This window comes from Enoplosus armatus, chromosome 15, assembly GCF_043641665.1.
Source record: "Enoplosus armatus isolate fEnoArm2 chromosome 15, fEnoArm2.hap1, whole genome shotgun sequence".
Classification (NCBI taxonomy): Eukaryota; Metazoa; Chordata; class Actinopteri; order Centrarchiformes; family Enoplosidae; genus Enoplosus; species Enoplosus armatus.
The window spans coordinates 14361774-14479031 of NC_092194.1; the positions used below are offsets into that span (position 1 = coordinate 14361774).

Sequence of the window (117258 nt, forward strand, 5' to 3'; positions counted from 1 at the left end):
CCTGCTTGTTGCAGTGCCTCATCACTCATATCAGTCAAATCTAAGTTGTATTTTTGGGCCCCGCTGCACCACTACATGAAGAGGAAACATTTAAATTACTTGTGCACCATTTAATACACATTTCTAAACCAGGTGACATATTTCACACTTACAGTCTGTAAAATATTTATATCCAGATGCCTGTTTTTATGGCTGGCTCAGAAAATTATAGATGCCTTCTGCATCACTTTATACATATCTAGACGGATTTGGCATCATTCAAAACCTTGGAATCTTGTCAGGAATTAAAAAAGTTGAGTAAAGATTGTCCGCACAACATGAGCTTGTAATGAAGGACCCGCCAAAGAATCCATGGAGCTGAGATGTTGATTGGTGACGCTCCCTCTCCTTGAGTACAATCAGTTCTTTTTACATCAAAAACACTCCCACAGGAGGCAGAAGCAACTGTCAGAGCTCTACCTGGCACTCCTTCTCCCTTGGCTCCATCCCCTTTTTCCCCCCTCTCTCTGCACACCATCCATCCTTCCTCCCAAAAGTCCTGGAAAACATAAACATCCTTCCAGCCAGTGACGTTAGACGAGGAGCTGCACTGGATTAGAGAGAACGAGGAGCCCCAGTCCCCGTGGTGAGAAGGGTAAACATGGAGATCTGACGATAGAGGAATGGAACGGTGCGAGGGACCCTTTGCTCCAACCTCTCATCTCCCCACATGGCCAGCTGGCTGCTATACACTCACACACTCCCCAATACACTCTCTATTAGTTCTCTATTTTTTCTTTCTCTGTCTGTCTGCTGCACTAATCAAACACTGAATTCATGTGGTTTGTTGTTTACTCTTCACAGTGTGAGGCATGAAACACACACATCAGATGCTGGTTACAGAGCTGCATGAGAGCTCACTGGAGAGAAAAACATGTCTGATTGTGGTCGAGCTGACATGCATACATTACTTCAAACAGTGTGAGTTGTTGCATGGTTTCATTTGAGATTGTATGTCTTAGTTCCAAGCAGAGAATATCAAACAATGCATGTTTGATTTTCTTTCATCAGAGCTGTTTTGTGGTTCTTGGTAACTTCGAGGAACTGGCCACATTCAGGGAGGTGGACTGTGTGTTTATATGAGGAGGGGGCGTCTGAAGCCTCTTGTTTAGGTTTCACTTGTCAAGTGAGGAAATAAGTGTGTGTGTGTGTGTGTGTGTGTGTGTGTGTGTGTGTGTGTGTACTCTTTGCTGCACATTTCAAATTATCGAACGAGGTGGAGTGTAACAATCCACTTTGATAATCTTTAAATAGTGTGAAATAAGAAAATATTAGGCCTTGGATCTGGTATTGATTTTACCTGCAGTACCCAATAGAGTTTCTCTCACATGTGGCCCCTAACCAATCAAATTAGATACACAAGAACCCAATTTATGTCATGACGCAGACCTCTGTGTTGTTTTCAAGACATTTTCGTGCATTACTGTTTTGTCTTTCGGCTTTCACTCAGAACTCTGTGTTGAGCAGAATCACTTTTTATGGCTATTACGCACTTTCTAAGTCATATCTGTATTCCTTTTACAATAAGTCATTCCAGGACAATGGTTGTCAAAAGGCTTCATCTGATTCGTCCAGAAGATCTGACAGATTATAGGAATTATCCATATGAACTTTCAGGCACTGCTGGAAAAGAAAGACCTGTCACTTCTTTAAAATGATCCCAACAGCTATTCATATAACTGTTTTGCTTTTTTAAATGTGAATATTGGGACCTAGTCGTTGGAATATTCCTTTGCATAAAGACAGCCACTTTAATTAGATGTGAAGCAGATACCAACCATCCATCATCCGAACGCCCGGCCAGCCGCAAATAATGACTTTCAGACTCGGATCAATCATGGCTGCTTTGTCATTTTATAAAACACAGCAAAGAAATTTGCTTTGAATCCACACTCTGAATTCTTCATTACCAATAAAAGCTGGGTGTTCAATCAATGACACATTTAGTTTTAATATAAAAGAATCTATAACTAATTAAATTCAGACTGTTGGTTTTATGACGGAAAGAGGGGAGTCGCACTAATCTTGCAATATTATTCTATTTACCTTTAACAGTCCACTTTTTAACCTAATCAGGTGTCTTTTCTTTTTTTCTTTGTTTTGAGGGATAGACGTGTTGAGGTGACTCGTATCACCTCAACCATGAAGCCAATGAAGATCAGTGGACTTTGTGCAAGACGTGCAAAATATACCAGATTGTGTCAAGCGTTGAAATATCTAATTTCAGACTAGCATTACGATATGAAAGCGTGTGTCGCAATTACTATTAACACGACATCAATGTTGCTGATTGCCATTGCTCGTTTTGAAGATCTGGGGTGTTATGAATAAGAAGATAGTTAATATGGAAATAGTAATTGTACAGTAAACCCTGGAACCGTTTGTTCTAATACTACAGCTGCTTCACAACAGAGTACAAAGGAAATACAAAGTGGAACACAAAACGCTTCCTAACTGTTCTTGTTTCCCTTGCCTGCTATCACGCATCGTGCCAAACATTTCATCTCACTTTGCCCACAGGCAGCAGCTTAGCTCAGGAGTGAAGGCAGGATTTTCAGAAGGAGAAGCCAACCTGAATCAAAGTTAATACTCTGGGGTGTGCTGAAGTCAGATTTCAGAGCAGCTCGCTGGGCAAAAGACTCTGTAATGGAGCCACACGCCATTAAACACCACAAACTAAATCCATCTCCATCATGACAGTCAGGCAGTTGAATGATAGGTGAGTGAAGTGTGTGCAGCTGTTGTGGTTGTGTGTGGTATTCTTCAATACACTAAATCACCTCTGTCATTACGAATAATTCAGCCTTCTGAAAGCCTCGTTGGAGTCTCTCGATCCACTTTATATTGAAGTCCTTCAATATGACCCCTTTTGTCTCTTATACACCCCATATCTTCATCTATAAATACAGCATGGCAAATGTTGGGATCCATATCATGCCTATATATCACTTAACATATTTTATAGTGTTTTTACTGTATAGCAAATCATACATAAAGAGTCTTTTTACTTTCTACCTTTATTTATTCCATTTAAGGATTCACTCAGTCTGTCCCAACCACAAGTCCGTCTGTCTGAGCCCTCTCTCCTCTGATCCTATCCTGCCAGATAACAGTCAAAATCAGTCAGTTTAGCCGATCAATGAGCAAGAGCCCTCGGGTAACACAAAGAGCCAAGGATCCAATTTCATTTTGCAAGTTTAATTTGGTCTTTTATTGTCTGCAGGACAAGTGGTGTCACTCGGAGACGATGTCATGGCCATAACGCCACAGGGAGACAATGTGGAGATACAGAGATGGACACGGCGGGCACTGAGACTTTGGGATTAACACAGACTTATTTCTTATTATCCCTTGGTATCTGAGAACAATTGAGGGCGAACAGGTAATAAAAAGGAGAATGAAATTGAGGGAGAAGGAACCAACGAGGTCCTAAAAGGTGATGGCATTACAGGCCTTTTTAATACTATTGAACCAAGGAGATCGATTTAAAAACACCAGAATTATCTCAATGTATTACACTGAGGCATAGTTCATTCACAATAAAATGCCTTTATTGAAAAAAATCTTTTCCTTGTGTTATGATTTTGACAAAATATCTCCCAGAATTCCTCTGTTTCTTTCCTGTCAGACAAGACAGCAGACTTACGCTCACATCATGCCCCGGGCAAAGACAGGTTCTTCCACCACCTTGAAAAGAAAAAAAAAGGGATCCAACACTTTGTTTGTTCCAAATGTATTCCCTAACAACGACAGCCCTTTAAATTGCATTAACTCGGCTGAAAAACAAGATTTAGCCAAACAAAACAGGTTTTAGTGAGTGAGGCGATGCAAATTAGCCAATTTTGTGCAACAGTGCTTAAAGCCAAAAGGTCCCTAGGGGAGAAGTGGATTACTTTGGAAAAGACTCCAACTGCAAATAGCCCGAGAGAGGATTCAACTTGAAATGTTACGTGAGCTGGAATACACAACATCTGTAGCTTTAGCTGTAATTTGTTGCAAACAATTGTGTGTATACTTGTGTACTGCATGTATGCATGACCGTAAACGTTTTGCGTGTGGCAGAAAGTGATGATGCAAGTGTCTTGGCTCGCAACAGGCCCATCTCATCTCTATAAACACCATGTGACATGACCTCATCAGCTGAGCGGACACCCTCCGGATCAACTCTGAGACTTTAATGACATGCTTGTAATTTCTACAACTGCATGCGTGATGTCCCAGACTTCAAGTCAAGACTAACAAGGTGGATGACCTAAGGCCTCCAGTAATCATCCAACAGATGACATGTAGTGGTGTCAAATGTTGTTTATGCGTAAACTGTTTTCATGTTTCTATTGAGACAAGAACATGAGATGGATCATCTCTTTTGTAGCAATAAATGAGGCAACTTCTAGTGTATGAGTCAGCGACAAAGACTTCAGGACAATGAAAATGTGACGTGTGACTGAAATAGAATCTCTGCAAGGTATCTGAACGGCCTGTTACAACTGTTAACAGCTAGAATACACCACTCTGACAGACTTCATGTGGATTCATTGATGGCAAAAACGAACATGATTTTGTGAGCTTATAGAATTGATGTTTTAGCCTTTGAACCACGAAGAGCTTTGACTAGAACATATGTTTTCCAGAGCCTTTAAACTCTGTTTAGCAGCTCCAGAGTGTAATTGATGACATCAAGATAAGAGTCTTGGCACTCTTCAGTGTTTAGCCCAGACAGGGGCTTTGCCATGGAAACATATCTAGACTGAACTGACCAAGATTATGGGAATAACTTATGGGAGTTATTTTTTGGGTGGATTCTTTATGCTTTAATGTGTGAAAGAAGTCAAGCCCACAAACTGTGAGATGTTGCTATATTGAAAGATCTGAAAAGAAATGGGACTGGAAAAAACAATGAATCCTACATTGTTTACACGCCTTTTGCCTTTAAAGGAGTACGACTCTTTTGAGTATTGCATTAAGTTTTCCAGCAAAGAAGAAAAACGGTGTTGTTGTGCAGTGTAGGCTTCCAAAATGGTTTGGCTTGCAAAAATCACATAAGGGAATTAATGCAGCACACACACTGGAAACACATCAGACTACTTAGTGATTAAAGTTTATGCCATTTGTTGTTGATTTACAAACCAAAATCTCCAAGGCTGTCAATTATGCTGAAAAAACATTCACTTTGCAAAATTAAGTTATGGCATTGATTAAGACAAATATGTATATAAAGTATGTTATTTCTATATCCAAAGCAAATGAAAGAGAAATGGCATTGAACAAGACAAGTCTGCAGCCAAGCTAGAGGCTCAGTGAGGCTGTACTTTGAGCTAAATGCTAACATGAGCATGCTAACATGTTCACAATGACAATGCTAACATAGTGATGTTTAACAGGTATAATGTTTACCATCTTACTTTAGCGTGTTAGCATGCTAACATTTTCTTATCAGCACTAAACACAATGTCCTAACTTTTGCAGGTGTTATTATGGACATGATCTGATGATGGCGCTATATGGAAAGTCAGGGGATCATCAAAGTCATTAGAATTAATCTTGAGGGGGACGTGAATGTCAGCATACCAAATGTCATGGTAATCCATCCAACTGTAGAGACAATTCACACAAAATCTAATAGTGGTTTCAAGTCATTGAGATTTATCATCTGGGGACCACGGATTTCTGTACTAAATGTGGTGCCAATACATCAAGTACATGATGAGCTATTTCACTGGATAAGTGAGAACCTATCACTAAAGTCAGTAGGACTCATCCTCTGTGCAAAATTTCATGGCAATCCATAAAATAGTTGTCAAACATGTCATTAAAAAACAAAAGGTCAACCTGCTGGTGGCGCTAGATGAAAAGTCCAGGGATCAAAAGTAGGATTTATCCTCTTGGGGACCATGAATGACCATGCATGATTAAAAACCTGAAAGATGTCTACACTTTCTGTCATCTTGGCAGCAAGTATTTCAATGTCCTGCCACCACGAAATGTACTTGACAATTACCTCTTGACAGTTGGTGACAGTTAAAACAAGAGAATAAAAAACAATCAAAACACTGGTCTGAAGAGAAAAGAGAGGAAATTTCAAGGCTTACCTGCTAATCAGCACATCTGCTGTCATGGCTGACATTATCTATTCACTGCAGGTGAAAGGGGTGAATGTCAGAAACACTTTCCTAGAGCGATCCCTGTGACATTAACAGTGACTTAGACCGGCTGTGAACTTCAGGAATGAGGAAAGCGGAGCAGTACTTCCTTGAAACTGAACTATGCACTTGGTTCAACCTGGAAGCTGCTGTGTTGAATGGCAACAGGTGCTACTTTGCTCCCTGTATTGTCTTACTTCTTTTATGTTTTGACTTTTTTTTGCATTTTAATTGTTTGTGAGCAGCACAATCTATGAACGTCATCTTCAGGTGGTTTTCTTTTGTGTCACATCAAGGGCGTCATCCACCCCGTCCTCCCAGAGGGTCTCTGGAATTTCACGTCACTAGGTGGAGCCATCACTGAGATGTCTGTACTTCCCACACACAGTGTGAGCACAATGGGCCAGATCCCACTTGAATATGGGATATATAGGGAGCATGAGGGGCCTTAGGGAAAGGCAAGAGAATAGTGACAGAAAGGTATGCTTCCACGTCTAAATCCCATCACAAATGTGCTTCAAAAGATTTCTTGGAAGCTACTGCTGTCAGAACTGCCAGTTTAAGTGTTGGATTGAGACCCATCTTCCGCAAGAACAGGATGTTCTTGCAAAATACAATTCATTGTTCCCAGTGCAATGCTGCACTCCTCATCTAATCTCATAATTGACTGGAGGGTGGATACAAGCTCACGGGCTGTTGAAATGTAGTGTCAGCTATTAATGATACAATACTGATTGCAATAGTCTACTGTAAAACTAAATTATTAGATGAAATGTGCACAACAGCAGGGCTGATGTACATTTTTGGTTTAGAAAAGAAATTTGCCATCAAGGCCGTCTGTAGGTCTGCAGGTTTTTATCGCACCAGCAAGAGAAGAGGAGATTTGTTTTTTAGGCTTTTATAGCTTTTGCAATGAAATTCTTCATACATGTGGGCCCAGGAATCACTGCCATAGTATCACTAACACTTTGAACATTTGCCCTCCTTTCCACCTCCAACCGCCATCCGTGTTCACAATCATCATCATCTTTTACATCTTTCTAAAACCTTCCTCATTTAACCCATGCTGCCATTCTACACCATATTACCATTGACATCAGGTGGTGTGAGCAGCTCCCCAGTTATCACGGCCACCAACACCTCCGTATCCCAGCTGCTCAGCAGGTGACAGACGGTCGTGTGCCGTGTCCACTGTAGGGGAATGGGCAAAAGCCTGCAAATAGACAGACTGTCTGCAGGCGTTCTCTGATCTAATCTTCTCCTCAATCTGGCACTTGGTTTTCTGCTGGGATGCCAGGTAAACATGTCAGAATTGGGCAAAGAAACCTTTGGAGAAGTTTGGAATCCACTGAGCATGAGACTGTGGTGGAGAGATGGGGAGCACAGGTGGTTGTGCACTGCCCTCTAGTGGAGAAACATAACCAGTGCACATGTAGTATGTATGCAGGAAGTGTGCATGGTACAGTAGTTGAGAAACACAGGCAGGAAAATAAGATATTATAATAACATATCAGTCTGAAGTCTTTAATTTTACTTTTTTTAACATACCCTTGGGACAAACCCGTCAGCCTGACGGTTACACACAAGTTTCTCTATAAGAAATCATTGTTCTGTTTCCGTGCACTGAACTACAGCATTGTTTGAGGCTTTTTGTCAGTAGATCTGATGAATCATCTCAGACCAAATCAAACAATAAACTGATCTTACAAACAATTATAACCTGTGTATAGTCTGATATAGCTTATTCCTCTGTGTCATAGGCCTTCATTGATGTAAAAATGTAAACGTAAAAAACTTGCTTTGGGTGGTGTGTTTCTTCATTACCATAAACATGGGCAAGCTCACATACATCCTGCTGCTGTAATTACTCACTCGCACACTAAATTTGTATTGAGGCTGAAAACATTACTCCTGTTTGGGTAACATCTGCTGAAAACTATAGTACCCAGTTGTTTTAGGAAATTACTGAGCCTATATTTTTGTATCTCACATTTTAAGATTTACATCTTTAGCAGGATTGAACGGGCTTGGGGATGAGTGCCACAGACAATGTTGGTTTGTCAGCACAGCATTGTTGGTTTTGGTCTTCCGGACTTGTCAACAAGTAAATGTAGAATCACACCAGCCTTATCCCTTAAGACATCCTGCATTAGGGCAAATGAAAGACAGAAGACTCTGTTTTTAAATAAAAATTACTTTATTTTTTAAAATAAATGCATTTTTTTACAGTCAGAAAACAGAACAGCAGGACATGCACCGCTGCTCCTGACACTGGAGGCAAACAAAAACAACATCAGAGAAAATAAAAACAGACTAGGCTTCGTTTTTTCTCTTACCTCTGTTCACTTTTGCTGATTTGTCTCAAACTCCAGGGTCTAAACAAAGTGGGTCTCCTTCATATGGACATTATTAAATGGCACACTTCAGTTGTGACAAAACCAGACAAATAAGTGAAGTAGTTTAAAAAGGCGCTGAGCAAATCAAATTTGCAGCAAAAAAAAAAGAGAAGCACATTAAGTATCACTGTAAGTCTAAAGAATGAGCTAAAAACACAACGCAGGGCCATGAAAGGACATTACGATCCACAAGTGGTAGAATAGAAAGAAGAAAATCAATAAAAGGAAGCAGAAATGCGAGCACATGAAAAAGGCATACGTATCTGTATTTAAAAAATATATATATAATATGTACTCGACAAATATCTTAATCAAACCTGGAGTTTGAGACTAGTGTTATCTTCATATATATTCATATATATCTTCATCTGAAAACTCAGTAAGACCACAACATAAGCAGGCATAATTCTGAATACTACACATGTTGACAGATGGCTTCCCCCCTCTTTACTGAAAGGAAAAGCTTCCAAACCCCAAAAAGCAGAAAAGAAACTGTACAATATTATAAAATGTTTGTGTTTTTACATTAGTTACAAAAAAATAATACTTCATTTACTGATCCTTCATACTGAGGACAGAAGAAAAAAAAACACGTTGCATATTCTTTCTTCAAACTCTGTGACCTTTTGCTGGTGTGTAATGACAAAAGTTATAATAATAATAATAATAATAACAACAATACTAAATGGTGTGAGAAACAGAATGGCAGTAAAGTAAAAGGTGGAACAAGGGAGCGATGATCCCCTCCTGTTATGTAGTGTACGCTTAGCAATGAGATGTCAGGGGGTTCAAATCTCTGGATGCAATTTCAAACATGCTGTTGAGATTCAGCAACTTATAACTGTGGTCAGAACAGCAGCCAGAAACAGATGTGTTTGGCAAAATATAAATGCACTTTGGCACATAATGTTTGAATGCGCACTTCCAGGTCAGAAGATGAAAACTCCTTGCCTGCCTAAAGTTGGCAAAAGATAACAGACATCTTGAAAAGTCATGCAACTTCATGCTGAGTCTTCAAATATTTTTAAAAACAAGAGGATGAGATATTTTAAATGGACTCGTGATACCTTGTGACATTAGTAATCTACCTTAGTTCAACAGGAGAATGAATTTTGCAGTAAGGACATTTACATCAGTTGGAAGAGATTTTCAAACCCACAGGACACTCATCCCAGTGCACTGAACTGTAGTGTATTTTCAGACACGCTCACTATTAGCAGTCTGTTAAATATAAAAACAAAACTCTCAATGTCACACCTGTCAGCTAATACAATGAGATTTCAATGGAGAGACTCGGCACAGAGGGGACTATCACTCTGGACGAGCTCCGAAACAAAGACAACAGACATCAAAAGCAAAAGGAAATTTAACAACAGCTTATTCAAAAACACGGACTGTATACTGTAGAAGTGCTTACATGTGACTTCAAAGAGATTAAACCCTTCAGAGAGTGGACAGGATGGACATGTAGTGCTGCGATCAGTGGCCACTGCTGTTGACAGATACCCTTTTGATTGGACTCTTTGAAAAGTCCGTCTTTTAGGATAAATAATTCGATATAACTTTAGGTATCTGTGCCACCACGATTACAATATGTTTTAATGACAGTTTGATGTCAGCTCCTTTAGTCCAGTTCGAGAAGAAATACAGAGGGAAAAAAAAGACAGTGAGAGAAATAGTGAAGAGGAAAAGATTCTTTGGGATTAAATCTGGCATTTGATTGGTTTTAAAGGGTTGTCATGGACGTAAATTGATGGCCATCAGTCCAGGAGGAGAGGGGGCAGGTGCTCGTAGGAAAAACAAGAGAGACTTCCCGGTTCATGTTTGTGTAAGGCTTCTGTTCAACCACAGGAGCGTACGTTCAAAAGTTCATCTGGACTGTATTTACCAGAATATTAGTGTTGTAACAAATGACCTTGTCAGCGTTAATGCAAAAAAACCCTATAACAATAAAAACGGTGTCAGCCATGGCAATAGTAGTGCTGTTCTGGACTCCTCAGCACAGCTCCGAACACTTAAAAAGACTGAGAAATAGTAGAATAAAATAAACCCCATATACTGTGGTTCCACCCCCCAGCCACTCCCCTCCTGGCCCCTGACCTACAATCGTTGACCCCTGGTGGTTTGGGGAGGGGGGGGGGCTCAGACCCAGCCGCTGGTCAGCTTATAGAACATCTCCTCATCTAGAGACTCGTTCTGGTCCTTGGCACGTGTGGACAGAAAGATGTAGCCACCGATGAACTCGTGGACCACCTTGCAGTCCACCTCGGCACAGATGAAGGAGAGACTGGGCTCGTCTGCAAATTCCACTGTGACCTGAGCACACAGAGCAAAGCACATCAGTCCTGCTTCCATGAAAACCGGTGAAATGTAATCATGTTGGTGATGTACTGCAGAATGTATAATGTACAAAACAGCTACCTGGTTATTTCTGACGCCCTATGTTTCCCTAGTGTGATAGAAGTGCTGCAGATTCAAACAGCCAGCTGTGCAGCTCTATGCAGCTTTCAGATGCTATTAGCTCATTGCTTTTAGTGCTACAATCAACTGAAGGGCTGACTGCAACTAATGATTATTTTCATAATCAATTAAGTCAGCCAATTCTTTTAGAGATTAATCAATTGATCGTTTGGTCTGTGAAACGCCCCTCACAAGCTGGCACCAGTACATTTTTGTTTAGCTTGTTGATAATCTACTAATTGCTTAAAAGAGTTCTCCAAGAGATTTAGCATAGCACTCTTACAGGGCGTGTTGGACTCACAATGGACAATTTCAAACAAAAAGCATCAAAATCAATGCAGCAGAACCATATACCTACATTACCCACAATGCAGCTTGGCCACCAACAGTCCAGCTGGAGATTTTGGGTGTGTTATGCTAGTAGCGGCTAATGTAGCCTCAAACCGCTAGCCTCAAGCAGAGATGAGGAGCGGGCTACAGAGGTCTGTAAGCTCACTTCTTTCTAACTCCACACCCCCAGATTGTTTTCATTTTCTAACTTGTAGCCTTCAACCTTAACCGATGAGGTAATTTATCGCAGCTCCCTCTGGAGCCACAAACGGCTTCATACAACAAATTCACCTTTAACCAACTAAGTGCTTCAGCTCTAAAACATTGACTTCCAACACTCTGATTGACAATAGGCTGCAAGCAATAAAATAATATTTAAGGAAAACCTATTATATCAAAATTGTCATATTCAATGAGTTCCCTACCATCTTGATCTCCCAGTTGACGTTCCACTGTTTCATGTTGCTGAAGCGCCAGGTCTTGATAGCATCTCCAGTGCTGGCATCCATCCGGATCAAACGGTTGTAAGTGATGCCGATCAGCTCCTCCCGCTTCCCACCCTGGAACCTGCAGAAGAGGAGAAGAAGGGAATCCACTGTGAAATGAAAGTGTGTAGATCAAATGACAATATGAGTCACTCTCAGCACATAAAACTGAGAGAGTGGGTGACGGAGATGTCACTTGATACTTACTTGGCAAGGAAATGAGTGATTCCAAACTCAGGCAGGGACTGCCACGCCTGTATGAAGCGCATCTTGGCCTCGATGAGACTCATCTGGGCCACATTCTGGTGGGCTTCAAGGATCCGGGCGGAAATCTGACAAATACACAATCACACATTTGACTTTTCTGTTCCCACCGTTTGAGTCACGGCAAACACTAACACACTGTCCACAGTAAACAAATGCATCCCATCACCACACATCAACCACCCGATGCACCCAAATCCACACACACAAAAAACACACCCAATGCATAAACAAGCTGTGGCTAACTCCATATAGCCATCAGCACACACAGTGTCAGCCAATAACCAGAGAGCTGTCATAGTCTACTTCACACAGCTACAAAACAGACAGACAAACAAATATAAACCTATGAGCCCCCTGAGAAGCCAGACTACGGTTAATGAGCCACGGGAAGCTTCCTGTGTGTGTGTGTGTGTGTGTGTGTGTGTGTGTGTGTGTGTGTGTGTGTGTGTGTGTGTGTGTGTGTGTGTGCATACGTGTGTGTATTCCCCTGCTGTCACTAAATCCTTTATAGAACTGCAGCCCAAAATTGTATTGAAAGAATTCATCTGGAAGAGCAGCGTAACATCCAAGTGACCTGCTGTCTAAGATGAGGGTTCTGCCATCTCTGTCTGTTTACTTACAGCTGACCATTTTCTAAAGCATGTTAAAGAATTATGAGAGTTTTCCTACCCTCGAGGTTACCAATGGTTTCAGTTCATAGAAATCAGCTAATAGAGACATGTGCATTTTCTGAAATAAGTAATCCATCACAGTTAACTCCCTCCCATATGCTACAGTCAGCTACCGATTAGCCTTGCATTCTTGAAATCTAATTTCAAATAAAAAAGCCAAAGCAAATACGGGTGTCAGGAATTGATCGATGAGATTGATAATTTTGTTGCCGTTGCAGAAGCAATTTGTCTCAGCTAAAAGCAGCAACACAAAAACAATTCAGCAGTCCCCGTTCAACAGCACTACAATAAAATAACAACAACAAAAATAAAGAGCTTCACTGTGATGGCTCACTTACGTTTCTAGTCTCTGCGTTTCATATTATATAGACAGAAAAGTAAAAAACATAATTCAAAAATGCATTAAAACTTCCCTTATTCTTTCATGAAATGTTGACTTTTATGTTCAGTAAAATAAGTCGACCATGCAGGTGTTTTCGCATGTTCTTCTTTTTTTGTACAAGTTCCATAAACTTTTAACTTTATGTTTTGTATCATCACTGCTTGTACCTACCGGTAATGTAAGAAAAATACAAACACAATGCAGATGCCCCAAAGTGTCAATAGAATTATGTGTCATTTTGACCTTATGGCACCCTGGAAACATTAGCGCTAACGACAAATAACAAACATGAACTAACAAGACGGATTCTATCTATTCTACTGTGACTACCAGCCACTATGACATGTTATACAGCTGCACCACTGTTGGTTAGGTGCAACCCGGACAGAGTGTTTATACAATCATGCACATAACTCAACTTACCAAGTCCCTGATATAGCCTGGCTGAAGGTGGGAGGTGGGGATGGGAGAGGGACACAGAGGAATGAAGCAGATGCATACAAGAAGAGAGAAAAGAAAGAAGAGATTGGACAAAGAGAACAAGCAAGTAAGATCAGTGTCGAGGGAGGAAAGATCAAAACAATAAAGTAGGAGGCCATTATTGTAATAAAAGAAACAAAGTGGGGAGAGGGGGCTGTGGAGTCTGGGGGTCATGCAGTATTCACCCACAAGAGGGAGAGAGAGTTCAGCAGCAGTCAGACAATGTGTCATTTATAAGAGAGAAGAGGGAGGTTACACAACATTTGTGTGGTTTCACATGAAGGAAGTGGGCACTGGAACTATACATTTCAGGTCCAGATAATATCTGTTTATTCTTAACAGACTTTCACAATGAGCCATTAAAATAATTACACTGCTTCGCTGTGATTCCCCTTTCATCCACAAGATGGCAGCGTGTACCAAGCAGCACACTTTGGGAGATGTATGAGGGCCATGTCTCTATACTCCAGGACTTTATCATCGTGACTTTAGTGTTTGTTTTCTCTTATGTAAATTTATAGATTTGGCCAGAGACCACATTAGTCCAAGTAATCAAAAAATTCCTATGTGTGTATCCGCTGGGAGCTGCAGCACGGAAGTCTCCTCGGCCCTGTCTCGCAACAGGAAGTCCAGTTTAAGGGAGATGGGGAGGGGTCGCAGCTGACTGAGCTGGGCCTTTCCCAGACAGTTTTCCCGCGCAGCATTCCCAGGCACGGCTCATTTCCTGACGCCCCACACCCACTACATGAGTACAAATGTGCGTGAGTGCACGGGCACATACACATACTGTACATAAGCCACTACTCTTTCATGTTGTGCCTGGGGATACCCCCCTATCAGACTGGAATTGTGAGTGAGATTGGAGCTGGACCAGAAAAAACCACAGCTGGGCTAATGCTCTTAAAAGTCTTAGTCCTGCCCCTGCCTGAGTTTTCTGTCCATGTTCTAAAGAAAATATGTCAGTGGACAGTGACTTTGCAACAGACAAAAGATAAAACAACGATGATTCTGTCAGCATTCAATAATTACAGCTCCCATGAGGTTTTGATAGCCCGCATATGGTTTCATCGTGATTAAAATGATGAGCAGCTAAAATACCACTGTCCAGCACAGTCTTTTAATGTATTATTGGAACCTCAGTATCATGTTTCAGCTTTCCAGGAAAACTAATGAAAGAGACCTTCTATAGCAAAGTACAGTATACAGAGATCCAAACACTAGTGGAACAGAAGCTGGACCAGGACTTCTCTCTCTTTCAGACCAACACAATGACATGGGTTAAACCCACCAGTTGGCTGGTCTAAATGGGTCGACATGCATCAGGTAATCTGGCCTCGTGACCCTTTTTTTTTTTTCACTTGAACATGGATTGGTCAATCCTCAGGTTTGGCGAATAGGCTTTTCTAGTAGACATGGTGAAATAATTTCATGTTATTGACCCCAACTATGTTTCAGGGATTTCCTGACAAGCCTACAAAGGGAGAAAGTGAGAACTGAAACTTTATTTGGCACTTCTGTAATTTGAGGTTAATTCTCATTTTTAGCAGCGCTGTGCAGGGAACTACAGTTATGAACAGTGACGCCTGAGATTAACCTGTGACAGCTCTCCTATATGAGACAAAGAACAAGCCTGGTTTGTATTGTGGCCCACTAGAAGAACTTTGAGCCCTGGTGACACACATTTACAGGACCTGACTCTATCTTCCTGTCTACCTCTCTCTCTAGACATCCAGTATATTTCAGGCAATGGCTCAGACCATTTCTGAGTCATCACCCTCCAGCACCCTCCCAACATCCCTCTGCCCCCCTAGCAACATTCCCCTTTTGTACTACAACTTAAACAAAACCACATCGACTGAGTAAGCTATGGGGAGGAAACCCCCCCCCCCCCCCCCCCCCACCTTCCCCACCTCCCTCACCCATCCCGAACTAACACAGCTATGGCAGCCGTGTGCTCAGCTGTTCCATTGTACACACACCAGCCTGTTGCTTACATGCAAATCTGCAGGACACATTGTAGACTTTTCCTAATGTTTGCAAGATATTTAATTAATTCTTAATGCTTACATTTTACACTTGGTTAATAAGATGTTTGCTGCTGTCCTGATTTCCCCTCGGACAGAGGGGGGGTGGGGAGCAGGAACAGAGAGAAGAGGAGGAGAGTAAAGGAGGGGGAGTAGAGGGAGGCTACATTCCGATGCAAGACAAGCCTGATGCCAGGAGGCACCCATCTGGGAAGCATCAGACGCTGCTTCATCTAACTCCACAACCCACTCATCAAACAAGTAAACAACCTCCTACAAAATACACATTTGACCAGATAGTCATCTTCCTTATTCTGTCTCTTTGTAACTACACACTTCACCTTCCATGCTGCAACTACAGCCTGCAGAGCGTTCACAGGTTGGCTTACCTGCTTGTTCTTGTACTTCTTCAGATAGCGTGGGGACACCAGGCATTCTGGGTTGATATCGGTGGTGATTGGCTCAATGAACTGAGGGTCAGGGTTCATGTGTTGCATCTTGAGGAAGGACAGAATGTTCTGGACCTCCAGGTTGTAAGAGCTGTCGGCCATGGTCTTCCCTTTGGAGGCCAAGCGACATGCAGCCATCCAGTGGGCATACTGTTTCTCCTGGAGAAGAAAGTCAAATGCTGATCATTAAAAAGCTGTCAAAAAAAAGGACAAGAAATGATCATAAATGGTGAACTAAGACTTCAGTCTTACCGTGTCACACCGAAGCCAGATCTCATTCATGCCATCAGCCACGGGGATTAGCAACTTGATGTTGAATTTCTGACCCGAGATGTTAACATCTGGAGTTACCTCACAACCTACACATGGAGGCCAAAGTGCAGAGAGGAAGAAGAGGTCACAGGTCGCACTCATTCTTTAGACACACCACCAAAAATAAAACTACTTGCAGCTGAAAAATAACGCATTACATTCTTGCATTAGCATGAAATGACATCTTTTGTGTGTTTGCACCTCTAAGATTCATTTGGTGTGCAGGTGTCCCATGTGCCTCCTCTTTACTCTTGTAACAGGAAATTGTGATATCCTTGAATGTGCACCAGTACTGCTTATAGCCTTTCAGTGTCAGTTTCTTGGGTCTGGAAAATATATAAAACAGACACAGGGAGAAATGTCAAGACTTCAGATGGAAAAAAAAACACCCATTTTCTTTATTAGTGGTCAAGAGGGAGAGTGGGGGAGGGGAGAGCACAAGTGAGTACAAAGGGGAGAGGAGAAAAAGAGCGAGAGCCTCTCCAAGTACAAAGTCAGCAAGGTGAAGAAAGGAGCCAGCACTGGACGTGAACATTTATGGAAAACCATTAAAGAGGAAATGCCTCTTGATATCATACCCCCCCTCGCAAGGTTTATACATTTTATGAGACAACCACCCCAGGGGCCACCTGCCTGTCAGCAAAGGCTTAATGCCAAAAATGAATATGGTTAAATATATGCTTGCTCCAACTGTAATCACTTTGAAAAGCTAAACTGAAAGCTCAGCCTGCAAATGTCCTTTGGCAAACAATGCAGCCTATTACACTGATGCAAACCAGACAACAGCTCTCTTATTTAGCCAGAAAACGTTATTTCCTGGTTCTCTCATAGACTCAACATCTTTCCAATCTGCAATCTTTGCACGCACTCATGCACAGTTGTTAACGTTTTTGATACCAGTGAAAGTGCATGTGATCTTGCAGGATCAGGTAGCTCTGGATGTGGACTTACTTGAAGACTTTGACATAGTCTGCTAGTTCAGGAATAGATGTGATGTCACCCTAGGAGGAAGGGAAAAACCCATTGTTAGTATAAACCTGGGAGATTTCAATATAAAAGAATAAGAACATGGTTAAATATAAGCAAAACAATGACCTCAGGCTCAACTTTGTACATTTTCAATGTCACTGCTCAGTAGAGTATGCTAAAGACAACACTTCTTATGCAATATCTCAAAGTTCAGTTTCCTCTGATAAGCTGTAAAAACGTAACAAGTTCTTAAGGCGGGGCTGCTGTAATAATGGACACATATTTTCAACGTAACCATGTAACGTGCAGCCTTTTTTGGGTTTGTTCAAGTGTCACATATCTCACACCCACAGTCCTTTGTCAGATGCAGGCTTCATAAATAACAGTGTGAGATTTTGCACTTCCAGTGAAATCCATTGTGATTTCCCCTCCCCTGGGTCTGTGTACAGTGTCTATGTGTAGGTTTCCGCTCCTGTTTAATACCGCCGATGAAAGGAGACGTCATCAGAATACAGTAGGGAAACAAAGGACTAAGCACACTGCCAAGCTGCTACAATTGGGAAAATAAATTCACATAATGATGGATAAAAAAAAAAAAACTTGGACAAGCCCAGTGCATGTAATCCACAACCAACGCGTATTTCCTGTAGTGAATGTGAAGCTGTGGCAGTGCTGTTGTACCAGTGTGTTGGACGTCTTCCCTCCCTCCAGAGTAATCTCCAGGTCTGACAGGGCTGCATCCACCTCATCCACCTCCTTCTCACTGTTGTTCATGTGGTTGTCTGAAGACATGATTGACAGCTTGTTGATGTGGTACTGAGGAAAAGAAAGAGATTCACAGTTTTTAATATCTTCACCATAAGACTTAACCATATCACAGTATGGTCCAAGACAACAAGTCCACAACTACATGAATTCTGTGGGCAAAGTGAGTATATTATTCTATAATTTTTCACTTTGGTCAAACTCCAAACCTTTTCATGGTCTAGAAATCATCAATTTAATTATCCCTGTGTTTCTAGCCTTCTCGGTCCTACATATGTACCAGTTACATACAGAGGAATTTAAGAATGCTTTTCTTAACATCCTCCTTTTAGACACACATGTACAGTATGCACTTCACCAGACGTTTTAGAGAAGAAGCTAGTTGGAGCAAGGTCTGTGCCGCTGTGGACAATGTTTCAAAGTCTTATCCTTTCAGCTTACTGTTAAAACCTACAATCTTACAGTTACAGTATGTTTCCATCCACCAGATTAACAAAAAAACAAAAACAACAAGTGCCAGAGATGGACTTAAAGTAGAGGAAGAAGGGAGTTTGAAAGATTTTGCTAGTAATTGTTAGCTGTTCAAACACCTTCGCCGAGAGTTTTGCTGATTTCTATAAAGTTTCCTGCTATGTGTGCTACCGGTGCATAAACCCTCCAACTTCGTCTTATAAACAGTGAATTGGTCTGTGATTATTGCCACATAAATACTTTAAGATGTGTTGGCATTTATGTTAGCAAGTGCTGCCAGTGTGCACCGTCAAGTTAACCAGTGATAAAACAATGACTTTTATCTTTGAAGGAGATGAAGATGAGGAGACTTTCAAAATGAGGAGAGGATGAAGTGACTGGTGATGATTCACCAAGATATAAGTGGTATGGTTTGGACAATGTGTTCTCAGCACGTCTTGGAACTGTAACATGCGATGAAAGTATTTTTACTGGGAACATATGTGAGACAGGGCCAATAGGATGGGATAAGAGACTGTGCGTTCTTGTGCAGTAACACTGGAAACACCAATTCATCAGGATGTGGCCATTACTGAAAACCTGACAGTGTTTCCCGCTTAGTGTGAGTCACAGACACTAAATACGACTTGTTGACAAATGGTATTTATAATGTCAACCCATCAACAACCCCCCACCAATATATGAATGAACAGCTGTCGAGAGAGTGAAAGATACAGAGGCAGAGTTTGAGAGAGACATGTGAGGCTTTAGCCAGCTAAGGTTACAGAATGTGGGACAAAGGGCTCACCGTGACACTCCACTTCCACCCTGACAGTCTTTTAAAAACTGCAACACTGAAGGGGGTTTGTTTCCTGTTTGTGCGCATAAGCGGCTGAGCGCATGTGTTTATCGGCTGAGGTACAAAGTACAACCTGTGGCCCAAGTCGATGACTATGAGGTCGGTCACTGCTCTTGACTCCTGATTACCTAATTTCTACGTACATGCCAAAGTAAAACGTCCAGGTTATAGCATGCTAACACAAGCCAGCAACATACTGGATGTGGACAATCACCGCTCTTTATTTAGCTTCTGTGTATCCACTCTCACCAGTGAAACCTTAGCCAAAAACTCTGAGCTCATACAACCCAGCTGAAACATAGTAGTAGCTACCAAAGTGCTAACAGACAGGTAGCGACAGAGCCACCAGTCTAAACACCCAACTCAGATTAGTATCTCTCTCAGGAAGAGTAACAAAAAAACAGTAAAGTGTAATAATAACCAGTCAGATGAAACGCACCTAACACCTCTGAGTGTAAGAGGGCTTTTAGAGGAATGTGAGCAGGTCTATGAGACAGTGTCTTGTGGGGGGTGGGTGGTCTGGGCCGAGGCACTGGGTCCTGTGGCCCGGGATGCTCTATAATTACCTCGGGGGTGAGGACAGGGTGGCGTCCTCAGGTCTTGGCACCCACAGTTTATGAGAGTCAGAAATAGAAGGGGCACCACCCCCAGACTACAGGGGGCTACCTGAGGGGGCTAAAGGGGCTCACATCTGTATATCACTTCCACTGCTCTACATATCTCCTCTTGTGTCTGATGCCGTCAGTGGCTCAAGTTGTCTCAAAATTTGCAGAAATTACTCACATAAAGCTAATAGTCTTGGCCCAGTATGCACACATTGTATATATATTATCGTATACCGACAAGAACATTCATGAAAATTAGAATATAATATATAAAACATCACGTTTGACGGATCATTGGCCTGGTTTACAGGTATTCAAAGTGACACTTACCTCACGTAGTTAAACAGAGTGAAGTACATTAATGTCTTCCAAGTTAATTATAATTGATTATTCATAAGATGTTTTTTGTTCAAAAGCCTAAAGACTCCCTTTTTCTATGAACTATGAGCCAGAAATAAAGGGAATTGATTGCCCAATGGGGATATGTGTGATAATGCCCCCATTAACCCATTCTGCATCAGTGTATAATAGCCAAGTTTTAGTATGCTTGCTGCAGCAGAACTGGCAGCCATATGGCTCAGCTCTGGGCTGGCGGCCCATCCAATTCATTAGCTTGCGGTTGAGAAGGCAATGTGCCCATTGCCCAATGAAAAGAAGACTGCAGGTCTTCAAATTTCAGGCCCTGACAAAACAATGCTGAAACAGGAAAATTAAGATCAGGCGCACACACAGTCTCTTTACCTGCAGGGCAGCAAACATCATCATTTCCTCCTCGGTGCACTCAATTTCCTCCAGCAGGATGGCCCACTTGGACTGTTCATAGAGCTGGTTCACTCGGATGGCATCATACTGTGGAGGGGTTTGTCACAGAGGGTGACATGCATACAAACACAGTGAATAAACACAGACTCACGCAAATACAAAATAGACACAGGACACAACCAGATTTGGGTGAAGCACTAGTTTGAAGTTATATGTGGTTAATGGCATCATGACTGTTGTCCATTGACTTTCAAATACTCTACTTAGAAGAGTACTGCACCATTTAGCATTGCAACATGATATTGAGACCGTTTGGTTTGGTCAGAAATCTGATAAACTGTCTCAAGTAACATCACTTTTTCAACTTTTTCACATATGCAGTGGTACTCCCCAAGACATACAAACAAACTTTGATGTGTAAAAATCCCCTTTGTGTGTCATATATTGTAAACTTTACAGGCTAAAATCCCTAAACTTATTAAAAATACTCTAGTGTTTGACCAGAATCACATTAACTAACCAGCCTGTTTTAGTAGGTATGCTGGTAGAGCACACAAAGGACACTTGGTGAGGATCTCTATTACACAACTCTGGTGTTTGTTTTTTTCATATAAAATGATAAGTCACTATGTCCTCAGGGACTCCATTTGCAAGGTGAAATTGTACTCTTCTGACTGTGGGACGTACCTTAGGGTTGAGGTCAAAGAAACTGTGGTATTTAAACCTCAGCAGCAGCACCTCATTCTCCTTTACATCCTGCTCCATCAGAGACCTGGATGAGTCCAACCACCTGTTCAGACAGTGAAAATAAAGTCTTCTGAAACAATCTCTCTGCAGCCTCTTGCAAGTATTTTGATCAGCTGCACAGCCCTAAATATACTGAAATCCCACCACAGCATTTTTGAGTATGAGCAGTTTAACCAAATCAACAAACCACTAAGCAAAGTTCATCTCACCCCTGGTTGATTTTGGCTTTGTCCAGCAGGGACTGGGGCTTGTAGAGTTTGACCAGGATGTCGGGTGAGGAGATTGGCTGGCTGACAGCGAGGATGCTGGGATTGCCCTCAGAGAGAGGACTGTCCCCGAACCAAGCAGTGGTGGGCGACAGTGGGCTGCCATCCCTGGAGTCATAGGTGGGGGTCATGGTCTTACTGTACAAGCCTGGACTGGAGTAGATGCTCCCTGAAAACACACATCCATCAGTTAGTCCCTTATAGTGCACTGAAGTCCAAAAAGAAACAGGAACAATATTACATACATAATGTTTTACACACTGACACAATCTAATGAATACTCCCATTTAAAAGCAAGTGCACACATTCGCAAATACTCTCCATCAACAGCATCAAGGGGTGAACACTTCAAAAAGCACACACACACTTGCAGCCTAGCCAGGCCAGCTAGCGGTCAACAACACCATGTGACTACCAGCCCACACTTTGCAGATGAGTGGCCTCAACAATGTCCTCCTGCGGATGGCAGGATTGATGTGGATCAGCATGCAGATGTTGCAGAACATGACCAGGGGTCACCCACTTACTCACAGTCAAAAACCTGCAGGAATGCACTGCACACAGCAAACTATAGCACGACTCGCCACAGAGAGGAGAGGGGGAGCGCAAAAGATATGGGAGGATACGTGGATTATAACAAAAACATGTTACGGTTGGAATAAAATCCATAAAAAAAAAATATATTTTATCGAAGTCCTCATTGAATAAGGGGTCTAATACATGTATTGCTTTGCTTTTTACATTTTTTTTTTTTTTTTTTTTTTTTTAAAAATTGTATAGATTTTTGGCTTCACCAAAGTGAAGCTGTTTGCATTTCCTGTTGGCTGGCCTTGTGGGAGTATTTTTGGCCCCACACCCCACCCCATTCCCTCTCTCCCTCTGCAGGGCCTAGGTCAAGAAGCAACACTGGCTAAACCGCTAAATCCCTTCTGAAATCAGGAAATGGGCTTGGTTTGTGTTTGTGAGTGTGCACGTGTATGTTTGTGTTTGCGAGATGAGGTCATGAGAACAGGGTGCAGGCTAGGGCCACCCATCCCTTGTGTGTGTGTGTGTGTGTGTGTGTGTGTGTGTGTGTGTGTGTGTGTGTGTGTGTGTGTGTGTGTGTGTGTGTGTGTGGGGGGGGGGGGTTATTCAGTGGTTCCTTCAAGGTTTTTCCTGAATGCTGAGTTCATGAGGTCAGGAAGAGTACTCCCATCTCCCATAGGGTCTCTTGAGGAATCCAAAATATCCGGAGAGACCATGTATAAGGTGAAAGATGGCAGCCCATTAAAAACACAACTAGGCCCCCTCCATCCTGTTTACTGACTCTCCAATACAGGCGAAAAGGCACAAAGAATGTTAACATGACTTGACTCCCTAATGCTTTCACACTGGGGATTCATAGAGGGCTTAGATGGATGGAGCTGGACCACCATGGGCTGTTAAGACTAGAAGTAAACCATGAGAGGGTTGTCAATAAATGAAAGTGTCTCTTGTGGATTTGATTTTTACACAAAGCTTCTGTGTGGGCTATTGGTTGTTTGGTGTACGTAGGATACTTCTATAAAAAGTTATAGCAAAAACACAAAAACGTTTAATAATAATTTACTTGTGACCATCTCCGTAACCACCACTTTCATGGGCTAAAAAGTGATCAGCTATCCTGCACAACAGTCAGCAGGCACAGTGAGCAGGCCTGGAGTAGCTGTAAGGAAAAGTGAGCTTTGAGCTAATTTCTAATGAGAGGCAAAGCCTTTATCATGTGACCACCCGAATCAGCTGACTTCCTCTGGAGGAGCAGTCAGATGACTCGGCTGCTAGTCCCAAAGGTTGCAGATGTCATGTGACCACAACACTCCAGCTGTGAGTGTGTGTGTGTGTGTGGGGGGGGGGGGGGGGGGGGGAGGTGGTGTGGTAGGGAGGAAGGGGAAGGCGAGGGTGAGGAAGCAGCACTGAAGAGTAAAGGACAGAGGAAGAGGGAAGCTTACCTTTGACAGGTCCGATGTATATTATCTCAGAGGCTAGGATGAAAAGAGAAAGAGTAAGAGAAAGAAAGACAGGAAAGAGGTGGAAGAAGTGGAATGGGAACAAACACCATCAAGTGGACAGATTTAAGATGCAGAAAACTCTACAAGGACAGGAGGAAACCGAAGAGAAAAGACAAAAGTAGAGAAATACAAGTATGAGGAGATCCATGGCATTTCCACGGGCACTGCCAGCTGCTGGCCTCAGAGTGGATGACTCAGTTTAGCCTCTTCGCAGAGGGAGCTCACCCTGGAATGACTAGTGAGGTTCTGTCGTTTCCATCCACCCATTCACAGCCATCCAACACAGCATGACTGATTGAAAACACAGGCAAGGCGTTGGTCAATGTGACCCAGCCCTGTATCTATAAACTGCAGCACAAATATAAAGTACTGGCCGTCTGATGTATGTTATTCTCCATGCCGACAGGAAAGATAATTAGATACAACAGGCACGTCAAGATGTGGTGGGCTCCGAGGGACTCGATGGACTCGCATCATGTCTAAGTCATGACAACAGCTGAGGATTAGTAACATGGTTTTTCTAACAAAATGACCAATTCTGAGGGGCGCAGACAGAGAGGGGACACAGAGTTTCCTAAATGGTACATTTCAGAATAGAGGTTGAGGTTTTGGAAAAGGATTGCCAGTCTTTAAGTAGAAATAATTAGTCATGTACTCCTTAAGACCTTAGTGTTCGCCATCCATCCATGTCCGATTCTGAGGTCATGGTGGACCTCACTGTACGTACTCTGTACTTTATGTATCTGAGCTACTATGTATTAAGGAATTTATTCCTTATTATCAATTACAAGTTAACAAACAAGTTATTAAAAAAAGATAGTGAGGTAAAGGCAAAGGGACTTTTAAAGCTAAGATAACTGGGAGAAATTCTGATAGAAAATATGATTAGAACTGCAACTAGTGATTATTGACATTATTGATTCATCTACAGAAGTTCAAGGGTCCAAGGCGATATGTTCAAATGTCTTTTCTCTGACCAACAATCCCAAACTCAAAAGTATTTAGTTTACTATTGTAGGAGGCCAAGAAAATCAGATAATATTTACATTTGAAAAGCTGGATTCCGTGAATTTTTGCCATTTCTTGCTTGAAAAACACAAACTATTAATCGATTATAAAAACCAGTCGCCAATTAATTTCCTGTCAATTTGACTAATTGATTATTCGATTAAGCCTTGTGATTTCTATCAGGAGACCTGAGCTAAGAAGCCTGCCCTTCTCCACGAGGGCCAGATCGCCTTACAACTTGGCCATGAAATATGCTCTCTGACTGTCGCATGTGATCTGATAGGGAGGATGCAACAAGTGTGTGTGTGTGTTTGTGCCCACACACAAGAGAGACACACAGGGAGAGTGCTGACAGTAAAAAGATTCTGCACATTCCTGCTGAACCTCTGTTTCTCTGCACCACCTAATAGTGTGACCACAGCTGACAACAAAATGTATCTACGTTGCACACCCTTCAAATGTAATGATGCAACTTTGGGCGTGATCATCATGTGCTACTCATAAAAATAGAAAGTTGCTCCTTTTTGCATTTTCTATCACTATATATGGGGACATACTGTAGAAGCTTAATCTGCTGCTAGCTGCACAGTGAAGCAAATCAGCACGTCAGCAGAATTAGTTTTTCTTGAATGTGAGAATTGTGATGGTTCACCAAGCTTACAATGATTGTTCGGTCATCTTTACCCTCACACGAGAGCGTATATGTGCATGCTGAGCTGAATCTAAGGAGCCAGCAGACAGACCAGAGGCCAGAGCAGAAGAGACTCAAAACCACACAAAGAGTCCCATTCACCCTGTCTCATAGTGTTAGCAGTTTTGGTTAATGCTAACTCTGTGACAGCAGCACAGTCTGTTTTGTTCTGCTCCTCCCTGCTCACATGGCTGTAACTCTCCCATCACTGGCGGGAGGAGGGCCAGTATAGCTGCAGTCATGTAGCCTGGTTTGGGTTTAAAATGGCAGCGTGACCAACTATGTGTGGAATCTCAACCATTCTTCGTCCTCCCTGCCAAGGAATTGGGAGCCAGGGCTGTAGATCCCATGCAGGCCTCAAACTCACACATTCATATTTGGTCACTAGAAGCAGGGTGCAGCAATCTGGAGTTATCTTAGTGGTTTTCGAACCACAAGCGCAATCAGACAAAAAAAAAAGAATGGAAGGCGCTCTACAGCGGCCAGTGAAACCTGCTATTCAACCTGCCTGGGAAACGAGATTATTACTTTTCAAAATGAAATATAAAAATAAAACCGAATGCTCCATAATTACTTCAAAGTAGATCTTGAACCTAAAAAAACTGAATGCACAGATTTAAGTTTGCATGAGACACTTCTCTTTCAACTCATAAGTTAAACATGTGAAGTAAAAACACTTTGTTTACCAAATTTGGTGTAAATTCCATTCTTCCTTCCTACGAACCCTTTTAAATTCAGCTGAAATGTTTAGAGCAAACACTGTGACAAGTGCATTGGAGCCATAAGTGCTTCATCTCCATGTGGGAGTTACTATCCATCAGCTCACCTGATCCAGGGGTCAACAGCGGGCCCTCCAGCTCCAGATCGTCCTCCTCTGCCTCCTCCAACTTTTTCTTCTTCTTCTTGGGATCACGGGGCTTACGCAGTAGAGATAGCTCCTCTGGGTGGCGGATATCTGGAGGGGGAGAGAGAGAGAGAGAGAGAGCAAGAAAGTTCATTTGATGCCACATAAACAAGTCAGTAAGCCACTAAACACATACAGTAATTTGTGATGTTTCAACTACAGGCTTCAAATAAACCACATGACCTCTCGCAAGGCACAAAGACAATGTGTAGAACCTGTAACATAGGTGAATACAGGGACATTGGATTGGAAGTGGAGGAGAAAGAGAAAGCAAAAGGGACAGAAAAGATGGGTAAGAATTGTAGACAGCTGTGCACACGCGGGGTGGAAAATTGCAAATCCCTTTTCTCTGGGCCCCAACAAATCTTGCTTTAACTGTAATCCCCAGCTGAGAAAGGGCAGACACAACCTCTATCTCCTTCTTACCCTCCTTCCTCTGACTTTTCCTCTCACACAAAAAAAAACAGTTTTCAGTTGCTGTTGGCAAGGATTGGTATAGCACATCTCTCACAAAATTCATCCTTGAAGATACTAAATGAAATAAACAACCACATCCTAACTGTGTGTGAGCTGTGTACAAAATCCCAATCAGACAGTAAGACACCACACTGAATATAATGACTAAAACAGAGCAGCTTCTCTCCCGTCTTCTCCCTCCCTCGAGCTTGGAGGCCAGGGAACCATCACTCAGCACTGCAGTGATGTTTTAAGATGGGCTTGGGATGGTTCTGATGTAGTAGTGAGACGGCCAGAATGTGTCAGGACTGGAATAGATGGTGCTAGTCTAGAAGCAAGCACATCTGGATCCTCGGCTGGATATGATTTTCTCAAAATTCCATATAAATTAATTAAACAAGCTGATACTTGGGAGCTTTATTTCATTATTTTAGCTTTGTTTTGTGCAAGACTGTTGTAAAAATGTTCATTTTCTCACATCCACTGAAATAAATCTCTCTTTAACGTTTTAAAGATGAAGGATTGGAGAGGTGCTGCAGACTGATTGAAGAGCTCGCGGAGGGTGTTTGAGGAAAGCACGAGCAGAAGGGGAGAGAGAACGTCCTGGCTTGGTGAGAAAGCTTGTTTGGTTTGTGTAACTAAAGCAAAAGCATTCCAGGAGTTTTAAGAACTACCAGATGGGAGCTCACCCTCGCTCTCTCCGTCTCTCTCTGCCTCCCTCCTCCTTCGTTCTCGCTCGGCTGCAGCGGTGAAGCACAATCCCTGTGCCCTTATACAGCCATGTGAGTTGCAGGCGTGCTGCCGAGCTTTAGCCCCACTGAGCCGTGCGAGGAGGCCAATACACACAGTGAAGTGTGTATCAAACTGTGTGCACCTGGGTAGGACTGTGTCGCTCCCTCTTCACTGAGGCATTGCAGAGGCATGTGGCATTTTACTACGATGTCACTTTCATTGTTCATTCTTATGACCTCACCGAGACCAAGGAAATTATCTATAGGGCAGATATTACCCATCTACCAAACAAGATCAATCTGATACCAATAAAACTGATATAACCAACATTCATGAATTATTTCTATGGAACTTTTGCCTCCTAACATATTATCAAAAGCAAAGGTTTTGGGCACAAAATCTTCATAAAACCATTACTTACATTAAATCTATTTTCTGTGACAGGTTTAGGATCCAATATCATTATCAGAGTTTCTATAAAAGTAATATTTAGGCACCTCTACTGGATCGTTGTGCCTAAGCACCTGGAGAATAAAAGAAGTTGGAAATGGGTGGGTGGGGTAAATAAATTGACAGATATGCGTTTTTCATCACTCCCATGAAGAGAGTAGAGGCGTAGTCGATATGATGGAGATCTAATGTCTGCAGAAGTATGAATACCATCAAAAACATAGAGGTAAAGATGACCACATCAGACTAAGGGGAAAATACATGAAAAGCTACACTAGACAGGCAAGCGTTGCAGTCAATTTCTGCTGACATACTCAGTTGAGTGTTGAATTGTATGTTTATAGTGATAATTTAAGAATCATGATCTGGTGGGAAAGACGGCTCCTGCACTCACCACATACTTGTGGCCAGTGTCAGGAGGGCGAGAGAGGGTTAGAGTGCTTACAAAAGCTTGGTTGATTTCCATGACACCTTAGACAATAAGACCCCAACCTTCCATCCTGCAGACTTGTGGCAGTTACCAGGACTGGAGCCAGAGGAGAGAGGAGGGGTTGACCGAGAGCCAGCTGGGCTTGCAAGATCTACTCCTCGGAACACATGATTCACTGCAGTGAGTAAGGCCAGCCGCAGAAGAATCACAAACACCGTCAGAGTCTAATTTTACAGCACTAAAGTTTACCGTACAAACAGCTTAAGACCCTACATGGACAAAAAAATTAAAGAGGAGGCGATTTCACCTTCTGTTTTCCCCCTGTATACTTCTCAATGTTGTGAGGAGGTAATTATTGGGCCGCAAGGCTGACTGATCAATAATCAGGAGCCATAAATCAAGCATTTGATCCCGGGAAGAGTAAATAAAACGAGGGGTAAGCGATAACTCATGCACAGTCTCAGTTGGATGGGAAACGGATAATAAGAATGTACAAATTCGTGGATATTTTATGGTTTAAGAATTTAGCTGATGACGAGTACAGTAAAGTTAGATTTTTGGCATTTAGAGTGAGTTGAACGATGCTATGACTCAGCACCATCACATGAGGCACACAAATGGAGCACTTTTTGCTCTAACTTTAAGAAAAAATGACAGCAGCTTGTAAAGAGTGACAGGGGTTCTCTTCATGCATCAGACAGGAGGCTAAAGAGGTGCTAAAAGGCAACTCAAAAAGGATAATAATGCACTTTAATTTAGGAGTTGGAGGTGAGGCCAGACCGCACTCCTCCTGTGTTATGACAACAGAGGCCAGCACACTCGGGCCAGTTGAGCAGACCACAGGTTGATGGGCCATAAATCTGCTGGACCAAAACGATGAACAGTCCCACACAAATCTGAAAAGGCTTCTGGAGGCAAAGACAAAGCTCTCTGACAAAACACTGCAATACGCCTCCTTTAACTGTCACCATCCTTCTTCAAACTCCCGTGCTCTCTATGTCCCGTGATATAGCCTACATACATCCTCTCACTTTGCTTTGCTGCCTGGTCATCCATTTATTCGACTCATTGTAACATTTCAGAGCAGTGCTGACAATTGCAAGTTACAGTATTGTTGCTGCCTCTTGTATATTCCAGAGAATGCTATTGTGTGTCAGTTTCCTCACACATGGTAGCAAAGGAGTGCTTACTAAAAAATAAAAAAACACAGCGATTAAGTGGAGCAGCCTGATTCTTTTTACCCTGAAGTGGTGCCTTGCTGAGAGAAGCAGCCTTTTTTTTGAACCACCTCAGGCTCCCAGGTCCACAGTCATGTGTTAGTCAGTTGTGAAGAGCACATTTTGTGTTCTGGCTCACAGGAAGAGTAAAACAGCCTGCTGTCAGAGGGAGGAGGTGTAGGTGTGTATTTAATGTGTTGGAAGTGAGTCCAGGTTGTCTAGACGGGACAAGCTCATGTCTGACTGTGACTCTTCACTGGGAAAATTAACCAGAGGAGCCAGTTCAGTAACATTCACCTTTTTCTCAACTACAGACCTGATTTTTTGCATTTCATACAGCATAGAGCTGAAATAATTAGTTAGTCATTAGATAGTCATTCTATAGCCAAATATTTGTTGGTTCCAGCTTCTCAAATGAATATCTTTGCATTTATGACTGTTGGTTGAACAAAACAAGACATTTAAAAATGTCAGCTTGGGCTCCACAAAGCTAGTTCAATAGTTCAATTGAAAATTATCGTTTGTCACAGGACTACAGCATATCTACACAGTTTCAGGTGGCACTATAACACAACAAACACTAGCTGAGAAATTCTTCAAACTTGGGTTCAGAGATTTCTCAGAATTGTTGACAGTTCAAAAATGTTATCTTGCAACTAAAAGTGGAAAATCCCCAATGCCTTTGCTCCACTATCAAGTGCAGCACAGGATGTAAGAGCTGCCAAATAGAATCAGAGGTCAAAACAGGAGTGAAACTGAGTGATTTTCATGTATTACAGTACATCAACCTTTTGCTGAGTCCTCTCGGTTCCCAGCCAGCCCAGATGGACTGTGTCTGTGTCAGGACACAGCTGCCATGGACATGGGAGAAGTGCAGCGGTGATAATTGGTTTTATACTTTTAACTGGGAGCGTTATGTTGATTTTCTATGCTTTCCCACTGTATGGGACGCTCACTGTCAAGAGTTTAAGTTGTGCTAAAGAGGCAGAATAGCTGACAAAATAGAAAGTTTATCATCCTTAAACTGTACAGTGTAATAACAAAAATAAACTACGGAGGGGGTAGGGATAAAAACAGCAAAATACTACACTGGAGGACTGAACTCAGAACTTGTTTTGGAACAGGAAATAGCTTCAGTGAGACCACCTGACCGGACACGACAGAGCAAAACTACCCTCCAAATAAATTAGTATGAGAAAAAGAACTGGAGCCAATGGTGAGCTGCTCATCGCCGAAAACAAAAAGATCTCCACCGACTTCTATCCGTTTCTATCTTCCAGAATCTCCCTCCCTCCCTTTCTGCTGTCTGAAGCGAAGGCCAGTTGGACAGGCCTCGTCTCTTCCTGTCCCCTCTGATTGTCTATGCCGTGCAGCTCACAGGGAGTTAGCAGAAAATATGCACAGGAAATTGTTAAACTCAAAGTTGCCCTGATAACAAAAAATGAAATGCTTCCAGGCCAGACCGGCTGCAAGTCAGCCAAGTCAGCTGTCATGCCCACAGTTACAGTTAAGAAATTTACAACAGTTCGTTATCCTAAGTTCTGCTTTTTGCTTAATGCAACGTGATACAAATACAACAGTAGAAGCACATCACACTGAGAGGCCCTTCACAGCCACCGTACAACATCTTGCAACATCCTGACATGCGCAATGTCAGCCAAAAGCAATTTGTCCTGAATTTCTGTGAAGCTGAAATAGATTTATTACAGAAGCAGCAGACACATTCCTCACTAGGCCTAGGCCAGATGAAGGCTACATGCCTCCCTGCCTCTGCTTTCAAAAACAGCCTCTTTGTATATTTACACTAAAACAAATGTGCTATTTGCTCTTTTCATTTCATAGAAGTGCTCTGCAGACCCCGTAGCCTTCTGAAAAAAGAAAAAGTTCCATTCCTGCCAAATTAAAAACAAGGTCGATTGCTACCTGTAGAGGCCAATGAAAACAGTGGAGCTGCTACTGGAGCCTCTCTGCTGAACACAGTCCAGTGACAAAAACACAACAGGTGTGCTATGACCCTGTCTGATGGAAGCATTTATATTGGAGGGGGCTCTCCAAACCCTACTGGAGACAGTGACTACGACGCAGGGGCAAAGGGCAAAGTCTGAGGCGAGGAAGAGTGGGCGTTAGCAGGTCAGAGGTCACTGGGGTCCAAGGCGGGACCTCTGACACGTCTATGACAGGACAGGGTGGTGCCAGTGATGGAAGATATCAATAGTGTGTGTGTGTGTGTGTGTGTGTGTGTGTGGATGACCTTTGGGTACTGCTTACACCATGGGGGACAGTTAAAATTGGACATGATATTAGTAGAAGAAATGGTAGGTAAGCAAGACAATGAGTAAGAGTTATTTACATGTACATGAATTTGTACTTTGGTGTGTGCCTGTGTTATAAGCCTGGGACAGATTGATAATCTCTGTTTACTAAACATTACTGTGAGACCGATGGAGCCCAGGTTCCAAGGACACGACTCCGGAGCTCACAGTGGACTACCAGTCAGGAGACGTGACTCCAGCATGCAGAGCTCAGGGTATGTTTAATAAACACAACAAATTGCCAGGGATAAAAACAAAGTGAGAGGAAGCATGTGATTAACTAAGTTTGATGTAGAACATATCCAGAACCTTCCCAAAAATAGTCTTACAAGGGTTCAGCAGGGTGGGCAACTTCAGCAGACTGAACCACTCATTCCCATAACTCTTTGCCAAATCAGTCACACCTCATCTCCATTTGCTTCATGACTGTTTTCCACATCTCGACTAAAATTATGGATGCTGCTTTGCTTGCTTCCTTGTAAATGAGTCAATGGTTCCACTTACTGAAAGTTTTGCAGATGTCGGACACAGCCTTGAAGACGCGGTCCGAGAAGTTGACCTTGACCTTCATGTGCTTCATGTTGGGCAGCTGGAGGCGCAGGAGCTTATGCTGCGGCGTGAAGAGCAGCCTGGCGTCTGCTTGGATGCCGTACTTGTCCAATGTCCAGTGGGTTTTCAACAGCCATGTCTTCTTCTTCTCCCACCACAAAGCATGGTCTGACCAGTCCTTCTTCACATCTACAGAGGGGGAGAAAAGAGTAGAGTGGACGAGTTTAAATAACTGGAAAGATGCAAAAGAAAACACAGCAAAAGATTGAGTAGTTGTAGTTCTTTACTAGCATTGTCTTTGCTAAATCGCACAGCTAGGTCTATTGACAGCAGGGTGAAGATATTGCTGGCAAAAGGAAAGTGTAACTAGAGCGCTCAGTCGGTTTCCATCACACTGTACTGACCTGAGCTCACCAAATATGTCCCTTCAGGGCAGAGGGTCACATTTGGGGTGAAGGGGGGTCATGGAGGGGATAGAAAAGGTTTGCATGGGGGCGGTGTAGTCAAAGTGCGAGGGAGGAGACGACTGAGTGTGTGAAAGACGTGGCTGTTTGTGCGACACTGTGGGGATATCAGGTTCATACCTCCCTCTTTGTTCCAAAGTCGCACTGTGATCCCTCTAAGCAGACACAAGCCACCCAAAACCCCACGTAGCTCCCAGGCTTTCGCTCCGCAGGGGCTCAGCACAATGGGGACCAACCTGTGGTCTCATGGTGTGTGTGTCTGACTTCAAGGGGAAGGTGAAAACCGCAGGGATTTAAGGGAACTCAAAGCAGCTGTTTTTGCAGATCACCTTGCTCTGGTTCTGCTCTCAAGTTGTGCTTGAGCTGCAAATCGCTTCAAAGCGAAAAGGTAAAAGTGTGAGAGATCGTTTGCATACATTTCTTAACTATTTATCACATTAATGGGATACATTCACAAAATAGCAAAGTATGTTAAGCAGGTCAAGTTGAATAGCAGGCCAACTAGATCAAGGACTTACTTCTCTTCACTTTTTAGAGTTAAAAATATCCATCGACTGTTTATGTACCCCGTCCTGTGCATATGTTACTTTCAGTTCAAGTGTAAAAGGCCTTAGCAGTCAATGACAGTTGAGATGGATTGAACAGGCCTGTAGTTTTCAGCCTATTATACTTTGAGATGTTCCCCCTGAGTAGTGATGTCATTACTCCGGCATTAGTCCAGGAAGGCACTTCCCAAAGCAGTGTCTCATTTCCTCCACCCACATACCCACATCATCGCTTCTCCAGCCTATCCTCCATCTCACTCTGGGCCTCTCTCTCCTCTCAGAGTCACTCTGTCCAGACACAGACGTCAGTTTGCTCAGTCATCCTTTAATCAAAGCAGTCCATCTGAACCGTTTCAACTTATATACTGCTGTGTCAGCAAGAATGTTTAATGGCCATATACTACGATTAAGAATAAAATGTAAATTTCATGTACAGCAGCATCATTGCCAGACCATAAATATACCAAATAAAGCAAAAACCCAGCCAGGCAAATCTTGAAATACAGCCATCACAAGTTTTGAAAGCTCAAGATAACATTGTCAAATTACTAATTCTACCTGACCAACAAAAAAATTCAATTTACAGTGATAAAAGAGAGACCAGCAGCAAACCCTCATGTATGAGAGGCTTAAACCAAATTTTTCCTTGATAAATGACGTAAATGATTGTTATTAAACTTGTTGCCGATTAATGTTCTTTCAAATTGTTTCATCTTACTGATAAATAAAAATCAATCAAAATATCTCCTTTAGGTGCAGAAATCACTGCAATTAGTTTGAATTAATGCCGGACATTCCTGAGATTAAAAACGGGCAAGAGCTGCATTTCACTATACTACTTTGTATTCAAGGCCGGCAGCACATTACATGGGGATATGAGGAAGGACACAGCTACTAATGGAGCCATAATGGACCACGCTTACTTTCTGAAACATGGCAAGCAAACAGCAGTCAGGAGAACGCAACATGGACTTCACATCAACATGGTTTGGATTTTTACATCATAATCCAACACTGGCTGATGCACATTGTTACCATATTCCTTTCAGAAGCAATGTTGAAAGGCAGAGGAACGATCTTGAATGTTGCCCTACGTTGACCTCTTCCATATGTCAAACAGCTCGGTGCCATGGTAACCTAAACTTTGAGTGGCCCTCTGTTTGCATGTGCTGCTATTGTTTCCCCTGACCTTAACTTTAGATAGGGGCACCCATATGCATTGTTGACACTCTCCTGCTGATCCCGTCTAAAAGCTGAATGATTGGGATTAGCGGGTGAGGAGGTGAAACAACATATTGGCTGCTTAGAACAAGGAAACAAGCCTGCTGTGATGTGAGTAAAGCAAACTGGAATGAGGAAGAGATTACCACTGGTGATTAAGATGGCGAGGAAAGTTTTAGAAGAATGGCAACTAGCGTCTCAATGCGAAGACCCAGGACTGTGTGAATTGATTTGGGGGGGAAGGGGAGGTGTTGTTTGTCAAGCTGTTGGGTTTTATACTGTTTACTCCGGGGGGAAACACTTGGTATTTGAGTGAAAACATTCCAGGCTTTCTTTCTGAGACCCCGTGCTAGTTACTCTAGCAGCATGGGGTCTAGCTGTCATCGCTCTGCTCTGATGCCTCAGCTGTGCAGAACACAACTTCATTGCTGCCATCAGAGAAACTGCCCCCTTAAGTGCATTGCAGCTATTAAAGGCTGAAATAATGAGAGGGAGTAAGGAGAGGAAAATTGAAAATAGACCTGAATGTATTTTCATAACTCTGCTCACAGTTTTTCCTCTTACAACCTTGTAATTTCTGGTGTCTGGGAGCAATGCTGAACAGCTAGCATTAACATTTGGCACTCAGGTCTTCACCGCAGACCACGTTCTATAGAAACGTCCTCATACTCAGCATGCACGACCACCATACAGTCTGTGGCAAGGCATGAATGCACGTCTTGGCTGGTCCCAGTTACCCTCAACAGGCTTTCAATGGCCCCCGCTCCACTGTTTCCTTGTCACCGCCCACCATCAAAACCTTACTGGACATAGTCTGTCCTTCTGCTTGCTTGTGTCATTACGCAGTGGTCCGATGTGTTGTGATTGGACGAAGGCAGCTCGGGTAGGCGTCCACTGGGTTCTTTCAGCAACAAGGTGGTAACTTAATCCACGGAGAAGGAGGGAGAGAGGGCCAATGGCATGTCCAAGCTAAAAATACAGCCTGCCAAGCCTGACGTAATGCAGCAGCCAGAGAAGCAGGGGCCTAAGTAATTGGGTGCATTAAATGTGGACCCACAACCCCTCAGTAGAGTGATATGTGTGTGTGTGTGTGTGTGTGTGTATGCGCACACAAGGAGGGCTTAGAAGACAAGGGAAGGGGAAACAGAATGGGAAAACCATGTTTTATGACCTCTGCAGGATGTGAAAGATGATACAGAGATTGTGTGTGTGTGTGTGTGCGCATGGGTTTGGGGATTTGTCGAAGGGAGGGTGTTTTTATCCATCCATTAACTACATTAGATCTCTGTTTGTGCGTGTGTGCACTTTAACAAGCTAAATTAATCCATAAATTCTGTCAAACTGAGTCCTTTTAATTCACCACCATAGCTCTCGACCAAGACCACGAGAAACACTGCTTTAATATGACATGATTCATGCTGATTATTCTACAAAGCAATTAAGCAAAAAAGCAAAGAAAACAGTGAAATTGTACTTGAAATGTACCCAGTTTGCAAGGCTTTCATTAAGATAATACAGGAAACTGAATTGTCCCTCTTTCCCTCTCCTCCCCATCACTCCTCTTTGCTCTCCCATCCCTCCCTTCATAGTCAGAGTATCTGTAGTGTTTACATTAGGAGGCAGCTATGTTTATGGAGGCCTGTCTGTGAGGGGGAGGGGACGGGACGACAGAGGAGAGGATGAGACAGAGGGATTGAGAGAAAAGGGCATGAAAAGGAGAGATGAGGAGGATGAGCAGAGGACGAGGGAGGAGCTCTAACTGCGGACACAACTATATGAGACCGAGCAAGCGAAAGCAAGCAAAAGGAAGTGGAAAGTCAAAATTAAAGTCTACCGGCCAAAAATACTAAACACATAAATAGCCTCTCCAATTCTATCTCCTGCATGAAATTGAAAAACTGCCTTTATGCCTAGGAGAAAAACCAGACAGTAGACATTTCAGCAGCCAAGTATGCGTCTACTTGTTGCTAACACACATATTCGCACACACACGCAATAGCTGAGGTGTCAACTGTCTGCTTTATAAGTTTATGGTCAATATTTCGATTGATCAGAAAATCAACTCACGAGTCAGTGTCAGTAATAAATGCTGAATGACCATTTCATCGATTTCAAAAGTCTGAAAATTGAACACTCTGCTGTCCTGGCACGATGTGACTGACTATTTTCTCAATTAATCGATTTATAATTTGGTCAATAAAATGCCAGAAAACAGTGAAAAGTGTCAATCACAGTTTCCTAAAGTCCGCAAATCCACACAAATCAATGGCTAGAAGTGTCAAATGTTTGGCATTTTAGCTCCAAAAATGACAAATAGTTGCAGATTCTTTTTCTGTCGATTGATTAATCGATTCATCGACTAATTGTTGCAGCTCTAGATGTGACACTGATGTTGCATGTGCACTCAATGACTCATATTTACTTATTTATCAGGCTTAAACCATCAAAGCAGTAACAAGTCAGCTGACACCTAAGGCAAAATCCAAGCTCATCTCCGGCACCATTAATGGAAGTGATTTAAGAGTGGACACACAGAGAAGTCAGGACTTTTTCACTGTAGCCTTTCCCCTGAAAAATGTTTTTCATAAACTGTCGGAGCCAAGCTGTAAGTGATAACCACAGCTAAGAGGTGCAAGGCTTTGTCATTTTCAGCCATCAGCTGATAAAAACATTACAGCTGGGTGAGGCTGGTCACGCCGTTTCCTTGGTGACTCCTGGCTGACGTCGCGGGGGTAGTGGTGCGAGACGACAACTTGTTTTCATACACAACAAAGACACGGCTCTCTCTCTCTCACACACACAAAGATATAGTTTATCCCCCTCCACAACATGAAAGCCCTTCTCTTTCTAAATATATTCCACGTTAAGCAGGGTGAAGGTCGGTATTGACAAGCAAAGATACAGGAAGCAACTGTTGTGCACCGTCCTTAAATTAGATCTACTGTAAATGTCCTTTAGGCACTCGCTTGCGTCTGCAGTCATGCTAGATAGTATCAACATCAGATACCCAACATGTACACTACAAGTTCGATAAAGACAGGCAATGACAATGTCTGTATGGCAGACATGAGATAGAGAGTCACACAGGATAACAGTGGAAGATTGAAGCGATAGAGTCAATTCAACAACACCATGGCTCATTCTAAAAACAATGCATGCATCAAGTAGTCATAATCCCTGTATGGCAGAGACAGAAGCGGCAGCAGACGAGCAGACAGACTCGTGATGAATGATCAACAGATAACAAGCTAAATCTAGAAATCATATTTGCAATGCATCTGTCCCATCTGGTACACAACCAAGAGTGACTAATACTGGCAACACGTCATTTTGCGTGACTCTGACACCCGTAAAGATGAAATCATTGTCTAATATCTTCATCTATTCCAGCTGTGTCCTTCGGGTATTCACTAACCAATACTATTAAAACTCAAGCACTTTCCATTGACAACCTGAGTTGAACGAGGTCAGCTGAGCTTATTTCAGTCTGTTATTATACAACAGCACAGCATCCTGCCAATAGTCAATCAGGCCATTTATCATGGACATTAAATATGCAATACACAGCGCATTTAGACCCCTTTCAAGCTGTCAGACGTTACCTGACAAAGCATTTAGACAAAGGGACACTTAATGCTGCCATTAAAGCTTTTTAGGCTGCACTAATAAGAAACAAAAGGTTCATTGGGGTTGTGCCCTGTGTCAGTGATACACAGCTCAGTAACAGATCCTTTAAGGTCATGACTGGTTTAAAAGGAGTCAGGGGACATTGTGACAGATATTGAGTCGCTAGTGTTGTATTGCCACTACTTACACACACACACACACACACACACACACACACACACACACACACACACACACACACACACACACACACACACACACACACACACACACACACACACACACACACACACACACACACACACACACGAAAGAGATTGACAGTACCGAAGCTTTGGTGCATCACTTTGCTAGAACTGAGGTACACTACAGGTGAAGTGGTGGAGGCAGAACCAGGCTCTATATTGACTACAAGACAATAAGGATGTTTCCTCAGAGAGGAGTCTGAAATCTTAACAGGAAATTTAGGAGCATCGAGCCTGTTACAGTAAGAGGAGAGTGCAACAGTGCTGGCTTTGATGCATTAGGAGAGGCCAGGAGGGCTATTAGAGGAAACCTCCTTAGAGACAGATAGTTTGTATCCATTTGTGTCATTTTCCAAACACAGCAAAACAGTGGGGGTACTCCCCCTCCGCCCTGACACAGCTTTATACAATTAAGTGTTCAGGGACCTGGTGGAATAATGACATTATAAAGAAACTCTGGGACGAAGATCAATGGAGCAGATAGACAATATTCATCTTTCCTTCTATCCATGTATGCATCCTGCCAGACGTCCCCTCAGGACTGTGATAAGCCGCCCCACTGATGCCTCTGTGAGTCGAACAGGAAGTTCAGTTGCTGCCCAGCTTCTAGCTGCATTTGTCTAGAAACCCAGCGGAGAATTTATGTGGTAAAGGGACACTTCTGAATACTAAGCACAATTGCTTCCAGATTAAATATTTGGACAACAGCAGTGCTGAAACAATTAGCTGATTTCTAAATTAATAAATAAACAGACTATTCTGATAATCAATTCACAATTCACAACCGTTTTCAAAGTTATAGCTTTTTAAGAAACTTATAGGAAAATTTGCTGCTTTTCTCTGTTTCATTTTACTATAAATTATATATCAAGTGTTTTGCTTGACTTTTGGTCGGACAAAATAAGCAATTTGAAGACATAATCTTCGTCATCTTGAGATATTTTTTCAGACATATGCACCTGCTGTGGAGCAAATGAGAAATGTTATGAGAGGGAAACAGTGCTGGCCCTGAATCAGCTTAATCATGTATAAACTTTAAGAGTGACAGAGCCTTAATGAAATTATTTGCACAACTTATGCTCTGTCACAACTGCCTTAATAAAGCCTCATCCCATGGTTATGAAAATGAAATCCTCTCTTGTCCCTTTGCTCTGTAAAAGTACAGAGACAGACTGTGAGGCGGTGACAAGTATGAATGAATGAAACGTGGGCTGAGAACCTAGACAAAAACTCCATATCAGTTTACTCCACTGACATACAGGTGTGTGGTGCTACAACAACAATGTGCTGCTCTAATGTTTCCTTCCACTGGATCCACTGCGCTTGCCCGCCACTACAGGAAGGCGAGGGGGACAAAAAGCAACAAGCTTCAGATTCCCAGAGGAGCCATGAAAGTTTGTTCCACTGCATGTTTAAGATGCCAAACATAACTAATTAAATCATCCTTAACAAGCACAGCAGTCCTTTCGTGGAAGTGGACAAAGAAAAATTTAGATACTTCAAATGGCAAATTGATTCATTAATTAAAATGAACTCTCTATATATATGGGAGACAATGAGTAGGTATGTAATTATATACCAAGTATATGTGTGAGCACTTGCTTAAGTCTGAATACAGACCAGCACAATCACTGCAGCATCTTGCTAGTGAAACAGGAAAGCTCTGGCCTGGGCAGGACCACTACTTAGGCTAACTACTTCCTGTCAGAGAGATTAGAGACCAGGATGATCACACAAGCTTCCAGGCCGTTTCTCACTTTGTAATGCCGGACGTTTGGGTTGGCTCCACGGTCACAATCAATGAGTCTCATTACGCACAGCGATATATCTGGACGGTGTGTCATAGCAAGATGATATGAGGAGAGGGAAAGTGGTTATAGCCACCTATCAAAGGAGTCTTCCACTGTGCTGGTGTGCGATATTGAACGTGAAGATGTGAGCTCTCACATCATCAGGACAGACATAGTCTAAGACTAAGACATAGACTAAGTTATCTTAGCTCTTCATCTCGCTCTCTGCAGGGGCTGAAGACCCATCTTGCCCCTCAGTGAGAGGACACAGTGAGGGCGGGAAGGCGGGAATGCAAGGAAAGCACAAGGGAGATGGCGCATAAAAAAAGCCCAGAGGAAGTTCAGCATCCTGTGTTAAATCGCGTCTGTTTCCTAAAGAAACCTGCACTCCATTGTCAAACCAAAGCCATCTCCCTCTGGTCACCACGACCTCCAGCAGACGGCATCTTGGCATTGCAAAAAGGACACTGAATTCAAATAGCTGACAAACTGGAGCATTATCTTGAAAACAAAGTTAGCGGAAACATTAAAGTCACTTCTAATTGAATATTATAACAATAAGAGGCATTTGCTTGCGGTTTTGTGAGAGGTGCCTCTGAACAGAGGGGTAGAAATGAAACAAATACATTTCCTACATGATTTGCTCTAACAAAACTGAAATGCATGTGGGATGATGACATTTGCAGAATCACTTGCGATGTGAATATGTAGGTCATCGCAAATACAAAACACACATTTTCTCTGACATGCAGGGAAAGTTCTCTGCGGCTGGCCAACAACTGCAGGCCCCTCACTGGAAACAACCACATGAACTATCAGTCACACCAGACCAATTAGTTTGCTCAAGTTCTATTTATGGAACATTTAACAGTCAGCGTACATGAACCTGGAAACCATGAGAAAGCGAACAATGTGTCCTTTAATGTTTTCGATTTATTATTAAGCCTTGCTACGTGGCTGGAGGAGTCATGGCTGCCAAAACTTACAAAACGTAAGACAAAATAATAAAAATATTTTCCACAAAATATATTTAGGAGAAGAGGGAGTGAGAAAGGAGGGTGAAAACAGGGAGAAAGGAAAAGAGGGAGGGTTGACAGAGAGAGGGGGAGGTGGATGAAGCAGGCAGCAGAGAATCCAGCAATGACGGCAGCGACCAGAGAACAACATGCCAAACCCTGGAAGTCATTTCCTGCTTCATCGAAGACTTTTATGGAATTCTAGCAGCGTGGCCAACGTCACGACGAGAGGGAGAGAGAGAGAGAAAGCTCAGGTCCTTCTCACTCCACACACCTCCCCTCCCTCCTCTCTCTTTCCCTCCCATTTTCTTCTCCATCCAGTCCCTCTACTCTCAACTGTCTCTTCATCGTTTATGTTTGCTATGTATGCTACTCATTCCAAGACTTGTTTTTTCAGTGGATTGCACAACTCGCAAAAAGAAATGCCAAGCAAATAAAGTAGGCTTGTTGCAAAGCAAGGTTGGCGGTATAGGCCTGTAATCCGCAGGTAAATGGAGGAGAAGAAGTAGAAGAGACAAAACAAGTTGGCCATTTAACCCATCTACAGGAGAAAAAAGGAGATAGTGTGCCTGTCATGTGAGTTAAATGTTCGCTAAGTCAGAATTTATTTGGGAAAGGCCTTCCATATCCCATTTAGGGCATCAACTCCTTTTTCGACAAAGGCAAAAACCACCTCAAGCGAGCGTAAAAACTTTTGCACAAAACACTTTTATAAAATCTTGCCATTTCCATGCAGATTTTCTAATGTGACACTTCAAAATGGTCATAAAAATACCTTCATGGAAACACGGCTAGTGTAAGCCACAGTTTACCAGACATAAAAGCTATGCAACTCGGGAGCAATCCCTTTAAATCCAATAAAACTCCCGCCAGCTAATGTTGTTTGTGCAATATTTGTTTTACCTTCTAAATGGCACAATATTAGCTTTTAGAGAGGAGGGCGGCACTTCTGGAAAACATCAACAAAGTCAGAGAAAGCAGCAATGATGGTAAGCAACAGAAGGATGAAAGGATTACAGGAGCGGGGGACCAGGGGGTGGTCAATCAGCTGGCTTTAAATACTGCTCTCCTGGAGGGTTGCAGGGGAAATGGAAGCAGCGTTCGCTACTGTGATCAATAGCTAAGTGCCTTCCTGGCATTTGTCTATTTAATCCATTATCGAAGGCCATTTGAGCCGGCAATGTGTACCAGAGACCTGCGGCTCACAGGAAGAGTTGAAAGATGGAAGCAGGATACATGTGGACGAGACACACCCACCGACAGCACCACACAACCCTGCTCACGTGTGGAAACGCATGCACAAATACTACTAATGAGAACGCTGGCCATCGCACAGAAGACAGCTGATGTGTCACAAAAACACGTACTGCTACTGAAAGCTGCTTCATACAGCAACAAATGTTTATGATGGAAAAAAACCCAGAGCGCTGTCAGCCTTGTGGAAAGCAATTACTGAATCACAAGAGGTCCTTCATTTTCGAGTGTAAGAGACTCAGAGACAGAAGGAGGGAGGGGGGGCAGGACAGAGAGAGATTTGTCATTGCACCAGGATGTCCTTTCAATGTGAGACTGACGTACTGCCTGCCAAAACTCTGGTGGTATCTACGTGTCCCTTCTCACAGCACCATGTATATGTGCGTGTACATTCGCACATGTACAGTAACTATGTATAACCACCAAGTCCAAGCTATCAGCAGATCCAACAGTCAGTATGTGACAGCACTTAGGAGGCGTTCAGTGAGGACAGTTCAGCACTGTCACCACTGTGAGAGCTGAGTGGTATAGAAACAAGCTACTGGCCCTGAAAATGTTTCCCACAGAAGGAGAGCAGTATTTCCTTTAATCTCATAGCTTAACTCATTAACTTGTACAGACTGTTTTCTCTCATCTCAGCCATCTAAAGCATATCTACACTGCCTATTCCAAGCACATAATATTGTGCGTCACATGTACACGTCCCATGTGGAAAACCCATGTTGTAGGTGGGTTAATGATTACAATGCAAAACAACCTGTTGACTCAGGGTAAGAGGAAGATGGCAGTCAAATTAAATGTCCCCACACTCACTTTGTGCGACCAGTCAAGGGGCACAAATACACTCTTGAACTCTCACAGAGCAGTTTAATGTCAGTTCAGGAGTTCTGCTTCTAATAAGAGGGCTTATTACTTTAAAGCATGCTTCAGTAAGCTAATTTAACTGCATTAATAGTGGTAATAGTATGATAATACATAGGGGATTTAAATGCATTAAACAATAGTAACGAAGGCTGGAATGACGGTATGTTTTTGATACAGGGGCACAAACAACCATGCACACCCACGTCCTGTTATATTACTTTGGCGCAACAACAACAACAACAACAACAACAACAACCAACAGCCAACCATGTTCAACAAATCAAAACTATTCTCAACTGCGGATGTGAAGAAATCAAGCCACTGGAATCCTGAGCAGATAAAAAAGGACAAGTCATCAGCGACATAGCTACAACTTCAAGGAGAGGAAAACAGAAATTAAGAATGGTAAAAACAAAAAGAAAAACAGTCAACTCCCATCACACATTAATGATGGTGGCAATGTCCCCAATACAACCTGATATAACTGTAATACAACTGATACAATTTCAAACACATGTGGCCAGTTTAGATTTCTATACTAATACAAATCTATCACAAAGTTACTACACTGTTTATACCTCATGTATTCAACTTTTATGGCACAAATAGCCACCACTGAAAGACTCACTGCACCACAGAGAAGGTGTCACATCAAGAAAAAGTCATACCCTTCAACCAGACCTTAACAAAAAGCGCCAACACAACTCAAACAATAGATAAGGCCGGGCCTTGAGTGGAGCTGGGGTGGGAGGACCAATGAATTCATGTCGTCCCACGTGCAGCAGCACCACTGCACTCGCCTAGCATAGATGCTGCACAGCACAGACGACCACAGAGAACAAAGAACCCAATTATGTGGAGCTCTAACAGGAGGGCTAAAAACGGGACCATGGGCAGGGAATAAAACCTTGGAGCGCTGCAGGAATGCTGAGCATTTAAGCGCCATCGACACACAACACACTGTCACTCCCAAATCGTACTGCCACCGCCACCCCTGAACTTTCTCCAGCCTCCATGAAACAGGGCAGTGTTCAAGTGGCTGGAACAGAGGACTCTTATGCTTACTTGCACCCAAACTTTGTCAAGTGCACAACTGCAGTCACAGAACAGTGCATGATACAGTGGGGGGAGGGAAGCTGTGTATGGTTTCTTTATACCTTGGGTTACTGACCCATATACACTGCAGGGTAACAAAGAGGAATATTAACCCCTGAAAGGCAAGTCCACAAACCTGGTGAGCTGGTGTCATGCAGCAAATGTCAAGGAAAGATATATTTCCATATGTATTAAATATCTGCACACATAGAAAATATATGGGACGGGTTAACTTTTATCTCCAAAGACAATAATGTAGCTTTCATTCGTTTTCTCTCAGTGTTTCCGGCAGAAAGCATGCTTTTCAGTTCCCAGCAAAGTTAGAGAATGTCTGTCATTAACTTTGGCTGGTGTTCAGAAACAGTTTGTATGTTTGCATACAAGTGCAGTGTTTACTTAGTGGAATCTCACTTCTCAGAATGGTAACTATTTTGAAATAAGAGGTATTTATTGCCCCAAAAATATGAGCAGATAACACAAATCAGCCATTGACACACACAAAAATTCAGCTTCTGCAGGATGGTACAAGGTCAGAGGTCAAAAGGAAAAAGGCTTTCATTACCGCCAACCATATCCACATATATTACAAATGGAATGCATCTTAAAATTGGCAGACTTAAGGTGGATTGCTGTCTTTTCTATCATGTGTCAAAATGAGTCAATAAGACTACACTCAAGCCTGTTTATTACACTTCAGATAAGCTCCTTTGAAGAGCCGCAATGAAGTGCTCTGGCCCCTGCGTGACAGCAGCATGTGCGCATACCTAGTTTCTCCACGAGTTTAAGCATGACTCCGCCAATGTGGATTTCCCCAGTGACCCTCAGCGACACATCCCTGTGGAGGTCGGTGACATGCATCTTCAGTTCCCACGTCCCGTCGGCGTAGCAGCCATCGGGCATCCGGATCCCGTCCAGTGCCATCCTGCCAAACAGACCCACAGTCAAGTCAGGAGGGGAAAAGGTCCAGCTAAAGTTCTGTCACACTGGAGTGAAAAGAAACCTTTTGACCCTCTGGAAAGGAGTAAATGTGGTGCAAAGAACGAACTGTACCCTATTAGATATTTTCAAACATACATTTCTGAGCATGTATACTTGGGAGGGGTGTAAATTAACTTCACTAACTAAATTTACTTGACTACAGTTCTAGACAACAGTACTTTACTTGAGCATTTACCTTTTCATTTCTAAATATATGCTTATACTTCAGGGAAACTATACATTTATACTCAACAGTATCCGACAGCTGTAGTTGCTGGTTACTTTGCATGACTGCAGATTTTACATTCACACTGAAACACTAAAGACAAACCAATGGGAATTGGATTGGGCACCACCTGGAAGTGCTATGCCATCAAAATAGTGCTTATATCAGAATCAGAATCAGAAATACTTTATTGATCCCCGGGGTGAAATTGTACTAAATACATAAATGCATGAGCACTTTCCGACACTATGACAGGGTCTTAAGGTGGACAATATGACAACCATCAGAGTTGTGCCATACCATTATGCTATTCCTTGGTTTTAAAGGGGGACTTCACACAGCAGAGTCAGCTGACTAGTCATGGTTGGTACTCAGCCTGTAACAACAGTTGTATAATGTCTTCCCAAGTTTTACTGAAAAAGTAACCCTGGTGATGTCAGAGTGATGTCGCAGGATTAGGGTGTATCAGCTTGATCTGGGACGACAGATTTATGATAGAAAACCTGCATTACACACTGGAGGTGTAGAGTTTTAATAACGCAGGCCTTTCCGGACAACGGTACTAAACAAAACTGTAGACAATAAAGCAAATTTAATAGGACTTTTGCATCAAAGAGATGAAGTTTCTTGACTTGTCAAACATTTAATTCACTGGATGAAACAAACAGACATTTCAGACATTTCCATCTAATTACTAATCCATGGACCGTTTTTCAATAGATTTTCCATTGATAAATTGATATGTATCAATATCAAGATAAAAAAAAAAGATATACTCCATGATAGGGGCTTTTATTGATATTGCCAACTCCTAAAAAGGGTTAATCTTCATTGTGCTTGCCTACCTTTACTTTAGATACTTATATATAGTATTTCAAATGTACTTAACTGCTGATTCAGTACAATTATGAATACACAATGCTTATAATGGAGTATTTTCCCCATTGTGGTATTTCCACTTTTACTTAAGTAAAGCTAGTACGGTTCTTCCAACATTGGCACACTGTAATGACAATACTACAGTGCTAACAGATACTTTAGCTCATTAATGAACATTTGACCCTCAGGAATGATTCAGAAAAGGATGATCTGCTGTTTGCCCATCACTGTGGCTCTCCTCGTGCTTCTTGCTGGGAAGAAGACGCGCCCTGTCTTGTGAAGTCGCTGCCAAAGAAAGTTACATTACAGCCCGTCTGTCATTCTTTGATCGGAGGTTGTCCAGCAGAAGAGTGGCCCTGCGATCAAAACAGCCGTCTAATCAATAAACACGGCAGAACAAAGGCTACAGGCCCGCGGCTACAAGTTCAACAAGGACCTTTGGCAGCTATTATCTGCGCCAATGTGCCGGTTCACCTGTTAAAAGTAACGGTAAAGCCGCTCTTACAAATAGGGAGAGGGGTTAATTATGTAAGCAGGAGTCCGTACCACAGCTCCCCCGGCTGCATGCACACTCCGCTCAGTCGGTCGTTAAAAAGGAGCAAGTTCAGTAGAAAGTGTGTCTAAAAGCACACACACCGCTTAAATTAGCGACAAAGTCTTGTTAACTGAAGTGTGGGTTTAAATGTAGCAGAGGCGGTACGACGACAGCAACAAAAAAACATATTTCATAGCGGCGAACGAGCAAAGCTTTGAGGACGAACATTTAAATCTGTGTACTCACCTTCACAAAGACGGAGAAAAAAAAACACTAAAACAGTCGACTACACGGTACAGAACAAGTTCCCCCTCTTTAAATCATGTATAAAGTCTTTTTGAGACAATAAAAGCAGAAAGAAATCCCCGAAGAAGTCGTTGAAGAAGTGAAGTATCCCACACAGTTTCCCTGCAGGCTTCGGCTTAATGGAGTCCAGCCGTCTCTCTTCCTCCCTCCCTCTTTCCTGCGGATAACGTCACTGCTCCAATCCCACTTTTCCTTTCATACTGGGAGGCTTTTCTAGTCGCCTACTGGTCCCCCCCCCCCACACACACACACATTTACACACACACACACACACACACACTCACTCAGGGCATGCACAGGACCTGAGAGACTGAATTGTGGGTTAATTCTCCCTTTTTCACCTTTTATGTTCATCAGAGGGCCACTTTGTAGAAATACAAATCATGCTTTTTTAAAATCATAAATAACCAGTAATTTGGTCCCTTTGGCACATTTTGTCTGTCAAGACAAATAAGTCAAGAATAATTTGCAAATTTTCCACTCACTAAAGATTACAATCAGCTTTTCATATGATTTTTATTTTCCGTTCTTTTGGTTTCTCACTACTTCACATACTGTTGGGTGGTGTAAACTACAGAAATCCATCACATTTCATAACTGTATAATATTAAATCTTAATCTGGAGTTTAAGTACAGATCCTGACAAGAAATGCAAACTACAATATTTACCTCTTGACATATAATAATGACATAATTTGAAGAACTGTTCACTTAAGAAGACAAAATAATCATGTATTCATGTGATTTTAGTTTTCTTTGTTTTGTTTCTAACTGCTTCACATACTGTTGAGGTGTTTAAACTACAGAAATCCATTATATTTCATTATTTCATCTAATATCAAATCTTATTCTGGAGCTTAACTAGTAAGTGCAGGTGCTGACAAGTATATAAACTACAATATTTATCTCTTGACTTGCCAGAATCTGTAGTTCACTAAATAGAAAAACAATCAGGTGTTCATGTGATTTTTAGTGTCAATAAAAAGTTTTTTTTTTTTCCACTTGATTTATAATACATAATAAGAAAATAAATAAATAAATAAATAACAGTATGTAAATGTGAACAGAAGAAGGCAGGCTTGCGTTTGTACAGTTTTTGTCAAACTGCGACCCTCCACAGTACAAAATTCAACGGTTTGCGGCAGGCATAATGGACATGCAGTTAAGATCTCAAGCTGCCTTTTATGGCAATAGTGCTGCAGAGCCTTGAAGCAGCATCCAGGGACCTTTGGGTCTTTAGCCCTGGGAGTAAGAGCACAAAAATAACAAGGCATTTTGGTTTTGTCACTTTAACAGTTTTAATAACTGAAAAGTGTCTCCCTTTAAGTGTTTCTCCATCTTTTCTTTCAATGGAGACTAATGCCGTCAGACAAAAAGCCCCAGTGGAAGACTGCGAAGTGTAGAAATCAGCCAAGATATACAAATATCATCTTTAATTCCTGACACATCACATATATTCAAGGAGCATTTTACTGTAGCTGGTCCATGTGGAGGTATGTCAAACTATTTCACATACTCTTTGGGGATATAAAGTAAAAAATAAAAAAATCCATTTTACTTCTTATTCTGGATCTGAAGTACATACAGCTGCAGACAAGAAATAAAAAGTGCAGTATTTACTTACAACATATAATATAATGGAACAAAAATTATAACTTCTCACAAAATGGAGAGAAAGTAAAGTACCAGTGTTTCCAAAGTGTACTTAAATGAATGTACTTAGTTATTTCACCTAATTTCACCTACGAAACTCACATTTTCAGTCTCTCCCGCAACACGAGGTCAGTCATTATACTGTATCATTAAATTACAGAAACTCAACTCAACAGTTGACTTGGATTTGCTAATAGACTTCAGGCATCTAAAACTGTCTGCAGCAGTCTCCCAATATAGCCTTGTAACTATGAGAAAACAATCTTGCACAGGTCAACATCACATGTTCTTTCCCCTTTGCACCAAATTCAAAACTGTAACGGGACGTCGTCGCCGGTATCCGTGAAGACAGCATGTATGGGCATCACTGTAAAAGAGTGCTACAGCAGGTGTGGGGATCATGGCTTTCTTCATCAACCACATGCAAGACACTGATGATGATGTGGTCTGCAGGTTGTTGCTCCTCACTGCTGCAGATGAATAATGGCATTTTATACTTGCATTTAATCAAATGGTGACACGAATGACAAGTTTGGGGGGAAAATGGATAGAGAAAGGCTGCTGTCTCCTTTCTTTCCAACAGCACAATGCACACACTCTCCAAGTGGTCTGCAGTAAAGACCCATGAATCATCAGTGTTTCTGGCTCGGTCTCCCAGTGAACTCGCTCAGCTCCAGTCCTCCAGCTCTGGAATCTGGGCCTTCAGACTACAGTCGGCATCAAAGCGATTTATAAACTCTCCCTGCAGCTCTGACCCCCTCGTCAGTGTCTGGCACCCGACCTGTTGCCTTTTATAGGCTGTGTTTTAATTGCAGCGTAAACATTTGAGTCAGTCAGATGCAGAGCAGGAGAGTCAGATAGGGGAGCCGGCTTGGCTGCTGCTGATGTGGATGAGGAGGGAGGAGGTGAAGGGGGGAGAGAGAGAGAGACAGAGGAGGATGTGAGGGGAGGGCTTCAAGAGGTTTACACTGTCTTCGGGAGTCATCTGTAGAAAAAAACAATGATCAAGTCACACAATTATAAATAAGAGCATTAACAAGAGTCAAAATAGCTCCATTAGTTAAAGGCAATAAATGGAAATAGGGTTGGAGAAAGGGCACTGGACAACAGATGGTCAATAGGGGTCTTTGTTCCAGTATTACCTATAGATGACTGACCTCTTCTGGCCAAACACAGAACAGCAGGGCCAAATGCATTATTTATGTGAATCACCTCTGTTCTAACTGGTCCCATCTGTGAGCCTTGCCTCTGCAGATGTTGCTAAACTGCATTAAAGCGCTAGCAACTCATGTGGAAGCAATGACTGCTTGCGGATTACAATGTGGCCCATTCATGATCTATAAATCAGCTTTGTTTTTCCCATCAGGGGGTGTCTTGGAAAGAATCTGATCTTGAGTTTCAGACGAACAAATAGCTCTATTGTCCTCCAAAAATCAGTCTGGAAATGAGCAAAGAGACCATCTTCCTCTGGAAATTTCAACCTCCTCCTCCTACGCGACAGCATACACAGATTCCAAACTCAATATTTCCCCCTGCTATTACCTGTGGGATATGACAGATTAAGAAGAAGCAGTCATTGTATCCAAAAAAGAAATGCTTTAATAAAAGGAAATAAATACAGTGCTTTGGATGGCAGTTAGAATCCATTACAGGCATGGGTTATTGCACAGCTCTAATGACAGACAAAAACATGTTCCCAGACATCCATTCAAAGTTAGAGCAACAGTGGTAACTGACACAAATTTAACACATTTCATTCAACACACCCACGATAAATTTCAATGCCTATATCTCTTTCTCACCCGGTGACTGATTACATATGGCTGCAGGCCCTTCCTCATTAACCTTGGGACATTTTAAAGACGACACATTCGTGACAGCGCTTTATTATTTCACTTAATAATGGCTTCAAACTGGCAACAACAGTGTTGAATCTACAAAACATGTAACGGTAGACATTTCCCTGATGCTTATGGTGCCTTTAACAAGAAAAATATACTGTCATCATTCAAAATGCTGTGCATTAAATGCTCATGTAGTCAAAAGTACAATGTATCTTGACAAAGTTTTCATTAATGTTCTCCAGTTTAGATGCTATTTTTTAGCAAGCAGAGTGAATACAGTTGAAAATCTGTGCTTGAATCAAGAATTGCTGAAATGAAAAATGTACAAATTTCACATACATTTTGGAAACACAGCCAAACCACAAACAATGGCAGAGACATTGATGTTATTGTTAGCATGGTCAGTCCACACTCCTGCAATACATATTTGCTGTGTCTGAACTCACACAGTGTGTCTTAAAGATGCAGCGGCAACAGTGGAACTGTCCTTGTATTTTGCATTAAATGTCTAAGGTCTCCGAAGTAAATTGCATGCCTGCCGTCCAAGTGACGTGTAAAAATTGCTTTCTGCACCTATTGCTGCAATGTACAACATGCTCAGCAAAAATGGGCCGTTTTCTACATAATTTCTGTGCAATTCATAACTGATGAACGGGCGAGATCCACCAGATCAAACATAGAAACACTCTCCCTTATTTGTCCCTGCTTCCCTACTACTTCTCAGTCACCTATCTGGTCAACTGAAAGGCAGCCTGGTTTCAGTCAGTAGGCCTTTGCATAAATAACATTAAAAACCAGTAAGTGGATTCCATTCAGTGGTGGACCAACAACAGCCCTTGATTGTGTGGAACAGTAAAGCAGCAGCTTGCACCATAACAAATTAAAACAAGCTCTTCGATAACTACGATATTAAAACAACTCAGACACAAGGAAAATTTGACACTGACAATAATCAAGTCCGTCACATGTAACTAACCCCATAAACATTAATCTGAGAGTGATTCCATTACTTCATCCATTGCAATTGTCTTACAAATGATTTTAAATTACAAATCCATGAACAATCATGAGTGGCTTTCAGCTCAATAAAGAATACAAAGCAGTTTCTTAGATGCATGTTGGCACTCTCTGCAATGTCTTCTTGTTCCATCATCCATTTACTATTAATATGACACCATGCACAGTGAGTACGTTTTTCTAACTTCTGCATAATCATTACTGGGTGTGTGTTTTAAAAGGACCACATTTGACAGGCATACGATCCATCATTACTGGAGTAATTTCTTTTTTTACAACTGCTCTGACAAACCTAAGGCAAGAGTTGTGATACGCAGCATGATTTGCTGTGTTCAGTTGTCTAAATGTTTTTCTTTTTGGAGCAAATTTGCAAGTAGTGTCAATTAGTGGCTGGAAAATATGCAGGTTTTTATGACTAAAGAACCACTTCTTTGCCACAAATGAAAAGATAATGACACATCCATTGCTCAGAAGGGGAAAGCGTGAGTTGATCATAAAAAAAGGCAAACGAGATAGCACTTTTTGTGTGCAATGTATCACAAAAGCCTCAAAATAAAAACAAGAAGCTACTTTACCCTAGGCCAATTATTTTTTCGTAGAGAATGAATTAGCCTTAGCATGACTAAAGCCCAGTAGCTAATAAGCGAGACACATAAATGTTATTTGGCCGCAAGTTTGAATCCCATTTACCTCCAAGATGAGATGCATGTTTCTATTCACAAGAGACTGAAAATCGCTAAGAAAAATATTTCTTTTTTTAAGAAAAAATACATCTAGTACCACTGATTTCATCTGGATATCAATATAAAGATATAGCACAGAAAAAAGAATTCTCCATAATGTATCCTTAATTTAGAAGCATGGAAATTAGTTTGAATGACTGAATGATTGTTTTGCATGAGACCTCTTGGCTTGTAAATGACATCATCAAGAGATTTTTAGACATAAACTGGATGTAACAAAATAATTCTACATGTTCAGCCCTTGTTTAAGAGCGTAGATATGCATGTCATGATACAAGCCTCATGGGATTGTAAACCTCTGAACGTAAATGTCACATGGAAACTAATGATGTCCTGTAGGATGTTCAGATGTAACTGTTATTAGTGTTAGTAGGAGTCATTCTGTCCCTGGTACTTTAACATAAACTGTGCTGTTGAGTTGAAGAAAACAAAACACAAAAAGGAAATTCTGTTTTAGCTGACTGTGTCGAATATAAAAGTGGCGATTTGCTTGTGTCATTTGGTACATATCTATTTCAAGAGTCAAACAATGTTAAAAAGAGGCAAGGATAAAAAAAAATATAGAAGAAAAACAAACTGAAAATAGCATCTTTCATCATACTTCCAAAACATTATTAAAGGGATAATGCCCTAAGGTTTTGTTCGGAAAAACTAAACAGAAATATTCTGCATGAATAATATTATTTGGCTAATTTTGAAAGGCATTGCATTTGCATGTTTTTGAAATGTAGTAGCTAAAGGTTGATTTTAAAAGAAAAAAATACATTTTTTGACGATTACATTTCTCTCTCCTTCATGTGAAGAAAAAAAGAAGTCAAAAAGCACAGACACGGAACTGAAGCCTTGGTGACTGAGGGTCAGGCAAGTGTGTCACAAGGCTCCAGAATGAGTCTGATGGAGGGAGGCTGGATTTCAGCATTGATTAACAGGAAATGACAGTCAGTAATCAACAGGCTGCTGCTGTCTAAGGTTGAAGACATGGGGATGAAGTCAGAACTCTCTTCTTCTGGGTGCAACAAACTCCTATGCGTCAAACTCATTAGTCTCATATTCCATGTTTATATGTAGCTTGTGGTCATACTGGCAAAGGGTGCACCTCCTTAGGGGTTCCTCGTCCAACACTGTCACCCTTAGGGTGCGCAATTATGTACAAACTACACAAAAAAAGACAAAAAAATGCACATCTTGGAATTAAGTTAGTTTGTCTGTAATGATTCCCAAGTGTTAAAAGAGCTGAATCACAGGGAGATTTAGGAAAAAATTATGATTAGTGTATGAGCAGTCTGTATGCATGAAATATAAATGAATCAAGTTTATTTTTGTGTCTTGTCAAAAGATGACACACCTCTTCAAGTGTTAGGAGACACCATTCAAGTGTGTATGTGTTGTAACGAATGTGCTGCCTCAGTCTGGCTCCGCTGTATCTTCTGCTGGGTCAGAGGGCGTTGTCTTCTGCTTGTATATGAAGGTCAACAGGAAGAGCGCTATGTCATGTGAGCACCAGTAGCCTGTGTGAGAGGTCACCGCTGACCAATAGCGACTTTCCACCAGTCCCTCTCGGAGCTCAAAGTCGACACGCTGCTCCAGCTCCACTGTAAGACAGGAAAAGAGACATTATAGTACCCTCCCAACCCACCAACAAATGTGAGACTTTCTCTGTGATTGTTATTGGACAGGTTAAGTGGACTAACATGATGTGTCAGTAGTGGGCGAGGTGGGCCGAATCAAGGTGGAGAGGCCGTATGCTGACTGGCTTTCTGTCCGCTTCTGCTCCTCTTCCTCAGTGTTTGCCCCTCCCTCAAGTCCTAAAGACACTGAGGGCTGGCTGTTGGAGCGAGAGAAACGTGAGAAGAGGATGCCTCCGATGCCCTTCCCTATGCTCGCCGCTCCTACATTGAGTGTGGAAGGGAGAGAGAGAGAGAGAAAGACAGGGAAAAAAAGAAGAGATATGTTGGGTGGGATGTGTGTCAGAAGAAGACATAATGAATGGTAGTAATGCTTTTCGTTCTGTTTTTTAATTCCTTAAATTCCATTTATTTCAAGGCTGAGTGTGTGAGCCCGTTCTCCACATGACCACATGATGGCACTGTTGATGTGGTACCGTAGTCAAAGTCAGGATCTCACATTACCTCAAATATTGAACCTCACAGGAGAGAATGGATTTTAACTGTGGAATAAGGACTATCTCCAGAGTGAAATTTTATTTCCATTGCTGTCAGAACAAGAGAATATTTACTCCTTTCTTCTCCACACCAGACACTTTTCACTATAGTAACCTATCCATACACATTTGTGAGTACTTAAATATGACCTATTTTTATTCTTCTGGACTGGTATATAATAAACACCATATAAATCATATACAGAAAACAGTTTTAAAGTCATTAAAACTGTCAGGTCAAAAGTGATGGTAGTGTCTTACCCAGTATGCTGGCCTTGCCTAGATTGGTGATGGACTCTCCGTAGTGCCTGCGGGCGAGGACAGGAGATGTGCTCGGGCTGGGGATGCTCTCAGTGTCAGATGCTGGGTCTTTGACTGGGTTCAGGAAGGTAGGCCGGACCTCCTCGTAGGACGTGGGGTTAGTGGCGCTACACCTGACAGAGAAAATAATCCCCAAATATTCAGAACTCTGAAAACATTCTGTGTGTGTACAAGAGATAACATGAAGTGTTATAAGATGCAAGATTCAAGTTCTTACCAGTGTATCTGAACAGGTGCAATATTGCTGTAATGTTTGAGGATGAGGGGCTCCAGTCTATAAGCCTGAACACAGCAATACAACTTTAGTTAGCTTAAAGTATAGATAAATTAATTTTATTTCAAGTTGTCAAATACGCACAGTGCACATTTTAAATTTAAAAATCTGACTGAGCGAGTTGCAAAGGTCTGGTTTCTATTAGCAGAGCACAGCGGAAAATGGCAAGTCCATTAAAAACAGAAAATAGCCACTTATGAATCACACCCTGAATGTGTGTGGGCTAAGTTGACAAGAATGAAAGAGAAGAAAATCTGGACTTGCTGTCATAACCCTGAGTGAGAGAGAGCATCTGTATGCACTCGGGCAATCAAGGGAGACTGACCACAGGGTCCGTGGGGTGGAAGACATTGAAGAGCCTGCTGCAGATGGAGGTGGGCAGGATGTGGTCCTGGTGGCAGCTGGTACCAGGGCGAATCCCTCTCAGGGCCAAGAACACTGCCAGAGGAGAACCCATGCAAAAGAAGTTTTCCACCTGAGAGACAAAAGGTGCAAAGTTGATATAAATGTCCTAAAGCGAGTCTTTGGTATTGCCATAGAGGGTATTGACAATGCTACAGAGGCCAAGGGTGAAATCACTTCTGGTTTGTTTTCTAATAAAAATGGATACATGAAAATAACATACACTCAAAAAAGTACTTACATTAAGTAATTACATTATTATGATAAATGTTCACATGAGGGAGCCAAAACTTAAGTGTGCCAATTTAAGTTTAGTAACAAATATCCTTACAACAAAAATGCTGAAATCACTACTATTTATTGATTTAGAGTAATGTCATATTATAATTGTACACATACAGAGCAGTCACATAATGGAGCATCTTACCTTAAATTTGAGGGCTGGGGGTGCTGAGGGTTTAGAGGCCTCCAGTGTGAGGAGTTGATTTTCCAGCTCTTGTAACCTGTAAGCAGAAAGGGACACATTGCTAATAAACTAGGAAAATAAATCTCTGAAACCATGGCTTGAAAAACAGTCCCAATACAATCCTTTTTGAATATCCTCTTATTCCTAGACATACATACTGATTTATTCCATCTATAGAAACCTTTGTCCTCATGCCAGTCATCAAACAATCTCAGAACCACTGAGATCAACAACCTTTATTTTTCCAGCAGCTTCCTGTTTCACTAAGGTAATGATATTGATATTGCACACACAGGGCGATGGGTGGTGCAGAGGAGAAGCATTAAAAGCTTCTTCCCTTCCATTTGATCATGAGGCATCACAATACCCTGCTCACTCACAAAAACAAACAGCATGAGCACGAGATGAGCAGCTCACAGCACACACTGTATTATGTGTGCCAACAAAAAGATAAATGCTAGGTTTGAAGGAGAAAGTGGTTTTAAAAGGCATGGACAGCTTGTGGTGTTTGTTCATATTGACAGGGGTGAAGGCAAATTAGGAAATGAAAACACTTCCAGCTAGTTAATTGTTTAGTATTCTGCTGCTAAGCATATTTACTGTCTCAAATTATTATTAAAACATGTTCTGTAGTTTCTGTATGTTCTCTCAAACATCACTTGAGGATCCTTACAGCTACACACACCGCCCCTGGGACTGAAAGTCACTGAAGATCTCCATTAGCGAGCTTTACCTATTCCTTGTGAGCCGTAGCTGCTCTAAAATGTGCCTCTCCTCATAGGACATCCAGCGCATGTCCAGCTCCTCTTCCATGGCGCGATGCTCCTGCTGACAGAAGCGCACAGGATCCCATCCTGTCATGATGTCGTAGGTGATGACGCAGCCGAGGGAGTGGGACACGATGGATACTTTGCCTCCCCTCTCCTCAAACTCCGGGTTCCGCGAGCAGAACAGTGTGTACAGTCTGTTCAGCTCCTGTGTTAGGCCTTTAGTAATCTGGAGAGATGGTGATTGAAGAAGTTTTGAGGAGAAATAGTGCATCACAGAGAACTCTTATTTCTGGTTTCTGTAAGTGTGTGACTCTCACCTCATCGCGGTAAAGGGGGCTGTTGTAGTACATGATGTCCATGGCACTGCTGTTGAGTAGATCTCTCAGTCCTCTCACTTTGTCTGGTGTTATTGAGTCTACCGTATCTACGGAAACAAAGCACCACTTTCGTTTATTTAATGTTTTAATTTCACATATTTAATGCCACACGATGGTGCCTGTGTTCATACACTCAGTGGCCACTTTATTAGGTACACCTATATAAAACCTTTACAACAGCATAGCCATAAAGTCGACCTTAATAAAGATAATAATGTTCAGTTTTGACTGACACAGAGAGGTATTAATTCAACTTTAAGTTTATTATTGAGGTTGTAGTGTGCAGTGGTGAGGCTGAGCTGTTGTATTGCATTGTATTAGCTTTTACAGGTGTACCTAAAAATTAAAGCCACTGGGGGGGCACATGATCTGATCTCACCACTGTCCTTCACACGCCTTCAGTTAATTATACATCTTAGCCTACATCTGCACCATGGTTAGGACAGATCATGAGGTTACTGTTACCTGCTGTTCACACTCTTGTAGTTCCGTAAGGGATGACTCTGGCTATGCTTCATTAACTTTTTTTCATTAGGATAGGAAAGACTGCTCACATGGGAACAACTTAGATGCATCCAATGTACACAGAGTTGACAAAAAACACACTTTAACTGCTCACACTTATAGCGCAAACCAAACACACACATGCATAGTCTCAAAAACACACACACTAACCTCCATCCAGTGCAAGTTTGGAGCGCCACTCGACAGGCAGGAACTCCACATGCTCGTCATTGTGCTCTGAAAAGTGCTTCTCCTCCATCTTCCTCACACCCTCCCTCAGCCTGAACAGGCACGTGACAATAAAGACCATACAGTATATAAAAGGCAGATAACCAAAGCATTCACATACAAAATGCTGATTTAGAAACATGTCATCATCACATAGTCTGGGCAGCACTGTATTATAATGACTGGTTCTGAGAGGATGAGTAATATCCTCTGCGCATATTCGGCCCTGCTACAGACTGACAAGGGAGTCTGTGCTTGCACTCGTTCTCTCACAGACTTTAATGACTGTCGGGAAGAGAAGAATGACGCCCATTTTGCTGCTCACTGATGCAGCAGCGTCCCTCATGCAGCACACAAACACAATGGCTGCCATGCTACTAGTCCTCTATGGGGCAACATTAGCTCGCAGGAAACGCTAAATACACAAAGAGAGAGAGGGTGAGGTAGTGTGTTGACAGGGGTAAATGGAGACTGAGAGGCTTTTGAGTGAATGGGACACCTAATGCAGGTTTTGGCAGGACTCTTTGCAGGGTAGTGTGTCTGCAGGGGAACTCAAATGCTCAGAGAGTTGAGCGCTGCATTACAGAGCTTTCTGTGCTGCACCCACAAGGATTCCCTAGCTTTTAGGCTGGCATTAATTGGGCAATGAGCTTTGACATAGTAGGTTTAGCTGAAATAGATTTTAAAAAAAGACACTCGTGTTTTAGTAATAATGCTCTAAACCCCCACAATTTCACCGCCGATGATTACACCAAGAAAAGCACAGAGCTGAAATTACATCAGGTTCTAAATAAAAACAAAACAAGGAACTGGCTAGACATGTCAGGTTGATCTTTCCTCTTGGCTGAGGAAAACGTGTATGCTGTAATCCACAGGGAGCTGGGAGTGAGGCTTAAAGTGCTCTGCAGCTTGACTTGGTTTACTTTACCTGCTTAGCTGGCCTAAGCTGCGGGCAGCGGCCCGGCGATAACTTTGTGACACAGAGACATACATGGCTCGCACGTTCTGTACTACTGCCTGTAATGTTCATGGTCCAGGGTCAGTACAGCAGTGCTGTGTAGGGTCAGATATGTCTTTACGCAGTACATCACACAAAGACACGAAAATGAAAAGGACTGTACAGAGCTTAAGAAACAATTCAAAACTGATAACAGACTATACACTGATGAGCTGCAGCGAGACTTCATTGGTGTATCATTCTAAAGGCAAGGACATTACGATAATTTACTTACATCAGGTTTCTTCTTGTAACTTCCCTACTGTGGCCTCTACGCAAATATCAACTATTGACAGAGTTCCTCATAATAACATTAAGCCTTTGGAAGACAAAGAGTTAAAGCATCAGCTAGCAGTATCAGACCACACTGATAGCTTCGGTTGTATGTGCCAAAGTTGCACTGTTTCTGTACTTGCTCATGCTGCAGAGCCTCACTAAATGCAAATATGTTTCCTTGTTCCCTTGCGTTTTCTCAAGTTTCTGCGCACTGTTGTTTTTTGGCCACTGTACTGCAGGCAAACAATACAAAGTCTAAAGTAAGAGAACAGCAGGAGAAGACAAAGAGGGTGAGAAAGATGGCGAGATGAGAGGAGGAGAACAAAATACAAAGGCTGCAGGTGCAGTGTTAACAAGAGAAATGCTTGAAATAACTCCCACTGTTGTAACTATGGGTGAACAAAGCAGAGGGGGAAAACTGTGACGTTCCTGATTTTGTTAATGCAGTAATATGCCACTTGTTCAAAAGCTTAAACAACAACAGATAATATGTAATTAGCAGTGCCTACATTTTTCTGGGAGGACTGTACAGTAGTTGTGCATTCCATAAATACACTAGTTACATACTTGGCAACGGTGCTGAACAAAAAAAGTTCGCAAGAACTTGCCAGACAAGTCGATATCTGAAACCCCTCATCAGTTAATACTAAATACCACATGCAATATAAGCTTAGTCAGGAGGCCAGGGTACAGACAGAAAATGCTATTCAAAGTTAATAACCATTTAAAAGAACAAGATATTATCATGCTTTTGCGTCTGTGTTGTAACAGACAGAGATACTTAGAAAGAAGAAAGAAGTGAGCCGTCTATAAAAGCCACAGGAAAGTGACAGAATAAGAAGTGTGAGAGACAGACTGTGTCTGGAAAAGAAAAGAAAAGGAACAAACAAACTTCACGGCAGTTCAAACATCACATCATCCCAATGAGATTTTTTCTTAATTTAGACTGGATTAGTTAGTGTGTGAATACATTTAAACCTGCCTTATCCCTTATAAATACATCTGGGGTCTTAATGACATAAAACAACATGCATACAAACTATCTTTTTAAAAACTCACATTCCAGTGTTTTTAATAATGCGTCCCTGGTCCATCTTCTGTCCAATCCCATGGACCACAAATACAATGTGTGTTGTCTGAGGGGGTCTGTCCTCAGGCGAGGCCTCCTCAACATAACCCCGATGGAGCCGTGTTCCACTGCTGGAGGCTGGAAGAGGAGAGGGGACACGGTTGGACTATTACTTATCGTAGCTAGCTGTTTTTGATTTCTGTACAGTAAGAAAAGGAAACATTTGTGTACATTTTACAGTACTTTCTGTCCTGTATTGCTAAATACACACATTCCCCCTCTGCTCACTGGAAGGCTATAAATATCTAAGTGATGGTGTTTAAGTAACGTGCTGATCTGAGTCCAAAGAGGCCAGTAGGTGAGACACGAAGTCCTGCTGTAGCTCTGTGGCAGCACTTGTGCCTGGAGGGTTGAGCGTGTGTCCTTATTTAGAATCTATAGTCTAGTCCAGTCATGTGCTGCATGGTGATAGGAGCCAATGGAATTTTCTGCTGTCTGGATAGCACTAAGGAGATTTCCCCTCACTGAGCATCTGTGTGTCAGGGGAGATTGAGATAACCAGGGCCAACTCCTCCTCTTATAATCTGTGAGCAGGAGATGAAAATGTACCATAGAGCTGGGAGACTGTAGATCAGATTAGAGTCATCCATACAGATCAAACATCAGACATGGGGGTCAACTGCAGTTGCCATCTTTTCAGTTACACTCAAGCCATTTGATCAAACCTAGCCGCTGAAGATAGCAGATGGTCACTGTGTGTTTTTCTGGGCTAATCCAGTTAAGAGACTGAACTGGACACAGCCATGTTCAAACAACTGTTGAACAATAGCACATGGCAGTGATCTGTGAGTGCAGCTACAACTTTATAATTTCTGGATTAGGTGTGCAGACAAGTGGGAACAGGTGCAGACCTATTGAAACAGGGAAGAAGTAAAAGTTTTAACCCTTCTAGCTCTATGGATGCCAATGTCGGTCTGTTGTCGGCCGATTCACAACTTTGGTCCAGCCTGAAATATCTCAACAATCTGATATCTGATTTGTAGTAACATTGGTGATCCTCTGACTTTTCATCTAGCGCCATCAGTGGGTCAAAACTTCACATTGTCCTTTAATTTGGTTAGTGACCAAATACTGGTAAACTAATGACACTCCCATCAGCTTCAGCTGTACTGCTAATTAACAACTGTTAGCATGCTCACACAGGAAATTAAGATGGTGAACATGGTAATTATTACCTGTTAAACAGCTGCATGTTAACATTGTCATTGTAAGCATGTTAGCATACTGACATTGGCATTTAGCTCAAACCATCGCTCTAAGTACAACCTCACCGCTAGTGTGACTGTTGACTCAGTCTTGTTTGACCTAGTTGACCTTGTTTGGTTTCACAGAAACTATAGTAAAAGGCATAATAAATTGTTTCAAAAGTGTAACTTGGTTCTTTAATATCATCAATGTACTATATACTGTGCCTTCCTATTATATTGAAAGATAATGTCAGTGTGTACATTACCTTTAGAGAAGCCCAGTTTCTGGGTGACGGTGCGTGCAATTTTGGAAGTGGTGGCATCGCTGTAGAGGTACACCTCATCCACGCTGTGCCAGTCCACATGGGTCCGACTCAGCTTCAGACTGTGGATGGCTGTAGGGGGGCAGTGAGAGAGAAGTGAGTGAATGAATGGACAGAGGAAAGTGAAGGGGGCAGATGGCGTGGGAAATTGGGCAAAGAGAAGGAAGAAATCAGGGAAAAGGTTGAAGGAAAAAGGTTCACTGATACGAGGGGTTGTGATTACAAATTTCAGGGTGAGCACAGAGGAAGAGAGATTGAAGACATTGTAAGAATTACACCAAGTTGTGATCATCTTAAATGCAGTACAAAAAAGCTAAAGTCTAGGATCAATCTATTTACACAGCGCAATCAAATGCAGTCTGGAGCATTGATCTGCAGTTGGAAAGAAAAACACGTCAAACTATCACACACCATGATTGCGTACTTCAGCTCTTGCTTGTCTGTCCGGCTTGCTTATCATCAGACTGAAGACATTTTATGTGCCTATATCTAAATTCACATCAGTTTCAGTTCAATTTTTCTCCGTTTTGTTGCTGCTTCAAAGTGTAATGCAGAGACTAGAGCAAGTAAGAGCAGAGGTATGGCTCGACAGGAGACACCATTTGCTACAGAAGCTAAGAGCGATAAATGAAACTGGTTGACTTGAGAGAGTTATTTATGTCTCTGCAGCATGCCCTTTATATGTCCTGTGCAGTCAAATTCATCTGGATGAAATTGGTGGAAGACTTTGGCGTCGGTCCAGTGCACAATCATGGCTCCTTGTACAGCTCTGAACCAATCTGGGGATTAAAACCCTTAAGAACGGGGTAAAGTACTTGGAGAAATAAAAACATTCCAGATGACTTTTTTGCTGGCTTGAAACTTATAATAATATAGTCCCACAAATAATGCAAAATGAAATGCTAGAAGAAATGTTATTACTATATTGCTATGGTACTTTTAGACTTACTGAATGTAATTTTTACATACTGTATATACTTTTCATAGAGGAGTAGAAAAATGACCAGGGAATCACTTGAGTCATGTGTGAGACCTGTGCATCTTTCCACGTTACTTTTCTTCTCATTCATCCTTTAATTAGGTTCATCCTTTTTATTAGACATTCCTTGGTAATGCACTGGCTAAATCTACCAGGCAGGAGTAAGTAAGACATTTACTTTCCACTTCCCATGTAATTGAATAAAACATGATATATATATCAACCGAACTGTTTGTGTGTCACATGGCAGAGTTTAGCTGGGCCTCTGTAGTTTGGCAGGCTAATTACTTCATTGGACAAGCATGACCACGGGTAATGCGAGGTCAAGCAGTCATTGCACCTTAGCTGAGACCTGTTCATTCTGAGGGCAACCAATGTGAAAGGGAATGGTTGCCTCTAAAGTAGAAGGTCAAGCAGGGTCTGGAAGAAGAGTTTGTCACAAGGAATGGAAGTATTGGAGTAAAGGGCATTAGTTAAATTTGGAATAACAAAGGACATTTTTTCTAGCCAGATAAAACAATAAAGCTCATGTCCTGAGGAACCTGAGGTGAGAGATACGGTAGCATACACAGTTTCCTCTGTCACACGTTTCCATTTATCTTTGCAGATCCTCAAATGAAACCACTCAAAGCAAACATATCCTTAACCTCTACTACCATCACTCTAAGACAGCAGCAGCGAAGGGGAACAATCACCTCTTCTGAGAAGAGAGCCTTTCACCATGTAGTTTGGCTTTATCTCAAACAGTTTGAAGTGGCCTCCTTTCCTCATCTACCTCATGAACTCACAAGGGAGGACAAAGGAGAAAAGGACGGGGGTAGGTGCCATGAGACCTACACACTGATATTATACAAGGATGGGTGAAGCCACTTCAGACTGTTGAGCTTTATTTGTAGCCGAGTCAACTGTAAAACAGGAAGTATTAGTCCAGATAGAATAGAAACTATGGAACTTCTCCAGATTGCTAGCTTAAATATTACTTTGATGGGATTTACAAGTGAGAATGTAGCCAGTACTTCCTGTTTTACAATGAAAGGCGATGCATTGTGAAAGGAAGGGAAAGGAGGGGGATCAAAGCAGACAGAGGAGCTGGTGGTCAAGCAAGAAAGGCTAAAGAGTTTTCTGAGGGAGCTCTCTAACACCACTATGGCGAATTACTGAGGAACACAGGATGAGGGAGAGGGTGAAAAACTAAAGGATGAGGGGCAAAAATGTGGCCAGGAACTGGGTAAACTGTTGAAGTAAAAGAGAAACAAGGAAATTGTGTGTGGGCGAGTTGCAGGAAGCACAGCGCTGGGAGGGGACGGGTGAAAGACATGAAAAGGAAGGGCTCCTCAAACTAGTCATATGTACGATATGCTACAGTGCTGGTCAGGGTCTGTGAAGAGGGGCAAGATACCAGTTACAACTTTTACAGCTACATTCCCTCCATACGGTTTTCCCACCTCTTGTAGGGAAGGACAAGACAAAACAGTAGTATAATGATAGTAAAACCTGTACTACTTGCAGTACTGCAATACTCTCAACCCTGCAGGAAAATCACAGGTCTCTGTTGAGATCTACTTTGGACACTAGTCTTTGGGTCAATGGCTGCTTGGATTTACTATGAGATGAGGACCCTGAGACCTCTCTGTTCAGCATTTTTGATGAGGGTCAATACACCCATAACTAGGACAGTGATGGACCTCTAAGAGGGTGACATGTTAGGGGGCTATAGTAAAGGGCCACAATGGCTCCTCTGTTCAGCTCATCACTTGTGCTTGGCTCTCAACAGAGAGCTTTGTTCATTGCCCTTAGAGCGAGAGCTGGTGATGGTGGTTCATTAATGATAGTCCTACTGCCAGAAGGGATGAGAGAAAGAAAGCAATGAGAGAGAAAGTGGGAGACGGGGCTGGAGAGATAAAAAGGGGTAAAGAAGGGTGGCTTTTTGAGGACCAGCTTATTTATTTCACATTCCCTGTTTGCCTTAGTAGTTGAGGGAAGCATGTTGTCTGCTCACTATCCCAGCAAGGAGATGAGAGACAGATACAAAGGTTTCCTCAAAAAGCAGCAGTAGTACCAAGCCCTGGGTCACAGCACAAAGGGAGAAGTTCTAGCAACTAGGCCCAGTTAAGGCTGCAATGGAAAGCTGGGAGAGCAGCCTGAAACCATTTTAATACAACCATTTCTAACTGAGCCTAGGTCTAGTTCTAAATATTAGATAGAAAAAGGTCTGAACCACAACAGAAAGGAAAATCTAGTTCCATAGGGGCCATGGATCTACTAGGAGAGAGGATACAAGCTAGCAGATCTAATATAACAGAAAAAAAAGAACTTTTATTTTACAGTACCTTGGCAGCGTTTGCGCTTGTGACATGTAGTTTTAGCACTCGTCTGATATCCACTCCATTTGAACAGAAAAGGGAGGTAGAAAGGGGGCAGGTGGGAGAGAACTAACAACCAAGAGAGAGTGAGTAATGGCCGTTACCCTGGTGTCAGTCTCACAGGCTACCGCTGTCATCACTCTTGAACAGGCCAATCTATCAAGTAGCGCTGCTATCAGGTTCCCACTTCAAGGCCCTGGACACAGAGCCTGCAGTGGTTACCGACAGAACCTGGCGGCTGCAGGTAGATGTCATGAAAATAACCTGTAGCAGTGCGTTAGCTGCAGGCTGGGGTATACATAAGCCTACAGCTCAACATGCAGCGCTGCTTGACATATGCCTAAGATGACTGAGGTATCTGTTTTACACTCATTAGAGAAATCTACTGTGAAGACTAAACATGTCATAAAGTTACCCACCATGTCTTTAAGATCCTAAATTTTGTTTACGTGTAATACAATGCTACTCTTCTAAAAAGAGTGTTATTGGATTATCATTTTGTTTGTTAAATATAATAGAAGGAAGTTCCTTCTCCACACAATACAGGACTAAAATAAGGAGAAAATAAAAAGAATACAACTATATTGTATATTAAGTAGCACAAACACCACAAATTAAGTGAACATTTCAAGACCTTTTGCAAAGACGTAAAACATAAATAACAGCACAAAACCTTAAAAATTCCTGACAGCATCCAGCAGTACTTATGTTTCCATTTGGGTAAATAATTAGTTTATATTTTGCATATTTACGAACAAAGGAAGGAACATACTGACTACAAACATGCAAAGACATCAATAATTTACAGTGTGGTTCAATACAATCTTTCTGTAGAGAAAACAATGGGTGAATTGTAGCATATTTAGAGAGAGATAAGTAAAGATAATGTTTGTTATTTGAAAAGTCATTGTAAATGAATAAAGGAATGTATAAAACGCAATTGATGCACCTGATCTTGTAACTGTGCTTTAATGTTCCAGTAAATGGAGTCTGAAATACAGGCATTTGTGTAAGAGAGAAACAATGGCGGCTGGTAAAGAATTGTTCCACACATACGAATGACTTTATATTAACACTTAACACATTAATCATGTGAAAATTACCCAGACTAAATAATGTTTTCTATGTGTAATTTAAATCCTAAACTGAAAACATTTTATTGCGGTATATGTTTTGATGGGAACCAAATCAAATGTTATTATCCTGAGTCTAAAATCGCCAAACAAGTTTGTGTGCTTTGCTCATAACAACTCTGTAATGGACAAAGACTACAGGCCAGCTATTTACAATATGTCACAATTATTGCTAAATATTTGTTATATTGAAATAATCAGTCAAATGTATGTCCAAATGATTGTCCAACAGCAGCAGATCTATGTTCATTAAATCACTGAATCAGTTGTGGATGCCTTGATCTGACATTTAAAAAGACCTCCTCGGCATTTGTTAACCAAATGAGCAAAGTCCACAAGTCTTAGATCAGACTAAATCTTCCGCGATAACACAGACATCAGACTTGCAAATGTCAGCAGTGTGTCCCTCAGCAGAGGTGAAAGGCTGAGGAGAAGTGAGAGATCTGCTGAGTGCACAGGAAGTTTGTTTGCTGTAAAAGCTATTAGTAAAGTCCATTTGGGCATTACAGCAGTGATGGATCTATCCATAAATAGGTGTTCCCTAATGACTGGAATATCTACTATGCACAGAATCATTATATGGATGTACTGACGATCAATTAATTTGTGTGGTAGTTTGTAGTGTATGAAACATCTTTGGGGTTTAGATCATAATACACAACTTTAAAGTCACCTGAAGGCACGAGTGCACCATCACCACTAATTTCAGACCAAACAAATCTTGCCAGTGTGAGCAGGAGGTTTAGACAATCTTATGTTGATTAGCATAAGATTCTTGCCACCTGATGATTTCAAACATATCTAACGCACATCTAACTGACTTCCAACAAGAAATAAACAAATAAATAAAACATTTAAAAAAATACTGAGAGCTAGTTACTAGATGAGCAATTTTCAGTTATTTTATGCATGTCATCAATCATGCAGTGTGTTCCCAACCTCATGTGCTGGTTAAATAAATATGCTGCTGAATATGTAGAGTACACAAACAAACATGTGGGCCTTGCCTTCCTCAAAAATACCAAAAGTATAACAGATGACCCTGTGCCCGGCCAGCAGGTTTTATTTTTCCTTGACGTCTAGAAGCCTGTCAGACTGGTACACGCCCTATAGTTTCCACCATAGGCTTACTGCTCTATACTCATATACACAGACGTCAGAAAAGCTTAAACTGATCCTCCTCTAATTACATTTTTTTTCTTTTTTTTCTATTTCATATTCAAAAGTACAAATAACATTTTTCTTGGTCGGGCTTGGAGCATTGGCAACATTACGCTAAGAAAGAATTCTGCCTTTCACAGTTGGCCAATGGTAATCACAACATTAAAAGACAGTTTATAAAATCCATCAACTATAATAACCTCGTCATTTCAGATTCAATAACTGAAATAAGAGCTGTTCAAGTTCACAAGTTCACAATGTCCGCTTTCCTCCAGAAAAGTACATTCGTATCATGAAAGAACAGGACATTCATGCATGTTTCGTACCTAGCAGTAGTCCTGCCCACATTATGATGTTATGCCTCCATAGCACGCTGCCTACCATATGTCTTCCCCTTTACTAACCTTTAGTCTCAGCCAGCTACTCAGACACAAGGAGGAAGGAGGGAGAAAGAAGAGAGTAGAGATAGGGAGAGGGAGAGGGAGAGGGAGAGATAGTAGGGGAAATGTATGTACTGCAGTAATGTCAGAGCGCAGCTCGCTGGCTTTATGATCCATTTATCAATTGTAATGCAGTTCAAGGCAGCCTACTGATGGCTCCAAGTGCTTCAGATTATTAGTTCCAAGGTAAAATACTCTACAGTAAAGGCTCCCTGTAATACAGACCGAAACCAGGTGAATTAACAGGATCTATCACTCACTTTGCTTTATCGCTTGGCTAAATATAGGAGTGGAAAACAGTCTGCCAACAAAGGCAGCAGGAGGGTTTCAAACAGATGCTCAGTGTTTCGAGTCCCATGCATTAAAGGAAATTATGAAAACATGTAAAAATACAGCAGGCATAGGGTTTTAATAACATGCTGTGTAAGGGTATGTGCTTATTTACGTCTCACTACATGATACGGTGAGTAGAATTATACTGCACTATTCAACCTTGCAGTAATACAGCTCATCCATTGGACAAGCTAAGGTCACATGATGTGTGTGCTGTGCAATGGAGGGGCCTCCAAGTGTCACACAACCGATTTGTGTGCCCTTGCACTATATTTCACACACTTGGCTAGCAGATCATCTGACTATGACTCCTCTGTCCTCTGTTTATAACCCGATCTTTGAGTGTCCATGTATACATGTACACAAATGCTTGTGGACCAGGAGTGACCCTCCAGTTTTGTCTCAAAATGTCTGCGATTCAGTTCAGGAAAGTCCCAGTAGCTACGAGTACAAAAGAGTGATAATGCAAGCAAGACTGACCAACCTACTGTAATCACTTCTGCTATGTTGATGTCTTTATTTATAGGCCTAATTTATTTTGAGTAGGGGGTGTGACAGTGTCACAGAGGCTTTGTGTGATACAACCAATCAAGGTTACAAGGAATAAGTGTAGTTCAATGATTAACTGCTATTCATTGATTTAGGCTGATGATCACCTTGGTGATGTTTTGATGCATATTTCTGTGTCTCTCACACATATTTGCTCAGTTTTTATAATGCAAACATTTTCTCACTCTTCAACAGTTGCTGCATCTTTTTTTCTCTCCGCTTCTCTCTATTTATCTGCCACATTCACACACCCACACATTCATCACCAGCGAAGGTCCTGTAGTTTTGGCTGCCTTAAGGAGACCGCTGAATCAAAGAACCTCTTTCTTTTTGCCTTTCACAGCTAAAGCCTGCTACATTTCGCTCCGAGCCAGCCCAGCGAGAGAGAGAGACGTGCCAGAATGTACGAGCTGCACCTGCTTTACATTGGGAGCGTGACACGACAAAAACCTAAACTCACATGAATGGAAGCACCTGCTATATTCATTTCTCTTGACTGTGCACCGATTCTACAACAGGCAGGGCTGTCACATCATTCACCGTTTATGGCTCACAATTCTTTTTATCAGGCTTTATTGTGAAGACTTTTTAATGGAATTTATTACTAATAACACCTATGAGAGCATTTTATCTTCTCAACGCCCTAACACAGCACTATATAGGTGTTTGTTAACAAGATGCTGCCCGCCTGGAATAAAAATACTGCAGGGTTGGTGAATGCGGCAGTAAGGAACAAATTATGCATTTGGTGAGTGAACAATAATGTGTTTTGGCCTTTTGTTTCAACCCCAAACCACACTCTGACTCTATGACAACAATCAAAATCACCAAACATAAAATCTAGTTATAATAAAGTTATTAACTGTGTTTATTTATTCAGACTTCAGTTGCCAGAATGGATGCTTCAGTGCTGTGTTGTTTAAAAGATTTGATACAGTTTGTAGCTTTCTAGATTGATGGGCTTCTGCCACACATTCCTAAAATCATACTAACTTATCCTTCTACTCTTCCCCTTCCCGTTAACTCACCATCTTTGCTATCGACAGTCCTGACCACCAAATCCGTCTCGAAGGTGTCCTGCATCTGTTGCCCACGGAAATGGTTCAGGTGCTCATGCTCAATGAGGTCACTTTCCTCTTCCTCTAGCGGTAGCCAGGTACCATCAATAAACCACTGGCCTCTCATGACTGGAATATGGTCTTGTTCTGTAAAAACAGTAAAAAATAGCATGCATTTAGATACAAAAGAATGACTTAATTGTAGGGATGGGCACTTTGGAGCCAGCCTTCTGGGGCCAGGACATTTTGTTTTGCTCTTTATATGTTAAATGTTTCCCGTAGTGTAGTAGCGTTATGGAAATGTTTTTCTATGAGTGGGTCCCTGTTTTTGACGCACATGTACGCGCCGGCGGGTGACGCAGTACACACTCCTGCCAATGGTTTCACACTATTCCACTAATTTAAAGGTGGCAGTAACATGCCAATATATGCAGCAAGGAGCCAACAAAGACAGGGAAGAGGAAAATTGCAAGCCAGTAAACATGGAAGTAAACAATCCTGGATTTAAAATACTAAAATCAGCTTTGCAAATGTTTTTTTTTTTTTGAGGAAGGAAATGCATTCAACACATTTGTTATAACTCAAGGATGCACACAATACATTTTGATGAGTAACACTGAATGTAAAGATAACTTTTCTTTGTTTATGAGAAAACTCCTCAAGGCACCTTTAAGTAGAAATCCTCCCCAGCAACAGTGGGCTTACGACAGTCACTTTCTAGTGACTGACTGCATCACTTACCCTTTCAGAATGTGTTTTCTGATTTCCATTTAACTCAACAAGTCTAGCAAATCCAGGAGGGCCAAGTCTCAGTAGCTTATGGAGCGAGGGCAGTTTTGATTACAGTCTTAAGTGACATTATTAACTGATTCTCTGGTGGTGAATAAGAGTGTAAAGGCAGCTTTGAAAGTAGGCAAACGCCGCAAAAGACAGGGCCCTTTCTGTACAGCGTGAGACTGTTCATCTGGACAGATATAAAAACACATGAGCATACTCTTATTTACAGAGAGGCCCACCACAACGCTATGGTTAAGATAGACACACAGGAAAGACACACTGACAGAGGCTCACAGTAGATACTGTTCACTCAGGGTGGTTCTGGTCAGAGAAGATAAGTTTGAAGATAATTCTTCTCATCCCACCTTTTTTATGTTATTGATGCGTTCACATGACTATAAAGCTATTACACATGCCAAAACCTTTTTGTATTTTTATGGATGTTTTACTTCTTGGATTACAGTATATCAACAACCCCTCCCCTCCACATCTCACATTACATGAACTGGCCTCTCTCTCTCCCTAACTGATATGCTTTTAATTACTTGTTAAATAATCTCCTCCTGTGTTTGTCTCCATCTGAAACGCAGTACATCAGGGACTTCAGTGTTAACATGACACTGTGTTAGCAGTGGTATAGGCCAAGCTGAAAAAAGCCCAGCAAGGGTCTGACTACAATGGACTTACATCCACATGAACATTCAGGAAAATAGCGGCTTCTCTAAATGTCACTTGGTGTTAACCTTCAAAAGAACCAGCTACCCACGAACCCTTTCATCGAGGTCAGGTTTTCCGAGGCTCTATAGTGACCGCCTTCATTTGTTCGCTGCCCTTTCCTGGAAATATCCATGAATTAGTTAGCACAGATAAGCTGAGCCTAATAGACTGACTGACTCCTGGGTAGTTTCGATGTTCCCAAAAGACCAGGCTGAGTAGTTACTTAGCCAGTGAAAAAAACTGTAAAATAATAAACTGAAATGAATGAATAATAAGCTGCTAGTTTGTCTGTTTTAAGGGAGCCTTTTTATGGGAGCAGGGATGGAGAGTGCTTGCAGTGAGTCTCTGAATAAACACCAGACTTGTGAGTGGCTGTGGGTCATTAATCTGCATGCTGTCAGCCATTATACTGCAGAGTATAAAGCATATATGAGGTATATAGGAATAAGTGCCTATGGACATGCACTTAGTAATGCTTCTGAGACCTGCAACTAGGAGCAACATCATTTGTTACAAACAATATGATTTAAAGACTTTGACCAGGGTTGATTTTTATGATACTCACGCTTCCAGTAAACAGGATTGCATTCCCTCTCTTTAATATCCACCTCATAAAGTCCTCCCCGGACACAGACAGGCTCTACGTTGATGTCAATGCTGTCAGGGTCCCTCTCATCCGATGACACAGTGGACGTGTCAAGGGAACCCCGGCCTCCGTGCACACTGCTGGTCCTTGTCTCCACCGGCACTGCACAGTTCAGCCCTCTACTCTCTACGCCGTTATTACCGCACTCTTCCTCCCCACCGCTAACCTGGGAGCCTGCTGCACCAGGGTTCAGCTCACAGTATTTCCGAAACATACGCTCAATTTTAAGCGAGTCATGCCCGACAAAGGGCTTCCAAGTTTTCTTGTCCTCTTTGTAAAACCACCGCACCTCCTCCGGACCGAGCTCCGTGACCACCTCGTTGAAGCGGTGCCTGGAGCTGTTGGACCGCGACCTCTTCCTCCTCTCGAACAACGGACCAGCGTTGTTCCCGTCGTTGTCGCTGTATTCCAGAGAGCTGCTGTCCAGGTAGGCTGTCGGGGAGCTCAGGTCCAACAACAACCCGTCCTGTCTGGCGTGTAGAAGCGGCAGGTGTCCGTCCAGCCCCGACTGGACCGAGGACATCCCTGCCTGCATCGTATCGTCCATGGGACTCATCTCGTGACAGCACGAAAACACATCGCTTCCCAATTCCCACTCCTTGTTGTTGTTGGTGGCGTCGACGCTGACCGGTGAACCTTTACCGTCGGAGCTCAAAGACGAGCTCAATGTGGAGGTTTTGGTTGTAATGTTGTAACTGCTCATAACTATCTGAGCAACCCAACCTCACTACCTCCTCGTCTGTCACCTCACATTAATAAAGCTCTCACTACTCCGCAACAGCTATCGCAAGATGACATACTAGTCGGTGCTAAAAATGAAAATTTCAACAAAATTAAAGACCCCCCCCGGAGACAAGCTCCCACCGCATTTCCGCGAGCGCACCGCAGCTACATCAGTTTGTTAGCTTGCTAGCTAGCTAAGCTAATGAAGCCGGTTGGAGAACTCCGGGGCTAGCTTATTAGCAAGTCTGCAACGTTGCAACCGGAAAACCTTTTCTCCCCTTTTTCTCCTCCTCTAACTAACATAAACCTGTGTCAAGCCTCTGTCCTGTGTCCGGGTCGCTTTAGTCCAGCTTGATAGGAGTAATATTGCAGTCACCATACTTTAAGTGTTCCGGTCTCTGTGGAATTTCAGATTCATTCGTTGTCCAAACAATTCTTGCATGGAGACAGTACTGTAGTGTGCGTGAGTATGGCATGACAGCTGACGCATAGATCACAGGATTCATTCGTGAACGCGCACGTAGAAATTGCGCAAACATGACGACAGTTTTTTTTCTCTCTGTTCATAAAATGCATTCTCCAGATTGTGCCCTAGATGGAGACAAACGCCTATTGATGGTTGTCGGCCTTGATTTAATTGTTTGCAACTTGCAATTACTTGTGGAGGGCACTAGAGGGCAGCAGAGACCAACTCATTATAAAGCTGACACCAACACCCCATCTGGCCTGCTGCTTTTGGAGGGAGTAGAGTTTAAAGTTTACTTTGTAAAAAAAACCCCAACATTATTACAAACTACTGCAAAGTTTCTAGTCACGGGGGTGGACAGAATAACAGGAACAGTCCAATGCAACATCACTGCGAACTTTGCCACAGCCACAAAATTTAAAATAGAGCAAAAACAAACACTTTTCTGACACAGTCTCAAAACAAATTCCTTTTTATAGACTATTTTCCATGAAAATATCCTTGATATATTCTTGATATATGACTAAAAGAGCTGTACAGTGAGATACAATCTAGACAGATACAATCATCCCCTATAATGGAAATCATAATGAAGCAAGTAGCCACAAAGTAATTGCCTCTCAGTTTAAGTTCAGCCCACAAGTCATTGGTGTCATTGAACTCCAAAATCTATTTGTGATGTATCTGTTCTTGTACGCAACCAGTGTGTTTACATCTTTGTGTGTGAGTGCACAAGCGCAGTGTGGGTTTGTGTTTGTATCTATGTGCATATGCATGCATGTGCTGGTTTGTTTGTTTATGCAAGTGCATGTGTTTGCATAATGCGTGTTTTGTGTAGCGCCATTTGTGTATGTCTGGTCCAGGTGATCCTGGGCCCGTGGTGTGTTCTGTGGGGAGAGAAGGAGAGGGATAGGAGAGAGGCCCAGGCAGCTGTATTTGGGATAAACAGACATTACCCTGCTGTGTTCTAATTTACTGCAGAGTGGGAATTAAACTTTAAACTCGTCCCGCCCCTCTGCAGTCCAATAGTCGGTGCTTCTGACCATCAACAACCACTTGCACAATGTGCGTTATTAAAGAGTTACTCCACCCAAAATCAGTCTTTTTAGTATCAAATTCACACCCCCTGTAAGGTGGTTGTAAAAAATGTGGTCTTTCACGACAAGACGCAGCTTCCAGAGGAGCTTTGGACTTTTTGAGGGCAATACTACAATGTGGAAGCAGCATACGCAGCTTTATTTTGGCAAAATTATGATCATTTGGAACATACTGGGTCTATGGATGGACACCTGAGAAGTGGATTATTGTGCACAAGTGGTTTGAGATGATTCTCTGTTTGTTTTTGTTTTGTTTTGCCCACCATAAAACTTGTCACCTTTGGAAACCATTGTCACTGACTGAATTCAAGTGGCGTACATTCGCTGTTCACTATCAAGAAAGGCCCTTTTTACAGGTACCTCTCTGGGGGTGAGTTTAAGTTTATAATTGCCTTTCATAGTTTTGATAGTAGAGTCTGAAGCCAAAACCCAGGAAATTCCAAGATGATATACTTAATCTTTTTTTTATTCTTGATTAGTTATAAATTGCTGATGGAGAATGTTCTGCAATCCCAGTCAACTCATCATGGGTGTTTTCATATTGGTATTTGCCAGATGACAGTCATTAAAAATTACTCTAACATTGTGTAATTATGAGTGCAAGACTAATTCACATTGCAGTAATATCTAATGGCCAGAATAATTACTGAGTTAAATATGCAACAAGATCTTGCCAAAAGCTTTCTCTCACTGCAGGTGTACACAAGAGGATGACATGTGGCTTTCATATAAGAATTAGTCAAATTCCTCATTCCTCATTCCTCAAACTTAAACAGGTTGGCCTCTCTCTTTCTCTGCTCTGATGTTTTGCAACCACCAGGCCCACCACCTGGATGAGTGGATGACAAACAAACTGCAAATTTTCCTTCCAGTAACTGACCAAATAGATATTTATAACCAGCTGGTCACCTCCCCCACCCACCGGGCCCCCCTCTCCTCAGCCACGGCTGTGAGAGCTCCCTTTAAAGACCAGTTGTGTCACTTCTGTCTTTGTTCTTAAACAAAGAGAACTGCCCCTCATCTGCCCGTAATTGGGCCGACTCTTGGAATGTGCTTGATGTCTCCGCGCAGGCCATTGCCGCTCCAACAGACAAGGCAAGGGCTGCTGGGACATGGGAGATGAATGAGTGGAAGTCCATCCGCCCATCTCTGTTCTTGTCCTTATTCTGTTTTCTTTTGCTCTCCTTTTTCTTTTTCTTCCTTACCTCCTCTATCGTTCTTTTTACCTCACAGTAAATGGAACAGTCTGCTGACTGACTTCACTGGGTCTGTTTGGTTTCTCAGAGCTGCACCACCTTGCTAAGGCGGGGTGGCGGGACACACTACAAGGCCGATCTGTGGCACATGTCACTAGCAGTTACTGAGGTGATGTTGACCATAGGCAGATGGTTGAGAGGGGATTGAATGGTGTTTACTGCATTGTTACTAAAGGGAAGCAATTTAGAGAGTTCAAATTCCACTTACAAGGAAGGAAAAAAATGTTGAAACAGTAGTTGGCAGGCGACCAAAAGCCTGAGCCCCTAATTGTTTTCATTAATAGCAAATAATCTCAAAGTGCTTACTCTGTATTCTGGGAAACATTATGGTGTTATGTTCAAGACGCGTACATCTGGGAAACCTCTGAGGATTAGTTTAGAAATTTGTCTCGAGCAATCACACGAACCCCAGGTAAAAAGTTGTAGGACTTTTACGCTCCAACCACAGATATGCTAGTGTCTTTGTGGAGGTGTTGTGTACCTTTTGGTGTTTAAGCAACCTTGTCCCCAGAATCCAACCCTTTGGTTTTGGTCATGACTCATTTACTCCTGAATCCTTCACCTTTCACCCCCAGCTCCACTCTCCATGTCACTCGCTAGCTACCCTGGATAAGTAAATACATGATGTAATGTGTGGTTTTCGCCTCCACCCCCAAAGCCCCCACCCACATCCAGAGGTGATTAAACTGGAGCACAGCACTTTTAGGTGGGGATAGATGGGTGTGGTCAAGAGGGTCCTAAAGAGGAGGAGCTGGTAGTAGATGAGGGGAATTTAACAAGGCTGGTTTTGGGCAAATATAATGGAAGGGAGGGGTACATGCAGGTCACCAATAGGGTGGGACTTAAAGCAGAGACATCACAGCCCTGGTTGATCTGTCTGGACTGGGGCTCCTCCGTCCCTGCAGCCTGTAGCCGAGGTCAGGCCAGCGGCTCCACCTCCCCCCGGCTGTCTGGGCTCCAGGTTCCAGGTGGGTGATTGGGGCTGTTGACTCCAGCACACCGCAGCCGTTGCCTGGTCCTGCTGCCCATAACGATCTCCTCCAGGGCTGCCAGACCCATTGTCATTCAGACTCCCCGCTACAATTCACAAGTCTGATATCCCTCCGCACTGGAGCCTGGTCTGGGATGGGCTGCCTGACTGCTGTCCCTGTGTTTGTTTGTGTGAGAGCTTGTCAAGAATAATAAGCCTTTATATGTGGTGGTATTTTAATTACAATGTGTTCTGACGGGGGAGACCTCTTAATAATCTCAATAGTCTATTGTTTGTTCTTGTGTCTGTGTTTCTGTGTCTTTTGTTATTTGACTTGAAAAACAAACAGAAAAAGGACTCGGCTCAAAACTTAAGTGGGTAAGAGTTGCATACAAGCAAGGTTAAAAGAATGGTGCAACATTTTGGGAAATACACGTATTAGCTTCTTTGCCAAGATTTAGATGGGAAGATCGATGCCACTCCCATGTCTATGCATTCAATATGAAGTTTGGAACAGGAGACGGTTAGCTTAGTTTAGCATAAAGACTGTAAACTGGGGAAAACAACTTGCCAGGCTCTACCCAAAGGTTAAAAACTCCACCTGCCATCACCTCTAAAGCTTGGTAATTAACATGCTGTATCTTGTTTGTTTAATCCGTTGAAAAAGTGTTAAAATGACAAGTTGCGGTTTTAAGGGGAGCTATGTTCCAGACTATTTCTTGGACCGGAACAGTAACTTCCAGGAGTTACCGCTGGTTGCCTGGAAACCTCCCAGTAAGGACAAGACTCAAGGGAGTCACTGCGATCTTCTCGTCTAACTCTCTGCAAGACAGAGTGTAAGCATATTTCAGACAATGTCGAACACTTCTTTTAACACACCACCAGACCACTTCTTCCTTGAAAGATTTGTTTTTGTCTGCTCCAATAAAAGGACATGCTGCACCTTTTTATAAGGTGGACAGGTCTGCCTGCCTGGTTTGTATCTGCAGACAGAAGTCTTTCACTTGAGTAAAATAACGTGGTGTGAGTGAGTCAGAGCACTTCACGGAGGCCATCTTTAGAAAATGACACTATTCAGGAAAACTGTACATTTAAGTTTTGATGTGCTCTCTTCAGCACATCATAACAGACTAGCCTCACGCCTTAACATACCAGCCAGGAGAAGAAAGTATTGGTCCAAACATATTGGGAATTCCTCTTTAAGAGACAGGGGCAATGCAGAGGGCATGAAAGAGTTCAGAAAATAGGGTGGTGTGTAAATTACAAACTGTGTAAATTATTAGTTGTGGGTGACGTTGAACATTTTGCATTTTAAGGCGGCCGTTTGGGTATCAGTCACTTTCACCTCCATGAAAAAGTAAACTTGCTGGTAAAGCAGACAGCCGTGGAGTGGAAAGTGCCAGGAAGATTAATGAGGTGTGTCTTTCCTCTCTTTCACACTATCCTTCTCTTTATCCCTCTGTTTGTCTGTGCGGGCTGTGGGTCGATGTGTGTGGGGGTCCATGTGGGGTGGCCCGATGGGGTAACATGCTGAAGTAAACAAGTAGAGGAGACAGCAGGGTGATATTCCTCTCACTCAGCTTTATGCACATCAAACAGGGAGCTAGTGTTACCTTGTTTAGACAAACACCATCTCCAGCTCATTTTCTCCCAATGCTAGCCTCGACAATCTCCACAGTTATCTATCATTCTTTTTCCCCAGCTAACCTTGTTCTCTTGCCGAAAGGGAGATTTTGGGAAATACACTTATTTGCTTTCTTGCTGAGAAGATTGATACCAATCTCATAAATACAGTATGCACATTAATGATAAGGCTATAGCCAGCAGCCCGTTAGCTTAGCTTAGCATAAAGATTGGAAACAGGGGGGAACTATTTCTTGTGTCGAGTGTCCTAGAGTTTTGTCGCCTTGTCTTGTCGTAAGCTCATCAGGCAATCAGCGCCTGGCCAAGAAATAGTTCCACACACAACCCTCCCAGTGAAACCACAAATTGTAATTTTTACACAAAAAAGTTTGTTCGTCACTGTCCGTACCTGCATTAAAGTCTGTGCTGCACTGCTTTCAGATCAACTGCCTTTTACCCTCTCTTCCAGGAAGGACGACAATCCCTACTGTAAATCAGCACAAAGGTGACGCCTAATACATTGTCCCTGGGGAAACTTTCTCTTGTAGATCTGCCTGTCATTTACAAGGTGAGTGTTCTGCCCTTAGGACCTCTGTGGCCCTGCATGGAGACCTACATGTGTTGGGCCGATCCTCAGTGTTTTCAGATGATGTTTCACACTGTCAGGGTTGACTTATCTGAGTGGGAAAAAAGTTCCCAGGGAATAGACATATCCCACAGACAGCTTTGGAATGTTTTTACAGAATGGCCCGGGGACCCTCAAAGACAGGTTTGCTCCAGACTCTGCAAAATGGCCCCTGCAGTAACCAGGAAAATATATATATATATATATATATATATTTGTTTTTTATCTACTAGTCTGTAGTCTATTTGTTATGAGCGGTTTCAGTGTTACAATGATTTGCGGTCTATTAATCTATTCTGTTTATTGTCTATTTAACTGTATTCTCAAGTAGAATAGGGCCAGGTGATGTCTGGTTGCACGATGGCTGGGAAAGTAGACAGACATACCACAAAACCCTGTGGTACTTTACTCAATGTAGTCATGGTGAAATAAAGTGTTTTGCATAGAGGGTGTCTGCTAAATTGTACATGTTTTTTTATGTGAGCTTTGTTTAAAAATATAAGCACATGTTGAAGATGTTGGGTGCGCATCCAGAGGAGAAAAAGCATGCATTGTAACCCAAGTTTGGACCAATTTCTAGCTGTCAGAAATACCCCCTTTTTTCAGTCTCCTTCGTCCTCCCCCTTCCCTTCCTTTCTTTTCTAGGAGAGGAGCTGAGAGATGGGACCGCAAGTCTCCTCAGAGGCTTGGTCCTCCATCAGTAATGGATGTCAGATGTGTGTGTGAGGAGGCCATAGCGTGAGTGTGTTTCATGTTAGTTCTCAGCGTGATGAGCAGGGAAGCAGCTGGAGATGAACAGAAACCGCCCGGGCCTCCCTTACAATACCTCCATTTTTTATTCTGTCCTTCCAAGTAATGCTCTCCTGCTTTTCCCAGTGTAATATATTGGTATTAATAAAGGCAAACAAAGGAAAACATTCTGTAATGGGAGAGGAGAGGAAGATATTTTGGTTTCCTGGAGAACCAGACAGCAGCCTTTTAGCCTTTACTTCTTCTCACTATAAATCTTGTGGCAGTTTCAATGGTTGGATGGCCATGCCCTGTGTTAACGTTTCCCTGAGTTGATTACAAAGGAGTTCAAGGCGAACAGCTCTGTTATTGCTTACAGCCATGGTACCTAATAGTATGCTACAGTGGAGCACTTCAATCGCATGTGCTGTCATACAATATCAATTTGGACCTCTAAAGGAATTTGTTATTCACCAAAGCAATTGCTGCTCAGAGATGGTTCTTTACTGTAAGTGGCATCTGAGTGAACACAACTGAAGGCCTATCCCCTTCTGGCAATGCAAGTCACATCCCAATTGCTTAATAGGAATCCAAGTTTCCCACAAACGTCTTTGTTGGAACGGCATCCTTTCACCACAAGTATTAAACACTGCAGCTCGCATTTCTTCTGCCTTCTCAGTAACGTTTTATTTGCATCACTTGAGGGTTTTTCTTTGCAATATTGCTCCTTGGGGAGAGCTAGGGATGAGGACAGTGCTGGGTTGGTAAGCCTAATGAGTGAATAATATAGCATGATGGTGTACAGTATGATGTTGACTGCTTTTTATAAGGTGACGGAAAATAAATAACTCCAGGTGTTTTGTGAAGGAGTACCAAATCTAATGCATGAGTCAAAATGAGTGTTTCCCACTCGTCAACAAACAGAACTGCTTACAATGAGTAAGACTTGGGAGGCTGATGTGTGGGCCAGGCCACTAAGTGGAGCATGGGGAGTTGAAAAGTGTGTGTGTTTGTGTGTGTTAGAGATTATGACTATGTATAGACTGTATCCAAAAACAGCATTTATGTGTCAAAACTATTTTTTTGGAAAAATCTGTCTGCACACGAATTCACAAACAATAGGAAAATGGTCAAAGCTCTTCTTCTGTTCTTTTGGCAAACAGCGAAATTGAGCATCACAGCCAACATCTGGTATGGAGTGGGACAGACAGCGTCAACAGATGAGAGACCAGATGAGACAGGATGAGTCTCATCTTATGTTAAACTGCTGTACCACACCTGTTTTAATACAGCCAAAGTAACCATTTAGTTGTTCCCATTTACACATTTTTCTGTTTCTGTTGCGATACAATTGAACAAGTATTAAAAAGCGATTTGTTCGTGGCTCGATGGCTGTATTTCCTGTGCTGCTGTGGAAAGATGTGTATCAAATCACTGCTTTATGATTGTGAAGCCATCTGACAAACTAAATAAATACAACTTAATGACTTCAATAACTCAGGTGTATTTACATTTAGATTAAGTGTTCACAAAGAGGGTCAGAGGCAACAGGAAGTTGTGTTTTACGCCACAAAGCCACTGGCCGTGACCTCCCTTATGCACAACACTACCTTAACCTGAGCAAAAAATTTACCCCTAACCCCTACCGTTCATCTTCTGTGATGCTTAACCTCAACCCAACCCTAACTCCAACCAGTTATCTTTGCAACGCCTAACCATTACTTAACCCCAACCATGAAGAGCAAGGGTGCAGGAAACACATTTTCAAAACTATTTTTGAAAAGCTTTGTGTGGACAGAGGGACAAAACAGAGAGGAAAAGATGATTTTTCAAATGTATGCATATTTTGAAAACACATCTTTCAACATACTTAAAGAGAGAAATAAGAAAAAACACTGAGGCACAGAGACAAAGTGTAACAGAGAAGGAGAGGAGGTTCATTTGTGAGGGAGCTGAGGGCAACTAGGGTTGAAGCAGGTTGTCTGATCGTTGGGGAATTTGAGCGGGCAGCCAGTTGGTAGGCTTCCCTTTGCTCTGCAGGACGCAGGCGGAGGGCCTCATTATATCTCTTTCCATGTCGGGCCCTTAAGTCCATCTCCTCAGCACCCGTTCTGTTTGTTTAGAGAGCGGCAGCTTTTTAAAGCTACGTTTGGCCTAATGAGCCCATTATCTGTCAATGATCCACAAAGAGGCCCTCCTCGCTCTCGCTCCCTCTCCCTCCCTGTGTAGTAGCTTCCCCTCCTCTCACCCTATTTTTCTGCCACTTTTCCCCCTTTTTCTTGTGCACAACTCACAATCTACCCTCTTCTTTTCCATCCACCTTGTTTAGCTAATTTTCTCCTCCCTGCTGCCCCACTTTTCCCCCCCAAACCTGTCACACACTGTGCCCATTTCTCTCCCTCGGGACAACAGTGTAACCTCCTCCCTTTTAAAAACACCCCCCTCCATCTCCTTTGAGGCTATGCATTTTATGTCGTTGTTGGAAAGTACTTTGGTTTTAACGGCCTCACACCTGCAGAGAATGTTGTCTCTCTTCATCACAGCTGACAGTAAGAGTTGACAGCAGCAACAGAGGACAGTTCTCTTCAGGAGAGTGCAGAGGAAGATTTGCGAGGTCCCCATTAGGAGTATGATACCTGCCAGGACCTTCACTTTGGGAATAAAACACATAATGTGTCTGGCTATGTTTCCATGAGGCCCAGCATGTGTTCATCCATGTAGGAGTCTTATTGCAGGTGTTACAGGTGTGCATTTGGGAGTAGATTCTCAGACACCCCTTTGCTCCTATATACTCAGTATGTGGGACCCCCTCCCCTTTTTCTAGCAGTAGCCACAGGAAGCTGGTGCGGATCAGCTCTCTGTTCGGGCCTGGTAGCCCACTGAAGACTTAATTATGGTGATCTGGTAATAGCAGAGAAAATGGAAGGAATGCTGTCCTCATGGCTATACTCACAGCAGGATTAACTGCACGAGCTGCACTCTCCAACCTCCACAAGCTCGACGGCCCCTCTCACAGCTGCTTTTGTCTTGCCCTCCAAAGAAGGAGGGTGTGAGGAGGAGGGAGGAGAGGAAGAAAAGAGAAAAAAAGACAAAGAAAATTAATCTGCTGGGTGCAGGATCTTAATTCGATTTAATGAAGGGAGCTTTAAGTCTGAGAGGCTTTTGCGCTCGCACACCTCCACAGGCACGTACACATGCACACACACTCAGCACTCATTCATGTAGGTCCTATTGATCTGTTGGAACAAACCCTATTATGGGCAATTATGTTATTCACCAGCCATGGCAAATCCATTTCTTTGCTTTCATTACTTGCTAATACATGGAAAGGAAATCTTGAACGTGATGCTTCCTGTTCACACTGAGTGTGAGATCGGAAATCTTTGTTTCCATCTCGCTGTAATGCTTTTGTCCCACATCACTTTGAACATGACTCTTGAGTAAAAAAAGGCTTTAAAGGAATAATGGCTCAACAATTGTTCTTGTTTTTTCTATACCTATAATTGACCCAAAGAGGATTTGACTCTAAATATGAATTTTGTACACTTCCACAACCGAAGTGTGATTTTAATATGCCAGCGTCTATCTGAATTTTGTGGATGTATTTGTAGTAGTAATTAGATCATTGAAAGGATGCGCTTTCATATGTCCTGAAGATATGTGTGTGTGCTACCTTTTTACCTTTTGATATTCAACGTTGGATGCATTTGTAGTAGCTTGGGTTAAACTTGCAGAACTGAGAATCACGCAGTGCGCCAGACCTTGCCATAAAGCAAAACAATCACAAATGTAGGGCTCTCTTTGCACCCCCTTATTGCCCCTTTTCCCTCACTTAAAAAAAGAACAAGCAAAACCAGTCTCTCCATCTCTCCACCAATGCAGGAGAAGCCCATTACTATGTTCATCTTCTCAACGTTTGACAGGTGGAAGTAGAACTTTGGGGTTTATGTTTTAATTATAAAGAATTCCAGATGTGGAGGAGGGCTCATAAATTAGAAGCAGAGCTACTCAAATGTCTTTTTTCAAAGGGACCAAGCGGGTCAGCATCTGCTTCTCATTGTAGCCAATGTTATTAAGGGCCCTGACTACAGAAAGGCCCAAGTCCCCCGTCTGGCCCCACAATAATTGACACTATTAAATGTGCCTAAACAGATTTAGAGCGTCCAGAAAAGTTACATTTGTCTTGCAGAATGACTCTAATCATCTATTTCAGATTGAAGGGACCCAAAGAGGAGGAACCAACCACCTAATCTGGTACATGATAGAGAGGGAGCGAGAAAAGAAAGCGGGCAAAGCAGAAAGTGGGGAAAGCTGAAAAAATGCACAAATACAAACAAATTAGGCCAGAATGGCTCTGTGTAGGAATGTCAGGGAGGGCGGGAGAGAACGACAGAGAGGAGGAGAGAGAGGAGTCTGAACAGTATTACCACACTCCAGACCATGCTGCTCAGGCTGGAGCGGGCTGAGCTGAATGCACATGGATGGCTTTACAAAAGCACCAGTCATGAAAGACCATCTGCTCCACTCCTCTGGTGATCTTTTAAACCCACATTAATGCAGTTTTTTTTTTCTCTTCTTGGAATGATGTGATACATTGAGCGATTTTCTCTTTTCTCTGGGGCTCGATTCACTCTGTTGGCCGGTATTTGAGAGTGGATGTATTTAACAAGGTATGAGTATGATTTCTGATACATTGCTGTGATTTTGGACAGGCATGTTTGAAGCCCTTCCGCTGCTGGAGAATCAGGAGCGGAGGCAGAGGGAGGTCCTGCAAGCTGATTGGCTGCGGAACTAGTGTTTGTAGTCGGTTTTGGCCTGTGGGTGAAATGGGAGGTTGTGGGGGCGAGATGGGGAAGGGTGTAGAGGGTCATAAGGTTGGGCTTTCGTTGGTGTGAGGGTGCAATGTTTCTCTACAGTGCAAGGCCAAAAAAAGGAAAAGGATAAAAAAAGAAACAACCCCTTCATCCAAAAAGTGGAGCCAGATCGGCAGAAGTAAAGTGGGGCCTGAACTCTCAGGGGTGTGATTGAAAGGGTGAGAAGTTAATTTGGCAGCTTTTCCTCCTCGCTTTGCTAATGTTTCCTCTCAGGACTAAACACCCTCAGCACCCCCTCCGCCACCTCACCTCTCCAAACTCTCTAACCCCCAGACACCCAGCTACTCCACCACCCACTCATCCAACTTCCACCTCCAGCCCCTTCCAAACACACAAACACTCCTGCCACCCTACCTATGCCAGGGTTCGCTTCTTCAAACACGCCTTGTTTCCATTTCTCTCTACCCCTCCTCTTTTTGGTTTTCCCTCATCCTCTCACCATAAGCTCACCGCCCCCCTCCCACACTCTTGTGAAAAAGCACCCTCCATCACAGCAGTGCACGTTGACCCGAGACGAAACCTTTTCTCCCCAGGAAACATCCTGCTCTGAAACACTTTGGCTCAAGTGTGTTTTCTCCTGGGACATGGAGAGGAGGGTGGGTGGGGGTTTCTGAGGTGATGGTGGTGTGGTACTTGAGCTAAATGGAGACCATGTTGGTGTATCTTCACGGCCTGTCAATCAGAAGCTTGCTGATGTGTAGGGGCGCTCTGCTACAGCTCAGGAGAGGATGAAGGGTCATGTGGGGCAGTTGCGGAGGTGGTGGTGGTGGGTAATGGGGTCGGTGTGTACATAAATATGTGCATGTGCATGTGGTGTGTGTTACACAGGAGAGAACCACATGGTGTCCTTTCTCTCCTCACTCACCACATGCAGGATCGCTCCCATCAACAGGAGAGTGTTGTAGGGGAGGGGAGTGTTGCTGCTTACAGAGAGGAAGGGGAGAAGAGGGGTGAGGGAGTTAGGCCATGTTTGCTATTAAAAATGCAACTTTTTCTCCCTATTTTGGCTTTCAAGACTAACTTTTTAGAAAACAGAGTCCAGAGTGGATATGTTTGAAAACTATTCTGTCACCTACAACTCTCTCTGACACTCTATGCCAACACAAGCGGTGTCATAAGGTACGTTTTCAGCCAACTGTTTTTTTCCACTTGGCACATAAAAACCAGAGTGAAAATGCCAGAAACAGGAAAAAAGTGGCTGACATTTTGTAAAAAAAAAAAAAAATGTTAGCGTATCACAAAAGAGAAGGTACAGTAATGGCTGAAGGAAACAGATATACCAAATACATTTTTATCCTTATTTATGTCACGCTACATGCCTTAACTCTAAAAGGCACTCTAAAAAACTAAAATTAAAGAGCAGGGCATTGGGGCTGCATCTAACTGCAGTGTCCCAAGTTGTTTCGCACTTGTTTCATATGTCCCCCCTCTCAACAATCTCAGTGCAACAATATATCTGTGATGTCTTAATGATGTATTAATGATGCATTAATATTTATGTAATCTTCACACATTCTCTTCAACATATTTGCATTATCCTTCATGTTGAGTATAAAGCTGTGATCATATTGCATGTCCATGCTCCACCTGCGATTAGATAGATCATAGAAAGGTAAGTCAGATTTGTATTGTGAGTTTGGCTATATTGAAAGAGAGAGTGAGAGTATCCAGTTGTGTTCTTCAAAAATGTCCATCATTCATACCTAGGCCTTATCAAATGAAGGTGGTAATGCATAATTATATGTGTTCGCCTACCCAAATATGGACAAGAAAAAGAGATTCAATTTGGATCAGTTTTAGAAAATGATTTGTGGACAGAACTCTGTTTGACATTAAAATTTCTTCAAATGTATTTGTCTTAATATGAACATGGTCTGAGAAAAAAATCAAGTGAAGAGATCAAGTGAAGGGTAACAAGAAACAGAAGAGAAAAGACAGTCCTAAACAGACTGGTGCATCCTCTCTTGGTTCAGGCCACACACAGCTCAGAACATGGAGCGGATTACCTTCAGTTTATGCCAAACATCTTCATTAGACTGAGGGAAAGAGGAAAGAAGATAAATGACAATATATTGAAGTACACGTTCCATGTAATGAACATGCTCATGACCTGCATGAGTCATACACAACATTAAACTTTACCTATGGGAATGTGGCAGTGCATCCTAAAGTTCCCAAAATATCTCTGAAACAACTTGATAAAGCCCCAGAAAGATAAGGGTCAAGGTCAGCGACATGTATATCACTACTTGGACATAGAAATTGAATTTGACTTAAATATTTGGTGTATATGTGAAATACTTAAACATCACCAGCTTAGTTTTTAACATTGACACACAGTGGCCCCCTAGTATAAGAACTCCAGGCCTATAGCATGGAGGGTGGGGTTGCACTATTGGGTTCCAATAGGACTGACATCACCTTGTAGCTGTAACTCATTTTGCTACAGCGGACCCTGTTGCATGTAGTGCAACACTAATCAAACATACTTGTTGGCTGAGGCTCGTCGCTTGCACATACGCCCATGATCTCAGACATGTACCTATAGCCACACATGTGCATACTTACACACAATCTCAAACACCGCAAAGTATGATCTCACACATGCACACACACACGCTCATAGGCAACATCCCGTAAATGTCTAGTCGCCTCCATGCCCATAAGTACCACTGGGGTCCCCATTGCGTGAGCAGTCCTTTTTAGCTGTATTATTTCTCGACATTCCCAGACAATGTCTATGGAGGGATCGCAGGAATCTCACCATGATGTAATCAGATCTGACACGCTAGCTGCAAGCGTGAACAGTGTTGTTATCCTTGTCAGATGCTAAAGCTAATATCAGAGAGATTTAAGGGAGGATGTACGTAATATGTTTGCACTGCTATTGGGGGTTTGTAGCACATGCTTTCTCTGTATTCCTGCCTTATTTAATCATGTATATGTTGAACTTGCAGAATATCACTTGTTAGCATCTACACCTTTAAGCTACCAGGAGTGAGTATATGTGAGATTATACAACGACATGCTTGTCTACAGTTCTGTGTGTACATGTCTTTCCACATGTGTGTTTACGTGTACGTGCACATGCATTCTCTCTCTCCCCGAGCACAGCCGTAGGAGCACACACGGCTAACACGCTGCAGGTTGCGGTGTGAGACAGGCCAGGTCGGCTGGTGACAGTGTGCAGCCCCTCTCCTGCCTCATTTATCTGCTATGGCAGCGGACAGAATGCAATTTCCTGCAAGGGGGAGGCCGGGGGGATGGAGCTGTGAGGGGGCCGGGGGATGCAAGGAACATCAAAGGCCCCTGAAAGCTATCAGGAACTTGAGTACTGCCAGCGCTGCGTGCCAACTCGCCAGCCCTAGCTCACCCTGTGGTGCACCCGGACATCAGCTCTGGCTATACACACACCAGTTGCAGTGTTTGTTAATATGTGAGTGTGTGTGTGAGTGAGTAGGATAAAAATACCCCTCCATTTAGAGGCTCAGACACCTTGGGCTGGAGCACTCAGAGCAGCCATTAGGCATGTTGCAGTATGAGGAGAAGGTCACAGTTTATCACCCCTGCCACCCTACCTCTCCAACACAAACACCCGCTTGCTCTCCTCTTCCGCCCTCCCGCCCTCCTCCGTGTGCTCCAGTTGCTATCAGTGAGGTGAGCGGACAGGACAGAGCAAGGAGGTTCGATTAGGACCATTTGGTGGTGTGCATGCTTTGTAGTGGAACCTCTAAATGAGAAGCAGCTTGGCTCAGTATGCTGTGGCTGTGTGTTTGTGTGTATTAGTGTACATGTGTTTAGCTTCTGTGCCCATGCTGCCTCTCATCTCACTGTGTCTTGGTTTTAATCCCTTACTGTCTATGCTCAGTGCTGACAAGACAGCATTATAAATTCTTGCTTTCAGCCTGTTATATTTGCTATCGGTATGTGGTTTCTGACTGTGTGGGTGTTTAAGATGAATGTAAGAGGAATATGTCCCTGTCGTATCATAAGTGAGGGAGGAGGGATGATAGGGTATATGACAGGAAGTAATAAGGCCGCCCCTGCTGGATTACATCTGTGCCTTCCCCACTTGGCCTCCCCCTAACTTCCTTTTTATGTGGCGTTAAACAGGCCTACTCTACAGAGCGGAGGAAACGGTCCATCCATGTTGTCACACAGACTGGGCCCCCATGATGGCACCTGTACCATATATAAAGATCTTTCAAAAACGTTGTGTTTAACCAATGCAAAGACAATTTCTGCAACATTATTTTGAACTTCAACAAACCTTGCTTTACAAAGAAATTTCTTTCCTTCATGTAAAAGAAATCACAAATACACGAATGACTCTTAAAGCTTTTACTCTTTCCATTCCTGCTGTATATACAGAATACATGTTGATCATACGGTATGATAGCAGCTGCCAGCTGGTTAAACAGTCAACAGCGCTGACCTCTGTATGTTCAAAATGTTTGCATCCATATGACCGTGGCTGGGCCTCAGACAAACACAACATTCTCTGCATACACCAGCCAGCTGCATGGAGTAGAGTCCTTTATAGACCCTATCCAGAGCCTATCACTAATAGGATGGCTGGCATTGCCTATGGAATGCTTTTGTCTTGGTCTGCGCATTACTGTGTGTGGGGGGTCATATAAGTGACCTCCACTCGTTGCCTTCCGCTTTCACTCAGTCTGCTACATTTGCGCATTTCAGCGCGAGACCACCTTACTTTGTCTTTCAGTACCAGCTCTTGGAAGGATGGTTAACCTGGTTATTTGAAAGGCTGGAGCTGGAGGTCTGGTCGGGGGTGGAGGGGTTGGACACAGGGGGTGGGATATCTTATCACAGCCATCAGAAATGTCTTGTCGGCAGCCATTCATTGGGCTTGGGGAAAATAAACCAAACTGCCCCCCCCCCTCCCAAATGGCTGAGTTAGACAGATAACAGCAGACCAAGGGGGTCCCCTCTCCCCCCACCCGTCTATCACTCTTGCTCCCCCGTCTCTCTCTCTCCCGGCTCTCTGGCTGGTTTTATTGGGGAGGAAACAGAAAACAGAAAGCCTCAGTGTGGGAAGCCACTTGTTATCTGAGAGTCTTGGGAATCGAGGCCTCGGCAGAGGCTTCACTCAGCGCATTAATGAAAGCAGGACGATTTGGCCGCTTTCGTTCCCAACATAGTTAGACCCCCCATCCCCATTTCAGTGCAGGTACTCCTTCTGCATCCATTTGCCTCCCATTCCCAGCTTCCTCCGTCTTCCTCTTCAACTGCTCCACACCTTGACCTCTGCTTCCTTTTTGGGGCAGAGCGACCCATTAATCCCGCACATTGCTGTTGTTTGGAAAATCTTTTGGAAATGCTCACCTGTTGCTCTAATCTCGCTACACCTTCTCTATAATGCACTTACTTGTAGCCTCTAATAATTAGAATTTCATGATAAGCGAGATGAGCAGGGCCTTCTCTTAAAACCTGCAGTTTACATGTTCATAATTCTTATGTGTGAATGATTTGTTCATTATCAATTCATGTGACAACAGGCCTAATAGCATAGCAACAGTGCACTTTTAGTGCAGTTGCTGAAAATTTAATTTGACTGTCTCAGAGCAGATGCTAGGATGTATTGTGCACAACCTGTTTGTTAGGCCTCCCCCTATAGAAAGCATGATGGACAGGTTTTTAAAAGTCACACATGGCCCCTTGAACCTTAGAAAATCCTCTCTATTCAACAGTTCATTAAGGCTAGAAGATTTAAGTTTCCCCAACTAAACAATGCAGCAGAGATCCACTAAGTTCACCTTTGTTTGCCACATAGCTGAGGTTTACCATCCCCAGGTGAGCGACTGAGAGCTCCTCTCTGTTCTGATTCCTTCCATGCTGTGGCTCTCCCAGTGGAGCCAGGACAGGGAGGCAGCAAGGCCATGTGAATGCTGTGTAGTAAGGTAAGACTTGGCCGCCGGGCATCCGGAGAGAGGGCTCAGCTCCCTTTGTGGTGGATCCCTGACAGGTTGGGGCGAAGCACAGACCAACCCCTCCCATCCACTTTCACCTGTGATATTGTCCCAGGTGGAGGGGTGGAGGAGGAGACAGAGGGATAGGTGGAGGGGTTGCAGAGGAGGCACTGAGATGTCCCCATAGGGCATGGCTTCTGTGTAGCACGATATCCCAGTGGGCTTTGCCGGCCTCCAGAGAGAGGTTAAATGAATCCAGGGCTGTCTGACGGACAAAGGCCGCAGGTCAGCACCCAGCCCTTTGATCCATTCCTGCCCTCTTCAGACCACAGAGCCAGACCTTTTTGTTTCACCTTGCTTTTCTATCCCTAGGGCTAGCCCCCTTTTTTCCTCTCAATCTGCCCCCGACAATGGAGTCACTTACAAAGCTCTGAGCGTTGTATGGTCTGCCAGTCACCAGAGGGGAGAGGTTTCAAAGGGAAGGTAGTGGGGCTCAGTGTCACCCAGGTCCCCAGTGAGGAGATAGATACTGGCTCTTTCAGTCCCCAGCACTGGGCCACAACCCCACAGCTGCACCCAGCACTTTAGAGGCCTTATCCAACAAAGGCACAGAGAGGGAAGTTCATTTATGGGGGTAAACAGTGGAAAAAGGAGCAGGGAAATTCGTTGACACATGCTCGCCTCCACCTCAGCACCTTACTGTGAGAGGATCTGTAATTTTTCACTTTTTTAAAACTTCAGTTGGAAGTGTATAATAATGACAAGCAGACCTAGGGCAAATACACAAAAGTATTTAGAGGGTTGTAACTTAGCAATTTCAGTGCCAAAAAACAGCTTGCTGAAATATGACTTTCAGTTTTGTGTGTTTTTTTTTCATTTCTCTCTAATGGTCAAAAGGGGGGAGGAAAGGATTTATCTTGGAGCTTGCACATGCTCTTCAGCAGATGTAGAAAGACAGAGTAGAGCTAACATGTTTTGAGTTTGTCTCCAGCCTGTTCTCCGGCCAAAACACTCAGGTGGAGCCGTGCTCAGAGACCACAGTCATATAAAAGCCCAGAAGTAGCTGACATTTCCCCCCCTCCTCCGCCTGTCCCACTGTGCCTAAAGACCTTGAAGTGTCAGGACATCACCGCCTCATCGAAATGGCTAACTTTCATGTTGGCTGGGTCCCACCAAAGACAAAAAGGGAGTTATTTCTGAATGGTAGCTTTCATAGTACCAATATTACTTGAAAATTTAAGTTACTGCACAACATATTTTACTATAAACTATTTACTTCATCCCAGTAGTAGCAGGCTGACCTTTTTCCATCAAACAATGATATGCTGGGTTAAGAGAGATGACAGATACTTGACCTCACCATCTACTGTACTGTAAATCAAGAAGTTTGTTCAGTCCTCAGAGAATATGTGATTTTAGGAATACATTTGAAACTATTTTGACTTTTTTTGACACTATTGGTATTAAAACAAAGACTGAATCTTGATACTGTAGTTCACCTTGAAGCACATTGGAAACCAAAATTTGAGGATATCCCCTACCATATTCATTTTTGTTATTGATAAGGCTATGGGTGACATTGTATTAACATTTGTGTTATTGTTCATGTTATTATTTTGGTGTGTGTGACGGTGTTTGTGTGTGGCGGGGGCCCTGAGTGAGGGCCACAGGGGCAGGAATGTAAAGGCTGCCCTGGGGGCCTCTGTGGTGCTAATGGATTAACAGGCCAGCTTGGCATGCTAATGGAGATTGTCTGTGATGTAATGAGCTTCTAATTAGGTCACCTCTGAGCTTGACCCTCTTGTAATGAGGAGGGCAGAAGGGAGAGGAGGGGCCGGGGCTGGTGATAGCACCCTGACCTGCAGGTGTGAACCGGCCCAGGCTGTAAACAGGGCTGGACATTCCTGGCATTCTCAGCTCAGCATCCCCTCCCGAAACTCCCCTCCTCCTGCCTGCCAATAACCCTTCTCTAGCGCTATGGGTGGATTCACACACAGAGAAACAATTGGAGCCACATTTCATGCTCCAAGGTGCTTCCCGGTTTGGCTGAAAGGAAAAAAAAAGTTCCCTTGAGTTCAGCTATTCTTTGATTGTCAGACACTATTTTTCTTTATGATATCCCTTTCACAGGGGTGTCCCAGCATTATGCTGTGACCTGGATTCAAATGCTAAAGGGATCTGCAGGAGGGGAACTATCTAATTAAATGTGTGAGATTCTAATCATCCTGTCTTATTGTGGCGTCCCATCCCTTCCTGGCTGTCCTCTGCTTGCAGGACTGTCATTAATCATTCACTCCTCTAAACCTCTTCTTCCTCAAACTGTCTCACTTGATCTCACTTTCTTTTTCTCTGCCTTGGCACAAAGTGGCGCACTGATACCACCCCAAAGCTCTCTTCTGACAGTACAAAACGCCTCTTTATTTCTGAGGGGGAGAATAACACCCAGTGTGCCACAGAGCAAGTGACGAGAGAGACCAAGCCATCTGCAGTTGTGCCCTGTGAAAGGATTCCAGGACTACTGCCAGCACTTTTATTGCACTATTTATGGGCATTGCATTATTATAAGTATTGCATGATTAGTCTAACAGGGATTTTACAATGTGCTCTCGAGGATGGTGTTGGATAAAGTGTAAATGAGGATGGTTTTATGTTATTTTTCTCTCCTTTTCTACTTCATGAACGAAGTAGAATTATTCTCAAAACATCTCACTAAAGAGCATTTGGTTCTAATTAAGATTATAGCAGTGTGTGGTTTGTGAATGTGTGTGTTTGTTCATCTAAATACTTGAGCACACTTACCACAGGTGGGTATGCATGCACGTGCACATGCATGTGTGTGTGTGTGTGTGTGTGTGGGGGTGACTTTAAAAGAGCTGGTGTCAAGATGTAGCGTTTGTTGTTCTCAGAGGGACAGATAGGATCAGTGTGGTTTATCAGTCATGGAGGGCGGTGACCAGGATGCATGGGGCTTGAGGGGGAGTGGTATGATGAATGACCTATAGGAGGTCATCGCTCTGTTTGTACTGTAGGACTTATCAGTTCAGTTCAGTTTTTGCCTCTGAGGCAAAAAAGTGTGAGTTGTTGTGCAGGCTCTTCTGAGAATAACTAATTAAAAATGGGCGAGTGATGACTTCAAGCAAAATGTGAAAAATGCAGCACCTGTAGCGCGACTTAAGGAAGCGATCAGTGGTTTGAATGTACGTTTGTGATCAGAGACCAGTGTTACCTAAGTAGCACGTTTATCCAACTCCTTAATCTCCTTAAATATTAAAGGTCATGGGGAGGTTTGAGTACATTCCAACGTACATTGGGGTAAAACAGTGTGTGAGTGTGGACAGGTATCCACACTCAAACACTTGTGACATGAGTCTACAATCCACATAACTTTTGCTTCTTTGAAATAAGGGACTTCTATTACAGGATGGGCAAACTCCACACAGATGGGATCGTTGATAAAAAAAACAGAATCTTCCCATTGTAAGGCAACAGTGCTACCCGAGGTAGACAAAGATTTTAGGACAAATAAATCGACTTGTGGTTTTCTAAAATGTAATTTCTAAAATCTATCCTTTGTTTGGATTGGATGGATGGCTGTGTGTGATTTTTTACCCACAGAGGTAATTGTTGTGATTTTTTTGACTAGACCTCTGAGGGCAGGGAGGTGCAGAGACAGGAACCCCAAAGTAGTAAGTGGACACTCTCTTTATCAGTCCCTCGTTCCCTCTCTTCTTTTAGTGGCCTAGACTCATTAAGCCGTCTATAAATGGTCCGGTCTTAATGAGGAGGCTTTTATAGGGCTCTCCCTGGGCCTCCAGGGGATAATCAGACTCCAGTAGGAAGTCGTCTGTCTTGATAGCCTGCCCCTTTTCTCAGCGGTGGTCCAGCCAGGCCTAGCCCAAATCCAGTATACAGTCACACCACCCATCTACCTCCACCTCAATGTCTTTCTCTCTTTTTCCATCTCTCTCTCACTCTCTCTGTCTTTGCCACTGCCCCTGCATGTAGTTATTTCACGACACGCTAAAAGTCAGCTGGTGCCCAGCGCTCAGGCCACTTGCAGGTCTTTTAATTGCCTCCTTCCTCCCCCTCGGCCCAGCCGGCTGCGGGTCTTTTACGAGGCCCAGGCCCCGGACCCACCGGCTGCAGCTCACCCTTTCAAGGGTCCTCCTTTTCTTCCAAGGGATGTCCTTCTGTCTCCCGAGGCACAGAGACTTCAATTGTCTCCATTTTCAGATGATACCAATAGAAGTGCACCAACATGTGCACTGTATTTGGCGGCGAGATAGAGGACAGATAGAGGGAGTGATAATTGCCGATGTGGTTAGACGTGACGAAGAGGAGTTAGTCCTGAAATAAATTAGGACAAAGTTTGACACTCATCACCCCAAAGTGACTCGTTTTGTTCGTAGTTTAAAAAACTTTGTGTAAACTCTCATGGATTAGAGACTTCACAGCAAACTAATCTCAAGCTTTAAATTTCCGCTCTGTTTTTGTCAATAAAGCTTGCTTGTACAGCTTTACTTGTGGCTCTGGCGCTCACAAGACAGCCGTGTTTACTTAGTTGCTTAAGTAGATAATGAAGATTCATTTTATGTGTTGCTTTTGGTGATTAAAAGCGTATTCATCAATGCCATGTCAGGCGGTGCTCGAATGAGGGTGAAAGCCTATCCCTGAACAGATGTTTACCACAGAGGTCAGAGAGCATGCTGTGTTTACATCAGCGGGTTTAGGACGGACATGTTTAGAATTGGAAATGCTGCTGTAGGCAACGACTTTAATCAAATTACCTTTTTCCTTTCCTCATCCTCTCCCCATTCACTCCATCGTTTCTCTGAAGAACTTTCTTTTTGTCTTACAAGATTCAAAACAACTGCTGCCCAGCGTCATTCAGTGTATGTCACTTCCTGCCTTAGGGTGAGTGTGGCCTCTCCACTTCCTCCCTTATTCATTCCAGAGGAGGGTTCTGAAATGCTGCTCCATCTGAGTGAGCAGAGGGCCTTGTTTCAGCCTTGGGGCTCTCTAAAAGGCATGCAGTTTGTGATTTGGAATAAGATATGTAAATCTGGAATGGCCTTTAGTATGTTTCTAAGAGGAAAGTTACTCACCAGCTGCTTTTTGTAACTGTGTCTAAAGTCATTCCTTTTAATTCTTGGCAAGAGATACAAAGAGGGGCTGAGAGGAGAGAAGGGAGAGGCATGGCTTATGGGAAATGGAATGATAGCTCAGACCAAAACAAATTGTTTCTGGTTTCACTTGGGCCCGACCCTATTATCAGGCTGAGTGTCAGATCAGACAACTGCTGGAGCAGAGACAGTCCAGATGGAAGAGAGAGAGAGAGAGAAAAAAGACCACTTGGAGAGTTTGCACTTGTGTAAGTGGTAATGCTGTTTTAAATTTTAAATGCAGAAATGTGCAGTCTGTGTGTGTGTGTGTGTGTGTGTGTGTGTGTGTACTGTGGAGGGCCAGTAGGTTGAAGGTCAGGTCTAAGGCCACGGTCCTTGCTGGGGGGAAGGCCGCCATTACCTCTGAGTTGCGGACATGAGGGAAAAGTGAAATCCACTCTCAGATCCTAATGATGTTTTCTTTTGGAGTGAAAAATCTAAACATGTCCATTGCTCAGTAATGTGACCCACTGTGGGGTCGCAGTCTGGTCACTGCAGGAAAGGCTTGTGTTTCAATTACTGAAGCTTGAAACAACACATTTGCTGGGTTAAACTGAAAAGAGCGTACATGCACGTGTAGGCAGAAAGCTGAAGACGCCTCCACCTCTACCTAAAAATCACTAGATCAGAGGTTATAGAGCTAAGAAATATAGAAAATGGATCCACGTTCAGTTCCAATGTGTCTGGTGCGGGTAAAACAGAGTAGCTGTGTTTATGGGGATGAGTGGGGCATATAAGCGATAAGTCATGTCAGACACCAGCCACTGGTGATAATTTATCGCATTTTAATTGGGGGGGTGACCGGGTGTGTGGGATCCCTCTCCAAAAAAACCCCTGTGTAAGTGATACTTAAGCGAGAAAAGGAACCACTTGAGATCTTTTTTTTTTTTCTGTCTTACTCTGTTCCTCCCCTCTCCTGTTTTACTCCTGTAATTGCATCACCACACCATGTCTTCACTTCCTTCTTCTTGGTTCTCTAGTGACACCTCTGCCTGACTCACAGTGATACCTACGTGGTGTTATTATGGCTACCGAGCAGAGCATTTGGGTGAGGCCCACTCTTTGTTGTTGACAGGATAGTGGTGATTAACGTGCCTTCTCCTGACCCCAGCTGCAGCCCGCTCCCTCAGCCCTCCTTCCTCGGTCCCTGCTGCTCCTGATGCCTGAACCTACGGCCCTAGAGACAACCTCCGCTGTGTGTTTGTGCGCACATGTGCACTGCTTTGTATGTTTGGGAGGCAGTAATGATGTGTGAGAACGGTGGGGGGTTTGTTTAGGTTGCTTAATTATCAGCTAATCGCTTCCTATAACTTTGTAGTGTTTCCACTGTTTTATGGAGAATAGCTTCAGCCGTTCCTTTTTTTCTTTCATATGGAATTTGCCTAAATGGTGTGATGTCACCCTTCTCCACCCCCATCCAACCCGCCTCGGGGCACTATAGACAAGGAAAATTAGAGGGGAACTTTCACATAAAAGACGAAGGCTTGGCTGGTTTCAAACTGAATTAGGTGATGCAAAGGAAAACAGGTATTCACCGACCAGGTTCATTTCTGCTGCTCAGTAGTGACAAATTCATTTTTAATTACAGAAAAAACATCCTGGAAGTCATTTGATTTTCCAGCCAGGCGCTGTAATCAATTTCTCTTCAGCGCGGCTTGGTAGAATGGTAGTTGACCACAAAGCCTGCAAGTTAGTTGACCGCATTAAAGTTGCTCTGTTGAGAGATGTTGGATTAAAGAACAGGCCTTAGGGGAGCTCCCCATACTGGCCCTGAAACCACCCACTCTTTCTTGTGTGGTTCAACTGTATGTGGGTGGAGATGTGCATGCAAGGTGTGTGTGCCTGCTGTGTGTTTGTGTGTGCATGGACGCAGACGTGTCTTGACATTAAACGTCTACGTCTGTGTACGCACGCTTATGCAAAACCGCCACGGCCCAGAACAAAACTCCAAACTCGCCACAACAGGCTGTGAGCGAACATGCTGTTCCATCAACCCCTCTCTTCACTGTTTGCCCTGAAACACAACCTGAGCTCTCTTTCATGGCAGAAAACAAATATTAAGTGCGCAGCTTTCTGCTTTACCTCTGCTACTGTGTATCTGCCTGGCTCTCGCTCGCTTCTGTTCCTTCACGTCCCAGATATAATTATAGCTGTCCGAGGGATGATTATATGTTTACTCTGGAAGCTGGCCGACTGCCTGTCCCCAGTCCCTGAGGAGCTGCCTCTCAAAGGGGTTCCTCTTGAAAAGCACCACAAAAGTGGCTTCAGCAGCGCTCAAACGCATAAGGGAGCAGATAGAACGACTCAAGACAGAGAGGGAGATACAGCAAGAGAAGGAGGGAGGGAGAGAGAGAGAGAAAGTGGTGGTGCCTTTATGCTATGATATCTATTTAAACTGGTCCATCCACCACACTTGCTTCTCTGCTTCTTCTCTTGAACGTGCTGGTTAGCAGAGTCTGGCCAACAAGCAGCAGACAAAGGGTGGACTGGAGGTTTTGGGAGTTACGAAATGAATGCCTTCAGAAGACAACAATACGTTTATATTTATACAGACATCAATTTCGTCTAACAGGCTTTGGAGATATATGTCATTGTTAGTGTGAGGCTAAGTGAGAGAACAATGAACAAAAGCTTCAACGATGCTGTTCATTCCTTGTTTGCACAAATAGCTTCTATCATCTTTGAATTGTTTAACATGTAGCAGCTTTTTGGTCAGCAAATTGGTCACTAAGAAGCCACGAGCAACAAGTATACAAACTGTCACTCATTGGGGCTTTGCATGTCACTTATTTTGAGTAACCTAGCATTAACAAAATTCATGTAGATAATATTTATGGGTTAAATCATAGCTTTACAGTCCACATCTAAACACTGCATGTAGTTTTTGGTGTTGGCATGGCCAAATGAAGTGTTTTTAATGACTTGAGACAGAATTTGCAGACCCCTCGTTCATGTTGCCTAGCAATACCTATTAATCTCTCCATGGCTGCTATGCATACAGGTCCCTTTAGGCCAGGCAAAGGTCATCATTCCACACCTAATTAACACTCCCCACTCTCTCCACACACACACACTGACACCTAATTTACACCAAACGCGTTTTCTTTAAATAAAGTCATATAGCAGCTTGTTCAAGGGTACAGTAGAATGCTGGTTCACAAGCAAAGCTGGACCAAAACATGTGCTTATGTCATGCTTTGACTTGTTTACAGTTTGGTATTTCTGAAGGCAGGCAGGGCTGACCTGTAACTGTTAGTTGACTGGTAATCCTTGGGAATTTGCTACAGCTAATCACCTCGGCTCTCATAACATGCTCAGAACTGCGGGCCAGTTTGACAGGAATGGGAGCAAAAAATTGCACACAAAGAAGCAACAGCAGGAAATTCAGTGTCTGCTATCAAATCTCTTCCAACAGTGTATAAAAACAAATGAATAGTTTGTTGCTGGGCACTGGGAGGACGGAAGGACAAGCCAATAGCTGACTTTGCAACATTATTTTTGTTGAGCTGTGATCATCAACATAATGTTTGCCTGAGGGGTCCACAGAGTACACGTTGGCTCCAGTAAGGTTAAAAGTTGGATGTGCACAGCTTGTATATTTGTGGATGTTTGGTTGTAAACTGCTCTTGGTTTCCAGTTACCTAATTTCCTGAATGAGAACAAATAAATAAATACACACTTGCATAAAGAGACTTTAGACGACTAAGCACACTCCGGTTTTATCGCCATAATTCTATCTCTTTTTTTAGTGAACACACGTCAGTTAGCGGACGAGCACACACACACACACACAAGTATACACACAGATACTCCTTTTAGCTGCAGACATACCGAAGCCCACGCATCCAGGCTCGCCTCAGTGCTGTCCTTGTAATGGGCGGTATCAGTGCTCCCTGAGCCCGGGAAGGACGATAAAAGCCAGGATAGCTGGGTTTTATCTGCTCTGCTGAAAGTCAGCCATTGACACCATGCACTTTAGAGGAAGTATCACTCAGTAGGAGGACCCATCTATCCTCTCATCTCCTCAGTGACAGTTAGTTCCCCTTTCTGGGGCAAGATCGGAATCACATATATCCACCAAGCACATAAAGACGAAGTTATAATCAGAGTTATACATCTTTTACTGTCCTTACAAAATTCCATATGCATGCATGTGCATTATGGACTCTTGGAGTTGATCAGTAACTTTCCTGGTTCCATAAAGCCCCGGTCTTATTTCTGTAGTTTTGGCTGTCATTCATATTGGTAAAAATACTATGGTACTTGAGAAGTTAAAAGCTGAGATCTGGGTGCTCAGTGACATTGCTAAAAAGATGTCTGGGGTAAGGAACACAAGTGTCAGATGGTCCTGCAGGTTTGAAACAAACCGCCAGGTTACTTTGACTTTGGTCGAAGTAAAGACAAATGGTAAAATTAACACCTTAACTGTTGTAAACATCCACTACAGTTTACAGACCAACTTTCTGTTTCAAATTGGACTTCCTGTAGTTACTGTCATTCTACAGTTTTTCTGCACAGCGGGGGATAATAAACAACATTTGGGTGCTCTTACTTTTGGTTTTAGATGATCTGGTTAAACTCTTTAAGACCTGTCTGATCATCTGATTGCTCTAAATCGGACTTCATTTTTATCTGACTTACTGTGGCAATGCCGACATGTTCCTAGATGTCAGCAATTACTTTGATAATTGCGAACAATTACCCACGGTGTAATGAATTAGCTCCATACAGCTTTAACAGAGCAGCTGTAAATGACAGGAGGTATAGCAAGTTTGATTTTCTCATTGACAGGAAAGTGTGTGAAATCAGGATGCCCAGTTGTATCTACTGTATGATGTCCATGTTAGCTCACTTAAGCTAACAATGACTCAGTGCCTCTCATTTAGGCCCTTCATCCATCCAAACTGGTTGTTTTTTGTTAGCATTGTAGTGGATTTAATTCTTTCGCAATCATCCACTTCACCAACGGCAACCTCAACAAAACAGTCAATCACGGGCAGCGCCTATTTTTTACTGACAGACAAAAGGAACAAAACCGGAGTTGGTGGGTTTGTCCACCATAATTTGATTGCTGACAAGTGAGGGGAAAAAGGTCTGTCAGCTTAGCGACGATACCCAACAAAGGGCAAGCTCATTGTAAACGTTGTAGCACTCAATTGCTGGATGATGGGGTGCTGGACAATGGAACAGCAGGCAGCGCTGGGCATGGCGAGGGCCCTCCCTGCTGCTCTCTACTGCAGTAATGACAGCCTAAGTGCCAACAGCAGGTGTCTTCCATTCAAGGCTAGGCAGGTTAATAAAGTTTCTCCCTGAAAGTCAATAAACAAGAGCTTGTTCACACACTGGCTAATTGTACTCGTTCTTGTCCGTGCTCTCTCTCTCTCTCTCTTTCTCTCTCTCTCAGTCTCTATCTGTCTCTCGTCCTCTCTCTGCAAGTCTGCAGTTTGTGTGGAGAGGAAAGACACGATAGAAGATAACAATATAGAGAACTGAAGAGAAACCGGACCTTTGTATATGGTTTGTAAATGTGGAATATGAGTGTAGGGGTTTGCCTATGTGTGTGTGTGTGTGTGAGAGAGAGAGAGAGGCAGACAGTGATGATCAACGGTCATTTAGTCAATCTCCTATAGTATCCACAAAGCAAGCAGCCCCCCAAAGCCAGTCAATGCATCACAGCCAAGTATTCCTAGGAATTATGTTCATTTTGAATTAATCTGCTACTCACCTTCAGCGTCTAGTGCCAACATCCAGGTAAGTGGAGAGCAGGGGTGTGGTGGTTGGGCTGGGTGCATACTGGATATGAATTTTTGTGCAGAAGACAAGAGTTTGCATCATGTCACCATCTTTCCCTAACCCTTACTTGAGCTTTTCAGTTGGCTAACCTTAACCCTAGCTAATCTGCTATAACCCTGACCTTTCCTTGACCTTAACCGTACCCATCGTTGCCATGAGCACAAATTGTAGAGAGAAGTATTTTTAAAAACGTTAGCATTGGATGCTAAATAACTTGGCCATTGAATAATATCAGTGTTCTTTAGACAGCAGAGATTACAGCTAAAAATCTGGAGAAGTGACAAAGAATATCACAGTTATGATGACATATAAAAAGTGCTTTGCTGTGCCAGATAAAAAGAGTGTTAAAGATTGTGGTAACAGTTGATAAAAATAGGGAAGTTATTGTGGACTCCTGCATAAAAGTTAGCTCTACATACCCAACCATTACCATACTTGGAGATAAGCCATAAATCATGAGGTGTGGAATCGTCCAATATGGACGACTTCCAAGGGATACTGAGCTGCTGCTTCTGTTGTTGAGAAATAGGATCATCTGTGCAAGTTCAATTAATGTACGGGGTAAAAAATTGTAAACAACTGGGAATTTCAAAATACGACTCCCTGAAAATACGTCCTTTGATGTGGGACCTGTCAAACGGCAACCGTCCTCTGTGTTAAGTATATCTGTCACATACATTTTGTTGCCCTTCCTTCTCTGCATCACCCTAACTAACTCAAGTCTCTGAGGCTTGTGTTCCATCTTTAACAAGAGCCAAGTAAACAACTCCTTATGTTAAAGAAAAAAAAAAGGAGCGGAGCAGCCAGGAAATTCAGTGGAAAAGCTTTCACAGAGAGAAAGAAGGAGAAAAAGGAGGGATGGAAGAAAAAAAAAAAGAAACTCGCCACACCACAACCATGCAGCAAATTGGTTCAGTGCAGTGAACCTGTGTTCTTTGTTTGGGCAGGCAATAAGCAAAATGGGGGAACATGAAATGATATCTCAGCGCATTTATCTTGATAAGAGCAGAGGATGTTGAGGCGTAATAGGAACAACATGGCTGGTAATGAGAGGAACAAGGCATGATGGAGGAGTAGACATGGATTACCAGCATTCCTCTTGATGGGGTTTTATGGAGGAAAAAAAAAAAAGAATAGAGCTCCCTCGTTTATTTGATTTTAGAGGTTGTGGTTGAGGAGAAAAAAAGCTAGATAAATGCATGTTTCATCAGGGCTAAATATTTCCACCCTGTGAAAAAATGCCGGAAAGCAAACACAAGCCAGATTGTGGACTAGTGGTAGGACGATTGTGGGTATTTGTTTACATGTTGCTCTGTGTGTGTGTGTGTGTGTGTGTGTGTGTGTGTGTGTGTGTGCCTTCGCAAATAAATACCAACCCTAACCGCTCTCCATGGCATAGCAGGTGCTTCTAAAACAATGGTAGCTTAAAGTTACTGTTTACCAAAGCTGCTCCCCCTGCTTTTACTGTGAAGTGTTTAACAAATAAAAGAGAGGAGGGATGAGCAGGAAGATTGATTAGAAGTATTCAAGAAGATGGAAGGAGAGGGGTGGATTGTTTGAGTCTGAAGTGAACACATTCATCGTTGACAGGTTTGCTAAAAGGCTTCCATCAAAGTGAACGATTTTTTCATAATCTTCCCTGTCTCTTCACATGCCAGAAAATCGGTAGCTCCCTCTGTTCTGTGTTTTCTACTCGCAACTGCAGATCCTAAAAGTAATGTCAGCCTAAGTGTTCCCTATGTTCAAATCACTTACTTCTATTTCCCTTTCAGGATCATCTTTTCATCAGATATGTTTTTATAAAGGAAAATATATGAGTGTGTGTGTGTGTGTGAGGTCAGATAGACACAGTGATGCAGCTCAGTGGTGTGTTCACAGTTCCTGGTGTTAGGTTAGTCAATCTCCTGTTGTATCCACAAAGCAAGCAGCTCCCTCGCATTTCTGGAATGACTCACATTTCTTCTCTCTCGGTCCTCTTTTTAATTATTTCTGATCTACTTATCGGTTTACCCCCCCCCCCTTCCCTTCCTCCCTCCTGACTCGTTTCTGCTGTGTCACTGTCGGAAACTGAGGTGAGATCAAGAGAAAGCAAATCCACGAGCTGCGGTGAGGGATACTCCCGTTTCGGTCATCTGGACTCCATTTTGTTTCCTTTAGATGTAATCTTTTTGTCATAGTGCTTTGCAATCAAACAATAAAGTGGCGAGATTAAGTAAAAAACACTGTTATGTGAAAGGATTAAAGTGCTTAAAACAAACAGGGCTTGTAAGATGAGATCTGTTAATTTTCTCAACGCTACATCACCAGTGCCAAGTCTTTATTTCATAAACAAGATTAAATACCACTTGATGTCATCCCTGAAACATGTTTTTCCCATGCCCTCTGACAGCAATGCTGGTATACAAAAACAGATTCATGTCCAGAAAGTGGAGAGATGAGGGTTTGTCCCACTGCTTGTCTGAGAACAGAAGCAGTTAGGTAATTGAGATGCATAGCTTAAGATGAAAAGGGGGGCTATAAGGTGGCTAAAATGCGGGGGAACCTCTTTTTTGTTATTAGAATTAGTTCGTTTTTGTTTTATGCATGAAAGCCAACGCCACACATTTAATTAGTTGATTGATTTCAGAGGATTTAATTCAAATATTCAAGGCCACAGAACTTTCAAAGGATTTCAATTCTGGTTTATTATAACTCCATTCATCCATTTTCTGCTGGTTATCTGGGTCCGGGTCATGGTGGCAGCAGGCAAAGCAAGGTAGTCCAGCAGTCCCTCTCTCCAGCGGCATCTTCCAGCTCCTCTTAAGAGATTTCTACCCTGGGTCTCCTACCAGTTGGACGTGAGGGGAAAACCTCCAAAGGAAGGCTCAGGTATATTTAGAATATCATTTTTGTAGTTTATAATTTCTTTCAGTTTTGATAACACATCCAACACAGTAATTGCTTAGATCTGGGGACAACATCGCTAAAAATTATGGAATGGAAGCACAATTAAGAGGTAAGTCCAACAATTTTTGTAAATTTCTGAAACTGAAAAGTGTCCATTTCACACAGTAACTGGCCAGGTGTGCGGAGGTGAGAAAGTATGAAGGTTCAAACTTTTCTCTCAAGTTCTCTCAAACTTTTGCATTTAGACTTGACACTTTTTTGTTCGAACAGGCTCGTTTGAAGCATACTAAACCCATTAAGCTCAACTTTTGAGTCATCATGGCTGAGAAGACCTGGAGGCGCTCAGAATCACAGAAAGTTCACATCTGCAGTTCAATGACAACTGAGCAAACACAATCGGCTGCTGAGGACTGTGTGAAACAGTCGAAAGCTTCAGACGAAGTTAGTAAGTTGTAATAAACCTTAATGATCTTTTAAATCCTTCAACTGTGCATCATTCTCCTTCATCTGTAATTAAATTTTTTTTGTTGCTGTAAGTTATATAACAACTAAAGCCTGCTGCTGTGGCCTGTCATGTACCATCATCCATTATCTGCCAAAAGCTGTTAGATCTGAGTATCTCAGCTAATGGAGGAATGTACCATTTGCAGCCGAGGCCGATTAGCTGGAATCTCACCTGCAGATTTATTTTCTGGGAGCTGAAAGTGGGGTGACAGAAAGTAACTCAATACATTCACACATTATCCTTATCACGTCAGACTCAGTTAAATCACCACCGTAATGGCTGCCATGTTTTCCTTGCTCGCCACCATCAGTTCTCTCTTCCTCCCCCTGTCTATTGCCCCCTTCTCCCTGTGTCTTCCCAGTCGTTGTTTTTTTCTTCTCCTCTTTTTCCTTGATTTCCTCCAATCTGCCCCACAGAGACTGAGCCAGAGCACCTGCAAGTGCTCACTTTGAAAGATGTTGCAGGCCCAAGAATGCGCCCAGTAAACACATGAGAGCTGTATTTATAATAAATCAGCTTTATGGCCCTCTGATGGAGGTGATATCAGTGAAATTTATGCTGAGAGACCTCACCGTCCTTAGCGAAACAGCTGCGAGATAGCACTACACCCACCCCCACCCACACCACCACCTTCACCCCACCTCCCCGCCACCGCTGCCCCGCCCCACCCCAGCGAATAGCCTGGTCTGACTGGGGTTAGAGAGCCCAACACAGTCCTCTCTATGTGGTGGGGCCTGCGGTCCCTGGAACGGTAAAGTCCAGACTGAAATAGAGTGTGGGCAGGGTGGCGGTAGTGGGTAACAGTGTGTGTGTGTGTGTGTCTGTGGTTGTGTGTATGTGCAGACATACGTGTATTTAATGTAGGCTGGGTTGCACAAATAGCATAAGCCTTGTGGAAGAGACCGGACGAGTGTCAGAGAGTTTTAAGGTAGATCAACGCTCAGCGACTCCCGACCCGTGTTATCTCCGTGTTTCTTGGTGAACTCGACATTCACCCAGAAACCTGACATTCCTCCCGATCTTGCACAACGATCTCCTGCGAGCACATTAAAGCTCAAAGTTAAAAGTGGGTTAAACAGCTTTGTCACAGAGCGACCATCTTAAAAGCTTACAGTGAAACCCAGTGTACAAGCGCTAAGTAAAAGTGGGCTTAACAAATTCACACATACTGTACTACATATGCTAACGCAAGCACAGATGCACACACACACTCACACACACGCTGCTACTCCCTTGATCATCCAGCCTTCTCCAACTGGCCCAGATGGTTTCTGTCACTGCTAGCGAGTGGACAGAAAACAAATTTAAAAGCAATGATGTCACAGCCATGTCTGCGTTGTACGGTTTCACCTTACAGAACCCATTCCCATCATTCCATGATGAAAGGTGACCACCCGCCATTATTTGGTTTTCAGCAGATGCAGGCAATAATAACAACGGCTGAGGCCCCGATGGTTAGAAGTGTTCTTAAAGCCTCTAAAACGCTGTGGAGTTACACATAATCAAGCCCCAAAATAAACCACGTAAACAGTGAATTACTGTGTTTTCCTCTGATGTCATCTCCTGCTCGTCTTGCCAAGAAGGGTGCAGCAGCTTCTGTAAATGTTTGTTGTCCTTTTGTCAACAACCCCTCTTGAGGAGCCCTCATTCAAACATGTTTGCCAATTTGGTATCATGCCGAAATAACACAAAGGTGGATGAGCAAAATATAAGAATGAGTCATTACATAGTGGAAGAGTGTTGAATCCTTACTGGGAAAACAGGCGAATCCTTTTTCTCTCCTACACCACTGTTGAAGTGCCTTTGAGCAAGGCACTAACTAATAAGTGGTGGCTCAGTGGTTAGCAGTAAAAGGCCACAGCTGTATACAAAACCTCCAGGTGTGAATGTTTCCAGCCGAATGAGTGTAAACAGGCGATTACAGGAAAAGGTCACATATTCTAGGTTCCTCTAAAGCCTTGTTTAGACCGTAAGCTTTAAAATAAAACACATGGGTGCGGGTGCGTAGCTAAAGGAACCAGTGAGAAAATGAAAGATGATGCAGGAGGTCTCGTTCGATTAACACATCCAGACGTTTGAAGGCTTATCAGTTGCCAAAACGCTTCCTACAAAGAAAAAAAAAGTAGAGGTGGTTTATTTTCAAGCCTTTTTTTCCATTTATTGGAAAAATATGTCAGAATGCAGAATAGACTCTACCATGTTATTGCATCTTCTTCAAATACAAAAAAGAATAGAGGTGTGGTAATCAGCCAAACCTACCTTTCAATATAGGGATCTGGGATCTGGAAGGTTGTTTACATAAAAACAGTAGTATATGCACCAAACGTATTTGATGCTGAAATGGGCTATAGATTCTTCTGATGTAGATACTTGGCAGATTATACACACCTCAGTGTGAGAATTTACCTGTTTTTCTTCAAGACATCAATCTTTTTCTTGCATTGACTACATTTCCATCTCTACACAGCTGCACGATAAGATTTCAGACCTTGAATTACTCCCCATATGGAGTAGGTTTAAAAACTTTTTATAAAAGGTAAGGATGCACAGGACTGCTCAAATTATCGACCACTATCATGACTGAATACTGATATCAAGCTATGTGCTAAAGCGCTAGCCTCTCGAAGAATTTTCTGTGACCTCATTGAAATTAAAATTAAGACGGAGGCTGCATGCAGTCTGACTTTGCCCTTAAAGTTTGGGGAATATACAACATGGATCTGACACAATAGCCCTTCTTGTGGTAGAAACCACGACCTCTTGCTGTCACCCTTCTTCACAGTTATCGTTTTGTGTATCATGTGTGATAAATAAATAACAGCTAGCTAGAAGTTCTGTGATGGGTGGGGAGAAGAGGAAACCATGGAGAACCGTGTTGTGATTTTACCCAAAGCAGCATGAGGAGGGATGGGGACCTCTGAGAAGTCACTGGGTTGCCCTCTTTTCCCTCTTCTCCTTTTCGTCTCCTCCCTCCCTCCCTCTCTACTCGGTGTTCTCACCTCCTCTCCCCTGCTGCGGCCCGGGCTCCCTGTGGATGAGGTAAAGTACTGGAGGGGAAACCGGCGGAGTAATGCAACAAATTTGGCAGTTAACCCAGCACCAACCACTGCCGTGTTTGAGCAGTTGCCATGGTGACCAGCGGGCTCTCGCAGCAGGGATCGGGCTTCCCGTTTTTCGCACCTACAGCTCCCGAGGAGTGAAAGCAGCTTGGGATGGAAGGTGTTGGTTACAGGAACAAAGAGGATGTAGGGAGGGAAGGACATTTTTTAGTTGTGTTCTGGTTAAGATCAAACTCAGGATAATATGTTTATACATATTCTTTTTAGATCCTGCTGCCGGATATCCCCACACATATAAATAAACAAAACATTTCAAATGAGCCCTCAGATGCCATTTAAAGTGAGCCAAACCACTAAAGACAACAATAACTGGAATAACATGGACACATGCATCATTATCCTGGCTAATATCACTAAAACTGTGGTATTTTTATTTAACTTTTTTCCCCAAATGAGCTTTTATTCCATGAATTGGATATGAGCTTATTTGGGTTTTTGTGAAAAGGATACGATGTTTACATGCGTCAACACAGAAATGCTGTATTTGTGTTTCCTGAGTGATAAAGGCATATTGATGTGCATATAAACACACAGTCATTATAAATTCGATTTTCCGATGGGGAGAAGGGCTTTGAGTGCATAATTTTTTTACTTTGAGATGTTGGAAAAGAAAATCCAAACGCTTACTGTTAGCAGTATCATTCGGTGCTCTAACCCAGCAGGTCCCTCGAGGGCCTGGCCCCGTCTACGCTGAAGTCTGTGTGTGTGTGTGTGTGTGTGTGTGATCTCCAGCTGCAGCATGCTCTTGCAGCAAAAAAAAAAAAAAAAAAAAAGCACAACCACTCTTAATGCTTCTGACTCATTTTGGAATCACCAACCCTTTGTTTATTTATTTATTTATTTTATTGTCAGCGGAAAATTTGTGTCATGTCAACCGGCCCCAGGGACCAGCGGTGAAGCACAGAGAGGAGAAAAATGTGGCTTCAGTTAGCAGGATCCATTACCATGTCTCTGAAACTACAGCGGATGAATTGGACTGCTTTTTCCTCCCCTCTTTAGCTTTATTTTTGTTCAAACCATGTTTGTTTGTAGAGATTGGAGCATCTTTTACGACACAACCATAGTAACTATCACATTCCATAAACTCTCTTGTCTGAAGCAAGCTTTCAACAAGAAGCTAGATTTGACGTGGAATTACAGGTAATATGACTAAGCACGCTTTTAAGAGCTTCCCAGCAGTCAACAACTCCAGTTACATCTGGCCTCGTAACTATCTGATTTAGGATCTGCACTAGCCCACCAGAGGTGCAGACCACAGCCCTAACCAGAGAGAATTAAAATGAGCCTGCAGATTAACTCACAGATCAGAAGATTCAGCTCAGCACTGATATGAAGTTAAAGCATAATTCTGATGATATTCTATATTTTTATTGTTGTCAACAAATCCCATGAAAATACCAAAAGCAACAATGAATTGATCCTATTAACAAGTCTCTGAGCCAACTCCATTTTTGTCCAAAAAATGATGAACATGGGCACTGTGGTTTATTTTGAGTTTCCCACATACACCGTCCTGCTCCCGTAAATACTCAGCAGTGCAACTAATCCGCAGCTGAAAATAGACCCCATAAAATGGACTATTTACTCCGGTTTGAGTAATGTTTGCTAAAACCTACAGTGCCCAGCCGTTTTGGGAAATTATTTAGCATAAAAAAAAGAAAGTATATTTGTGACCTATTTTTAAAGGCTGGGGAAGTATGGAGAGACAAAATAACAATGTGTTGTTTCTGATATTTTCATGGGATTTGTTGACAATAAGAAAATATAGAATAACACCAGCCTTATCATTTAACAGGGTGAAACCTCTCGCCACACATGCATGCGTGCATGTCTGTGCGTGCACATACTGTGCGTGCCTGCGTGAGTGTATGTGGGGTAAACTGTATCCCACCCCTGAGCTTTCAGCTCTCAAATCAAGGCCCTGAAAGTAAACAGTGCACTGCCAGAGGACCTTGTTTATCAAATCTGCAATTGCACTCATAGAGCAAAATGACCTACAATTACAAGCCCAGCTAGAAATTAAGTTTTCAGTCAGCCATCCAGAAAAAGATCATAGGATATCCTGCAAAAGGGAATTCTTCAGTAGTCCTCCCCTTCTCCTAGTACCTTTTTTTCCTAAAACGCCATACTGCCGTGGCTGCTGAAGTGACTTGCTTCTTAAATGTGTTCCTGTTGCGAGAGGGTTTATATAGCTACCATGCACACTAACACATGGTGTCTGAGTGTGTATGTGTCACATCATGGTCATATTTGTAGAATATCCTCTAAAAACAACCACAACAGGCTCATACTTCCAAGCACGAGAGCTTTGTTGCTACTGGCTTCGCCAAGATATTCCGACCACTCCTAAAACGTCAACCGTTCCAGCAAAAGCAATTACATGCCCCTGCCCTGAAAGCAAAGTGGAGAGGTTCTCTCTTTAAAGTGTGTAAAATTCCCTCCTAGTTTAATTATGTGGTGCTGGGTGGAACCTGGAGGCCACTCTCTCCAGTCTGCTCCAACGTAAGTGCATTTTCCGTGGCATAAGCATGCAACATATTGGTTCCCACAGAGAGATCGGAAGCACGGCGGATCCCAAAACCTGGGTTACAGCATTCCTGGATCTCTGAGCAGTGTGGTGACCTAATCGCCTGACCACCTACTGCTCCGTGCCAAATCCCAAGCAGCAGGCCAGACACCCCTGAGAGTAACATCCGACTGCAACATGAAATATTACGTCAGGAGTGAGTCATTGGATACTGAGCCTCGGTTAGAACAGCTTTACATACTCACAAACACAGGAGCTTTACTCAGACTGGATTAAGCCGGTGAATAAACCGTATCACTGGAAGGAAACTTGTCATTTCTGGCAGCCATATTATTCAGTTCATAATGTTACAGTACATTTAATGGACACTGTTTAATGGCATATTACACATGCAATGGACTTTCTCTCACATCAGGAAAAAAAGCCTGCTTTTTCACAAAAATGTTTGTGGTTAAGCACTGAGTCAGTGCAGTCTTTGAAAATCAGTTTCATGTGCCTCATTGAGGGACAGACATGTATACTGACACCCTCAAATCAATCACAAGTATATTTCTTTGACAAGCTGCACTGTGACAAGCGTCTCCCGTTCCATTTTGCATCCAGCTGTTGTGCAGTGTTGACTTTACAAACAAATTCACTTTGACAAATATCCAAGCTGGAGACCCCAAGTTTGATAAACAAATCAGTCTCTCCTAATAAATCAATTCATGTTGCTTTTATTAGTGTTTTGACGTTTCAGTCAAGCACATAATCAGTCAGTGAGTTGATTGCACAGCATGTGTAGATTACTCACAAAGCAAGCAAGACCATGGCTATTGACCAGTAGCCCTGGCCGCTAAATATATGTGGAAAATATATCATCAGAATCACGCTTTACTGGTGTTGTAACCATATAATTAACTGGTGCTAACTGTGTCGAGGGTCATTCTGATCATTTTCAAGCATCTGGTTAAAACTTCAAATTCTACTGACTCAGTTACTCGTGTCTAAAAAAGCAGCATCTAACCTCATTTACCCTGAAATACTCTCTTATTCTATTTTGGGAGTCCAGTTTTCTGTTATTGACATGGATCATTGATTGAGCATTTGCGCCCTTCCCTTGAACAGCAATTGTCCAATCATAGCTTAGCAACCGTAGCTAAGCACGGCAGGCCTGTCAAGCATGGCACTCTAGTATGGGAGATGCTTATTATAAAGTATCTCAAGTGGTAAATCTTCCGCCATTGTCACTGTAAACTGCATATTGCCCTGCCAGAACAGAAAGCCTGACAGCCATAGCAACAGTAACCAAGGGGGGGGGGGTGCGGGGGCGCTTTGATGGCAAAAACCAGTGAAGTAGAATCCAGGTTCAAAATAATATAAATGAATTCAGCATTTTATTGCCTTTGATTTGTATGTGTCAAGTGTTTTGCCTCTTTTTCTGTTTCAACACTCGTCCTCTCCTGTTGCCCACGGTTCACCCACACAGGGATGTTAGCATTTTCCAACTGCTTGGAATTCCTTCCTGCCGTCTTGGGAGCACACACTGCATTTTAAAACTTGTTGGACCCTTTCAAGTTTTATTTGAAAGTATGTAATTACATTCTTGAAGGAATAACGGGTCCCTGGAGTGATTTACATGCTGTATTAAATGTCATGGTTCGAAAAAAGACGCTTCTTGATAGCCTCAAATGATAAGACAGCTTTGGGCGATAGAGATGCAGTCAAAATATAACATAGAGGGGTGGTTGGTTTGGAAATGAGGGCATAGGCTCTGACGGTGCTCCACCTCTGTAAAGTCTTGTTGATGTCTTACTTCACAGTGGTTTGTTGGGATGGCTGTGGCTGGTCTCTGGTCCATTTATGATTTATCAGGTTAAGCCCTTTGCAGCTGATAGAATTGGAAGACGGCTACTTTTATATTATTGTGGCTAGTGAAGGTAGAATATGCAGAAGACTTCTTTGTGAATAGCACCTTTGTACAGACCTTTACATATTTTGATTTGCCCCAGATATTACATTTTGAAGCTCGGTTCAGAGGACCTTGCAGGGCACTGCAGTAGAGTCAACCACATTACATTTGATTTATTATGTTCTATTCTGGTCAATTTCCATCCATTCAAGTCTAATCTATTCGTCTCTCAAGCACCAGAACATAACACTTGTGAGGTTCTCTATCACAAAGCAGCACCACCGCTGGAGAATTTATTTGGCTGCCTCTTAGCTTGGCCTCTTAGGGACTGCGGTGTGGGCAAAGTCAATTCCCCTCTCAGATTAAAGGAGTGTCTTCAAGTGCCAATCCAAATGGTGATAAAAAAGCTTTTTAATCCATTGAGAAAGTTTCCTGGTGTAACCCCCCAGAGTCCCAGCATCAGGCGTTGCCCCACTCAGGCTGCGTCTGGACAGTGTTGAAGCCCGAGTGTGTCTCCCTGCGCTCTGACAGAAGGAGAGAAAGGCCTAAAAAAGGCCCCCTCCGCCACTCACTTGACCAACTCTCTTTGATAACATCTGGCAGGGGCAGGTTTGCACCAGCGACAGCAGGAGATGGAGGGACATTAAAGTCCTGTCACTCACTTGGCAGGAAGGCAGCCAGTAACTCCACATCATCCGGCAGACCGAACCTCAATCGCTTACGCCGGAGTGTCACTGATGATCTCTCTTTCTAATGGGTCTGATGATATTCTCCTGCAAGAGTGTTATATGAGATGATGGCTTGGCATGGCTGCTTTTTATTCTTAACTCAAATCCCTTTATCTTATCATTAAAGTAACTGAGACTGCTGATACCCTTTTAGCTATCCAGGCTTCTGTACAAATGTATTTTTGACCATAGATCAACAAAACCTGAAGAAAATCTGCGACTTGAAACCTAAACATTCTTTATAGGAGGAAACTCATGGTGTTTATCTAAACAGTGATGTCTGCTGAAGGAGATAGGCCGGAAAAGACTTGGACCTATCTTTGTTCTGGTGAAGTGGGGGGTTTGCAAGCGCAAGTTTAGCTCCCCCGGAAAGGCTCAGAGCAATTCAACATCCATCCCTCTCCATTTTCTTTCTGTTTACTTCTAGGCTCATGAGTTTACATGCCAATTCCATTACAGGGATTAAAATAGTTTGTCCAATCCATCCTCAAACTCTGCTTCCCTTGTCCTTCTCCCTCCCTTAACCCCTCACACCACTTACAGGCTTTCAGGTCCCAGGTCTGGGTTAGGGGATTACAGGACAAGCGCGCTGCAGCCCGAGCACCCGAAGAAGCACAAGGCAGCCGTGTTGAAGAATGTTCCAATGAGATGTCCGAGCATTAGTGAAAGCTGAGGTTTGATCAATGGCTGTGGCGCGTGTCTGCACTAGTGAGCACTTCACGGAGCGTCTGAAGGAGAAGAAAGAGAAAATGAAGGTGTGTTATGACATGGGTCACCTTTGAGCTGCTGCTGATTAAGGGCTGGTGTTCACAGGTGAGCGGCTCCGAGCAGGATTTAGTGACACGGGCACAGAGGTGAAATCACCCCCACTCTCCCAGCTAACGTCAAAGCAGCAAAGCACTGCTGCCCCCGCCCCCCAAATGGCCAAAGGCAAATGTCAGAAGATAAGTGAGCTCCATGACTGAAAGAAAAGTGATGGCGGGTGAACTTTTTTAAACGTCACTTTTCAAGCAAATTGTGTACACAAAAAAAGGAAAACTAGATAGACAGTTAGAGGCATGAAATTCTTTCATTTTTTTAATCTTTTCTCATCTATACACAGAGTGTCCCAGACTGTGAGATCAGAGGTTCATATCATAAGTATCAAAATAAGTCAGTCCGTTGCTGCCCATGGGTCCAAGCCACCCGCAGTTGGTAATCTCCTTCGGAACTGGAGGGGCTCAAAGGGGCTAAGCCTGGTCAGCACCTAGGAAGGGACATCCACGGCATATCTTCAAGTGCCCCCAGCAGCCTGGTTGGTAAAACACGGCTGAGGCTTTCTGAGTGGAAGTAACTCAGCAAGGCTCCAAAGCCATTATCTGCCACGCTGCTGGATATAAGTATTACACCTGTAAACAGAACATAGGGCTGAAATTTTAAGTTAATAATGATAGAACAGGATAACGAAGTATAACTTCATCAGAACATTTCAGTGTGCAACTGAATCTCCCCAAAAAGAATCAGGCCATGGGTTCTTAAAAAAATCAACAAATATATTCAAACATATTCCTTAATAGTCATCAACAACAAATGATGTATTCAGGTTGATTTTCATTAAAAATCTGCAAACATGCTGCTACACAGTTATTTAATCACCATATAAGCTGAAAAACAAAAAGAAAGACAAATGGATGCTCTAAAGAAAAAGATATTCCAATTAATCAAACTTGGGAAATAAATAATCATCACAGAATAAACATTAATTAACAGTGTTGGTGTGTTTTGCCTAAAACGATTATGACCCCTTTTATACCAATTTTATACCAAACAAGGTTTTAGTCACACTAAATGTTGGTTTAGTAAAGATATGTCTTTGTTTTCTTCTAATACCTCATAACTCTTTGTCTGGGACACATTGTCATATATAAACAAAAGTATAATCTGTATAAAAGGGGCCCAAAACAAACTCCTTCGTGTTCTGTATGTACAATTTACAACATATATGATTCTGATCATTTTCTTTGTCATATGAGAAGTGACAACTATTCTTACGGAGTGACAACTTGAACATCACCTCCATCATGTTTGACAGGTGAGGTGTGCATGAGCTGTTTCTTTGTTTCTACAAACATCACTGGTACATGTACAGTACAGGCTGATGTTTGTCTTATCTGTCCATTACAAATTGCTCCATAACTGTTTGTTGTTTTTTTACGTGACTGTTTTTGAGGCTTATCTGCGGTTTGCATCTTGTGGTCTAAGGTAATGCTGGTGCAATCTGGTTGTCTTTGACACATCTACAGATTACCTACATCATACTGACATAACATTGCAATATCGCATACATCACAACAACAAACATCCTGTTGTAAAATATGTTATAAATTTGGTCTTTGTTGTAACACATTTTATGCCCTTTGATAGTGCAACAGAGGAAAATTTGCAAATGTGATAAATTAACTAAAAAATGTTAATGAGTTAATTAATTATGTTAATTAGTGATGTTAAGCTGCAGCAATGTTATATTCAAAGAAAGTGATATGTCATATTAACAGTGTTGCAATCGCTGGAGAAGATTAAATGACCTACATTGACAAACACAGCTTTGAAAACAGTTCCAGTGCTTTTTGATGATAGTTCATCAATGTTAGCAATAATGTCGTAACTGTAATATTGTTATAATATTGCATAAACATCATATATCATCAATATATCCAGTTTCAGCTATCACGTGCCGGTGAGCTGGGACACTTGTTGCTGTTTCAAACCCTTCAGCTGTGTTCAATATGAAACTGTAGCTCCAATAATCTCATGACATCAAACCCTGCATTGAGGCGGACAAAAAGGAATGTTTGATCTATTTTTAATAAACTGGTGCAATATCAGGTCATCAGCGTGACGAGTCCCAGTCATTCAAACTTGAAAGTGAAAACGTGAAATATGGATCCCACAAGAAAGGCTGCAAGTTCGACCAAGAATAAATTGTGCATGAAAAGGTCGCCATCAAAGAGACCAGACACAAATGGTTTTAGTAATAGTGTTGAAATGAGACAATCACAGCTTGAGATCCAGCAGCGAGAGTCATGCAGACGGTATGCACTAGAAGGTGTGGAATATTGCGTGGCCTGAGTCATAAAGAACATCAATGCTACACACAGATAAACACACACACACACACACACACACACAAACTTGCCAATTATCTGCAGCTTTTGCAAAACTTTTTGCACTTCAAGGCCCAGCAGTCAAGAGCTAAATGGTCTGTCATGGTGACCGAGGAGATCAATAATGATTAACAAAATAAATTCTCTGATTTAAAGGGGCCCACAGTGCAAACAATGTATAAGAGTAGGACCACAAACGATAAAGGTAACATGACAAATAATGTCAAATGATTTGCATCCCAGATCTCCTGATCAGCACAGACTACTGTTCAGTCCCAGTCAACATGGCCTCACAATGCGAGGAGGGTTTATCTCAGGACTCTTACTACCACAGCAATCCAAAACAGATTTAAAACATGAAAGAATCCCTGTAGCCAATTTATTTCCATGTATCAGCAGTAAATAACAGAGTTTCAGACATATAATCCTTCTTCAGGACTATTTTAGCAATAAATGTTTGACAGAAATTCAATTTACTCTGGCAATTGAACTTTAACCCTTTTTAACCCAATCTGGCTGAAGATATCTTTTACTTTCTTGTTGCACTCTCATTGGGCATAAAATCAGTGAAAATCTTTGAACCAAATTCAGTCATTACCTGAGGGTAAATCCTCAGGGCTGTGAAAACGACACTTCTGAGATATGCAGCTTATCAGATAGTTAATCCACTTCAGCAGTTTTGGTCATTGTGAGTACGAAATTTC

General features: G+C 42.7%; 2 protein-coding genes across 3 annotated transcripts; both read right to left on the reverse strand.

Moving 5' to 3' along the window:
- Window positions 1-8363: 8363 nt before the first annotated feature.
- Window positions 8364-47775, reverse strand: fermt2 (FERM domain containing kindlin 2). 2 transcript variants are annotated; one of them, XM_070919871.1, is made up of 16 exons: window positions 47620-47775; window positions 45520-45677; window positions 32590-32823; window positions 26411-26539; window positions 21802-22027; window positions 21533-21635; window positions 20825-20932; window positions 18086-18220; window positions 17387-17436; window positions 16637-16761; window positions 16376-16482; window positions 16064-16282; window positions 13594-13614; window positions 12058-12182; window positions 11791-11932; window positions 8364-10891 (listed from the first exon to the last, which is right to left on the reverse strand). In XM_070919871.1, exons 2-16 carry the CDS (start codon window positions 45674-45676, stop codon window positions 10718-10720), a joined length of 2055 nt encoding a protein of 684 aa, XP_070775972.1. In that variant the 5' UTR covers window position 45677; window positions 47620-47775; the 3' UTR covers window positions 8364-10717. The 2 variants fall into 2 exon arrangements, with proteins under 2 accessions (XP_070775972.1, XP_070775971.1); XM_070919870.1 differs by lacking the exon at window positions 13594-13614.
- Window positions 47776-54121: 6346 nt separating this feature from the next.
- On the reverse strand, window positions 54122-73210 carry ddhd1a (DDHD domain containing 1a). Its single transcript, XM_070920552.1, has 14 exons — window positions 72427-73210; window positions 70338-70514; window positions 65661-65762; window positions 62295-62423; window positions 60772-60919; window positions 58383-58492; window positions 57648-57754; window positions 57294-57556; window positions 56522-56597; window positions 56018-56167; window positions 55636-55700; window positions 55359-55531; window positions 54628-54825; window positions 54122-54528 (listed from the first exon to the last, which is right to left on the reverse strand). The coding sequence occupies exons 1-14, from the start codon at window positions 73208-73210 to the stop codon at window positions 54341-54343; spliced, it is 2670 nt and encodes an 889-aa protein (XP_070776653.1). The 3' UTR covers window positions 54122-54340.
- Between the last annotated feature and the right edge of the window lie 44048 nt (window positions 73211-117258).

Bases quoted from the DNA above. Each gene is read 5' to 3' on its own strand.
- fermt2 (XM_070919871.1), bottom strand. From the start codon at position 45,676: ATGGCACTGGACGGGATCCGGATGCCCGATGGCTGCTACGCCGACGGG. The intron at 21,636-21,801 runs GTGAGATGAACT...CTGTCTGAACAG, and splicing joins AAAGCCAAAATCAACCAGGG to GTGGTTGGACTCATCCAGGT. The intron at 13,615-16,063 runs GTAAGCCAACCT...TCCCACCTTCAG, and splicing joins AGAAGTACAAGAACAAGCAG to CCAGGCTATATCAGGGACTT.
- ddhd1a (XM_070920552.1), bottom strand. From the start codon at position 73,210: ATGAGCAGTTACAACATTACAACCAAAACCTCCACATTGAGCTCGTCT. The intron at 60,920-62,294 runs GTAATGTACACA...CTCCTCTTCCAG, and splicing joins GAAACTGGGCTTCTCTAAAG to CCTCCAGCAGTGGAACACGG. The intron at 55,532-55,635 runs GTAAGAACTTGA...TTTCTCTGTCAG, and splicing joins GCACCTGTTCAGATACACTG to GTGTAGCGCCACTAACCCCA.